The 126,376-nt window shown below is 40.3% G+C and overlaps 4 protein-coding genes across 8 annotated transcripts; 3 read left to right on the forward strand and 1 right to left on the reverse strand.

The window, feature by feature from the left end:
• Positions 1-526: 526 nt before the first annotated feature.
• On the forward strand, positions 527-5,460 carry exosc1 (exosome component 1). 2 transcript variants are annotated; one of them, NM_001130379.1, is made up of 8 exons: positions 588-632; positions 1,173-1,288; positions 1,658-1,732; positions 2,378-2,466; positions 3,100-3,133; positions 3,582-3,632; positions 4,301-4,385; positions 4,626-5,234. In NM_001130379.1, the coding sequence occupies exons 1-8, from the start codon at positions 605-607 to the stop codon at positions 4,730-4,732; spliced, it is 585 nt and encodes a 194-aa protein (NP_001123851.1). In that variant the 5' UTR covers positions 588-604; the 3' UTR covers positions 4,733-5,234. The 2 variants fall into 2 exon arrangements, with proteins under 2 accessions (XP_012821645.1, NP_001123851.1); XM_012966191.3 differs by lacking the exons at positions 3,582-3,632; positions 4,301-4,385 and having other exon boundaries at positions 527-632; positions 4,626-5,460.
• Positions 5,461-8,118: 2,658 nt separating this feature from the next.
• On the forward strand, positions 8,119-20,464 carry zdhhc16 (zinc finger, DHHC-type containing 16). Of its 3 annotated transcripts, none has more exons than XM_031904819.1 (11): positions 8,119-8,221; positions 9,346-9,577; positions 10,480-10,674; positions 11,104-11,192; positions 12,423-12,451; positions 13,544-13,677; positions 14,151-14,198; positions 17,208-17,293; positions 17,559-17,682; positions 18,605-18,675; positions 19,587-19,902. In XM_031904819.1, exons 2-11 carry the CDS (start codon positions 9,353-9,355, stop codon positions 19,699-19,701), a joined length of 1,116 nt encoding a protein of 371 aa, XP_031760679.1. In that variant the 5' UTR covers positions 8,119-8,221; positions 9,346-9,352; the 3' UTR covers positions 19,702-19,902.
• A 2,429-nt stretch (positions 20,465-22,893) lies between these two features.
• mms19 (MMS19 homolog, cytosolic iron-sulfur assembly component) lies at positions 22,894-65,615 on the reverse strand. The gene is made up of 31 exons (NM_001078912.1): positions 65,492-65,615; positions 50,700-50,748; positions 47,563-47,663; positions 45,665-45,750; positions 45,183-45,257; positions 43,703-43,772; positions 42,921-43,049; positions 41,792-41,853; positions 41,602-41,688; positions 40,756-40,830; positions 38,834-38,911; positions 38,613-38,751; positions 37,870-38,024; positions 37,362-37,437; positions 37,158-37,283; positions 36,218-36,299; positions 33,839-33,936; positions 33,206-33,361; positions 32,918-33,073; positions 31,681-31,774; positions 31,447-31,549; positions 30,784-30,858; positions 29,334-29,460; positions 29,143-29,243; positions 28,597-28,653; positions 28,182-28,368; positions 26,773-26,855; positions 25,364-25,528; positions 24,334-24,393; positions 24,100-24,200; positions 22,894-23,310 (listed from the first exon to the last, which is right to left on the reverse strand). The coding sequence occupies exons 1-31, from the start codon at positions 65,577-65,579 to the stop codon at positions 23,283-23,285; spliced, it is 3,069 nt and encodes a 1,022-aa protein (NP_001072380.1). The 5' UTR covers positions 65,580-65,615; the 3' UTR covers positions 22,894-23,282.
• A 9,593-nt stretch (positions 65,616-75,208) lies between these two features.
• Positions 75,209-125,666, forward strand: ubtd1 (ubiquitin domain containing 1). Of its 2 annotated transcripts, NM_001005656.1 has the most exon segments (4): positions 75,573-76,051; positions 120,235-120,462; positions 121,966-122,245; positions 122,248-124,736. In NM_001005656.1, coding segments are annotated over 4 exon segments (720 nt in total). In that variant the 5' UTR covers positions 75,573-75,969; the 3' UTR covers positions 122,378-124,736.
• The last annotated feature ends 710 nt before the right edge of the window (positions 125,667-126,376 follow it).

Consider the following 126,376-nt stretch of genomic DNA (forward strand, 5'->3'; position numbering starts at 1 on the left):
TGCTGTCTGTGTGCCTCCTGTCCCTGAGAATAATTACACCATTTTGTAAGTTCTGATTATCCCCTATAGGTTACGAGGTCAAAAAGGGAGAAACGTACATCCCAAGAATAGCGTCTTATTCCGTAACCCCCTCGTCCGGTATTCTTTCTGCGTTATTAAGGAAAATATATATACCTATCGATTTTCGATGGAAGCACCACTGTACAGAAGCCTCACGCTGAGAGAGCCTGCCTCGCTATGGTTTCCATGCAACGTCATAGTGAAGAGAACGTTTTCTAATAACTATTACAGTCACAGGAAAAGCAGTGTAAATGACATTCTGTTGCTATAGGAACACATATCTGGCCAGGTTGTGATATGTAAAACCATATTTTTTTAGAAATGAAAATCGATTTCTAGAACACAGACTAATACTAACATAACACTGTTTTTTTAAGATAAAGTAAAGGCTGCCAGAACTCCAGCCTCAAATTGTACAATTGCTACGTGGTACGTCATCACGCTGCGACGGCTGAAGAGCCAATGGCAGGATATGTTACGTCACTAACCGGGATGTACCCAATCGGAGCCTTCATTGCCCAGTATTGGTTATCACGTGTTTATCATGGCTCCTGTAAGGTGCTGTGTGCCGGGTGAGTGAAGCAGGGCACAGTGTTTAGTTAGTGTCGGTGCCTGGTAAGGAAGGACTGGGTTGGGTAGGAGTGCTGTGGGTTAGTGACTGAGATGTAATAACAGTAGGGATGCCGTAAAAAGAAATTGTGGAAACATTTCTCCTGCTCGTGTTGTAGTAAATGTATGTATATCTTTATTTATAAAGCGCTACTTATGTACGCAGCGCTGTACAGTAGAATAGATTAATACAAACAGGGGGTTAATAAGATAATAGATGAATACAAAGTATAACAATAAATACAAATAAATACAAGATACAGTTACAGTTGCAATAAGTTAAGAGTCAAAGACACAAGAGGATGGAGGTCCCTGCCCCGTAGAGCTTACAATCTATATATATATATAATTTCAGCTCTCCTGTCAGGCTTCATTCTGGGAATTCTGAGTTCAAGTTCTAATCTCTGAAGTAATATATTATTTTTACTTTTAAAAGTTGGTTGTTTTTTATATACCCTGTGCAGAGTTGTATTATTGTGTTATCTTTCTTTTAACCTCTGCAGGTGAAAGGCTGTGCAGCACTGAAGACTGTGCCCCTGGATATGGAACTTTCTGCAGACATGGCTATATTTTTGCCTCCCTGGCAGGTTACATAGTGAAGAAAACTGACAATGGCTTGGTAAGTAGTTTTCTGTAGTAGGTTGTTATTATACATAGCTGAGATACGATACACGAGTGGTAACATTTATGTTTTCGGGAGGATTTTAGGGCAGTCATTTGTTTCCCAACTATACAAAGCAGTCACTGGGAGTTTGCAGCCAGCTCAGTCTTACATTGTTGAATATGTGCCAGCAGGCAGTTGGGTCTTGCCACCTAGACAATACTATTGATCCCACCCATACATGCAGCCCTGAAGTAATGTTGAAGCTCATCTTTAAACTATTTCTGAAAGTACAATAATTTGCTGCTCCTGTGCAGACTGTCCCCAGTATAATATAGTTTTTATTTAAAATTTTTATTTCCTTACCTGCACTTTTTTGGTTTCTAGATGCCAGTTATTTCTGTGGTAAGAGAGACTGATTCACATCTTCTGCCAGATGTTGGCTCTGTTGTCACTTGTAAGGTAAGAATGTATTTTGCACACCAAAGTAGAATTCTGTAGTGGTGTTGTGTTATAACAGGTGGTAAAATGTATCTTTTTTTTTTTTTTTTGGGGGGGGGGGGGGGGGGGCTGGGTTTAGGGCAGTCATTTGTTTCTCAGCTATACAAAGCAGTTAGTAGGAGTAGAAGCCAACATTGATCCCACCCATGTATATAGTTTTTATGATCAGGCAAAAATCCTCTTTTTGGTGACCTTTCAGCATAAAAGCTGGCTTAGGTACAAGAGGACTGGTAAGGAGCTGTGTAAAGGGCTCAATGACATTAACATGTCCCAGCCAAATGATGGGTTATTGTGAGATACGAGGTACTTACAAGCTTAAAAGGAGCACTTTGGAAGGAGATGATAATGATTGTGGGAAAACTAAGAGAGTGCCATCTGTACATCAGCTTTTATAGATTGTAATATTCACTTTAAATGAACCAATACTTTGAGGCAATCTGTAACTGGTATTTATTTTTTTAAGCTCCACTATGTTTTATAACACAGTATTTGTCAATTTGAAATGTGAACTTTTTTTCATTTACTTTTTAATTTTTCATTCTTATAATAAACTTCATTTATTATTATGGAGTTTCTAATTTAGTCTTTATTTCCATTCATAATTAGGTAACAAGCATTAACTCCAGGTTTGCAAAGGTCCAAATTATGTATATTGGTTCAACTCCACTGAGTAACACATTTCGAGGCACAATCAGGTAAAGGATTTACTCTGAGGCTAGACCCTTCTTATTTAAAGTAAACCTTCTGCAGTATAGAGGGAGCCCATGTACTGGCATTTCTGGGTGTTGAAGATGTGTTCTGACATTTGCTCAAAAAAAATCGCATAACCCCTTTTGCAATTTAATTTTTATGCCATAAAGCAAGATTGGGCTTGTGTATTGCAGAAGATTAGTAAAAGTCACGAGAACCAGGAGATGGATTCCTTTATACATGCAGCTGAAAATGCGGGCTGGGGATTTGAGGACACTGACCCCAGCAGCAAAACAAAATATTTACTGCAGGGCTTGACAGTTATGGATAGTGGTTATATTTCTTTTCAGGGCCCGCTGTTCTTCATCTTTCATGTAAAGATTGCGCATTGGTTTTTAGGATAATTAACCCCTGGCAGTGAGAATTTAAATTCCAACCCTCAGAGCAGCAGAACAAAAAATTTAAGAATAAATTAAAAATCCAAAAAAAGCTATTGAATCTGTTTGCCTGTGTATGAATTGCTTAAAAGTACATTTTAAGGTGTTACACAGTGTTTTTAGAAATTATATGATTAAGAGCCAGAGCTGGGCATCTAACATTATTGCCTTATGTATAAATAGTTGCTTTTTGGCTTCTAGGAAAGAAGACATTCGTGCTACAGAAAAAGACAAGGTAACTGGACCCGCTTGTTTGTTTTTGTGAGTAAAAAAAAAAAATGTTAGGCACCCTCTCCGAGATTGTAATCACTTACTGCATACCCCAGATTGTGCTCCTGTTAGCAAAAAACTACACTGGCCCAGAGAACAGTTTGCTGGTTCTTCCTTCTTCACGGTGGATATGCATGCACAGCAGTGTGAAAAATGCCAGCTTTTCCTCTCTACTGCGCACGCCCCAACTTGGGGCCACTGAAGAATGAAGATGATTGGGATGCGGTGCTCTCACAGAAAGTACCCCAGACTGATCACTGGGGGTGCCTAAATATTAAGCACCCCTCTTTCCTTCTCCCTTAATCCCAAATGCTCTTATTCCAAATAGGTGTAATATTTCAGCGATTTAAAGAAAATATCACAAATCAAAGGTGCATGGCCTTCTATATTTTTAATATATTCTGTCTTTAAAGGTTGAAGTCTATAAAAGCTTCCGTCCAGGAGATATCGTAATGGCCAAAGTGGTATCCTTTTAGCTGTTCAAATCAATTAAACATATATTGCCTGTAATTAGTATTTACCAGGTATTCACATATTATCTTCTTCGCAAACATAATAAATATACTATTTGATTTATTCTTAACTTTTACATCTGTTCATGCCATTATTATCATTATGATTTGTCTTTTGAAATTCTGCTGCACTATATTCCCAAAACTACCCAAACACCTGCCTCTCTTCAAAAAAAATCACTAGTTTCGAGAACATTATTGGTGGGATTTGCTTCCATTGAGCCACAAGAGCATTAGCAAGGTTGGGCACTGATGTTGGGGATTGGATCTGGCTTGCAGTCCAGTTTGTCCCACAGTTGTTCTGTCTGGTTGAGGTCAGGACTCGGTGCAGCCCATTCAAGTTCTTCCTCTCCTATCTCGGCAAACCCATTCTGCAGGGACCTAACTTTGTGCATAGGGCTGTTATTGTTCCATAATCCCACCCAACAATGTTCCAGCTTCTATTGAAAAGCCTTTCAGAAAGAGTAGCCGAGTTATAGCAGGTGCCCGGATACTTTTGGCCATATAGTGTATATTGTTCAGAGGTGTAGTTTACCAATTGGTGTTGCCTGCAGTATATTTTGAGTATTGAATTGATTTCTTTTTTTAAAAAAGTTTTATCTCCTGATCTTTTGCATAAGATATCTTTGGGTGACATCCAGTCTAATTATCTATTAAGCACAGCAGAGAATGAGCTGGGTGTTGTAGTTGCTCATAGTGAAGCAGGTAAGTATGTTGTGTTGATGTTGTTGATGATCACTGAAAGGGTGACCATCAGTTTCCTCTTACTGTGCCCTTCAGCACTTTCTTTTTTTGGGCCTTGAATGGCAGTATGTTCCAGGGATCTCCAAACTTTGGCACACTCTCACTATATCTGTTCCTCCATAATGACTACTCAGATGTGTGTGGATATGTTATGAACACACTATTTGCATACTAATCAGCATCTGCTTGTTTTTGTCCCAGGAGCTACTATGGTGCCAATCAGCTGGTGTGAGATGCAGTGTCCAAAGACGCACATTAAAGAACAGAGGAAAGTTGCACGGGTGCAGCCAGAGTTTCTGCAGACATAGAGAACAACATGTGGCACAGGCATTTAAGCTCCTTGTAGTTGTATCTAACCACTCGGTAGCCAGGCAGTTCTGAATTATCTTAATTTGTATTATGGCAAACAATGATTTTATATTTGTTTGTGCTTGCAACCTTGAGTGCCTTGTTGCCTCCATAATTTTGGTGGTTAAAATTAAGACAAGCCAACAAAAATGTAACTCGGTTCCCTTCATTTAGGCTAATGCCTCTCCACTGACAATAAAGTAAATCGCCGATGGAAAGGCATACATGTAGCTTCAGTTTTCTGAAGTCATTGCTACTGTCATTTTACGGAGATTAGTTGCCTGCGGTAGTTGATATTTAACTGTGGGCGACTAATCCCCTCATGGGCATCAGTCTTTTTAACAGTATTTCTTTGCTCCAAAAGTTTAATTGATCAGATATGTGTTTTTTTTTCTCTTAAAATAGTTTTATTTGTATTTTGTACATTTTCCTCTATGAGAATAAAATGTATTTTTTTTGTCATTTATTCACAGAACCACTATTTTGGTCAGTGAGATTGTAACGGTATATCTTGTGAAGCTCTTGTAGTAAGAGTAAAAGAGACAGAATGCATGTGAACAATGTATTAGGGAATGTATTTTGCTGGCTCCAAAAATACCAGGGATCCCCACACTTTTTTTTTTCACTTATGAGCCGCATTCAGATGCCCAGCTTCCCAGAGTTGTGGCAAGACTCCTCCAGTTCTAGGTTTGGACAGAGGATAAACAGGATGCCTGAGTTTGTGCAGTTGCAAGAAGTAACGATTAGAGTTTCGCCAAAAATCTCTCTTGTACGTTTGCCAACACTCCCTGGTCAGTTTCCTTGTCAGACTAGATTGTAATGCTGCAGTACATCTTAGACTTACTTTCCAAAGGGACAGCAGTGCATGTGCTGCAAGGAGAAGAAGGTGAAGGGTTTTTCTTTTTCTAATAAGAAAGTTATTGGGCGAGATGAGACCTATATTAGACCTTGCAGCTGTACATACAAAGCTTCAAAACAGAAACAATCCAAATTGTTAAAGCAGCCATATGACCCAGGGACTGCCTGTGTACCATTTACCTGAAGGATGTGTATTTGAATGTACCGTTAGCCCAAGGACATCAACAATTCCTCAGGTTTGCTATAGGTCACCAGCATCTGCAATTTACATGCCTACCTTTCGGGTTATCCACGTCCCCCAGGACATTCATGAAGGTGGTTAGTAGTTGTTATTGCAATGCTCAGAGAAATGGGTGTAGAAAAATATCAGTATCTAGATGACCTTTTGCTACTTGCCAGAAGCAGGGAAGTTCTGGAGGAACACAAAAACCAAGTGGCGGCTACTCTGCAATGGATAGATTCTCAACTAGGGTCTGTGGCATCCAGATTCATCAGGATTGAGGCTGAGAGGGGAAGGTTAGCACAGCTAGGTTGTTCTGAGGCTGTTATAACTACTCTGTTGAGATCTAGAAAGTCATCTCAGAGATAGTATGCGGTGTTCAACATATTTAGAGACTGGGCTTCCAAAAATGAGATAGATGCCTGGAACCGACAATCCTAGGTATGCCTGAATTTCTGCAGGAAGGCTTGGATAAAGGCCTTAGTTTGAGCACATAGCTAGTACAGTTGTTGATGTTGTCAGCCATGCTAGAGAAGAGGTTAATTTAAGAGCCTTTAAAGGAGAAGGAAAGGCAAAGTCACTTGGGGGTGCCAAAATGTTAGGCACCCCCAAGTGACTTTAATCGCATACTTTTTACCCCGGGCTGGTGCCCCTGTTCAGAGAAAACAGCACCAGCCCAGGGTAGCTGCAGCGCTTCCTGCTTTGCGCGCATGCGCAGTAGAGTGAATAGTGGAACTTTAACAGAGAAGTCGGCTTTTAACTCTACTGTGCATGCGCCTATTGTGTTAGTCTTAGCGAAACAAAGGCGGAAGGAGGAAGCGCATTGCTCCAGGTACCCCGGGCTGGTGCTGTTTTCTCCTAACGGGCACCAGCCCGGGGTACGAGGTAAGCGATTAAAGTCACTTGGGGGTGCTTAACATTTTAGCACCCCCAAGTGACTTAGCCTTTAAGGTTGTCATCACAGTGGAGCAAGGAAAGGAGAACCAACTAAAAGAGCGACTTTAAGAAGAAGGGTTGTCTTGGGAATCCAGAAAGCTTACAAAGAGCAGGGGGAGCCGGTGCCTCAGAAAATCAGGGCCCATTCGACAAGGGGTATTACATCATCCTGGGCAGCGGAAGCTCAGCCTGAGCGCAGCTACATGGGAAACCTCTAATACTTTCATTTGTCATTACGTTAGATTTAAGTTAGCTCTCTTTCTTTATCAGTTTGGGTATTCAGTGCTGAAGGCAGTGTCTTGGCAGAAATACATTTATTTTGATGTTAGCAAACAAGTTTTTGTTTGTTCCCACCCAGTTAGATTGCTTGGGTACGAACCCAAATGTTGCCAGGGGATGGCCAGGAAAAGAAGAAATTAATTTATACTTACCAAAATTTTGTCTCATACTTACCAAGATTTCCTGGCCATCCCTCCTGGCAACATGCCCAGCATTTATGGTCTGCCCAGAACATCAGATAAAGTCTGGAGAGAACAGGAAGGGGTGGGTATTGCATTGCTATGGTAACCTGTGTCCAGACAGCACAAGCTGGGCAAGTCAAAATGTTACGGAGCCAGGGGGGATGGCCAGGAAATTAAAATCTTAGTAGGTATGAATTAGTCTTTTTAAAAAAAAATGGATACTTAATGCTGTAAGATGCTATAAGACACTATTTATTGGGCTGGTGGGGGGCTGTTTGGCCTCTGTGTATACGAAATTCCAGGGCCTATTGTGTATCCCAGTTCGGGCCTGTGTCTGGTTAATCTAACAGAAGAGAACAACCACAAGGAAAACAGTGGTTTTTTTTCTCTTTCTTCAGCCAAAAGCTGCGAGCAGAAAACAATAAAGGTCTCCAAAGAAATTATTGGGGGCCTCTACTTCAGTGGTTGCTATTTTGCTATCACTCACAAAAGAAACTAAACATTGGTTTTACTTTGCCCCGGCACAAGCGTTCTAACGAGCAGACTCTATGGCCAATTTTCGGAACCGAGGTTTGCTAATAGCGGGGACGGATCTTTCTCTCCTGAAGTATAGCGCTGCGCTACACAGTATTGCGCTACACAGTATTGCGCTACACAGTATTGCGCTACACAGTATTGCGCTATAGGCTGTACGTACCGCGTCACTGCGCCTGCCCTCACTTCCCCAAGGCTGTACGTACCGCGTCACTGCGCCTGCCCTCACTTCCCCAAGGCTGTACGAACGCGTCACTGCGCCTGCCCTCACTTCCCCAAGGCTGTACGTACGCGTCACTGCGCCTGCCCTCACTTCCCCAAGGCTGTACGTACCGCGTCACTGCGCCTGCCCTCACTTCCCCAAGGCCAGTACAGTACCGCGGTCACTGCGCCTATGAGTGTGGTTGTGACGCCCTCTCTCGCGAGATGAGAGTTGTGACGTGAGCATCAGCTGACAGGCAGCGGGGTTCGGGGAGCTACTCATTCATGGCTTTGCGGGACATTTAAGCAGCGACCCGGGACTGCGGGTTTGGTTTGGAAAACCGGGCTGTCGGGCGGTAATATTTTGCGTTTTATAAATGTGACAGGCTGGCAAACAAGTTTAGTAGTGCAGCAAGCCACGGTGCCAGGCTGGTGGGCAAGCTAATGGCTGCCAGCTTTGTGACCCAAAAAGAGCCTTATAAATCTACTGGGCACCTTATTTTAGTTTCTGTTGTAATGAACAGCGTCACTATGAAATGTGCTGATGAAAACCCTTCCTATAGAGCTTGCCTTCCGAGTAACCCACTGTGCTTTGTCCTGAAGCTTACACTCCAATGGATCAGTCTGTATCTATACGTTGTGTCTCAGGTCTACCTTTTTTCCCCTTGACATGGGGCAATAGCCTTTTCTCAGCATGGATACAGGGGTCAGTTTCTAACCTGATACTGATCTGTATATTTATTTATTTTTACTTCATTCATCATAACTCTATTCGTTATTTTTTTGCTTGGATCCCTGGGGCTTAATATTACACTTGTTGGCTAGGTTCGATTGTATTGAACTAATCATGTGTTAAATTATGAGGTTTGACAGAGTTTGGATTCTACATGGTACAGAATATTTATTTGGTATTTTGGTTTCTAGAACGACGAGTAAGCTGAATAAGACTATGTTCATGTTCCCAGCCATTAACTCCTTCTAAACCAGAGCAGTCCTATATTTTCCATGTAATCAAATGATTATTTGATATCCACCATGTTCGCAAGCTGGATTATATAAAAATGATGGTGTCACCATAAAAAGTATAGAGACCAGGAGTGGAATGTAGGCTTCCAAATGCTGTTGAAGGTTTCGTCTGGCCCATAAGCTTCCATACAAACAGCCCTACACAGAGCAATAGGTACTATAAGCAGGTAGTGACATTAAGTGCTAACAGAGTACACGGTGCAATTATTATTCACTAAAACACGTGAATTGTCCCTTTCAAGTTAGCCTGGTATCCTGTTATGGGATACTAAAAAAAGATAACTTTGATCCTTGATGATAGAATATTTGCTAGTGACTTTTTTCTTTCTCTATTCAGGTAATGTATGGTGGGAATGAGAAGCAGTCGGCGCCTGTTCCTGAGGTGCCTACGTTTGGGTCACCTGAGGAGATTTAGGTTTGCAACTCAACTGATAAATTATATAAGATATGCAAGGCTGTGCATTGTTTCCCTCGCCTACAACTCATTCACCAACAGTGACGTTGTCATCGAATCTCTCTTTGAACCTGTTTACTGGCTTGTGGACCATGTGACTAGGTGGTTTGGCATTGTGAGTATTTACCTATTATCTGTATTTATTGTCTGTATTCAGTTTTGTATATCACTGATTAGATCTTACTCTGCATTGATGTGAAGAATGCTTACTGGAACTTTTATAAACAAATTTGAGTACAAAGTCTATCTCATACTATAGATTGACACAAAGTTGTGTCTTTAAAGGAAAAGTAACACAAAAATATTTTTATGTAAAAAATCTAGGTAGAAAATACCTTCCAAATCTTTGCTTATGGTCATTTCAAATACGGCGATATACCCTCTGCACAATCCACTATGCGACGATCCACATCTCCTCCTTGCCCGATTTCAAAACCGGAAGTCAGTTGTTTGCCTGTACAGGAGCAAGGCTAGGAGGAGATGTGGATCGTCGCATAGTGGATTGTGCAGAGGGAAGATCGCCGTATTAGAAATGACCGGAAGCAAAGTTTTAGAAGGTGTTTTCTAATAAAGCATTCAAAATAATAAACGGTGTGTGTGCAGAATAGGGCAATTATTGGAGCAGGGTAAAACCGATTTTTTACTTTAAACATTTTAGTGTTACTTTTCCTTTAAATACCTGGCTAGTAGCCTAATCAGCTATGCACTTGCCCCAGGCAGATTTGTTTGCCACATAATGAATCCAAATAGGTTGAGGAAATCTTGTGTGGCTGAGCTGTTGCATCACTACAACTTACAAACAAAGCAATATCTTGTTAAATAAAAGCAGCATTTCAAGTATAATATTTTATGGAACCTGTTATTTTGTGCTGATTTTTTTTTGTGCTCGGAAAAAGCAGTTAAAATAAAAATGCAACTAGTGTAATGATAATATTTAGTATTTGTATCTATTCACTGTTTTGTTGTGTATGCTTCCACCCCCCGCTTTTTCTTATGTTTACTTCTGACTTTTTAAAGGTTTTCGTGGCTCTGGTTATTGTGCTAACAAGCTCTATAGTGTTGATTGTGTACATCTGCGTCCTGCCCCTTATTATTCAGACGTACTCTACTCCCTGGATCTACTGGCATGTCATCTATGGACACTGGAATCTCATCATGATTGTTTTTCATTACTACAAGGCAATTACGACGCCCCCTGGATATCCCTCACAAGTATGTGTGCAGAGTTTCTTAAAGCAGATTGTTTAGCAGTCTCCCTATCAATTCTGTATAGTTGGCTATATATTTTTAAATTATTTTGTCATCAGAGTAATAAATATATAGAAAAGCCTGCACAAAAAGAATGTAATTACCTTAAATTATATCTATGTCTTTTTTTAATTGTACCCCTATAGCAGCAGGCACCAACGGGAGTATCCACAAATAAACAGTACTTGAATAAGATAGTAGTGTCCCAGCAAGTAAAGTTTGCTAATGTCACAACATATATAAAAAGCATTGTTCCAGTGGGACTAAGTATGGCCTTCCCATACTTAATAGCTGTTCCAGCACTATTCATGGTACAAAAGCAATGTATTAAACACACCAGAGTTCCTAGTTATAATTCCACTTGGTTATTTTTATTTTATTTTTTAATTGCAGATGGAGACAGACATCCCATCCGTGTCTATTTGTAGGAAATGTATAGCACATAAACCTGCTCGAACCCATCACTGTAGCATCTGTAGCAGGTGAGCTGTAATATGAGAGCTAGATGTGGTAGCGTGACTTATATCCTTTTGCTGTTAGGCTTGTCTGTGGGGCAGATCCGCCACTCTCTATTCATTTCTATGGAAGTATTAGAAGTGTATTTATTAATGGGTGAAAGATAGAGTTTACCAAAAAAATCCCATAGGAATAAAGAGAGTGGTGGAATTTTACTGTGGTGAGCTCTAATGTAACACTTTGATAAATCTGCCACTAATTGTTATAGGTGTATTTTTTTTAAAAATCTTCTTCATATTAAATTGTCAAATATAAAAGGCTCTATAAAATTTTACTGATCGCTAACTAATATTACCTCTCCGTAAAATGTACTAACCCTTGATAAATCACTTCTAATTCCCAATATATTTTATATGTGTAAAGCTGGCCACACACATGGCGATTTTCGATCTTTCGTGTGACCATGGAGGTCAGCCCTGAAGGCAGATTTTGCTCAGGCGCCTTCAATGGCGCCCGATCAAAATCTTTTAACCCGCCCGATCGGCGAGTCGACCAATATCAGCAGCCTTGCCATACACGGTATTATCAGTGCGTGTATGGCCAGCTTAAGACATTACATTATTGATCTATCATCAAGTTCATTGACCTCATTGTTAGCAGTATTTTTATGTTATCATGTCGTTCAGTGGGTTTCATTGTTAGTCATGCGCCCCTCTCCCTGCTCTACCAGATAATCAGGCATTCATAAACTGTAGGTTAAGACCCATAGTTGGGTGAGTATCCATAGTCCCACTTTAATACAGATAAAATTGTTCTAGAAAATATTCAGCAGTAATTTAAAGTATTCATAATTAGTTCTGAACCAGTTCCTCTTGTTGGAGCAGATGCTGGGGCAGAGAAAACTAGCTGCTCGGATATGATCTGGGTTCCGTGCAGGAACTATACAGCACCCCAGATTGGAAGCCTAAATAGAATTTTAAGCTGATTCTTATTCTGTGTCGCTGGATTTAGGAACAGATAAAATGTTGCACAAACTAACGCTTCATGCCCTCAAGGAATCATCCTGCACCCCACCGCCATTACTTTTGTTTTAATAACCAGTGACTGACTTGTGTCAGTGTTTCTATCCTGTTTATATTAAGGTGCAAGTATTGAACTGTAGGCTCTTCTGCCCACAAAAAAAAACTAAATAAGTGTCTTCAGCTTTTTCTGTAATAGAGGACAAACTTACTAGAAAGCTCTCTCTTCTCTCCAAGGTGTGTGCTGAAAATGGATCATCATTGCCGTATCCTTTTTGTTTATACATTTCCCATTATGCAGTAATGCACTATCATTGCCGCTACACTTTTAGGTGTTGACATTAAAGGAAAAAGAAAGTCAAAGTCACTTGGGGGTGCCAAAATGTTAGGCACCCCCAAGTGACTTTGACCACCTACCTTTTACCCCGGGCTGGTGCCCCTGTGAGGAGGGAACAGCACCAGCCCGTGGTAGCTGCCGGCGCTTCCTTCTTCCTGATTCGCTGCGCGCGCATGCGCAGTAGAGTGAAAAGCCGAACTTAAACATTTCTCTACTGTGCATGCGCCCACCGCTGGCATTTCAGCAACGGAAGCAGGAAGAAGGAAGCGATCCGCTCCAGGTACCCCGGGCTGGTGCTGTTTTCTCCTAACAGGGGCACCAGCCCGGGGTATGAGGTAAGCGGTTAAAGTCACTTGGGGGTGCCTAACATTTTGGCACCCCCAAGTGATTTTGCCTTTCGTTTTCCTTTAAGGGTGCATGTGCTCGCTGTTTTATTTTCCAAGCCATGAAGAGATGAGATAATTCAGGTTTTTGTTGGGTATATTCTGAAGGGTAGAAACTTCATACAAGGCAGTACTTACCCTTCAAGTTCCAGACAGCAGAGATTGTTGAAGTCTGTAATATGCCTGTTATATATGTTTGCCTAATAGAAATTAAATAAATGGCAACAGTATATAACAGAATACCAGCATCATAAAATAAATATAATTGCATTGAAGATTATAAACTGGTTTAAAAGTAATTAATTTACTTTCCTGCCAGTTAAGGGATTATGTAATAAAAGGCACTAAGTTTTCCCAGCTGCAGTAACCAATAAGCAGAATTTACTGGTCACCTGTTTAAAAGCAAACATCTTATTGGATGCTATGGGTTACTGCTCTTAGGGAAACTTAGTGCCTTTTATTACATATTGGGGTTAGACTTTAATCTCTGTACGTCCAAGGGCAATGGAGCTGTATGAATTCAACCTTTGCCAAGGTCCGAGTGAGAAGTCAGGTTTAGGTTGTAATATTGCAGTTCACAAAGATTCATATCTATTAATATAATATTTTTCTACCATTTCCTTAATGTAATATGAAAGCCTGGTTAAACAACTGTGTGGGCCATTACAACCATCGATATTTCTTCTCGTTTTGCCTGTTTATGACTATGGGATGCATATATTGCAGTTTCAGTAGTCGGGTCATGTTCCGTGAAGCATACAGTGCTATTGAGGTGAGATTTGTCCTTCCCTGACTTTCTGAAATCACTGTGGCAATGTTTGTATTTGTAAACATTACAGGTTTCCTAAGTTGGCTGCACATATGCCATATATTTTAATATATGGCCGCATTTTGATGATTAAGATTTCTGAAACATAGCGTTACATTGGGCTAATATTTCCAAAACTACATTTATTTATTCTTTATTAACATTCAGTTACTGTACTATACATTTTAAAGATTTGTAATTATTTATTGTTTTCCATTCTTTTGTATGTAGTGCTCACATACCCATTTCCTACAGAACTGGCAGATATAATAGGAACAGCACTTACAATACAGGGCCTTGAAATTGGACCTATGCAAATAACAGAATATAGATATTCTCAAACATACATTTTGGGTGTTTGAGTTGTTGCTGTTACCCTATGTAGCAGAATTTGCGGGTTTGGAAGGTAATTGCGGTAATGTTTTCCCTTTTACTAGAAAATGAAGCTCCAGGAGAAGGAGAGACTTCAGTTTGCAGCCAATGAGGTGGGATATCTAGGTTTTTGTTTTGTTATAATGTGGCCTACCTTCATTTGTTACCATCTGTACGTCGTAGCATAAAAGTACCTTGGGGATTCTCCTCCTGTTTGCTGATGGGAGGTGTTACATGGAGGGTCCAAGTGCAGGGAAGGGAACACTAGCAGGATATTTTGTATTAATAATGTAATGAAACAGACACCTTTTATATATCGTATTTTGGAATTTGAGTGTCATACATGAGTCCCCTCTTTTTCTCTTCAATGTGTTATTTTTCTCCACTTGGATTCAGTTTGGATTCCTGTCTCGCAGCTGCCTTTGTATAGAAGTAATTGTCCTGTAGAAACATCACCCATTTTCTGTGTTCTTATTGTATCTTATTGTTATTCTTGTGTGTGTTGATGGCATATATGGACCTGTATAGCTTGGTGCGTGTACTTACAGTATTATGGGAGATAAGAGCCCATTGTTCCTTAGCTCTTTAATTGCTTGTGGAGACTTACCTCTAATGTGCAGTCAGTTCTTATTACATCATTGCCAGCCTTTATTTTAAACTTTTTTTTGGCCTTCCATTTGCTATGTAAATGTGGTGGTGGTTCCCACAAGGGTTACATTTACTGGAGGACAATGCACTCATTAATGCTATTAAAGAGATAGTTTACCTCTAACTTTTAGTATGATTTAGGCTTTGCAATTAGTCTTCATTTTTTATGGTCTTTCAGTTATTTAGCTTTTTGTTCAGCAGCTCTCCAGTTTGGTATTTTAGCAGCTATCTGGTTGGTAGGCTCTTATTTACCCTACCAACCAGGCAATGAATGAGAGACTTGAATATGAATAGGAAAGGGCCTACATAGAAAGGTAAGGAATTAAAAAAAAAAACCCAATAACAATAAAATTGTAGCCTCACAGAGCAATAGTTGGCTGCTGGGGTCAGTGACCCCTATTTGAAAGCTAGAAAGAGGCAGAGGAGGAAGGCAAATAATTGAAAATCTATAGCAAATAAGTAATGAAGACCAATTGCAAAGTTGCTACTAAGTAGGGCATACTATAACATACTAAAAGTTAACTTAAAGGTCAACCAGCCTTTTAAGGACCATCAGAATAACTGAGAAGTGAGAAATTCTGCTGACCAACTGTCTGTGTTAAGATGCAATATGGATATTAGCTGCAGGTAGATGGCAACCTACCTGTCACTACTCACTTGAGCCTTGTTCTGGCATCGTTGGGAGCAGGCAAGTGGCCTCCAATAATTAGTCACTTTACCTGTTACCTTGAGTCAGCACTGATGAAGGGGCCTTTATTTTCTTGCTGTCCGAGTAAGTATCGATTGCTAAAGGTTGGGATGTCTAAGCTGAATCTCAGCAGATGTTAAACTACATGATCTGCCATCCCAACGATAACAGATGGGTTTCAGGGTGCTAGAAACTGGAGGGTCACAAATTGAAAAGCAAAAAGTAGACCCCAGTCAGTGTATTGCAGAAATGAGCACAAAGAATGTCCAGTTGTGGTGTGACAGATTCCAGAAAAAGGGCTTCCTACAGCCGAGCAGATGTCCAGCTACACCTCCCAACCCCATAATAGCCTTTAGGTGTAGTGAAACCATGAAATTCTGAATCAACATATTTTTCCCTTAAAATGGTACATTTTCTCAGTTTAAACTTGTGTTCCGTGATTTATGTTCTATTCTGAATAAAATATTAGAAGTTGGCACCTCCACATCATTGCATTCAGTTTTTATTCACAATTTGTTTAGTGTCCCAACTTTTTTGGAATCCGGTTTGTACATGTGCCAGCAACTCCCTGATATACAAAGGGCACAGGTTGGACAGTGTTATACAGGCATCTATTATTTAAAGGAAAACTATACCCCCAAAATAAATACTTAACCAACAGCTGAAATTACAAAATGGTGAAGACACACACACCTATTAGGGTGAAGACAAACAGAGCTACTAGTAGCAGCTACTTGTCACGGATACTAAAGGCAGTGATACATGGGGGATTAATCGCCTCGCAACAAATCCTCATTGTAGTGGGCAACTAATCTCCCCGCAATGCCATCCCACTGGCTAAAATGTAAATCGCCGGTGGGATGGCATACGTGTCGCTGCGATGTCCTGAAGTTGTCTTAAGAGGAAACTCTGGGCGACTTTGGGACATTGCAGCGACACATATGCCATCCCACCAACGATTTACATTCTAGCCAGTGGGATGGCATTGCGGGGAGATTAGTCGCCTGCGACAACGAAGATTTGTCGCCCCGTGTGCCACTGCCCTAAAACAGACAATGCTGATCATTTACTGATAACTGTCTCTACATGTGTTTTAGTAGAGGCAATTCTCAGTATTGTCTATGGCAGGGAATTTTCTGGAGTTTAGTAGCCATGAAAAAGTAGGTGGTACTAGTAGCCCAGTGTGTCTTCACCCTTAAAGAATCTCGCCCAACTGGAAAATACATATCCATAAATATTGCCTTTTTCTATTTAGGAGCACCCAATGGCACATAATACTAAAAAGTATATGTTTATGAAAATTGTTTTTTTTAGGTAAAGCAAGGTTTTAAATATTAGCTGTTTTATATGATATATTTTTATAGAGACCTACACTATGATTTATGATTTTACTAGCCTTAAAGGCATTCTGAGACAAAGTCAGCCCCTATTTCTGCAGTAGATTGTTAGGGCTCCGGCTCCACAGGCTTGTTTGCGGCAGTCAGCCCACAGTAATGAGCAGTGGCAGTCCGGTTGCTGCTTGTTTATTTCTGTGGTAGCATGCAGCAACCTCTCTGCTTACTGTGTCCCTTTGGCAGTATATAAGGCCCTAATATAGCCCTTGGGGGGGCTAATTAAAAAGAACCAGTTCTAAGACAATGGGTTCTGTAGCTGGCACAGCAGAAATACTGAAATGTGTGTTATCCCTTTAGCATGATGCTAAACATTATGCAGGCCCACTTATCTGTGACTGTATATTGTACATTCTGTGCAAAACTGAGTTTGCTTGTCTTTTTATTTCCAATAGACCTACAATGATACTCCACCCCCCACCTTCACATTTAGAGAGAGAATGTTTCACAAGTGCATCATATACCTTTGGGTGCTCTGCAGGTAAGTGTTCCTCCGTTGTATTGAAACTCAGTGCTCAAAGGAACAATAAGAACAAAATGTTTAAATGATGACTAATTATTATTATCTGCCTTGGGAGTGGCATTCTTTGTATACACCAGTCATAATGCACCTGTGTTGTGACTGCTTGTATGGGAACTAGTTGTATTCGTAGCACGCATTATATTACTTGTCAACATATATATCAATTTTATTGGTGCGATGTCTGTTAAATATAAATAACAGGGATTTTTCTAATTGTCTTCAGCTCTGTAGCACTGGCCCTGGGGGCTCTGACTCTGTGGCATGCCATGCTCATTACTCGGGGGGAGACCAGTATAGAGAGGCACATCAACAAAAAGGAAAGGAAGAGGTTGGAATCGATTGGCAAGGTAAGGAATGAACCATATGTTATGTGCCCTTTAACTCGTGACATCCATGTGCTGGGGCAGGCGTGTGCATAGAGATCCATGTGCTGGGGCAGGCGTGTGCATAGAGATCCATGTGCTGGGGCAGGCGTGTGCATAGAGATCCATGTGCTGGGGCAGGCGTGTGCATAGAGATCCATGTGCTGGGGCAGGCGTGTGCATAGAGATCCATGTGCTGGGGCAGGCGTGTGCAGAGGTGCCCTGATAGCCTATATATAACAACATATCACAGTTTGCAGCCAATGCAGTTGTTAGGGTCATGTCACATGGGGTGTATTATGACCCACATAAAATTGCCTTTTACACAGGCCACTTAATTTTTTGCAGTATTTTAAAACTGCATGGGCAAGAAGTAAGTAATTTCAATTCCTTTCAGTATAAAGGTATTTTCGGTAAGTTACCATGTGAAATTTTGCACTGTTTCTTGCACAGAGAAACACCCAGTGTGCTATTACCCTGCTATACAATTTCAGTTTCCCCCTGTGCGTTGTTAGAAGAACATTCCCGGTTTGGATATTTACTACTGTACTACTAAGCACTGGCTTTGTATTTTGATACCAAAGGTTTTATTTTGTAAGGTATCCTGTACTGTAATGCAAACCCACGACCCACAATCTAGTAATCGGCTAAAAGCTATAATCTTGTGCCACTGCCAATGCTTGGGGTGATGGGATCTATGGGCTGGAAACTTGGAGGCCTTGGCGCTGCAGTTTAATGTGAAACTCACAGTGAGAGGGGAACATGTAATGGAGAAAAGTTGTGTAGAAAAAAAAAAAGCTTCTATTAATGAAATTCCTTACTTTTATAAAAAAAAAAAAAGCTGTGTTTTTTTTTTTTTTTTTTAATCATTAACCCTTATCTGTAGCTGTTCTCTTTACCCATATAGGTATTTTATAATCCCTATAGCTATGGTCGGAGTGGCAACTGGAAAGTTTTCTTTGGAGTAGAGAGAAAGCTGTAAGTAACTTGTTTTTTTTCCAGTTAAATGAACACAATAGGGATCATTTATTAATGCCCTTTATGCAAAAGTGCTTGTGCCCGGGGCTATGGCTGTGCACTGCAAAAAGTCTTAATTAAAAGGTATTAATTAAAAAGCAAAAACAAGGGCACAAGCATTCAGAGGCAACCTTCCCGCCCCCCAAGTGAAAGAAGTATAATAAGTGAACTCAAATTACCACACTGTGTTTAATACAAACAGGATCTCCTCTGCCTTGTGGCCCCTGTCACTCCCAAACCGGCCGTGCAAGCTGGCGGCTGTTCCAGGGGATGCCCATATACCGCCCCAGATCAATACAGCACAGCGATTTGAACCTCAATATAGAAGTGTAATGTGCTGCACCTTGGGGCACAACCTGCTTGCCAATGTGCCTAGTGTAAAACAAAAAAAAAAGTGTGCTAGCGATACATGGAAACCAGCATTTTAGTTGTTAAGGGTTTGGCATTAAGGATTTTAGCTAAATCCTGCAGCAAAGGCTGGGACTGGGCGTAATACAGGATTTAGTGCATCCCCTTAGAGTCTTACATGGGTCCAGCTGGGCAGACTGACCCAGACCTGCTAGGCTCTTTCCCCGTTCCTACTGTTCATCCCTTCTAACCCGACCTGAGACCGGAAGTCATTTTACTGACTGTGGGAAGTTATGTCAGTACTAGGCAAATCAATCTGGTCAGAGGGAGAAAATGATCTTTTAACTAGGGTAGGTGGGGGGATGAAGCAAAGCCAAGTCCATCATGGTGCCATCTAGATTAGTGGAACAAGATCACAAGAAAGACAGAAATCAGGAAGAATATACCTGATACTGATTATTATTTAAGGCAGACCTTTACAAGTATAACATCCTCTCACAATTGCATAACCTTTCCTGTTACAGACACTGGGTAACCAGAGTTGCTCTACCATCTTCACACCTGCCATTTGGGAATGGTTTAACCTGGAGCGCTCCATCCTGGCTAGTCAATAAGCAGCCGTCTGTTCTCGCTATATGATAAAGAACTGCACTCCTATTTGCCTCTATCCCTCTGTTCCGAATAGGATGGCTGTGCAGTAGTTGCACTGCAGGGACTAGCACAGAAGAACCTTGCATTTAACGGACCTGAACTCAGCCTTTGTGTTTCACTACAGCGTGTGTTTTATGCAGTTTCTTGGAACCGTAGAGCGACACATAAAATATTTCTCTATGTGTAAAATGTTAGCTGGGAATTGATATCCACATAACCGTAAGTGTTGTGTCACTAAGGAGAAACAGACCTTCCCATAAATGACTGACTGACCTTCCATAGGACAAAAGGCAAGTGTGACTTGTACGCAGCAAGTAACTGCCCCAAATGGAAGCAGAAGGAGTTTTTCTCTTTCCCTAGACCCCTGCATAACACAGGAACCACTGCCATGACACACACAGCATGGTATGAGGCTATAACTGGTGTCACTCAACATGTCATAAGGGTGCCCCATGCCTGCTTTATTGAAAAGACCCTCCAGTACTTATGAAGTATTTAGTGACTATTGGGTTAATGGCACATGATGACTGGTGAACCTTGTGTCATGTGATTATTCTTTTAGTGCTACTGGAAACAGTTACATACAGTGAGTTCTATTCATACATTCTTACCTGTTGTGTTGCACATCTAGCTACAGGTGCTTTCACCATTCCATAGGGCCCCTACATCACGTGATATGTCTTTAACGCCCAAGTTTAGGAAACCAGTGCAAAGTACTTTAATCCTTTCCCCCCAGTCTGTAACTTGTGCCATTAAACCAGCGCTTGTCACAAGTTTTCACTATAAGGCATTTTGGTCAAGTCCCCCACCCCCTATAACAAGGTTACAGATCTAGGGAAACTTTGGTATATCAGTCATTCCATAGCTTCAGTGATATCTAGGACAGCAAATATATATATTGCCCTGGGCTTTCAGGTATATCAAGGCCACCCTTAATCTCACCTCACCCGGCTGATTTCTCCCCAACCCACCCACCCACCACTGCCTTAAACCAATTTTTTCTTTTTTTGCAGTTTATCTGTTAAGGTGAAAGCCACACAGGCCAGAATGGATTACGCTGGCTCTTTCCCCAACAGTTACTGCATTTGACATGGTCTTGGTTCTATTTTGAAGTGATACCGACACATAAAAATTATTTTAAAATATTATGTGTTAAAATTAAACTAGTTTTAAATATAAGTGTCAGTATATCTTTAAGGGCTCTGGCACATGGGGAGATTAGTCACCCGCGACAAATCTTCTTGTTCGTGGGTGACTAATCTCCCCGAAATGCCACCCTACCAGTGAAAATGTAAATCGCTGGTGGGATGGGATACGCGGCGGTGCGATTTCAGGGAAATCGCAGTAGTTTCTTCTCAAGGCAACTTCCGCGATTGCCTCTGCGTATGCCATCCCACCGGCGATTTATATTCTCACCGGTGGGATGGCATTTCGGGGACATTAGTCACCCGCGAACAGCGAGATTTGTTGTGATTTCTGTACTAGCAGTTAAATGGGTGTATTGTTTATTCTTCTGTGGGATTCAGGGTAATTTGTGATTTTATTTATTGCTACAAACCCACCCCCTTTTATTTGTTGTATATTACTTTTAATAAAAAAATGTTGAAACACCAATAGACTAGTTGGAAGGAAATCTCTTTTGATGGCCTGGGGGTATGTGCACATGGAACTAGTGTGGAACCACCTACAGTTACAAAAGGACTAGTGAAATGGGCCTCCTTTATCAGGGCTGGTGTTTTGGGGCCAGATGCAGTCTTTTAAGACATATTATGAGCCTGTACTCAGCACAATAATCGGGGTGCACTTAATCACTAACTTTTGTTGGGCAAAATCTGTTCTTCTATCCTGAACCTGCATAGAATAGGCAAGTGTTAAAGTAATATGGGGGGGGGGGGGGGCGCTGTAGGAGGCTGGTCAGCCACTAATTTGAGAGACCTATTGGGGTAGTTTACAAAGACGACTGGCAGAGTTACCAATCAGTGGGGAGATAGCTAAAACATACCTAAACAACCTACTGTCTGACAGAATAATACACAGGATGTTATATATGATTTGGTGGGTTTCCTTGGTGCAGCCACATGTAACCATGCCCCCCCCCACTTACTGCACACAGTACATATACAAGCAGATTCAATACCCCTCCCCCACACTGAAGTAGAACCATATTCTAACTCACACAGTGCCAAGCAGAGCATCATGTTACCAGACTGGGGCTCACTTTGTGGAGAAGAAGAAACAAAGTATCAAGTATAAGCTGCAGCTGTAGGAGGGACCTAGCTTGAAGGGGGAGACTCTTATCAGTTATTGTTCTAAGACTAAGCATGGAAATAAGGATGCAAGTTAGGTAAACGGGAACCCATTTTTTGGATCACTGTAAACCATATAGTACTGAAACAAGAAAATCTACTGAGGTGCTTTTTATAATCTCTCTACAGGCTTGCTCTCCATTGCTGCATATTGGGTAGTCATCCATAAAGCAGAATTTACCTTTTAAAGGATAAATAAACCATTTAAAAGCTTTCAAAAGCATTTCAAAGTTTTTAAAATTCATGAACTGCCATTATAATTAATTTTGTAACAACAGCACCACCTGCTGGCCAGTTTCTGTAACTGTACAGTCAGAGCTATACCTTTAGCCCAGCTCAGGAAGGAGTTGAGAAAGGGCATCTGAGGCTTATAAGATCTTTCTTGCACATAGCAACGTCAGAACACCTATTTTCCTTCTGAAGGTATAGCTCTTCGACTGTACAGTAACAGAAACTACAAAATGTATTATTTTGGCAGGTTTACGTATCCTTAAACCATTCAGTAGGTTAACATGGACCAATATTGTATCGGCCTTTTAAGGAAAACCTCAAACACAAAATACACATTAGACGAATTTGCTAGTTTTAATGTAAACATTTGCAGTATTGATGGTGCAGAGAATGGGAAATACCTTTGTTAGCTAGCTCAGCACTTAGAATAATTGCTTTCCTATGTTAATCCTCAGGCATGGAACACACCTGCTCCGGATAGCAGCATCAAGTTAAAATGGGCATGAGAATCCACATTTACCTTGGCTTTAGGGAAAATTCCCCGTGTACCTCACCTTTCTAGAAAATTCTTCTCATACAGCAGCAGGAGAGAATCTCCCCCAGACTGGAGCCCCAAGGGGAAGCTTTACAACACACACACAGTAAAAAAAAAAAAACAACTTTTATGTCCAACTTAAAACCAGGCCAAGAGACTGGCGTTGCTATTCATTCACAGAACTATACGTTATAATATACACCTTATATATATTTCATGGACTAGTTCTCTTCATCCACATGCCAAGTCATTGATCTAATGTACATCTGTGCTACCATCGTTCATGTGCAATATAAAGCTGCAGGACGTCTGTGATCCACTTAGCAGTGAGTTAATGACGTGAGCAGGTCCCGCTTCTATGTTAGGGCCTGGGGTTGTCAGTATTTGAGGGGCGACTAAACAAGATGGCACATGGAGTCATGGTGTTGATCATGTCGTAAGAATAAGTGGCATCCTGGCTAGATTGTCTCCGTGCAAAGTTAGAATCCAGTCTGTTCTCAGCTCCCTGGACTTCCAAGCAAGAACCTAAAGGGGGAAGAACAAAGAATGAGCACACCATCAATTAGGGGAGCAAAAAACTCAATATTGTGCCCTACAACAGTTGCAGATCACTATTGCTCTTTAGGCTTATGGCAGACAATGGCTATTCCTAGCAACTTTGCAGTTTGTCTTCTTTATTTTTTTTTTTAGAGTTTTTAAATTATTTGCCTTCCTAATGTGCACGTATCCAGCTTTCAAATGGGGGTCACTGACCCCGGCAGTCAAAAAAATCTTTTGCTTTGTGAGGCTAAAATTTTGATGTTATTGTTACTTTATATTCCATATATTTCTATTGAGACCCTCCCCTCTTCATATTCCAGTCTCTCATTCAAACCACTGACTGGCTGCTAAGGTAAATAAGTAACTAGTAACCAGATAGCTGCTGAAATTCAAAAATGAACCAGCTGAACCAAAAGTTAACTGAAAAACCACAAAATTTAAAAAAAGCAATAGGTGAGGTAAGGAGAAAACATGGAGCAGGCAGATAGTTTCTATGAGAACAAGCAATGCCATCTCTTCATTGGCTGCTAGACTGGGGGGCGTGAGCCAAGAACAACTGAGCATGCCCACTAGCCAACAGCCAAAGTAAATTCCTGAGGGAGAGGGCCGAGTGGGTTAGAGAAGAAGAAATCCTAAGTGATTAAGGGGATGCTGCAGCAGGTATTGAAAGATTTCAAAGAGGCTGTTTGTGTGGGGGGAGTTTATATATCCTGTAACGTTCCCTGTAAAGAGGCCATATGCACTCAGTAAAATAAAGATACACTGTGAACCTACCACTGGCAGCGAGTCTCGACTGCCTCCTTCCTCACTAGTCTTTTCTTGTCATCCAGAGGTTTGGCTAAGGCACGGATCACCTGTTGCTTATAAGGCAGGAGCTGGCAAGAGAAATCCATATATAACAGTATGATCCATATAAATCCGGTTATGCACAGAAGCCATACTGACTGGCACAGATATACACTGAGCAGTGAGCGTAGAAGTGCAATGGCACCAAAGGTGCATTCTTACCATGTGCAAGGGGAGCTTGGTGAGAGCAAGGATACACTTCAAAGCTGTAATCCGAACAGCCTAGAAAGGGCGAAAGGAAGAAAGAATTAGCCTTTTATCTTTTAAGTAGAATCAAGATCACAACACAAACTGCTCCACACACTCTGCCCAAGGGAAATGTAACCGCTGGAGGTTCACTTTCCAGCTGTGATGGTAAATTTGGCCTTTGTCAGCCAAAGCTAGGTGCCTGAGGAGTGCAGAATATCTCACTCACACTGACCACAGCGAGGAACATACATCTGTTAGGCCTGCGATGCATTCCATCCAATCAATTACAGAATCATTGCAACGAAGAATAACCAATGCTCTTATTAAATACGATAAGCAATTGGACCGATTCGGCAGCTTATCAGCCCGTGTAGGGGCAGAAACGACAGCCATACCCGACCGATATCTGGCCTGAAATTGGGCAGATATCGATCGGGCAGGTTAAAAAATTCAGTTGGGGACCACATCGGCTCGTTGATGTGGTCCCCGAACCGACTGCCCTATTGCCGCCATTATAATTCGATCATTTGGCCCCAGGGCCAAATGATCGAATTAGCCTACATGTTCCCCGACATTGCCAACCCGTAGATGGGGATATCGGGTGAAGATCCGCTCGCTTGGGCTTTACAGAGCCCAATCACGTATTGGTCAGGGAGACCACTGTTTTGTTACTTAAGTGACAGCCAATATGGGCCATTGTATGGGCAGCTTTATTCAGATGAGGGAACAGATAGAAATTGCATTGGCTGGCAACAGATTATTCCCAACACTAATTTTAGGATGTTGTGCTAATAGTTGTCAGATAAATATTAGATAAAGTACCCAGCACAGAAGATAAAATTAGGATGAAGAGACGCTGCTATCTAATAACTTGGTCCACTGCCTGTCGGCACCACAGAGCTTGCTGAACATTGCAAAGCTGCTGAATGGCCATGTATTTAATCACACTAAGCCCCTAATGTCCTTCCACATAGTAATGATATATTTGGGACACCACACGAACCATTGCAGGGCTTAAGGTCAGACTGACGAGCTTGGAAATAAGACCGTCTATGTGCACTTTCAGGGTCTCCGGCGCCTCTTGCAGCAGAGGTTCTAAGCAGGTCAGAGTTGACAACTGGACCACTTTGTCAGGACAGGATAAGGCCTCAAGCAACAGGGATAATAACTAGAAAGGAAACAGAGATTAAATAAAATACACAAACACAAATATCTTATTCAAAGCTCAAACCATTTAAGTAGCCATCTCTCATGTTGGCTCATTTTCTTAAAGGGGATATCTTAGCAACTTTTCAATTGGTCTCCATTTTTTAGCATTTTTAAATTATTTGCTTTCCAATTTTCGAAAGTGGGCACTGAACCCAGCAGCCAAACACCTATTGCTCTTTGGGGAAAAAGAAAAAAGTCGCTCTAAGAGCAAACCCTAAAACAAAATTTCCCAGAAAACAAAGTAAAAAATAAATGAATAAATAGAGAGAGAAATAAATAAACTATAAGTACCACGTGGTCAAATGAGGCTCGGGTGTTCAAACCCCGAGCCTATTGCTTGAAATCTCTTATATATGAAGTCAATCTCTTATATAGTCTAAGGTCTGAGAAACAGCATGCTCACCAAGGTCCGGCAGTGGTACGGGTGCTCAAAGCCCCGAACCCGCAGCTGAGGGGGAGTAACTTCAAAGTAGAGAAAAGGACATCGAGCACACTTCGGACATCAGGAATCCGTTAATATCCGAGCTTTATTTCATCATGTTTAAAAACAAAGAGTGCCTGACGCGTTTCGTCCTATAAATAAGTGCTCCTAACGCACGAAACGCGTCAGGTACTCTTTATTGCTCTTTGGGGCTACAAGTTTATTGTTAATATCTTTCTATTCAGACCCTCTTCTATTCATATTCCAAACTGGAGAGTTGCTAAATAATTTAAAAAAAAAAAACAAAGACCAATTGCAAATTGTTTCAGAATTTAGTTTAGTTTCTACAACATACTAAAAAGTTAATTTAAAGGTGAATAACCCCTTAAAAATACTCAAACCCCATAAAATGTGTAAGTGTAATTCAGCCTGATACAGGGGGAGCCATAGGTGAACTTAGCTTCATGTTCCCACAGGTCACCAAGGAACCATAATAGGCAATAACCATACATCATTTTATTCCAAGATTCTAACAAAAGACCTGACAGTAGGGCTTTGGAGGCAGAAGAAAGATTATAGAAAATATTGGCTCCCCAAAAGAAACCTATATATATATATTTAAATGGAAAAAATGGCTGCCGTATTTTCAAATGGGTATGAAACATAGAGACACTTTAAACAACAGGGAGGCTTCATGTTATACTGTGCTTATTGTTCTTCTCACATACTCTTTGACAGAACCTTGCCTCGGCTTGTGCCAAAAGGAACTCTATAGTGCTCACCGATGGAAGCTCCGGCATGAGAACTTGCTTTGGCAGTGCATTAAGCACGTGGGAGAGAGCTTTCAGGTAGTTTGGCTTGTCATCTGCTCAGGAAAGAATGAGACAAAGAAACCATTGTTATGAAGAAAGGCAGTCTAAGCAGAGCTTGAGGAATAATATCTATAATACAGTGGAACATAAGGCCCGTGGGACCAGTTACTGGCTCCTGCAGGATTACACAGTCTTTCAGCACCTAGAAACCATTAGAGAGGGAAACAAAATTTGGTTAAAAATTGATATTGAACGTGTTACTTGTAATTGTTTGGCAGCTACCTCTGGCCTTGCCCTGATTCACATAAGCCAGTGGCACAGTGCTACTATGTATGCACACAGGGCAGTCCAATCAGCACTAACATACCCCCAATTACAACTGCACCATTAGGCACCACTGGGAAGTCAATCCTCCAGCCCTCCAGCTCTTGTGCACTACAACTTAAGATACCCTATTTTTTTTTTTTTTTTTTTTTAAAGGATAAGGAAATCTTTAGCATAAGAATGTAAAACTGATAACAGTCCTTTGTAATTTACACTTATTTTTTTATGATTCCAAGATATTAAGGGAAATATGTACTGTTAATATGAATTTTGTCACAACAGCGCCACCTGCTGGTCAGTTTTGTGATTCAGTGGAACTGGAAAGAAAAGGAAGATGATGTTCCTCTGGTTGGGAAAAAAACATCAAAAACCTCAAATAACTTTTCTAAATGGCTTTCCTAACCAGTATAACATCAGACCAGCCTTCATTTCTTTCTTTTGATAAGTTCCTTGACTGGATCATGATAGGAAACTGACCAGCAGTACATATTTCCTATTTAAGGTGGCCATACATGGGCAGATTTAAAGAAGAATGAAAGTTTAAATCACTGGCGGGGGGGGGGGGGGGGGGGGGGGCAAAAGTTATGCACCTTAGGTGGGCATATCAGGAGGGAGATCCGCTCATTCTGCGACCTCACCAAACATGCGGATCTTAACGTGTATGGCCAGCTATACAGAGCATAGTGGCAACTGCGTGTTCTCTACTTAATACACATTTTTTACTCACCTACAAATCAGTTACAGGTAATGAAATTCAATTCATATGTAACATAAGAGCTTGCACATGGAGCATGAGCACTAACACCCTGTGCCAGAGAGAGGCATGAGAAGGAGAGGGTGATTATTCAAGTAGCCTTCCCTTTCACTCCCACTTAGCTCTCTGGAGGAAATGAGTACATTCTATAAGTAATGAGTAAGTTCTATTTGTTGGATCTGCATGGAGCACAGTTATATACTGCATGCGTAATAATGATAAATGGATAAATAATATGAAAGTCACTGCTTATTGCTGATGTTAATACAAAAAAGTAAAAAAAAAAAAAAAATCATGTCACCTCTGTTGGCAGAGTTGAAACCTTGCACCAGCTTTGGGACATTCTCTGTGAAGAACCTTTGCCGGAACATGATGCGGATGTCTGCATGGCAGGCTTTATTAATGATATCCGGCGAGTCTGATACTAACAGGGAGAACATATTTGCCACTGAAGGACCCAGCTGCTTATCAGACAGTAAACCAATCATCTGTGGAATAGCAAATGGGGAAAAGTAGAAAGTGAAGGCCAAGGTCAACTGATTTTTTTGCAACTGTTCGTGTAAAGGGCAGACAGGCAGAATGAAATGAGTGGCTATGAGTTTTAGAATTAAAGAAAAGCAGATTTTCCAGCACTGCTCTTTTTTCATTAAAATATGTAAAATATCACTTGCTGCCTTTATGATAGGAGATTTACTCATCTGCTTCCAAGTTCTTACCTTATTGGTTAGCTGCCCACTCAAAGGGTGGTATCTCAGTACCAAGGCTTTGGTTACCTACACGAGAAAGAAAGGTCAATGCTATTTCCTCCAGTGACATGTTCATGACTATTCACAGTTCATATACCAAAACATCACTGTTTAATTTAGCCTTACAAGGGTACAAAACCTTTGGCTATCAATAGTTCTGAACATCTAAAAGCCAAAGAGTTATATGTGTATAGCCAAGTGTTATATATTTCTGGGGCAAAACTAAAATAATAAAAAGAACATTGCTATTTTCCCTGTGTATTTGTAGTAAAGGTGCTAAGGAACAGAAATTAGCGACTGATTTAGCCCGTTTGGCCAAAGTAGCAGCCAAAGGTCCTCTGCATGGAGGGTACATTATAAATCAGTTTGAAAAATATCATTGCTCTGTTGATGGAGTATGCATTAGAATTCACTGTACAGCCCCCTGCTTGATGCCCAAATTAAGCATCTGCTCATTTTTTTTTTTACCGGGCTAAATGACAGATGAGTGTCCAGCCAATTAAGTGTTGTTCTTACCCAGACTAGGAGAGTAATGGCCCGAGTCCTGCTGGGTTCATCCACCAGCCCCACATCTATCCGTTGAGCTGTTACTAGAAGTATATCATCCAGCAGGTCCCCTAGTGGGAAAGGCACAAATGCACAGCTCAGTACAGAACTCATGCAGGTATATTCCGTGACACAATGACACAAGGGAAAGCAGGACTCACCTTGGGGACATTTATTGATTAGCCCAGCAAAGCATTTTGAGGCAGAGGAATATGCAAATGGTGAGCACCCTGAGAGACTCAATGATAACAAATGCTGCAGCAATCGTCTCAGATGTGGAATTTCCACCTGCCATTAAAATCAGGTATAATAATGTAAGAAGGTTGTACACCAAATTATTTCAGGCTGGAAAGAATTAAAATTAAGAATGGCTTCATCAATTCATAATATATCTACAAAAGATGACAATGGGGCACTTGGGAATGCAAAAAAATAATACTTTTTTTACGGGTGTGTTATAAGCCACTGTATTTTTGATATAAAGACTTATTTGATATAAAGTGGTATATCTTCTCATGAGCTTGAAAGGAACCACAGCACTAAACTGCATTATTAGGTGATGAAACATTCACCATCTTAAGCAAAAGGTGCATGTGAAGTTTTCTTGCGTTTTTTTCCCCTCAGGAAAAAAAGGTGAGAATATGGTTTTTAGTCATAAATGGCTTCATATTACAGCATGAAGTATGGCAAACTGCCTCACACAAAGCAACCAATCAGATTCCAACTTTGTATGTTCTACAAGTATTAGATTGATTAAAAGCTAATTGCTGATTGGAGGCTGTGGTTTACTACACTGAGGAAGTCCGACTGTGTCATTATCACATTGATTCCCATCACCATCAGGCTTAAAAAAACTAAGCGTAAACAACAACAAGGCTTATTTACCAGTGCATGAAGTGGCGCACTGAAAAACATCCACTTGCTTGATTTTTGAAAGACTGGTCTGTTTACACATAGCCACTAAACAGGTAACACACATCTGATTGGTTGCTATAGGTTACTAGACCAGCAATCAGCCAGCAGTTAGCATGTACTAGTGAGCTGCTTGAAAACACATATCCAAATATCTTTTATGAGTTACAGACCTTTCATTATATTACCCCGTTTGTTCCTTTAATTGCATTATCCCCTCTGTATCACAAGACACCAGTTATTAAACAGCTATGTCTTAAATCCATACCTGCAGGTCTAATGACAATAGCCTAGGTATAACTGCTGACTACCATCATTACCTGAATGGCTGTAATATTTCTCATCTATAACTCCCAGTTTCCTCAGGCAACAGACTGAGGCAGAGTATTCAGGGAATTTAATCTGTCAACTGCAATGAGCCTTGCAGGTCTGATATAATGTAAATATATGAATCTAAAGGAAAATATAATGTCTTAATAAGAAACACCATTATAAAGCTATAAACCTTACTAAGTGGCATTGCTAAACTGAGCAGAAGGATGGAGAACTCGCTGTTTAAAAAGTTTATTTCCCCGAAATGGGCCTGTTGGAAGCATTTTCCATACATAAAGTGAGTAAATCCCATATTCTGCAAATTAGCCTGCAAGGTATGCCCAGAATCCGGCAAAATGTAATTAAGGCTTTTTGTTTCATACTCACATTTCTTGGCAAGGAGCAAACAAATGCCATTAACAATGATACTAAGTGGTTCTGGAGCTCCGTGGGACCATTTACCTGCAAATAAGCACATGCTTAATTATATGATTATTGCTTATGGGCTCAGACAATGTTCTGTTCCTGCATTTTGTGTACTACAGATACAGCATTGTTGCTTATTGCGGACTATGACAAACATACAGAAACACAGATTCACAAGCCATATATAGAATAATGTCAGTCAAAAGGGGTGGTTACTAGTCCTTTCAGAATTCAGGGCACACATTTGTTTCTGCTCAACTCTCCATCACTGTCTCTGTCACTACTCAAATGGATCACTGTATTACAGACACTATATACTGCCCACTTTTATATCAGAGACTGCGGCACTGCAGCTAGCAACAACCATATCTTTACATTAAGAACAGTGGAAAAACTAAGACGACTACTGCAACATGGTTTCAATGGTGCATGTAATCAGAACCAGCAGTGCAGTAAATAGCAGAAAGCAACAGAAACAATGGCCATTACCATTAACAAATACCCTTATAATAACTTAAGTCCACTTAATGAATACTTAACAGATCATTTAAATTACATTTGCGTTATTTTGAAGTTTAGAATCCCTTTAACGTTAAAATACACAATTAAATGTATCCAGCCTACCTGGAATGGTTGGAAGTTGCTTGGTAAATTGTTTTCAGAAAAAAGTGAAACATCCCCATCAAGAAATAAGGCTACAACCTGGGAGACGCTTTTTGAGGCTAACCTGACAAAGGAAAATAAATAGCAGACAAGAATTGGGGGCTTTAATCCATGGCCCTCAGAAAGGCAATAAAACTAAGACTGGGGATATAGAAATGGTTCTTTATGTATAATATCAGCATCCACTATACTCACTCGGGTGTGAGATGGGTGCAGGCTGCAGTAATTACTGGCACCATTGCAGTGAGAACATCATCCCTCAGCAAAACATTGCAGGAAGTTCCGCTGTCTGAAAAAAGCAAAAGATATGATAAGGATACGAGATACAAACAACCTGAAGGTACAATAAAAACTATATTTAAGTTTTTAATTACCAAAATATATAGACAATATTTAACTCATGCTACACAGTTGTGTCCCTTATGGATACAGGTTATGATCACAGAGAGTGAGTATCCCTTATTGATACAGGTTCAGTAGGTGCAGGCTACTAGAATATGCAGTAAACTATTTATTATGCACACAGGACATTCCCCTATGTGGAAGTGGAAGCTGCTATATAGCTTGCCTTAACGGATGTAAACGTTTTCTGTAGGCAGCAACAGAAGCAGAATTTGTAGAAATCATCCCACAGATGCTCCACTCTAGTGCAACATTATGTAATTAACTAGAAGCTGCCGTACATAGGACCAGTCCAGCTTGTCCCTGCCTATCTAATCCATATAGTCTGAGTGGCTACTTATTGATCATTCACTTCTAGCATTTTCTTGATGACATTTCTTTTCCAAATTCCATGAATCTTACATAAGCTTGGACTGTGATACATCTTGAAATACACTTTTTACCTTAGCTGACTGATTTAAGTTCAGACCTGAAAGTGATCCAGAGGATAGAACAGTTTTCACATGGTCAGAATTGCCAAAAAAATCTTCAAAAATGTCCAACACAGCATGTAATTCTAACAAATAGCTTTTCTCCTCTTTAAAGGGCTTGTTCACCTTTCAAGTTTACTTTTAGTACGTTATAGAATGGCAAATTCTAAGCCACTTTTCAATTGGTCTTCATTATTTGTTTTTTTTTTATAGTTTCTGAATTATTTCCCTTCTTCTTACTCTTTCCAACTTTCAAACGGGGGTCACTGACCGCAGAAACCAAAAAAACTATTGGATCTGTGAGGCTACAATTTTAATTGTTACTTTTTTTATAACTTATTTTTCTATTCAGACCCTCTCCTATTCATCTTCCAGTCTCATTCAAACCACTGCTTAGTTTCTAAGGTACTTTAAACCCTAGCAACCAGATGTGAAATAATTAAAAAAAACATGAGACATGTACGCAAAACATTTTTACATGTAGAGAGGAGAAAAAATGGCATGTTAATGCAAACACAAAAATTTACCTTTTCTGATTTTTAAACAGTTAAATGTCGTACCTTGTGTTGCAGCTTGTACAGTTAATGACAGAAGGGAGGGTAACACAATTTCATGGTAAAACTGAAGAGCCTCGGAATCTAGTTGGCACTGTACAGCCACCCGATGAAGGCTCCTACATATAGACACCACATTTTCTGCATTTGTCTCCCCTTCTCCTAGACAGACAAATAAGATATATATTTCAAGCAGAATGAAAACCTGAACATTGCACTGTAAGAGATGTAACTGTGCAGCAGAAATACATCAGATTGTACAAGTTCTTGCAACGCTTGGGTGCACTCACATACCATTGTGCACCCTCCCTATATAGTCCAGTAGGATAGGAACAGTTTCTTTAAGAATACTCTGATGTGTGGATACAGCGGCTAATGCCTCTAGACATCGCTGCCTTATAAAACGCTCAGGGACCACTCTGCTTTCATTCAGATTAATATCCATTGGTTCTAAAATAAAAAAACAGAAGGGATTAAACTTGTTAACAAGCAGTGATTACAAGAAAATGACATCTATGGCTGCCTGTTGTGCAGTCTAGGCATTCTCTTTCATGATAATTAATTTCTATTAAAAATACATTTTAGTAGAAAATACTTATTTGTAACACAACAATTGAAGGCAGATATAAGGTCAAGGCTGCATGGGTGACTGTCACATGAAGAAGGAATCTCAGATGTCACTTGTTCCTGCAGTGGAGGATTAGGGAGCTCTCAGAAAATGTCACGGACAGGACCAAGGTAATAGGAAGCTGCACAATAGCTTAAGGTGCATCTTGTCACTTATTTACAGTGCTGTACTGTGACTGAGGAGAACCCCAGTGTTCACAAGCAGTGACGTTCACTTGGATTGCACAACCAATGGGAATGACTTTGGTTCTAATCTGGCCCAAGCCTCAAGAAACAACAAGAGCAAGAAGAATTCTTTACCTGTTTGCAAGTTTGCGCAGAGCTGTGGCAGCATCCTACTGATAAACACTGAGGGGTGAACTTTAGCCAGGGTTCCTGAAGCCTCAATGGCTGCCATACTGCAAAGATAAAAAAATAGTTAAAGAGGTACTATTCTTTAGTGCACTGAAGTAAAGGGAGGGAAGCTATACTTACATCTCATCATCCACTCAACATTTAATTATAGGGGATATTTACCTTTGGGTTAACTTTTAGTATGACGTAGAGAGTGAGATTCTGAGACAATTTTAACTTGGTCTTTATTTTTTATTATCTGTAGTTTTTTCAATTATTTAAATTTTTGTTCTGCAGCTCTACAGTTTAGCGGTTCAGCAGCTACCTGGTTGCTAAGTTTCAAATTACCTTAGCAACCAGGCAGTAGTTTGAATGAGAGGCTGGAACATGAATAAGAGAGGACATGAATAGAAAAATACAATATTAAAAGTAACAATAACAGTAAAATTGTAGCCTCACAGAGAAATAGTTTTTTGGCTAGAGGAAGAGGTAGAAGAAGGCGGCAAATAATAAATAAAGACCAATGCAAAAGTTGCTTACTGTAGAAATGGCCATTCTATAACATACTAAAAGTTACACCACCCCTTTAACTCAGACACTCATTTATCCAACAGCAAAATTGTTTTTATGCAAAGGAACGGTACATGAGTGCTGCTGATCTGTTTAGACATTCAGTGCTGGAAATTGTCAATTATTTTGCTACAGAGCATTTTCTTGCTCTTTACTGACTTTCTGTAATTCATAACTGAGGCTACAACAGTTGTAAACTTGTTTTGTCCAGTTGAGTCTAATGCACACTGTTATAATAAACTATAAAGCTAAAAACTATCATGCTGATGTATGGTATTAAAGAAAGGGAATTCACGGGGCGAGGTGGGGGGCACATCTAAATTACTATTAACTATTAATACTTAGATGAATGCTTAGACTGACACATGTGATGCAAAAGCTGGCGACTGTCTCTGGGAGAAGCATGTTCAACCTTTGAAGTTCACTGCTGGAAACAGCTTTATTAATAGAACTGTATGAGGAAAAGCACAACCACAGAGAAGAAAGGGATCAGCCACATCTGGAGCCTGTCCTGCCACATGATTTAGCAAACCTGCTAAGGGCTGCAAACGCTTCCTACTGAGAATATGCTGATTCATGGACTTTGCTGGAACCACCACATAAAGCTTCAGAAATAATGACAGCGGCAGTGCGGGTTGGTGTTGTTTCATTTGCTTCTCTTTCAGGCACAAACTCTCACAAGTACTGTAATGGGTATTTATTTTGGGACACAGTAAAGGGAAGGCTTGTTATCACCCTAATCTAAATAACTTGGCAACCCAATTCTGCAATTCAAATAAAGTAGCGTTGTAGGTTTAACTGATCGGTATAAAAGTGGCAGTAGGTAAATCACCTATTGAAACTTTACCTATCATATTTTGAAGATTTGCATAATGGATATCTGCTGGATTAGATACTGGTCATCAGGGCTGCCATCAGAAACTTTGGGGCCCCGCACGAGTTATTTATATGGGGCCCCCCATAAACACAAGTGCGCAGTATCAAAATACTGGCCACGTCCTTTATGTGTGCAATATAAACAGCTGATATTACTCTATAATAAGTATATATAAATAGTCAAAATTAATATTAAATTGCTAAGTCGGTCAGTTCATTTTTTTAATTCATTGGGGGAGTTTGTCCCTGCAAAGCTTCCCTGCATTATATTTTGCTTGATACACAAGTTACTAAAGTTTCTAGGCAAGTTACGTAGTTTTCAAAGCAGTTTTTGCAGAAGCTTCGATGTAACTTACATAAATTGTGTAACTTTTGCAATGCAACGAGCCCCTCTAAGAAAAAAAGATTTCATGGGGCCTGGTACAGTTGTATCCCCTATACCCCCCTGATGGCAGCCCTGCTGGTCTTGTAGGCTGTTGTTTTGGTCCCATACATGGGCCAATACGCTGCAAGATCAGTCTAAAGTGGCCAGCAGCCAATGTCAATGATGAGTGTGTTATTCTAAGCAAAGCACTTTTGCTAATTACATTTATTTTATTTTTTTTAATTCCAAGACATTCCAGCATAAAGTACAGTCAATAAGAATTCTGTCACAACAGCGCCACCTGCTGTTCAGTTTCTAATCATGATGTTGTCAAGGAAGTTGTCAAGAGAAAGAGAGAGGGCTGATCTGAAGGCAAAATTCATTCATTTTGACAGTACTTTATCCATTAATATCTTGGAATTAAAAAAATAAATAATAATTAATTATTTAAAGGCTTTACTTATTCTTTAATAGAGGACAAATCTATGTATATATGCACATATTCCTGCTATTTCCCATAATAAAGTAAGAATTACCAGCTTTCACTGTCTGTTTCCTGTAAGATGAGTCTTGTCAAATGATCGACGACCAGGTCAATATCACTGGATGACAAAAAACCTTGAAGAGACAGGGACACAGGCTTTAAGTGAGACAGACAAATAACCACTTCTTAGGCCTTGAGCTAGACAGGTAAATGACGGAACATATTAAATGCTTCTGAAAAGCACAATTCTTAAAGCGCAACCTATCACTTTGTTCAACGTGAGGTTTCAGTCAACAGGGTTTGATTTAATTAAAAAAAATCTGTTTTTTGTTATTTCTTGCACTAAGCAGTGAAACAGAAATGCTTTCCCTTCTCAGCTTCCTAGTTCTTTTTCTGTGGGAGGACAATAAATATTGTCAAAGGAGGAATTATATATTTTCACAAAAGTTAAATTAATACTTTACATTAAGGTGTACAAAGGGACACCTGCAACACCATGGGTATGAATGAGAGAAAGAGGAGTGCATATTCCTGCTCAGGTTCTGATTCCGAAAATTTCATTGTCAGGGCTGCAGAAGCAACCGGAATGTAGGGGAGGTGGGAATTAACACTAACATTAAATGTAGACAACAAAAGGGAAAAAAAATATTTGTGAAACCTTAGGGGTAGGCTGAGGGGACATCAGGCATACACAGCTGAGGGCTTCTGGCCATACAAAAAGCAAATGAAATGGGGGAAAGCATAAATAAGTGCTCTTCTTTAGGAAAACATTAATAAAAGACTGAAAAGAGTAAGTCTGGCAGGGGATAAAGGTGGGCAAGCAGGAGTAGACACATTTTAAATCCTTTCTTGCTTTTCCTCTCGGCCTTGGTTTTATCCCCAAGTTTTCTGTGCCCTCTAATATCAGGGAGTGAATGCCAATGGACACGTATGATTCAATAAGTAAACACCGATTATAGTCTTGTACCAGAATAGTAAAACAGAAAAGAAACCTTGCTGCATCGCTAGGACAGTCAGGGTTCTCACAGCCACTTGATGCAGTTGAGTGCTGGAATCAGTCACTGCTGAAAATACCATGGTACACAAGGCTTCCTTTAAATTCCCCAGACCATTGTCATCTGCAGGGAAAAAAAAACAATCACATGAAGGATTCACTTATCTATGTTTTATAATGAGATTGTTTGCAAATTCATTACCTTCTTCATCAAGCCACCTGCTCTGCAGCTTCAAGAAGCCCAATGTCATCTCTAGGATTGTCCTGCGATGGCTGCTCTGAAAAGCCAACAATGGATCAGGTCAGTCTATAATCTGCCATTAAAAGGCTACTAACAATATGAAAATTATGGTGCCGAGTGCATTTAAGTTTGCTTTTTAGAATGTCACTAAGAGCAGACATGGTTCTATACACGGCACCAGCACCAGCTTGAATTCATTTGGTCACTGCAGCAGGCGCTGGCACTATGTGACCCTTCGTTACTTCATTTGTTCTGTTAGTATACATAGAAGTGAATATAGAGAACAAATATTCTCCTATGTTGGAGTCAATATAATACTTGTATATGAACAGTTATTTATTAAGGCATAACTTTATTTCCAAAGCTCCTGCAGATTGTAGGCAATACAGGGCACTAGTAGCTAGAATTAGATGTGAAGCAGAAGAATATAAAGCACACAAGGTTGCACTGTCCTCCTGGAATCCCCTACCTGAGCATGCTGGTTGTACTGTTCCAAAAGCAAAGGAAGGACATTGGCTGTGACTTTCCAACAGGCTCTGGAAGACCCACCAGCAGCAGCTTGCAAAAGTTTGGCACTGGGCCACACCAATTTCATATCCGGCTCACACAGATGGTGCTTGCAATCTAAAATATGTAGACATTTTGGCTTAAGACAACATTTAACACATTGGAGCCAGGGTTTTAGTGTGAAATACTTTGGTCTCCGTTTACTGGAGGTCAAATATGTGTTTAGACTTGAATGTTTTATACTGATTAACACAAGTAATAAAAAAAACTAAGCATATTAAACCATGCACAAAACAACTCATAGGTGTAGCAGTTATGAGAATGTGAAAGTGCCTTGCGAGAAACATCTGTTATATTATGGCAATATATGTATTGGTAACATGGTTTAGACTATTCTCTTTAAAAATCTTCTGTAACAAATAGCCAAGGACCCTATTTGTAAAGCACTGGATTAGTAATACCTACGTATGAAACTTTTCTAGCAAAGTCGGTAGTGTCAAAGCACAATATAGTCAATAAAAATGGAAACGTCAAAGTTCTAAAACCTAACAGAAATCCCATAAAAGCAATAACATTTGAATAACTTAGACCAGATTACCAATGGGCAGGGCAGCCATCAGAAATCAGATCTCACATACATAGCTGCAAGGCCCCCCCAAATTGTTTTGTACAAACACATTACAAACAACAGTCCTTATTACCCACCTTGCAGTATGCTGTTTAAAAATGAGTCCAGCAAATCCTCAGCATCAGGACTGAGTATTGAGCGAGAAAGGCAGGCAGAGAGTGCTTGTAGGGCAGCTAGACCTTCTGCCTCAATCTTTTCACTTGCTGTCTGAAATACCTGAAATGATGGCAAAAGAAGATGAAACCAAAACCAGAACCTCAGCAGGCATGGAAAATGTTGGACATATTCTCTTACGTACCTCCCGCCGTATGGATGACCAAAGACCAGAGAGGAATTCTTTCAGGTCCTTCTGTCCATAAACTGTACAACAGGCAATCTGAAAAGGACACATGAACCTCATAGCTCCTTTAATAATATGATTAGAGTGGCATAATATTTATCTTTGCTGTGCCTTTAAAGCACATTTTCACTATTATAGAAAATCCACTTAATTCAAGGGATAAATCTGTATTACATAACTGTAATACTGGATACTGAAAGAATTCAAGGCGGGCTGCAGCCCTGGTGGGCCAATGGCAGTCCTCCCAAGGGTCCCCAGTTTTTATAATTTTTTTTTTGCTGACAGTTGTTCATATATCTTATATCTATTTATAGTCTCCCTCAACTAAAATTCTGCCCCTAGCTAATTTAAAGAACTAATACAGAGTGAGCAAATTCCTGTGTCCCCCATAACATGATTCACTGATGTAAACCATCTCCAGAAGCTCTGACTTCATTTATTATCAGTGTGGTTTAATTTCATAAAATAAAATATGAATAATCTACATGAGCAGTCCAACTGAAAATAATGAACCTTCAATGTAACAACAACATTTACAAGGGCTCTTAAACTTGTTTATGATAGCTATCCTGTAAATGTTGCACACAGGGTTGTTAGCAGAGCTGCAAGGTCCAAGAGATTATAGCTTTCTATAAACATCTGTAAATGATATACTTATAAACAGCTCTGCCAGATAGGAAGGTTGAGCAGTGGGTATATATCACCTCTCTATACTAAGATTTTCAGCATTCCTGTCTGTCAGGCACCTCATTTATTGGCCACTCATGAGGGTGAAGACGTCACATTACAACATGGGATTAGAAATCTTTGGACATATACCAATACTGATAAAATATAAAACTGGATTACAGCATTTTAAGTGACATAGTGGGCTCAGCACAAAATTCCAACAACATTTTCTCTACCAGAATTTTTATTTTGGTGAAAAAAAGGGGGGGGCTATGGTGGGGGAGAACACTAGGTGCATACCTTTTCTTTCTGCCTACCTCTAGTCCAGACCCTCGAGTCCTGCAAACAATGGTGATGGTACCCCACCACAACAACATACCGTTCTCCCTGCATGCAGATTTATTTTGTTTTTCTATTATAACAAGCTCCAACTTCAACTATGATGACTTCAAAGAGGTGCCTACTGGGCATGCCTAATTGATTTATTTGGAGCAGAGGCAGTGAGCATGCCCAGTAGGCACCTCTTAGAGGTCCTTAAAGTCAGAGAAAGAAGCATGGGTCAGAAAGCAAAAGGGGAGGAGATTCATCCTAGACATCAGTAAAAGATCTGCAGTTCAGCTAGTTATAATAGAGAAACAAAATAAGTCTGAATGTAGGAAGAAAGGTACATTATTTTGGGGGCTGTTTAGAGTCATTTTAGGGGATTTAAAAATAAAAGGCTAATGATCTTTTGCATTATGATATAAAGAAATAACTTAAAAACCACTGAAACTGTTATTGACTGTTATCAAACAATCCACCTTGCATTTTGATTTTTAACCATATTGTGCTTAATTATGGGCTTACAGTAGTATCTAAGGTAACAATTTTTGGTTTGATAGCCCAGTGTCGGACTGGCCCACCAGAACACCAGGAAAACTCCCGGTGGGCCCAGGTGTCAGTGGGCCCTTCTGCTCCTGACCATTTGGCCTACTTCATGGTCATTCCCTATTTCTGAATTGGAACAAAGAGAAGAGATCGATGCTAGCATGTAAACAAAAGAGACTAGGAGAATAAAGAGGTTAGGCGAGGAAAGGAGGAAAAATAGTTTGGAGAGTGGGTCTATGGTCTAAAGTTTTCTGGTGGGCCCCTGGGTTCCCAGTCCGACGCTGAGATAGCCCCACCCATAGAGGTATTCTAGGCAAAGAACAACGAAAAGGAAAAAGACTTACCAGTGTCTGAAGCGAATCCAGCTTAGCACTTTGCACATCAGAGTCCATTTTTTCAATTAAGAGTGGCAGAAAGAACTGAAAACATGTAAAAAAAAAAAAAAAAAAAAAACAATGTTTCAAAAACCCTCTGACACAGTGAAAATAAAATCACAGTGCTGAATTAAGAGGCAAGATTTAGATCTCAGTAATTGGAAAATTTGTATGTAAAACACCACTGCTAAGAACTAATACCATTATTGCTGATTACTATAAAATAGAACAGTTTAAAATCCTGAGGCCACATGATAACTATAATTTAGTGAACAAAAGAGATAAGTGCTTCCCCAAAACACCAATATGGCATCTATTTTAAAGCAACATACAAGGGAAGCATTAGGTAGAGCGTTTTTCTAAAGATTCTCGCTATTTACATCTAGTTTATTATGGCCGTCCAAGTGGAATTTCAAATATATATGTGTGTTATCTGTATGAATATAAATTGCATGTAATCTTTATGTATACACCCATTTATTGTATAGCGCTGCAGAATATGTTGGTGCTGTATCAATAAGTAATAATAATTGCACAATAATGTAGTACTGATTTCTGGGACATACAGAGTTTACACTGTCACTATGTTTCTCATAAAAGAGACCATTAAAAGCCAGTAATTGCCAATAGACTGGGGTTTATTAGTATGACTCTTACTTATATTATACTGTTTCTGTATTAAAAGGTGCACCATACTATAGAAAAATTCCACATTTACTGCCAAAGAACATAAAAAACATTGGTTTTAATGCATCAATAAAAGCACTAAGGGTTAGCAAGAAGCCGGTATTTCACAATCTCTACTTTATATTTTACCTCTGCAAAACGTGATGTAGACACCAGAACAGCTCTCAAGCCCACTATTAAGTGTTCCCTGGTAATGCCATGTGGATCATTGGGTGGCTGCAACAGTAAATAAAATGGAGTTAGTATATGTGAAGTGCGTCTGTCCTATCTGAGCAAGCTACAAATACAGTAAGGCAACACAAAAGATTAAGATTCTTACAGGAGTGAAATCTATGGGAAAATAGCATGATGTCACTTCAAACAGCTCTTCCACAAAAGGACCTGCAAACAATCACATCGATTAGAACAGATTTTACATAGAAAATAAAACTTCACAAGAAAAATGTATGAGCAATATACATTTTTCCCCACAACCTAAAGTTACGCCACTGCCACCTACAGCTTTAAAGGGGATGTAAGCCAAAAAGTAAAATTAAGTGGTGAATAAAATTGTAATTCAAAAGCAACTTTTCAATATTCATTCAATGAATTGCTTTGAATTACAATTTTCTTCACTACTTCACAACTACGACTTTTACTTGCCTTAGGTCCCCTTTACAACGGTTTTAAAGTTCTTTGTAAATATACCTGCTATTGCAAAAAAGTAGCTGTCTGTCCCATGCTGCAAAAAATGTAGCAAAAGCCAGCTAATAAAAAGACCTATGAAGAAACCTGCAAGTCTGATTTTTACTACACTGTTTCAAGGGACAAAAAAGCAGCACAGAAACAGGTAGAAAAATTCAGCCCTCAATTCCAATTACATTTACAAATATGTTTCTGGACTGAAACACTTTTGGTTTTGTACTCTGTTCTGGGCCTACTAAACACACTGTCCCCTGCACTCGGCCTCCTGGGAAACAATGAAGGGCTCACAGTGAACTCCAGTGACTGACTATGCCTTTGGCAATACACTAAAAAGGCTATTTTGATGACCTGGAAGGTAGTGGAACATCCAACACTGAGGGGGCAGATTTATCAAAACTTGAGTTTAGAGCTTAATATATAAAAACTCACCAACGTTCTATTCATTCCTATGGGATGATAAATATCATTCTAAAAATAATGAATAGAACCAATGATTTTCGAATGAATGATTTTTATGCATTAAAATCTACCATTTTGATAAATCTGCCCGAGCTGTCCAGTCAAGTCTGGGAAAATGTGGGACAAATGGTTATTCATCATAGCTTTGTTCAACCAAAATGCTCTCCGTTGAACACAACATAGTAAACACATATATGTACCATATATGAACTCTCACGCCCCACATATGGCATAACCCGTCCCTAAGCCTACTACTTCTCTTCCTTTTTTCTTCCTTTTTCCACTTCTCACTTGCTCTCTCTTACCAAGTGCATAGTTCTTAGTAATGATATCCTGCACAATGTGGAAGGCCACTAGGAGGTTTCGTGGATCCTTTTCTCCATCCATAACTTGAATGAATCCATAAGTGAAATCAGCTCCAAGACTCTTCAGCTCTACAAGTGGATATCAGGATGCATGTTATTAGTTCACTGCAATTAAGATTTCCAGACAGGCTGGATATGTATTATATGTATATCTACATATCTCATGCTACTGAGCTGCCCAGTCAAGTACAATAAAAACACAGGATGATAAAGGGCAAGACATTAAACAACTGAAAATATATTCAGTGTAAAACCAGATCATTTAAAGCATATAATGTGACATGTAATAGTATATAACTTGTTTGCTTAATTCTCTGAGAGACAATATACAGAGCTTAATGTTGGCCAGTCAAGAATAATTTATTAGCATTTTGGTGACTGTAGGGTAACTGAAGAGCAAGATGCACTCTGCCTATATAATTTGCTGAATATTTATAGTGATAAGGACAATGTCAATCCTACAGTACCCAAAAATAATCTGTACAATATTTGACTGAATATTAGTAATTTTCAGGTGGACAAAAGCTTGGCTGGGTCCTGCAGGTTAAAGGTCAGCCCATGTAAAATGGTAGTTTGTAGTGCCACTTTTGTCACGACTCAACTTGCACCCTATAGGAAACAGTATTCCTACTTTAAAATATTAGGGCATTTGAAACCACCCTGAAGTTTAAGAGCCTGTACAAAATCACACACCCTGCAAAATTAATTATTAATTTTTGTACCTTCCTCGCGTGTCTTCATGAAATTAGTGATGATCATGTAGACTGTGTGTCGGTCAATCTGCATTAAAGACTAAAAGGAAACAGAAAATAAATGGTGGCAATCATATCCGGTGCAGAGCGCGGTGGAACACATGAGGGAGAGGAGACGCCGGCTTACTTCTTGACTTGCACACTGAAGGAGTCAGCTTCCGGGTGACTTATGTAAGTGTGTTACTTTTAAAACGTCTTTAAATAAATTGTATTACACTATTGGCGCTACCCCTGCTTCCTAATTACAAAAAAAAAAAACTGAAGGTAAAAAAATCTTTCATCAATGCTTAAATTATAAGTAAGACACAAGGTTAAAATAATTTGTTTTTAATACACTAGATGGGTGATCAAGCCCATCTTGAAGGCAAATTAGGGTGACGCTAGGAGTGAAAACTTATTTGCTATATTTTTAGAATTATGGCTGAATGTCTAATACACCAATGTTTTCTTATACTGGTAACTAGTGTCAGATTGAGATGGCAGTCCTATTTGGCCTTAAGTTGAGTATTCATCAGTATACAGACTATTGTCCTACTGTTTATGGTGTTTAAAATAGTTATCTTTATTGATCTGCATCTCTCAGTCTTTGAATGCCAGTTGCTATCTTGGTTGCCAGAGCTTACTTAAGGTGGCCACACACGTGGCGATCTGACGATCTTCAGATCAGATCGTCAGATCCGCCACTAACCTTCAGGGCTGAAACAGGCAGATAATGAGGTAGAAACAATAGGATTTCTACCTCCTTCTGCCGATTCAGCGCTGAAGGCAGATTTTGGTCAGGCGCCTTCAATGGCGCCCGATCAAAATCTTTTAACTGGCCCGATCGGCGAGTCAACCGATATCAGCAGCTTCCTGCGATATCGGTCGACTCGCCACTTGCCATACACGCACCGAATATCGTACGAAACAAGGTTTCGTATGATATTATCAGTGCGTGTATGGCCAGCTTTACCCAAGAATCCAGGCAGCATAAAATTCCTGTCTAGGAATCAGTGACTCACAGCATGTTAGTTATAGTTGGGTAAAACGAACAATGAATTAAATAATAAGAATAATAAATACAAGCTATCCTTTAAACTAAGGATGCACAGAATCTAGGATTCGGTTCGGTATTAGGCCAGGATTCAGCCTTTTTCGGCAGGGTTTGGATTCAGCCAAATCCACGGTCCTGGCCGAACCAAATCCAAATCCTAATTAGCACAAATTAGCATATGCTAATTAGGATAAGAAAGGGTTAAATGTCCGTGTGAACACAGAAGTGAAAATAATTTTCGCCAATTTTTTCCACTTCTGTATACTAATTAGCATATGCTAATTAGGATTTGGTTCGGTATTTAGCCAAATCCATCGGGATGGATTCGGGAGTTTGGCCGAACCCTAAAAACTGGGTTTGAAGCATCTACATAAAACAGATTTTGGAATATTAAAACGACAAAGAATAATTTCTAACCTGAACATGGACTTCTTGAAAAACTGATTTAAGCACAGACACGGCCAAACCTTGAGGGAGCACATCGCACATGCTCTGTAAGATAAAATATGTATTATTTAAACAGGGATTCAATGTTAAAATTTATCTCCTGCAGGAATTACAAAATCTACAGCTCTTCAGTTCTATTGCAGAACTAAAACGCCCAGCAACAGCAGGAGGGCTGCATGATGAACTGAGCTTATTCTTGTACCTGCATTATTAAACTGAGAGCAGTATAAAATATAAGGGCTATGGCAAACATGGTATTCTGATTGTCGCTACTTCCTGCTCAGTATTCCTTCCTGTTTTTTGAACTGGAGTGTTCTCTAGCACTAACCATTTGTACCAGGTAACCCATTACAGTTCCAGTTCAAGTGGTGGGAAGCAGAATTCACATCAATGTCATATGTACTGGCAACCAAAACACCATGCAAAACGCATTTCCAAAACAACATGCTCACCAATGCCATCAGTCCTTTGAGGACATGCGGTGTAATGAGATGATGGTCCTTCAATCGGTTTTCATAAAACAAAACCAGGACTTCCACTGAAAGTCAAAACAATGTGGGCATTAGGAAGCTTGTACAGGTAACCCTTACCACACAATTTGTTTAAAAAAACAATTTAAAGCAGGGTTGTCCAACTTATTACATGTTAGTGGACCAATATTCTCATGTTCTAGGGACTGGTTAAATAAAAATAATGATGTTTACAGTGAAGTCCATAAAGCGTTTAAGTAGACTGGGGGCTAAACAAATCCTGTGGCAGGCCACATGTGTACACATTTTCACCCCACAATCTGCTTTATGTAGCTGCACACAGGCCAATGCTGTGCTGTCAGTGTAGCTACATGAAGCAGCTTGTCCGCTTCTCTGTCTGTGTATAAAATGCAAGCAGACAGAAGCAAATGATCCACCCCCTTAGCCATAATGTGGCCATACACAAGCAGATTGAAGCTGCCGTTTTGGTCACATCAGACCAAATCAGCAGCTTATCTGCCAATGAAGGGCCCCTCCAATGAGCCTGTCTGACCGCTATCTGGCCAAAAATTGGCTATATGTCAATCAGACAGGTTTAAAAATCCCGCCATGGTGATGACAGCATCAGCTTGATTATGCAGTCCACACACCAACAGCCTGCATTTCTGTGGTTATGATCAGCCATTATCACCCATTTCAAGGTGGACATATCAGGGACAGATCCGCTCGTCTTTTGTCCTCAACAAATAAAAGGATCTGACAATTGGCCAGGACAGGAACATAGCCTATTCTAAACCTTTTGTATTCTACACAGTTTATCTGCTGTCTTCTATGTAACCTGTGCCATTTGTTTTTTATTGTGCACTGGATGGAACCGGATGGATGCACTGGAATCCACCTTTATGCTTCAAAAATCTGATTGTTGTGCCTATACCCTGATGCAGGCACGCTAGGCAGAATTTGGCGCAAAACTGCATACACAATGCGAGGGCTCTGTGTGCAGGCACAACAATCGGATTAGGGGGCGGATTATTGGCCCGCGCTTATCTGCAGGCTGAGAATCTGTCCCATGTGGCATTAGCTTTATGGTGGGGAGAGGGTGTTGATTCCCTGATACTTTGCACAAGAATAACACAACTAGAGAGGCACATTTTTCACCTGATAACTTTCACCCAGAAATGACCAGCACCTTAAATTGAAGCTGCCAGTTACTCAACCAGACAGATGGCTTTCAGTATAAAAATGTACATCTGAGCACTTTCAGGCTGAGAAACATGTCTCACAGCTCACGGCACCTTAAGGCCACATGGAGCATTTCTGGGCTGGTGTATTTACCTTGCACAGAGAGTCCTGATAACACCCCCACGCTGTGCCCCCCGTAATTCATATGCATGAAAAATGCATGTATTTTGGGATGAAAACTGCCTGCCAAGTGGTGACAGGTGGTATAATTTGAAGACCATGGGCAGAGAAATGTTAAGCTTCTGGCACAAGAAACAATTCTCTGCTGGAGTATTTCAGTCAGCAAAGAGACTTCTAATAACCCCCATGCCTTATATGATTCAGGTGGATGGAAACCACCTGTTAGCAGTCACGACAGGCACGTTTCTCTACTGGATGCAAAGACTCCGTTTACCTAGAGAACCTGCAAGTTCTGTCAAATACAGTTATCCTTGTGCACAGTACTGGGGTAATGAGCACCAAAGGAAGAATGCAATTTGTGCCATAGGCCTATGAGAATGATGAAGCATCTCTTTTAATAGAAGGTTGGCAATATTCTCTTTAACCTTTTGAAAGTCCGTGTGTGCTGCTTAAAATATTACAGGATGGAAAAAATGGTAAGCAAGGTTATACAGGTACCCTAATGTTTGGATGTTTACCTTCTTTTTCTGTAAGCCTGGAGTAGCACTCCAGTAAAACTCTTGACAGAAGCTGCATGCCTTTAGCTCGCGATCTGGGTTCAGGGTTTGCAAGGCAAGAGCTTATAAAAGAGCAAGAAACAAAATGAAACTGGTCAGTAATGGTTTCCATTAATTGTCCAAAAAGATCACTATTTACAAGGTATAGCCTGTGAAACAGGGAAAAATGTTCAAACAAAATTAAAAATTGAGCACTAGCAATGACGAGAATACTTTGGGGACCAGCGATGGAGTTTAACGTAAAGGGAGATTTAATGATTAAGAACACAAGAATATTGTGCCTTTGCCAAAGTGAGTCACAGCCGCTTCGACCACTGGCCCTCCTACACAGACAGTGTAGGAGGGGCCACATGCGGTATGGCTGCCTTTCTGTTGTATTGATGGCTCTTGTATGAACAATCAGAACAGCTGCAGCTCCTCTTAACTTTATAATCTGCTGATCCATTGACCATTAACTAGCAGACATGGTGCACTGGCAAATGAAAAATTGTAACCTGCACAATTTTTAAACCAACTGATATCCATAAAACATGGACATTAATTAGAACAAGCCACTATTAGGCATGCACAAATTCTGGATTTGCTGTGGGATTTGGCCAAATCATGTGACTGAGCAGACTAGACTAGAGCAGAAATAACAGTTCTGCAGGTAACTAGGGACACAGAGGATTCCAGTGTACAAATGAAGGTCCTTTATCCTACCACATAAATTCCATACCTGCCTATATTCCCCTTATCACCAACCTTTCCGACATACTGTACCCTTTTACCAACCAGACCAAAGCAAATCCAGCTAATTCCACTCATCCAATATATCTTTTATGATGGCATCGCTATGCTTTACCCAGAAGACTGTGGACATTTCATATTAATTAGTTTTGGGTGCATTTTTCTATCTGACTGTGTTTTACATGGGCATTTTTAGATACATTTTTGCAACCAGGAGGTTCAAAAGATACCACAGACCAAAAAAAACAATAAATAAAGATTGACAGTGTGACGCACTTTTGCAGAGATTTTTAGATTTCAAAAGTTCCTACCCCACTACTGCAGTCACAAATTCATTTACAACCCCCCCTAGCCCTTAAGGATACAGGTATAAGAAAATACAGACATAATAATTAACCCTCTATAGTTACAGTTATAGTCAGAGGCAGAAAATAAGCAGTTACACACAAAATTCCCCATTATTTCCATTCAGTCTGGGCTCTTTGTCTACTTTTTTGGAGTTCTCAAAAAAAGTTGGTCCATTTTTGGCACAATATCAATCGGGAAGGTCAGTTTTAAAGGACCTGAATAAGCAGCTCAAACCTGTCCGTGTATGGCAGTGATACACGGGGAGATTAGTCGCCGTGTGACAAATCTTCGTTGTTGCAGCGCGACTAATCTCCCTGTGTCAAGCCCCCAAGGTTGTCCATTGCAGTTGGTAAGAGTGCAAAGACTCATTTCTGAAGACTGGAAATGAGATCAAAGAATGAGAGAAACTGTGGCAAAGTTAATAATGAGGTCGTACAAAAAATATGATTTTGGCAGAATTTAACAAGGTCTTGAACACTCTGAGAAATATTTTACTGCCTTTAAATAATCCATAAATATAAAAGCTTCTTGCAACCTAAAAGCAGCCACTATATTGTAAAGTCAGTTATGTTGTTAATTCACAGATGTTTTTTCAGAAGAAATATCATGCCATGTTACTGGAATTTATGAAAACCAATGAGTTAAACATTTGGGTCAGCTTTCAGTAATAAGGGAGAAAGAACTAAACAGATTATATTACAAGCACTGAGAAATAGTTGAATATTAATTGACTGTATAAAGAAACTCCATAGCAGGCAAACCAGAGATAGATGCAGAGCAATATTTAGCAGTGAAATCCTAGGCAGCAAAGCTTTCTGTAATGTGTGGCAAGGCAGAATCTCCTGGTGGGCTGTCGCCAAGGACAATTTCTCATGGTAGGTCACCTGTTACATTTAGCGCTACATGCACCAAATTGTTGTGGGCCCTCAATATCAGGTTCTCTGATGGGCCCCAGGAAGCCCAGTCTGACACTCAGTGATCCCCAACCAGTGGCTCGGGGCAACATGTTGCTCCCCAACCCCTTGGATGTTGCCCTCAGTGCCCCCAAGCCAGGTAGTTATTATTGAATTCCTGACTTGGGGGCAAGTTTTGGTTGAGTAAAAACAAGATTTACTACCAAATAAAGCCTCCTGTAAGCTGATAGTGTGCATAGAGGCTGCCTAATAGCCAATCTTAGCAATTATTTGGCACCCCCTTGAACTTTTATGATGCTTGTGTTGCTCTCCAAGTCTTTTTACATTTGACCGTGGCTCACAAGGTAGAAAGGTTGGGGACCCCTGCAATAAGACATATCTAAAATATGGAGAAGGAAATGCCAAATGAAAGAATGTAATCAAGATTTTAAAGGAACAACTCATGAGGTTGTTAGACCTCCATTAAGAGGAGGTAATTTTAAAATACCTTCCTTCCACAGTACAGCATTCTTTATCAATAAGCTTCTCTTATAAACAGCGGGTTTTAATAAAAACTGGATTGATGAGTACTTATAGTGCAAACAGTTCTGTACAGAAAAATTCTCTTCCTTACCTAGTGCGGCCTGTACTATAAAAAAAACCTAAAGCAATATTTTTTTTAGTCACTATATTCTTAAGCTTGTTAATCTGATTAAAATGCCATTCGTGGAGATGCTTAGTTATAAATATTGACCCTTTATGGCTTTCAATAAAATGCTGAAAATGCTCTGCAACACATCTGATTTAGAGAAAGGGTGTCTTGTTTTTGGGGGTGTCAATGACCCTGGCTAGGATTAATCACAAGACTGCATTTTAGAATTAGTATTAATTATTTAAATTAGAATCAATTTTATTCATCTTCCAGTCTATCATTTAAACCACTGCCTTGCTTCTAGAATCAGTGACCCAACCAACCTACACTTAAGCCGTGTTTAATTTCAAAATAAAGAGTTTTTTTTATTTGAAACAGTAGGTAGAACACACATACATTACTACCACACTTCTTCCTTTAACAGCAACGTTGAATAGGTCACGTCTAAAGACAAAGAAAAATTTCACGTTTCTTACCCAAGTGCCTCCACCACTTGCAGCACAGTGAAGATCCCATCTTTTACACCTGGAGAAATAAACAAAAGATGAATATCTGTATAAATTAATGGATATTTATTATCAGAATTATAGGTCTAATCATAATGTATCTCCTGAAAGCCTAAGCAGTGAGTTCAGTTTATGATGCTAAATTACCACCCGCACACAACCCGCAGGGTTGAAAATATTACAGTATGAAACAAGACAGAAGTACATGTACATACAGATAGTGAACTTTTTATTAAATAGGGCAGTTTACCTTAAATTATTGTTTATTATAACGTAGAAAGTGTTGCAGTAGGGTATTCTTTCATTATGGATGGAGAGGTAACATGCAGAAAGTGAACAGCAACTGGCCTTGAAGAAAGATTCACCTCTGATCCTTGCACCACTATTTCATTCCCAGTGAGAGAAATACCCCCACATCAATCAAATGTGAAAAACCAATCTATTGCCAAAACAGCATGACAAGGTAAAGCTAAATCTAAGTGTAACTCCAATGTTGAAAAGCCCTATAAATAACATTCTGTGGTGCAACTCGAGTTACTGGGCCCTACAGCGAAAATAACGTTTGCCCCCCCTTAAACTTTGGGGAAAAATACATTTTCCATAATAATATATGTTATAAAAGCTGTTGATGGCATCATTGGGATGGAGAACCCAATACCGCATTGGTAACACCATATGAATCACAATGCTTGTTGCTTTTATGTTAAATTCTTCCTTTAAAATTACTTCCCAATTTGCTAAGCAGAGATTCCCTTGAAGGCTCTGAAGCCTTTAGGGCAGCTACACGATTCAGAGACATGTGATTACGTATCAAATTAAGATAGCTGAATTGCTCATTTCTGGGATGCAACCAGATGGTAAAGCAAAATGCTTTCCAAGCCCTTTAGCAGACAGTTGGCTAGAGACTTTGGGAAAAACAAAGAGAGACACAGCAAACGCTCAACAACTTTTTGCACCTTTACTGATAACTGGATGAATACTGTGGGTTACTGTAGACTTGCTAATATATAAGACAGGACTAACCAATATTAGGTCATGTCAGAAAGGCAATCGCATAACTAAAGCATCATATTTTACTAAAGCTTCGATTTAATAATGTTATATTGATCCTGATCATGTATGTATGTATATTATAAAATTCTACTTATTATGTACCCAGCGCTGTACAGCAGAACAATAAAGCCACAGACCACACAGGGATCATTGCAAAAATAAATACAAAGCACAGTTACATAAAGTGGTGGCTAACAGACACAAATGGGAGGATATTAAGTGCTGCAGGTTACAGTAGTTGACACTGAACTGTAAGTGCCAGAACTGGGCCAGGTAGTATGCGAGTGCTTTAAGGTTAATACCACACAGGACTGATTTGCGTTTTTCCACACGCTAAGAATCAGCCTCTATACCGGCATCAGTCTTCTATTCTGCTTGCACCCAGAACCAGGGCACAGGTACACATAGAAAATATCGTCTCTGAGATGCATACTCTCACAATTCTTTGCCACTGTCAGTCGCGCGCACTGGCACTCGGGCCAACACAATGGTTCCGGGTGCATGAAAAGTAAAAGGCTGATGGCAGCTTTTTTTCTGCAGGCCGAGTATCAGTCCTGTGTGGCATCAACCTAAAGGTGGCCATACACACTACAATTCCGATCTTTCCCACGACCACTAGTTGTAGCAAATATCGTGTTTAAGAAAAAGTGACAGGATTTGACAGTAGTGTTAATACGTTCAGATAATAAGTCAAAGACAATATACCAAACTGACAGGGTTAATTTATATAGCGTCAAAAAGTTATGTAGCACTTTACAATAATTTATAACAAACTGGGGCCTAAGAATAATTTAGCAAACATTAAAATATTGAAAAATCAATATAGGATCAGAGGGGTGTGCTTGCAAGAGCTTACAATGTAATGTTAATGGCACATCGAACATTTTATCACCATTGCTAAATGGTGATAATTCATCTGTATCAAGCCAGTTGCAATTGCAGCCTCTGACACAGTTTACTTGTTAAATGTTAATTGTTAAAAACCGTCTAAGGAGTACAAATTCACTTTAATACAAAAGTATTAAAGAACGTTTTTTTGTTTAATCCCATGCTGGGAACAGTTTAGCACACGTGACAAAGGATCCCAATCCTTAACCAATCCCATACCTTAAGGTACAGGTATGGGATTGGTTACTCGGAAACCCGTTATCCAGAAAGTTCTGAATTACAGGAAAGTCATCTTCCATTGCCTCTATTCTAATCAAATAATTCAAACTTTTAAAAAGGATTTTCTTTTTCTCTGTAATAATAAAACAGTCCCTTGTACATGATTCCAACTAAGATATAATTAATCCTTATTGGAGGCAAAACAACCCCATTGGGTTTATTTAATGTTTAAATTATTTTTTAGAAGACTTAGGGTGAAGACACACAGGGCTACTAGTAGCAGCTGCTTTTTCATGGGTACTAAACTCCAGAAAAAACCCTGCAATAGACAATACTGAGAATTGGCTCTGCTAAAACACACATAGAGAGAATTATCAGTAAAAGATCAGTATTGTGAATTTTAGTGGCTGCTACTAGTAGCTCACCCTTAAGGTATGACCCAAATGACAGAAAGATCCCTTATTCAGAAAACAGGTCCCATAGCTGTACCTGGGGTGGTGCAAGCTGATACCCACCAAATAACCAACCTTCTAAGCCAATCACTGATTATAACAAATTAAGTTAGCCCTTATGCAGTGAATATTTTGTTTTTAAGCAGCTGTAAAACTGAGGCTGATAGTGCTAAAGTGCCTATTCATTTCCAGTAAGCAGACTGCATTCCAATAACACATTACAGTGCTCATAAGACACCGCAATGTCTATACAGCTAAACAAATTAGCCTTTAGCTCTGTAAATCCATGTTTTCCAAATAGCAGAGGGAAAAATGCACTCTGCTTACAAGCGATCACAGCTGAAACCATTTCATTATTGTGCTCATACTCAGAATAACAAAACATACAAAATTTGAAATGTCTGTAGTGTCACAAAAGCTATTTTTTTTTAGTACAGGAAATAACTAAGCTGACAGTTTTACAGTACAGCTCTATGATGAGTTCATTAAAGGGGTTGATCCTGCAGCAATTAAGCAATAATGTTTGGCTTGCTCGGCCCCCAGTTATGCTGAGCCGTGTCCCCCTAGGAAAAAACTCCTAATAGCTTCTCCATGAGGGGATTTTGATCGCCCTATCATACCCTCATCATGTCTTTATGACGATTAAAGGAATCAAGGGGGCTGTGGCAAGAGGGAAAATTTAAATAAACAAATACAAGTTAAAACTGTAAGCAGAGATGCAGCATATAGATATATAAAATGTATACAAATACCAAGAAAAGGAATTCAAGCCCCTATGTTCTGATATAAAGAATGCAGTGCCTTTATTTTCTGTTATGCAGATCAGTAGGTTATGTGTTACCTCCTATTTTAAGGTCACTATAATCATTATTTCTAATGCAATTATGAGGAGTTATGAGTCTCAAACCTTATATAAGAATGGTCTTATATAAGATGTCAGTAGTATTAGACATGAGAAAGTTATATTTTATTATTTATTTTTGTTTCCTGGTATTTATATAGGGCCAACATATTTCTGCAGCACTTCACATTGATTAAACTGACTTGCAGTTTAAGCCCCAGAGGAGCTTACAATCTAAGGTCTCTATCACATTCACACACACAATGGTAGCTTTAGTCAGAAGCCAATTAACCTGGCTGTATGTTTTTGTAGTGCCGGATGAAACCGGAGCTCCCTGAGGAAACACACACAGGCACAGCTGGGACTGAACTCAGGACCCCAGCGCTGCAAGGCAGAACTATGATGAGCAATGCAATGGTAGCTGGACAGCTATATCAAATCAATCCCCTGAAAACTGCATATGGCCTTCATGAACAAAATATATAAACACATTAAATTTAATGGTTGTTACAAAATGTTTCTTTCCATAGGAACACTGTGCACTTATCTCTTCATTTTCCTTCAGTCCTCTAATTAAATAACATCCCGGTAATCCATCACAACAATTGCACTTTAGAATTTCAATTGGTGCCCTCAAATGCTCTATATTGTTATTCTGCAGAACAAACTGAGCACATGACCACTAATGTTGTTTGGTAGAACCTTGCTTTTGACTTCTAATGACCCTAAACAATAATAGGATCAATTACTGCTGTAAGTAATAAATAGGCCCCTCCAGCTGATCTGTAAGGGCATGACATATGAGAACAAAAGTCGCCCTGCAATTCATTTCCTCTAGCGGCGGCGAATAATCCCCTCTGAATGCTTTCCAACTGACGACAATGTAAATTGTAGGAAGGAAAACGTGTTGCTTCGGCTTTCTAAAGTCGCCCGAAGTTGCCTTGCGGGAAAACTTCAGGGCGACTTCAGAAAGCCAAAGCGACGCATATGTTTTCCCACTAGTGATTTACATTATTGCCAGTAGGAAAGCTGTCTTTCAGGCATCCTGCTTCAATTAAACCAATTTTATATGAGTAAACTCAAAGTTCTTGGTTCTGTATAAATCCATTATAGAACACCTGCACAACATAAAGAAAATGCCAAGTGTGACAATGTTGTTATCTGGCTTGAGAATGCAAGCTATGAAAATTAATCTTTATTTATAGATCACTGCCTGCATTTGAAATAACTCATATTCACTTAAAGTCAATGAAAGAATGTATACTTATAACAAATACTCGCTTCCTCTGTGGAATTAGACTAAATATAACAGTTCAAATAAGGGAAAGGGTTGCTTTGAAGTTTGCCCCACTCTGCTCATGAGTTTGTAATTATCGTAAGCACATTACAGAGACATAACTTGCAATTACAGAATTTCTATTTACTCCACAAAAAAACAAAACAAAAAAAACTCTCTGGTGTGTAAGAACAGCTGAATTGACCATCGCTCAGGCTAGAAAACAATTACAGGCACTGAAGCTTAGAAGGAGAGATGCGTGCCAACTTGACACCAAATTCCTTTTCATCTTAAGCCAAATTTTAGATTGCAAAATGGCTATAAACTCACTGAATCAAGACTTTAACCCTCAATCAACTGCTTGTCTAAGCATAAGCCCAGCACTCTCTTCAAACACAGTACCCACTTCTGCATTCTCCTGCCACAGAACTAAGGGCCTTTGGTTTATGTAGTGATCATAGGCATTTTGCCAGCAGTGTGTTTTAAAATGTCAATAAAGGGGTCTTTCACTTAAAGGAAAAGTAACACTAAAAATTTTTAAGTAAAAAATCTATTCTACCCTGCCCAATAATTGCGCTATCCTGCACACCATTTATTATTTTGAATGCTTTATTAGAAAATACCTGCTAAAACTTGGCTTCCGGTCAGTTGAAATAGGGCGATACGGCGATGCAGGGAAGAATCCACTATGCAACGATCGATCCTAGCCTTCCTTCTGTATAGGAAGGAGTTGGGCTAAGAGTGATCAATCGATCATCACATAGTAGATTCTGCCCTGCATTGTGGTATCGCCCTATTTCAAATGACCAGAAGCAAAGTTTCAAAATAATAAATGGTGTGCAGGATAGTGCAATTATTGGAGCAGGGTAGAATAGATTTTTTACTTAGGGGCTGATTTACTAAGACACGATTTCGAATTGGAAAAATTCCGATTGGAAACGAACATTTTGCGACTTTTTCGTATTTTTTGCGATTTTTTCGGCGTCTTTACGATTTTTGTGTAAAAATGCGAGTTTTTCGGCGGCTTTACGATTTTTGCGTAAAAACGCGTGTTTTTCGGCGTCTTTACGATTTTTGCGTAAAAACGCGAGTTTTTCGTAGCCATTACGAAAGTTGCACAAAGTCGCGATTTTTTCGTAGCGTTAACACTTGCGCGCAAAGTCGCGCCTTTTTCGTAGCGTTAAAACTTAAAAGGCGCGACGTTTCGCGCAAGTTTTAACGCTACGAAAAAATCGCGACTTTGCGCAACTTTCGTAATGGCTACGAAAAACTCGCATTTTTACGCAAAAATCGTAAAGACGCCGAAAAACCCGCGTTTTTACGCAAAAATCGTAAAGACGCCGAAAAAACCGCAAAATTTACCGATCATTACGAAAAAAACGCAATCGGACGCATTCGGCCCGTTCGTGGGTTAGTAAATGTGCCCCTTAGCGTTACTTTTCCTTTAAAGGGATACTGTTATGAATTTTATGGTATACTTATCTCTAAATTACACTATTTACATAGCAAATAATTCACTCTACCATTTAAAATGTTATTCTTGAACCAACAAATGGATTTTTTTTTTAGCTGTAATATTGGTGTGTAGGCGCCATCTCAGTGCATTGTGCCTGAGTCTGAGCTTTCAGAAGGAGCCAGCGCTACACATTAGAACTGCTTTCAGGTAACCTATTGTTTCTCCTACTCCCATGTAACTGGAGGAGTCCCAAGCCAGACTTTGATTACATGCTATTGAGTGCTATTCTGATATCTACTGGGAGCTGCTATCTTGCTCCCTTCCTATTGTTCTGCTGATTGGCTGCTGGGAGGGGGGTGATATCACTTCAACTTGCAGCGTCGAAGCAGTAAAGTGTCAAATCACAAGTCATATGGTTGTGGCACCCTGCGAAATGAAGAATATGGCTAGCCCCTTGTGAAATTTCAAAATTATATATATAAAAAAAAAAAGCCGTTTGAGTTTTTGAAAAACAGATTTCAATGCAGGATTCTGCTGGAGAAGCTCTATTAACCGATGTGTTTTGAAAAAAACATGTTTTCCCCATGACATTATTCCTTTAACTATTGTGGCTACAGGCCCAATTCCAGACATTTCGTGGCCACATTTTTAGCATAGAGAAATGCCTGAAATGGCATTGTGTGCTAGAGGCCTTCAAAGTCTATGGACACAATAAACTTCAACGTATTGCTACATAGAGAGAGAAGGTGAAAAATGTTTAAGGTAATATTAGGCACATGGAGCAAGTCCACAAGATTTATGAAAATAAATAAATGGAAGAAAATAACTTTAACATGCAGCAACATCATATGCTTGTCTGATGCTTCTATAGTATGGAACAAAAATAAGCACCCACTGCCATTTCAAGTCAACAGTCATCTGACAATCATCCACATAAAATATTTGGAAATAATTGAAAAGAGCATAAGATAGTCAAAAGGAATGTTCTTTGGTGATATAATTTCCTTTCTATCCTTCATTTCCTGTTTTGCAGAAAAGGAAGCTGCATCTGGCCTCCTAAAGCAAGGTTACTGTTAAACAAGGCAGGACATTACTCAGAGATCATAAAGTTACCCCTGAAAACGTTCCCACTCCCCCAGTCGAAAACAGTGCATGATTTTAAACAGCTTAAAGGTACAGTTATGGGATCCCTTATTCGGAAACCTGTTATCCAGAAAGTTCCGAATTACGGAAAGGCCATCTGCCATAGACTCCATTATAAGCAAATAATTCAAATTATAAATTTTAAATCAAATTTTAAAAAAGATTTCCTTTTTCTCTGAATAATAAAACAGAACCTTGTAATTGATCCCAACTAAGATATAATTAATCCTTATTGGAGGCAAAACAATCCTACTGGGTTTATTTAATATTTAAATGATTTTTAGCAGACTTAAGTTATGCATATCCCTTATCCGGAAAATCCCAGGCCCCGAGCATTCTGGATAACAGGTCCCATACCTCTCTTGCATGGTTGTCTGTTAAGCAAAGGATAGCTTACAAAATCCTTCTACTAACATTCAAAGCCCTTCACTCCTCTGCTCCTCACTACATTTCTTCACTGGTCTCCTTGCACGTTCCTGGTCGTCTCCTCCGCTCCTCTCAGAGCCTCCGTCTTTTTACACCATCCACACCCACTGCGCTCTCTCGTCTTAAACCTTTCTATCTCGCTGCTCCTTACCTCTGAAACTCTATCCCTGAATCCCTCCGTAGGGAAAACTCACCCACTCTCTTTAAGAAAAAGCTCAGCTGTTACCTTCTGGAGCACTAAGACATTATCTCGCCTAGTCCTGCGCTTAAGGGCAAATGCCTATACCTGATGCACTCTTACCTTCCGCTTTGTGCCTGTATGTTACCCAACCACTTAGATTGTAAGCTCTACGGGGCAGGGACCTCCTTCCTATTGTGTCTCATACCCCATGGCACATATATATATTAATATTTATTGCATTTATTTATTATATCACTTGTCCTCCCTGTGTGTAATTTTGTATTCTGTAATATTGTACAGCGCTGCGTACCCTTGTGGCGCTTTATAAATAAAGTTATACATACATACATACATTATTAGCGTGGACTCTTAAAGGGGCAGTGTACCCCCTTGTTCAACATGAGTTCGATAGATAGGGCTTGTGAAATACAAAATGTTTACTTTCTTTTAATTCTTGAGCCAAAAACAGGTATTAATGCCCATATATGAGGGATATGATTTGATTACCAGTGCACAGTCCCAACTGTTTATATAAGCCATAGTAGTGTTTCTGAAGTAAACACACAGGGCAAAGCAACTGTACAGTATATTTTAACTACTTAAAAACACTTGCATTTTTTAATGTTATCTTTAAAGGAGATGCTTGCCCAAATTAAAAAATATATATATTTTATAATGAAAGCAAATTTAATTCTAAGCAACTTTCTAATGAACTTGAATTTAACAGTTATATATCCCATCTGCATCTAGTAAGAAGTCAGCATTTTTACAAGCAGATATCCCTATAAGTAGTGCTGTGTGCTGAGCCAATGTAATGGGAGAGTCTGTGACACACAGGCAGAGTGCAAGAGGCAGTATAGCCTATTTTTTCACATTAGTTATTAGTTTTATTGTTTTAATTAAGAAATATCTATAGTTTTTGCGATATCTTGCACGAAACAGGGCAACAACTGAAATTGAATGTAATGTCACATTCCACTTCCTGTTTTTATGAGCACAATCGCCAGTTCATTAAGAAGTCCTCAGTATAAACAAATCCCTCCCTCTTCTTAGCTGTAGTCTGTAGGTGGCCATATGGGGGTTAAGCTGAGCCCCTTCAGACCAATTTGGCAGCTTATCTGTCTGTGTATTGGGCCCTCTGACTGGCCTGTCTGACTAAAATCTGTCTGAAAATCGTCTAGATTTTCTATTTGCCCTTCAGCAGAGAAGTACCCTATATCTCCCCTGTTATATAGTGTTTCAGGCTGAGAGCTCCCAGTACAGCTGTTTTTTGACGGTTTGCTTTTTGGTCAATGGGAGGATTGAAACAGCAGAGCATCTCCTCTAGTTCGGGATTATTTTGCATCCAATAAGGATAAATTATATCTTAGTTGGGATCAAATACAATGTTCTGTATTATTATTACAGAGAAAAAGGAAATCAATTTTAAAAATCTGAATTATTTGATTAAAATTTCTATGGGAGAGTCTATGGGAGACAGGCTACGTAATTTGGATCTTTCTGGATAACGGGTTTCCAGATAACGGATCCCATACCTGTACTGCATATTTGGAGGAAGAAAAGAGCTCACACATCTAGATTGACAATGACAAAAACGGTTTAAGAGTTAATAATTTTAAAACCTTACTGACACTGGCCCTTTGGGTGAAATCTGTATCTTGGGATCTATTATCAAGAAAAACCTGTTATGAAGAAAGCAACAAAATACAGCGAAGCCATCTCCAATTCAGTCTACTGGAATCATTTATTTTTTTACTATTGTTTTTCATTTATAGTTTGAGTTATTAGCCTTTTGCTCCCAGGGCCGGATTTGTTTTCTGGGCGCCCCTAGGCCACCCCCGCTGATTGGCCCCGCCCCCCCAATGCGCATGCGCTAACAAGCAAACAAGCGCGCATGCGCATACATTTAAAGCCCCATACGGAGCAGTGGGGAGAAGTTCCCACTGCTCCATATTGAAAAAAACTTTAAAAATTCCGTTGCGGCGGGACAGCATGCCGCCCCTACATTTCTGCCGCCCCTACATTTCTGCCGCCCTAGGCCCGGGCCTTTGTGGCCTCTCCACAAATCCGGGCCTGTTGCTCCCAACTCATTTCAGCAACCAAGAAATCATAACTGGTATATGCAACTACAAATTTATTGTTACTGTTTACTTGTTACTTTTTATAACTTATTATTACTTATATTTTTATTCAGCCCCCAGTCATATTCAGTCTCTTATTTACCCTGATTTCTAGAGTAAATTGGACCCTAGCAAAGAGATAGCTGCTAAAATTCCAGTCTGGTGAGCTGCTTAATAAAAAAGCTAAGTATATTTTTAAAAATGAAAACATCATAAAAAATATCACTGTCTATATCATACCATAATATGTATATAGTCTAAGGTGAACTGCTCTTTTAAATGTTGTTTTTTTTTTTGGTAGATTTAAATATGTCATTAGCCAATGACACACATCTTTTAAAAAAAAAAAAAAAAATCCACCAGCTGAAAAGTGCCCGTGTGGTTTCTGACCAGAAAATGGCATGATAGGCGGTTTCCATTCATGTGAATGACAGGAAGCACAGACAGAGAGGTATTAAACATGGCTCCTCTTGCTGACATATCACGGTGAGGCAGATTTATCAAAATGTTAGTTTAGAGCTTAATACATAAAAACTCACCCATGTTCTATTCATTCCTATGGGATTTTTAGAAGCATATTTATCAAATGGTGAGTTTTAACTTTTATCCACTGATAAATACGTTTCTAAAAATCCCATAGGAATGAATAGAACATGGGTGACCTTTTTAATAAATATGCCCCCACATGTGCCATAGACCTTAACCCTAGGGGTTTTGTGAATGCTGTAATCGTGGTCCACTTTTTTTTTTTTCTAGCAATAGGGTTTGAAGCCCAGATGTTTCCTCTGTGAGTAGCTTTGTTTCTCATTCACACTCAGTACCCATAATTACACACAGATATCACATTTGCTGCACTGGTGCAAAGTAACACTTCTCAAAGGGAAGAAAACAAAAGATAAAGTGCCAATTTTCACATTAGCAACAGTCCTATACATGCAACCCTCCCTTATCTTAACTTTGCAGCCTTTAAAACAACTCCAGCACTGTACCCACCTTCTTAAAGGGCCAGTAACACCAAATGACTAAAGCGTTTTGGATGTATATAAAAAAAAAAGCAATATAAACAGAAATCAAATCCGTTATGAAACTAAAACACAAATGCAGGTTTTAAGGACAAAATTCACTTTATAACTCCCAATGCTGCCTGTTTTTTACATCTCTGGAAACCAACGGTAACAGCTGGCATCTAAAAAATATTTCTGATAGGGATAAAGGTAGCCATAGATGGGCAGATTTCAGTTTCCGATTTGGGTCCCAAAATCTGACTCTGCAGCTTATCTGCCCGTGTATGGGGTCCTCCAACAGGCCTCCTTGTCTGATATCTGGGCAAAAATTGGCCAGATGTCGATGGTACAGGCTTGATTTTTTCTCAGATCAGGGACCACATCTGTCTGGGGGTCCCTAAATGGGCCGCCAAGCTGCTGATGTGGCCTGTTGGCAGCTATTGGTTACCTTTATAATGTAGACCCCAATACAGAGAACACTGCTGTGCACCAGGCTGCATCAGGATAGGGTCACAAGACAGACTGAATAGTTTAAGGTTGATCATTGCCAACTTAGTCCACACTGACACCTATTATACTATAAGGTTTAAGGTGTTAAAGAGAAAAGGGGGCTGATTTATTACAGTCCGAATTTCGGATGTTTTTAAGTATGACTGGCAAAAATTCATAATTATTATAATTTCTGATGTGCGTTAATTGTGCAAACATTGGTATCGTGGTTGTATGAAAATATTGTGGTACGATCCGAAAATTACAAAATTTTTGAATCCGAAAGATCGTAAATGGTGCAAAAACCTTTCTGAATTTGAACCTTCAATGCATGATTTTGGAAGCCACCCATAGGACTCAATGGCACTCTGCAGCTCTAACCCGGCCCAAGGAAAGCCTCCCATAGGGCTCAATGGCACTCTACAGCTCCAACCCGGCCCAAGGAAAGTCTCCCATAGGGCTCAATGGCACTCTGCAGCTCCAACCTGGCCCAAGGAAAGTCTCCCATAGGGCTCAATGGCACTCTGCAGCTCCAACCTGGCCCAAGGAAAGTCTCCCATAGGGCTCAATGGCACTCTGCAGCTCCAACCTGGCCCAAGGAAAGTCTCCCATAGGGCTCAATGGCACTCTGCAGCTCCAACCTGGCCCAAGGAAAGTCTCCCATAGGGCTCAATGGCACTCTGCAGCTCCAACCTGGCCCAAGGAAAGTCTCCCATAGGGCTCAATGGCACTCTGCAGCTCCAACCTGGCCCAAGGAAAGTCTCCCATAGGGCTCAATGGCACTCTGCAGCTCTAACCCGGCCCAAGGAAAGCCTCCCATAGGGCTCAATGGCACTCTGCAGCTCTAACCTGGCCAAAGGAAAGTCACGATACTGAAGCTTGAATGAATAACAAAACTTTCGTAGTCGTTGCAACAAATATGATTTTGTTGCACAAATTGATGCAAAGCACAAAAAAGTAGCGGTAGTACCCAATCGTACTTTGATAAATGTGCCCCTATGTGTAAAATCAGTGATCCCCAACTAGTGGGTCATGAGCAACATGTTGCTAGCCAACCCCTTGGATGTTGCTCCCAGTGGCCTTAAAGTTCAATTTTGAATTTCTGGCTTGGAGGCAAGTGTTGATTGCATAAAACCCTGCGTAAAGCCAAACAAAGCCAGTCCACATAGGGTCTACCAAATAGCCAATTATAGCTCTTATTGGCACCCCCTCCCTCAATGCTTGTGTTGCTCCCCAACTCTTTTTTCCATTTGAATGTGGCTCATGGGTATAAAAGGTTGGGGATCACCCGTGTAAATAAATGAATGTGAAAAAGCCTGTGATGCTCTGATGTGCTTAGGATTGTGAATCGGTGCATAATCAGTCACATAATATATTCCAATCTCCTGGTATAGCGCATATGCACTGTGTATTTTTGAGATGCAAAGTAACTGATGTTTGTGTACACAGACACCTTGGAGAGGCATATTTCATTGTATATGTGCTTTTCCCTAAAAAAAAATTAGGAGCTGGATCAAGTCAGTGAAACCTAGAACTTAAGTGGGGGCTTGCCTGGTAACTTTATTTTTAGTGAAATAGGGCTCCCGGATATATGAGCTGCAAAGCATTCCTTGTATCAGTATATATATTTACAATTCTGTGTAGCCTGTCACCAAGAAGCAACATTTAACATTTATCTAGAATCATATTGTTCTATGAATACTCTCACTATAAGAAGATGCAAATCCAAAGTTATAACAGTGCTTGGTCAAGGATGTCCATCTACAATCTGTGGCTAGATGTGATCTTTCAATGCAGGGCTGCGCAACTTGTGGCCCTCCAAGAAAACTGTATGGCCCTCCATCTGTTCAGAGGCACCATAGACTCCACTGTATGACAATGTCATTTTTATTTAATCTAGTGCTCCAATTGCTGTATGACATATACTGGGCCCTTTACATGCAATAAGTTGGAAAGCACGGTTTAAGGTTAAGAACCCACGGAGCGATAGAGCTCTGCTATCGGGGGCGAGTAACCTCTCCGAAAAGGCTTTCCACTGGCAATAGCAGAAGTCATTGCAATAATAAAACAATAGCTTGTACTTAATGGTAACTAAGCTGCATGATTCCATTATGGTGGCTAACCAATCCCATTGGGTTTATTTCATGTTTAAATTATTTTTAGCAGACATAGGGGCATATTTACTAATCCACGAATCCAAATCCGAATGGGAAAAATTCGGATTGGAAAACGAACATTTTGCGACTTTTTCGTATTTTTTGCGACTTTTTCATAGCCATTATGACTTTTGTGAATTGTCGCGACTTTTTCATAGCCATTGTGACTTTCGTGAATTGTCGCGACTTTTTCATAGCCATTGTGACTTTCGTGAATTGTCGCGACTTTTTCATAGCCATTGTGACTTTCGTGAATTGTCGCGACTTTTTCATAGCCATTACGACTTTCGCGAATTGTCTCGACTTTTTCGTACCGAGCGCTCGAAAAAGTCGCAAAATACCGATCATTATGAAAAAAACGCATTTGGACGCTTTTCAGACGTTCGTGGATTAGTAAATGTGCCCCTTAATGTATACTGATCTAAAAAAGGGAGAGTTTTCTTATTTGGAAAATACCAGGTCCCAAACATTCCAGATAATAGATCCTACACATATACTGTCTTGTTATTACATAGTAGAAGCAAATGAAAGTCAGGTAAAAATGAAAATTTGCCTGTTTAAATGTGGCATTCCCTTATTTCTTAGTTTTTTTGTCTGCTTAAATATGGCATTCCCTAATTCCAGAGTTTTCTGGATAACAGGTTTTCAGATAATGGATCCTTGTAGTGATAGTTGAAGTTAATAAAGTGGCTCAGGACTGTTGCAGGAAACATCTAACATAAAGCTGTTTAGTAACAATGATGGAAAATGATGGTTGGAACAGGATACTGAAAACTGATATCCAAACGCCACTTAGCTGTCAATGCCATGGTGACAGCAAGGTTCAGCTAATATTACAACAAAGCTATCACATGCATCTCATTTTGTCGCCAGTTAATGATGTACTGCAACTCCCAGCATCCCCTGAAACGCGATGCAAAGCTGTAGCCATACTTCTAGAAGAAGATACCTGAGTAACTCTGACATAACTCAGGGCACGCTTCATGGCTGGCTCTGTTCTACACATACTACACCTGAAACCTGGATAAAATTCCCAGTATAAACATTCTAACACATACCTGCTGCTACTTCGGCAGACCTGGAATCCTGCTCTCCAACCACAAACTCCTCCACCAACCCCCATAGAGCACTGTGAGCCTCAGCCATTGCGCTGCAGCGACGCAAGCGACTCACACACTCCTGTCCGTATTCTGCGCATGCGCCGCGCAGGGCATGGAAGGTCATGTGACGCAGAACGGAGTTCCTCAGTTATTCATAAGCCGGAAACTTTATTTAAAATGTAGTTCTTGTCTGGGAGACATTGCTCAATATCATAACCGAGGTATTTCCACTAGGAGGCCGTTTAAAAAGAAGTGAACACAAGGAATGGGGGTCACGGAAATGTAAACCCAAAACGAAAAATATGTGTCATGAATGAAATTATAAAAGGAATCAAATTTCCTGTATGCATTAATTTCAAAGCTTTAGTGGTTTTGAAGCTATTTTTCAATTAAATTGCTGTTAAAGCAGTATGTCTGCCTCTTTACTATTGTTTTGAAACTTTTTACTTAAAGTATATTAGAAAGCCGCAGTTTCTTTCATTAAGCAATTTATGTGGGTTTTACTAATAGAGGACAGTATTACTTCAGGGCCACAAGTTGAAAATCCCTAAGCTCTAATACTTTTTATTTGTTTGTTTGGACAGGATCCCAACCTTCTTGCAGTGCCTAAGGGCCCTTGAACACCAGCCCTACATTTAATTACAGCAAAATAATGGAAAATATGGGTTCACAGATTAATTTGTGTGTTCTTTTATGTAAGCAATATCTGGATGAACAGACATGATATGTAAGGTAAGTCTTTCTGTCCCACAAAATGATGTCATGATTGATGTATTTTTGTGTTAGGATGCAATAATAGAAACTCAGCAATCAAATTCCTTGAATCAACTAATCTTGTCCTACAAGTAGGATGCAGTTGTACACTACGTGTTAAACTGAGTTTAATTTCTCTACCGCAACAAGTAAACTTAATATTATTCTCTTTCAAGCCCGATGGCCCCCAAACAGGTTTACATAATGCTTTCTACGCCCCATCCCCTTCCAAGTTCAGAACCCCCCATCCCTTTCTTTCCCTTATCCTTCTGTGGGTTATCACTCTCCGAACCCCCCCTATAATCAGTGTTGACTCTCTCTTATTATACACTGGTACTTTTTCATAAAACTGATTTAGCACCCTATTTATTAAATATATGTCTGTATGAGTATATCATAAAAATATATGTTGAAATGACTATATGTTTTGCTAGTATTATATATGTTGACTATGCTGGTATTGTCCCCCCTGTTATTTTCTTCAAAACTCAATAAAAAAAGATAATTAATAAAAAAATCCTTGCTTTTGACTATGTAGGAGATTTGAGATCTAAATCCAGTATGATGTAAACTGCAAGCTGCAAACACAAGTGCTGGGACCTTGCAGTAAATGCAGCAAAGTATCAGCTTCATCTGGTGTTGTTACTTGTATCCAAATACTTGTAGCCCATAGTGGCACAGTAATATTTGTAAGCACACACTTGCATCAGCATAAACACAAAATGTATTTGTATGTATGTATTTATTTTTACAGCACCACAATTGTACGCAGTGTATTATAGGATATGAACATAAACAGGGGTATAGTTATACTAATTTATACAGTAACAATAGATAAATCAATGCTTAAGAGCTTTAAACACACAGTTTGGATGATGTCCCTCCCCCAAAGAGCTTGCAAAACAGAGCTCACACAGGCAAAATGGAATATACAGGTATAGTGTAACGTGTTCCTGCTGTCACTTCTAATTCGTCTAAAAATGTCTAACGGCTTCTAGTGGCAAGATTCTCTAACATCACTCGGAAGACTTGAGGTGGCTGATCCAAGCTGAATAGCTTCTCGTGAGCACTGCATTCTAGAAGTAATTCAACTGCAATCTATGACTGCATCATTGTTTCAAGAGTAAGAATTACTAGTGCATTATGCACTGATCATTTTTGTTTATAAACCTTTGGTCCAATTTATAGTCTCCAATTTATAATCTATAGACTTTTAGTATAATTAGCAATACTGTGATACAGAGAAGTGAGTAACATGACATTTTAGTTTTTGCCTTGGTTTGTGGCTAGGGATCTGCTGACCACTATTGTCAGCGCCGGATTTCTAATGGGGGCGCCCCGAGGCCGTCTCCATTCTGTGCCCCCCTCCCCCCCTCCACCAAGCGGTAAAACTCCCATACAGAGCAGAATGGAGAAGTCCCAATTTCTCCGTATGGGAGCAAATTTTAAAAATTGCGCGGTGGCGGGGCAGCATGCCACCCCTAAGCTTGTGCCGCCCTAGGCCCGGGCCTCGCCACAAATCCGGGCCTGACTATTGTGATACCCAGTGTTAACATGGGTGAGCCCTGTATATGTAAAGAAAAATTAGCAAAGGGATGCTGAAGATAAATCCTTGCTTTACCGAATGAAGACTAGGGCTAGCTCCATGTCTTTGAAAAATGGATTTCGATGCAGGATTCTGCTGGAGAAGCTCTATTAACATGTTTTCCTTTAAAAACCTGAATACTCGCTGATTATCATTAAGATTACAAGGAAAATGGGTTCTGCGCCTACCTGTGCAACAGTATTGTACCTCTTTGAGGTTACACACAGGATATACATTGAACCACAGCAAGATAAAAAAAAACATCTTTAATGACATATTTGGAACATGTGTTAACCATACAGATATGTTTTACATAATGTATACAAAACACTCAGAAACACAGACTCCTGACTGACATGTACTCACAAACATCCTTTCATAACTATATCATTTTATTCTTTATTGGTTATATGTATATGTTTTGGTTTGTATCATGGGATTATTTAGACAGGTTGTCACAACCTGTTTGTGAATGAAGAGCTGAAGAACTGGAGGCCCTTGTCTAGTAATGAGAAGCATCATGCCAAATAAACTTGACCTCTGTGTTGCCTCTGACTTGAAACGTTGTTATGGGTATTCTCACATTGTATGCAACAAGTGCATTTGGCAGGAGTCGGCTGTAGAGATTTTTCCAACAATGACTCAGGCTTTACTATTTAAGTCAGAATCTTTTGTCTCCTACTTTTGTATTCTTCTTAATCACTCAAGCAATGGCTATGCCTCTGATTTCACTGTATAATATTAAATAGAAAAAGATACTTTAGTCTTTCACAAGAAGAAGTTCATCTTCTTAGAATCCCAAGTTCCAGACAAGATGAGGCTTTTTAAGATTATTTAAAATGTACAGTGGGTTCTCTCTAAACCAGGTACTTCTATATATTACTTTTAGCAGTGAAATTGCTATTATAAGAAATGACCTAAAGCTTAAATATTACACAAACCTTTTCAATTTTTTCCAAATGTTCAGAACATTAGTCTTCTGTCGGTTTGAACACTGCTGCCCTTTTGCATGGAACAGTGGTGGTCAGCTTTGGTAATTTCTTTTCATCTATGAAAGCATCTCCTTGTTTGAGATTATCAGTTTAGCAGGCATATACTGTATATGGCTCTCATACAAGAGCAAACATTGACTATATATGTTGACTTTGGCGCATTTATTGAACAAAAACAATCCCTTATCCTGACTGATTTCTGAACAGACTTGTTCAAATATCTTTCAAGGCAGAGAAAAAATCCAGTCAGCTGAAAAATTCATATTGCCATCTATGTGGTACATGGCTATCCACACTGCACATTCCTCTATACAGTCCCAGGGTCAGACCAGGCCCGGCAGAACACCTGAAAAAAATCCCGTGGGCCCCAGGCCCCGTTAGCCCCGCAGACCCAGATGCTTCCCCGCGACCTCCCTTCCCCTGATTGTGCCTAGGTAAATATGAGGTATGCATGTTCAGGGTTGGGGGTGCAGGGGGGGGGGCCCTGGGGTGGCAGCCTCAGTGGGCCCCACACACCCCAGTCTGACCCTGTATGATCTAATTATTGACCTGAGGTCTACCCACAACTCAAGCTGGTCATTCACATAAAGGATGCCAAATGAGTGGATCTTTGTGAACAAAGCAGTTTGTCTAAATAAGTGGATCTTTACATGTATGACCACTTCTTTCTGCTTTGTATGTGCTCCCCCTAGAGGCAAGTTCATTTACATATCTAAATCACATTTCTAGTGCTCGAAATATCAAAGGTCATTAACAACCCCCTGTGCAAGTATTGATGTTATTCACGAAAGGTACTTGTTCATAAACATACTCATGGCATAGTTGCCCTGATGACACCCTGGTAGTAATTCCCACAGCAAAAAAAAAGAAAAAAAACCTAATTTTAACATAGCCTCTCAAGTGTACAAATGCAGACTTTATTGGGAAAGGCTTGATGTAAGCATTTGTTAGCTAAAACAATACTATTTGAAGGAATACTTTCATGGGAAAACATGTTTTTTTTTAAAGCGCATCAGTTAATAGAGCTTCTCCAGCGGAATCCTGCATTGAAATCCATATTGGCAATGCCTCCTTTCTAGGGCTGAAGGAATAAGATATTTTATCAGAATCCTACAATGCATCACATATGTGAATGAAGCATCGGTTTCACTTACACCAAGTTATTACGTCATACTGTATCATTAATTATGCACAGAGACTGGGTTGCTACCCCTACCATCCGTGTCTAGGGTTGTGAAACATACAACTAGAAAACAGGCAAGAATAGAATGTGTGTAATTAAAAGCTGCTAATCTAGGCTAAGAGAAGTCACTCTTGCTAAAAATAGGCAAATGTACTTAGCTTAATGGTAACGGGATAGGCTTAGGGACTTGATGAAGTGAATTAGCCTGAAACCCTGTGCTCTGCGCTCTGCAGGACAGGAAGGTTCCCAGCATTCTAAAAAGGTTTCAGATAATTGCAACACAAAATTGCTCTTCCCTGGACAACAGACCTGTCACATGTGATTGATCAAGCACACCTAACTACACCTCATGTTTTTACTGTTAAAAATTCTGGCTGAGGTTGCCTTTTGTAAACCATTGTCATGGAGCTGAGAGAAGCAATTGTACAGTTTTGTTTGCTTTTAGGCTTATGTGACACTGGGGATTAGGAGTTGCAACTTTGAGATGATTAGATTCAAGTTTCATTGTTTACTTTTTGGGCAGACTTGCCCCAGAGCTGTACAGCTTGAGGTCTGCAGCATAGATGCAGCCAACCCTTGATATTTATGGCCTCCAACTTGCCCAAAGGCTCCAAAGGCCTTTTTATACCATTGTTTTAATTTAATCTGATTGTTGAACATGTGGTATGTAATATAAATGGCTCACTACACAGAAGATTGGCAGCATTAACTTAACTTTGTAATGAAGGTGCCCAGAGGCCGCTCTCATTCCCCACCCCTCCTCCACCCCCTCAGGATCGCGCATGCGCATCCATTTAGCACACATACGGAGCACTGGGGACAGGACGCACTGAAGTTTTCTGATTAGGCGCGGCTGGGTGGCATTCCGTCCTTAAATTTGTGCCTCCCTAGGCCTGGGCCTTTGTGGCCTCGCCACAAATCTGGGCCTGCTAACTTACACAAAAAATCTAAAAGCAGTGAGAAAGGGTTGGCTCATCTATCTTCTCCTTAATTAATAATTATTGCACAGTTGTTTACAAATGTTTTAAATAGATATGGGAGTGCAAATGAAAGGATCATCCTGATTTGGCCAATTATGTGGGTTACCAGATTGGCAAGATGCATTAATTTATTTTATTTTTGTTTATGCGTGTTTTTGAGCCAAAAGTGCCTTATGGACACTCACAGATTGGCATTTTCTCTACTGGCGGAAATGTGACATTAACCTAAAGGAGGCCTAAGGGCTGTGGCACACGGGGAGCTTAGTCGCCGCGCAACAAATCTCATCTCGCTCATACACGGTCAGATTTAAGCTGCCGATTTGGGTTCTTCAGACTGATTTGGCAGCTTATCTCCCCATGTCCAGATACCAATTAAGCAAGTTTGATTTTCCCAACAGATCAGAGACTGCATTGGCTCATTGATGCGGTCTTGTTCCCGTCACTGTAATTCAATTGTTTGGCCTCATTTGGCGAAGCTGCCACATCTTTAAGCCCCTATCTCTACATGCAAAACTCAATTTTTTTTTATTGGCAGCTAGCTTTTATTGACTGGCATACATGCAGCCCAAGAGCTCAGTGAAGGCCCCTTACCATGAACTACTCTGCAGCTGATGTGAATGGGGTGGTGGGGCCCAACAGGAGTGGGGCATGCAGGGTTTTCTCCTGGTGCCTTAGTGGGCCAGTCTGACACTGTGTGCTACCTTTGCCTAGACAATATATTAGAGCTAACTGTATTTCAAAATAACCCACTCTGATACAAAGCTGCATGCAGATAGACAGACTGCTAGAGTGAAATAGGGAAGAATAATGAGATAAAGTATAGATTAAAGAAATACATTTTTTTTTTTTATTTGCCTGTTATAGCTACAGTAGATTTGCAGGAAGAGTGCAATGTTTAATTTATATCTCCACATACATATAATAGTGGCTACTTAAAATGTGTATTGATTAAAATTAACAACAGAGGAATTCCCCTGATGAACTAAAGAGGAAATGGTTTCAGTTCCTGGCTGAGACAGTTTATATATGCCTCCATTCATTCTGACTTTGCAGAGTCTAAAGAAATTCCCCACTCCATTGTTGCACTACAAAGCCACACTATTCTATACGCTAGATAAGCTCACACACAAAATTTGGTAAAAATATAAATCAGACAGATTTAAAAAGTCTCGTTGCATGAGGGGTGCATCAGAATGTTGATTCAATCCTCATCTGACACTTTTCTATGCCATAACATTGCCAATCGCCACGGCCCAACTGAGCCGGTTAAGCAGGTAGAGTGGTAAAGAGACAAACAGAGAGGTTACAGCAGGCTGCCTGCAGGAGGAGTGAAAGAGTCTTTGAAGTCAGTCAAAAGCTGCTTAGGATATGTGACATTCTGGTTTATGAGTAATAATACTTGCTGCTTGGTATGAGAAAAATGCAATAAAGGAGGAGTCTTAAAGGAGACATGAACAACAACCATATTTAGGAGAAATTAGTCAAATATCTAGACTCATGTGGTCCACTGGCCATGGCTGCACTGGGTGGGTCCTTGGGAGGGAATACATGTATGTGCTTAACTTTATGGCCCCCAGCACTGGTGGTTCTGCTGCCCCTATTTTTAAGCCTTGGGTGAGTTTACAGAAATGTACATACACACAGATTAAGTGCCATGTGGTATGAGACACAGTAGGAAGGAGGCCCCTGGCCCATAGAGCTTACAATCTAAGTGGCTGGTTAACATACAGCCACAAATTGGAAGGCAAGAGCGCATGCACACAAGGTTTGGGCATTTGCCCTTAAGCACAGGACTAGACAAAATAATGTTTTGGTGGTCCGGAAGGTAGAATCTGAGGTGAGTGTACCTTATGGAGGATTTCAGGGATAAGGTTTCAGAGGTAAGGAGGAGCAAGATAGAAAGGTTTAAGACGAGAGAGCGCAGTGGGTGTGGATGGTGTAAAAAGATGGAGGCTCTGAGAGGAGTGGATGAGAGAACCAGGAATGTGCAGGGAAACCAGTGAAAAATGTAGTGAGGAGCAGAGGAGTGTAGGGCTTAGAATGTTATCAGAAGGATTTTGTATGCTAACTTTTGCTTAACAGGCAGCCATGCTAGAGATATTACTTGGGGCTGAACAGGTTTCCTCTAAGGGCTATGACACACTGGGATATTAGTCGCGCCACGACAAATCTCTGTTGTCGTGGGCGGCTAATCTCCCCACAATGCCATCCCACTGGCTAGAATGTAAATCGCCGATGGCATGGCATACGTGGTGCCGCGATTTTCCGAAGTTGCCTTGAGAGGAAACTTTGGCAAATCGTAGCACCGCGTATGCCATTCCACCAGCGATTTACATTCTAGCCAGTGGGATGGCATTGCGGGGAGATTAGCCGCCCGCGACTACGGAGATTTGTTGTGGTGCGACTAATCTCCCCATGTGTCACGGCCCTAAGGAGAGAGCAGGAGGATCCTAGCAGCAGAGTAGACTCTGATTGCAGGGGAGAGAGGTTGGAGGGTGGGAGTCTGGGAGGCTGGTTAGTAGGAAATAATCTTAACAGTAAAAGATAAGGGAATGCATTAGTATTTTAGCTGTTACTTGTGAAAGATTGTATCTTGGTAATATTGTGCAGGAAAAAGTGTTTTGGCAGTTATTAATATGGTTAAAGAAAGAGAAGGACAGGTCAAAGATAACCCCAAGACAGTGTGCTGAATTAACAGGGTTAATGGTTATGATTCGTCTCATGAAGATGCCGAGAGCCGTCTGTCCAGACCTACTGAAGGGCTGCACATTGGTTTACTTTGTTCAAGTTTATATAATCCTCAGCAGACCCAGCCACTGACTGGGTTTCATGCTAGCTGTAGTCTGAACAAGATGAATAACTGCCCTCACCCATTTGGGGGCTTCATTGATTGTACATGTATACCCCTGAGACATAGTGGGTTACTGACAGTGGTGCTGCCAGGCCTGTTGGCTGTTTGGGCAAATCTCTAAATTTCCCAGTGCCTCTAGCTTCCATCATATATTGTAAGATTTATAAATAATCTCTCCAAAATGCCTTCCCACCAAAAATACGAATTGCTTGTGGAAAAAGCGCATTGTTTGGTTTCCCAAAGTTGCGTGAATTTGCCTGCAGACGAAAACTTCGCGTGGCTTCGGAAAAGCAAATTGATACACAGCATTTCCACCAGTGATTGATATTGTTGCTGGTAGAAAATCAATTTGGAGAGATGAGTTGCCCCGCAGTAGCAGAGATGTATCGCAGATGACTAAAGGTGGCCATACACGGGCTGATTGTAGCTGCGGATATCGGTCTCTTAAGGTGGCCATACACGCACCGATATTATCGTACGAAACCTCGTTTCGTACGATAATCGGTGCGTGTATGGCATGTCGGCGAGTCGACCGATATCGCAGGAAGCTGCCGATATCGGACGACTCGCCGATCGGACAAGTTTGAAAATTTTGATCGGGCGCCATAGAAGGCGCCTGACCAAAATTCTCCCTTCAGAGCTGAATTGGCAGAAGGAGGTAGAAATCCTATTGTTTCTACCTCCTTACCTGCCGATTCAGCCCTGAATGGTGTGTGGCGGATCTTACGATGTTTCGTGCGACCGATGGTCGTACGAAACATCGTCGGATCGCCACGTGTATGGCCACCTTTAGACCAATTCGGCAGCTTATCAGGCCGTGTAGGGGCAGCATGCCCGACCGACATCTGGCCTGAAATCGGGCAGGTTAAAAAATTTAGTTGGATTGGGGACCGCATTGGCTTGTTGATATGGTCCCCGAACCAACTGTGCCCATTAACACCATTATAATTTGAATTAGCCTAAATTCGCTTGATATCGCTCACCCGTAGGTGGGGATATCGGGAGAAGATCCGCTCACTTGGCGACTTTGCCAAGTGAGCGGATCTTAAGGAGTATGGCCACCTTTAGTGGGACACTAGCTTTATGAGCTGATGATTCCCTTTTAGTAAGTGCATTAAATAACAATGAATCCTATTTTGTGACTTCACAAACACCCAAGCTATCTGCCTGCCTTCCATCTAGATGGCTATCTGTAAATACTTTCAGCTGAGCTGTGTGAATCCTCTGGCAGCCCCAGCCCAAGGCAACATGCATGCCAAAGGGAGATACAAGGAGGATCCCTTAATCTAATTAACACAGAAGTTCTTTTCCTTGTGACCTGGCACTTATGTGTGATGGGGGTGGGAATCAGTGACCCGAGGTTAGAAGCTGCTAGTAACCCCCCCTGTTTCACATGAGCCAGGGGATTATGCATAGAAAGAAGCACAGCAGGGGAGCCAGTTGGCAGTGCAGAGATAAAAATCCCTTGGAGGAAGTCAGCATGAGACTCCATCAGACAGAAGTACATTGGGGGTTGGCAGCTAGAAAGGTTAATGTGAATGCATATTAATGGAGCCTGGGGAGGAGAGCAAGGGGGAAGCAGCAGCAGCGGCAGGGTGGCTCTGTGTGTGCGTCACATGCTCACCTGAAAGGGAGGAGTGAGAGGTGGCTCCTCCGTAAACAGAATTCCTAGCAAACAAATTGTATCGGGCGAAAGGGCTGTGCTGTAGCAACGCCAGGAAGAGCCCATCGAGCTGCTAGCGCTGAATGGAATACTCCCTCTCTCTTGCGATTTGCTCGCTGTAGGAAGGTTGCACTCACTTTTGCCGAAGACCTACAGGACGTGTGCACTTTCCGTCGCCCCTCCTGCGCTCTCTATGCCCAGGGCAGCGTCTCTTCGGCTCTCCCTAAGGGCTGCTGTGGAGGGAAAAGCAGGAAATCAGATGCAGCGGGGAAAAGTTGCAGGATATCCCTCAGACTGGAAGTGACACCGGGCTGTCTGCGCGTCTGTCGCAGCCTTCCCTGCTTTACAAACAACAAGGTTTATCGCGGTAGATAAGGTGGTGGTGTGAGCCGTGCATGGAGATCTGCTGAGCACCCCCTGTACCGGGCCATGGGAGGCTGCGTGGGGCGACCCCAAGGGGAGAGCCAGAGATCGCAATCCAGGGCCTCTGGGCAACAGCGCAAGAGAGCAGGTAGGTTCTTCCGATCCCTATCTGCCCAACCTTAGTACTAGTGATACTCCTGTATAGGGGACCCTACTCATATCCTTTTACTTCTCTATACTTTTAACTATTACCTGTGTATTCAAACTTCTTTCTCTCCAACTGTTATGAACAACAACTCCCATCGGCCTTTGTTGGGAGTTGTTCTAAACAAGTATCAGATGAGTGGCAGCTTGATATTGGAGAGTTGTAGTGGAGTAGGCAGGCAGCATAAGTGTGTATTATAGTTAGGCAATGCCATTTAAATGGCTGCTTCTGCATGTCTCAAACTTCCACTGCCAGGGTAGTTTCTATAGAGGGAACAGAGCCTATGCCTGATGGGGGCTCAGTGGGGCACTGACTGAAAAATGTCTTATTGCCAAAGTTTAGGGGGCCCTAATGATTTTGTACTGGGGCCCAGTTACTTCTACTTACACCAGTGCAAATCTTCAAAAGCATTTGTATCCTAGGCAGCTTGATGGATCCTGGGGTGCTTCTAAACCTTCTAACCCCTATCATGAATCCTGATAACCCAGTAGAACATGTATTTAGAAGCACCTAGACAGGTAAAGGTATACGTTCTAAAGCTCCAGTGCCAGCCTATTCTGAGAGATACCCAGGTGCAGTAAGGAGTACCAGTGGTTACAGTATAAGAACCATTCCTGATTTCCAAGAGGTTCTATAGAAACCGACGTTGCTGGGTTTTACAGAAAAGGTAGGGTACTTCTCCATATTGGAAGCCTGTAGTGACAATTTGATTTGCTCATGATACTGAATACTTATTAAACATTAAGCATCCCCTTTGTTTTTGCACGGCAGATCTTAATGTGGTCTTGTAGCTGTTGAGGTTACAAACTGCCATCTGCAGCTGCATTGACAAACAGTGTTGTGTGGTAAAGTTCTTCTTTCTTAACCTGCGCATAGTTAATGTCTAAGGAAGTGTCAGTATTTTTAATGAATCCCAAGTACTGCAAGCCACACTGAGCGTCTCAGAGAACCCCTTGGTGGACCCATGCAGCGCTAGGGAATTTTGTGTTAACAGATATGTGCCCAGTGCTGGTAAAACATATGTTGATACTCTCAGCATTATTATTGTGACTTTAAATTTCCCAGTTTGTGAATTTCATCCTAGTATCTCATGTCGCTAAGCAGTTAGGGATGATGGATGCAGTCTAATGAAATTCATTAAGCTGTTCTGTGAATAAAGTGGCCCTGAAGTGCAGAATGACCCATGACACTTTTTATTAAGCAAGGCAGTGTGGCAGGTTTTAGGCTACAATGTCCCCATTTCATTGTCCGTGGATTTGATAGCCATATTGTCCCTAAGAATAATGTAAGCTGGAGGTGAGCAGAGATGGAGACCACAATGTATAATAGCATTTCCTTCTTATGAGGCTCCAGCACATGTCCCTAAAAGCCTGGATAATGTTGTTGCATGGCCATTGCCTCGTGACATCATGCTGCTTGGCTCCCATGGGAAGTCTGTGGAGATTTGCACAAGGTAAGGGTCAAGCTTATTAGCTCATGTTACATCATGGCTGCTCTGGCTCCTCTTCTCTGATCTCCGTGGCGAGAATGTTTATTTCTCTTCAGCGGGGGCCTTGAATTATTCAAGTCTTGTCAGCCCTTAGGGCAAGTCAGGACCCCTCTCTTGTAGCCGAATATGTAAAATGCAGGTAAGGTGATATAGAAGGTGATGGCTAACATCCTGTGGCAGATGAAGTGTATTGGTAATTAATGCCTCAGGGGGTGGTGACTGCATTGAAATCTCTTTATAGCAAGACCCTCCACCACCTACGAATGCGTACACTGCATGGGCTTAATCTAAATGCAATTATGGATATTTGAGCAAGGGCAGGAAGGAATCAAAAGCTGGAACAGCAGGGACATTTAAGTAAATATCATTGTGTTTATTAATGTTGATATGCAAATTAAATTTCCTTTGGTAAATGGTGCGATTTCACTGAGGCAAAGTAGGCTGTGTTTACAGCTTACAATAAGCATAATCTGTCCAATAATGTTTTAAAGGGATAGAGAGTGGGAACTTTGTAAAAACAAACAAACAAAGTACAGAAGGTTTTCCTGGTCTGAGTTTGTGCTCATAATGGCAACTTCCTTTGCCAGCAATGCGGGGGTGGCTTGGGTTCAGTTTGGGGTGTCTTCATACTGGGTTATCGGCGCTATAATGTTATCAACTGGGTTGTGTTGCTAAATGTGCCAGGTTTTAATTGACTTTTCAAATTATATATTTAGGTATATTTAAATTTATATAATGTAAGAATACTATAGGTAATTTCTTTTGGCAGCTCCAACTGTTTTCATGTAAACAAGATGCGGTGTGTTCTGTGTACACATGTGCTGTCATACTTTGCTATCTGTTTATGGAAAAAATAAATGGAAAATAAACATTCATTATATCTAACAGGGTTTGTTTTGAATTGTAGCTCAATATTAGAACCCAAATAATGATTAAGTGCTAATTCATTTAGAAAAACATGTTTTCCTAGTAAACACACAGAGCTGAATGATATCTAAACCATTCCAAATAAAAATGGCATAACTTGTCCTTCCAACCAAATCTGACCCAAGAAATCTTTGCTATAAAGACGCTGGATTTTAGAAGAACATCATTGTAACCATAAGGCCAATGAAGAGCAAAAATTACATAGTTATAGTAATAAGAAATTGAAGAGAAAATCTCATTTTCTGTAATTGTGTGTAGATTATGGATGCACCAAATCCTGGATTCAGTTTGGAATTGGCCAAAGTTTCAGATTTGAATCTGAACCTTTGTATGATATGATGGTTAGACCCACTGATCAACTGAAGTTTTTCTAATTTCTATATGCAACCTAGGATTTAGGATTCCTTTCAATGTGCATTTGGTATTTTGCCGAATCTCAAAAATGTGAACTCGTGGCATTTCCAGTGTATTGAATTTTCCCAGGAGGAATATAATTTTATTGATTATTCTGAGGATACACAAAACCCCAAAGTCTGACAGCTCCTTTTACAAGATTATTCCAGGAAGTACTTTCATTGCATGTGTGTATTGCTTTTTTTGGTTCACACAAATGGCATAATAGCTATTTAATTTCAGTCTTTACTTTGGCATTATTAGCCAAGGATGCCAGCCCTGACATCTTCCAGCTACTGTGAGTTATTGCTGCTGGCTAAAGATGCTGGGGGTTGCATTGACCTTCCTGCTATAGCCAAGTTATTTCTACACATTCTTATCACATACAGAGGGACTAGGTTGACTTTCAATACGCAGCAAAAGCATTAATATTGTAAAATCCGGACTTAATAACAATGCCTGTGCTAGTCTTTTGGATCACAGTATTAAAAAAAGCATAATCTCACTTTTAAATGTGCTGCAATGCAAGAGCAATACCTGTATTTAGAACAAAACACAGAGGTTATATTTTGATCCTCTGCTCCAGATCTCAGTGGCAGAACAAAGGGCGCATTCCACAACTTTATCTGATGTGTTAAAGGCATACTGTCATCCAACTGGGAAAAATGCTGAGTGTGCACCTTTATTCAGTGGAAATAGTCTGCAGACTTCAAATATGATCATAAATCCTAATGCTGTACTTTATATAATGTTTACATGGGCATTTCACCTTGAAGTTAAGGAGGAATTATTTCCCCTGGTTCAATATATGGCAATCTTCTGGTTTAACAGAAATAAATAAAAGGGGCTGTACTGAACATATGCATTGCCATATTGAAACATCTATGGACTTTATTTCTTTAGCTAAATAGGGCAAAGTGAGTACTGAAAGTGCTCCATGTTTGGTCCATACATAATTTTGGTTACTATTGCACAAACACTTCTCCTTCATAATAGATTTTTCCTAATTAAAACAATAGAAAGTTTATAACATTGTTTCAAAGGTGCTGTTACATCTTGATTAACTTGGGGTTTCCACTTACTGCTCCAAAATGCCTTTCCACCAGCAACAATAGGAGTCGCCCGTGGAAAGGCCTACACATTGCTTTCCTCCTGTAGGCAACTTTGTGTGACGGAAAGCTAAAGCAATGCTTGTTGGTATTTTGGGTGAGGCCAAGTTGTGTTTTATGATTAATAGGGAACAGTATTTCCTGCACTGAAAGATCTAAAATATTTTATCTGAACATTAATAAAAACATAAGAACAACTATTCCATGCATTTATAACATGTTGGAAGTTGTAGGGCCCTCAGTCAGGAGTTTGCTACCTCTGCCATGTAGGTCATATTGGTATTATGTGCTACACAAAATATGTCCTCTTGCAGGAAAGTAGAATGGAATGTTGTAGCGTAGCTCTGGTACTGGTGTCTGACAGTTCAGGTTTACAGCAATGTTTTTAAAAAATAAGGAAATAAAGTTGTTTTTTTCCTAGTTGTACTAATCTAGGTATTAGCCTTTTTACTGATTGTCTGATTGCCATCTTTTCATGACCGCTGCCTTTTTTCTGATAAAGCTGGCTGCAGCCTTCTCTTACCTTCTGGTCTTTTCCTGCAATTAATATTTGCTTCCTCCTTGTCCTCTCTTTGTAGTTATCTGACTGCATGGATAAACTGTGGTGGCTTTAGAGTACTGAATACCCAACCCAAAAAGGAAAGAGGCACACTAACATGGTGCGTGCAACAACATGGTAGTGGCACTAATGGGTTTCCTGTTGCAATTTATATTATTCTCCATCTGTTGTTTAAATCCTTAAAATCAATGTACTCTATACCAATTCTATTGGAAATATGTTCCAGTGCAATGCAACTTTTGACATGTAGTGGGGCAATTATTTGTCATAAATTAAAGAGCTATAAATTGGGGGTACATAAAAATCATTTTTCAGTCTTTCAGGTGCCCATACCTAGACAGACATTGCCACTGTTGTGGCTCACTGGTCCATGTGTGAGCTCAAAATCTACGCCTTCCAAACCTAGGGTAGTGGCAGAGGAAAGGTTGGGCTGGGCAGGCTCGGTACAGGTTTCGCTTTCCTAAGACAAATTAATATATGTACATTTTTTTCTGCAGAGCTTTATTTAGCACATGGACCTGCCTACTTTTGCATTGTAATATGGCATCTTTTTGAACTAACTATGAACCTAGTGTTGTCTCCTCAGTGTTGAGAACAGTGTAGGGAATGTGACCACTTAGCCTGAGAAATGGCAGGTTAGGCAGGCTGAGCCAATAAGCAACAATAATATTACTTATGATGCCCTTGTAGGCTCCTTTTGATTGGTTGCTTACTAAAAGGAGCAAAGGGCTAATTGTGCATTTGACAATGTGAATGCCAAGTTCATTGGCTCACCTTATTAGTGCACATGGTGTCTAATAGTATGTGTTGGTGTGGCTCCAACCTTATCACGGCTGGTGCCAAAATTCTTCTCAACACAAGCCTAAAATTAACTCCAGGTATAATTTTCCTGTAATTGGCTTTGCCTTTTTATTCAGGAGCATAGCATTTTTAAACAGCAGGGAGTTGGTTAGACTTCAGTTAAATTCCAGAGGAAAATCAACCTCCATGAAACCCTATAATTCATTTTTTTTTTTTTCATTCTTGTAACAACATTATTCTTTTTCTTTTTGTACTATAGCTGGCTGTTGCTGTTTCAGCATTACACTATTGTTTCTACCCTCCCTGCTTTTTCATAATGACTGATGACAACACAGGTTTTGTTGGAGCCAGAGGGAAGTATCGAGTGTTGCGATGGCTGTAAAGGTGGCCATACACGTGGCGATCCGACGATGTTTCGTACGACCATCGGTCGCACGAAACATCGTAAGATCCGCCACACACCATTCAGGGCTGAATCGGCAGGTAAGGAGGTAGAAACAATAGGATTTCTACCTCCTTCTGCCGATTCAGCTCTGAAGGGAGAATTTTGGTCAGGCGCCTTCTATGGCGCCCGATCAAAATTTTCTAACTTGGCCGATCGGCGAGCCGACCGATTTCAGCAGCTTCCTGCGATATCGGTCGGCTCGCTGACATGCCATACACGCACCGATTATCGTACGAAACGAGGTTTCGTACGATAATATCGGTGCGTGTATGGCCACCTTAAGACTGCTGAAAGATGAAGTATGAGATCCTTTGATAGAATTAATTCAGCCAAGGCATTTTCCTCTCTCCAAGCTGGCATTCTGAACATGTTATTAGTTGACTGATGCAGTAGGCAGTTATTAGTTGTGGATGATTACTTATCATTCCTATGGGAAAATAAACATAATCTTAATTTTATTTTCTCTTTAAAGGGTCCAAATACCTACAAATAAATAAAATTCAGTTAGCATACTGAATGTTGCAAAATGTTGTAGGTTTGTTTGTATGCAGCTTGCCATGGGCTCCATAGCCATGGCAAATAATGTTTGTGAGAGGAGCCACCCCTGCAGTGTCCATCGCAAAAGGTTTATCAGATATTTGTTTTAATTTGACCTCTGTATAGAGGCAGGATCCATTTAAAGATACTCTCACTTTACCGCAATAATTGTTTTTTCATTAAGAAGTGAAGTTACTGCACGCTAACCTGGGTTTTTTTTTTTTTGTTGATTAATGAATGTATAATAGTATCAGTAGATCTGCTGTTCATAAACTAGTTTGGTCAAGCTGACTTATCCAGTACCTTTTGCCAGATTCTTAGCATCAGTGTTTAGGATAAGAATGATGAGGGTTTCATTCCTTAAATTGGCTCCATCTGTTACATTATTAAATAAGTCAACAGTGGTGCAGCTTCTTTTAATAATATTTAGAGCCATACTGTAGGTCAGGGCTGTCCCCTCTGTGTGGCTCCCCACCTGTCTGGCTGCTTTGATGATTTACCTTTGTGTAAGCTTTAAATGGTATCAGTACTGAGATTAAATGGCCCCCTGCATGGTTCACACCTCAGATTTAGGCTGTAATCCCCTGTACTGTTCACACCTTTTAGTTTCTGCATTGTTCACCCCCTGCAGTGTTCACACCTCAGGCTCTAATCACCCACATTGTTCCCCTGTTCACACCTCAGACTGTAGGAGCAGTGCCAGCATTATGTCAGTGTATGATGTGTGTGCCATACACCCAGGCAGCATAGGGCAGAGAGAGTATGGCACACATAGGAAGGGTAGGGCAGGCAGAGTATGGCACACACAGGCAGGGTAGGGCAGGCAGAGTATGTGCCATATTCTGCCTGCTCTATCCTGTCTGTGTGTCCCATACTCTGCCTTCCCTACCCTGCCTCTGTGTCCCATACTCTGCCTGCCCTACCCTTCCTGTGTGGGCCATACTCTGCCTGCTATATGCTGCCTGTGTGTGCCATACTCTGCCTGCCCTATGCTGCCTGTGGGAGGTGAACCTGGCAGGGGTTTGTTCTGGGAGTTTGATAGCATTTGAAAATAGTCATTATATGGTCCCGAAGATGTGTAATTATGTGCTGGGGGTTGCTGTGCTACCCACAGGGGAAGAGGAGGCATAGGGATTTAAGTTTGTGTCTTAATATGGCATAATATAATTCTTTCACACATGAATGAAGGCTGATATCCCTACAGTGAGCACCAACCATTTGGGGTTTTGCTGCGCTATAACTATTAATGTGGGTATAGTCTTAAAAGCTCTTGTGATAACATGGGTGTGGTTTTAAGTGGGTGTGGTTTAAAAAGGGGGAGTGGTCAAACTGGCTTCCATTATCGGCCCTCTACCGCGTTGGCCGGAAAAGTTCCGGCCCTTGGTACCACAGAAGTTGGACAGCGCTGCTGTAGGTAAACCATCTTCTCCTGGAGTTTTCACAGGAGAGAGAGAGCTTCTGGTATTGCATCAGCCACCTCTGTTCTGTAATCTTGGTTCCAGAGTCTCCACCGCCCTTTTCAGCAAGACCACAAGGCCTAATAAATTGTCTTTTTAGGATAAGCAAAGTATTATCATAGATAATATGTGATTCTCACACATCAGGTTACTCCTCTTTCAGGCCTCCATCAGATCTATATCCGTGTGTTTTTGTACTTGAGACTGCCAGTTATTGCTTAATGAGGCTTACCTGGAGATGGTGTTTGCCCAGGACACAGTGCAGCCATTCAGTCACAAATTTTAGAAAATTTTCCACCTTCAATTGTTGAGTAAGAAAGATCAAAAATCTTTGTCTCATTCTGGCAACCTTATGCATATTTCAGTTTTCAGTTTATTCTCTTTAGTTTTATTCTCCAAGTTTCGTGCTTGTTGGCCAAGATGATCAAGCTGTTTGGGGAAAAGCCCAGTATGGCTAATGTCCCACAGAGTGATTTAGTTGACAGCGATAGATCTCTTCTACCACAGGTGGCTAATCGCTCAGAAATTTTCACCGGCAACAAAAGGAATCTTAGCTGGAAAGGCCTACTCATCATTTTGGTTTTCCGAAGTCGTGCAAAGTTGTCTGCAGAAGGAAACTTTGCGCAAATTTGGAAAACTAAAGCGATGCATCCCTGGTTTATTGCTGTATTCTTTGGACAATGTATTTCGGTAAAAAAAAAAATCTCCATTATTGTGTGATTTTTTTTAACATTTTTTTTTTTTGTCGAGGGTTCTTGTGCAACTGTGCGATCAAGCTGAGAGTTTGGACTGTGGCAAGCTAGCATCCAACTGCATAATTTCAGAGGATTCAAATGTTAGGCACCCCCTAGTGATTTTATAATAGCTTGCCTTTTTGTCTGCGACCCCTAGGGATTATAATAGTTTACCTTTTTATCCGGTGCTCTTGTTAGGAGAAAACTGCACCAGCCCAGGGTATCTGAAAGGGAACGTTCCTCTTCCGTCTCTTCATTCTAGTTGCAATTTACTGTGCATGGATCACTCATTTTTAGTACTAATGGTCACTCCCTTAGACCTTACTATTTACAGTGAACACAAACAAGCGAAAAAAAAAAGGGCACATATACATATTAGGTCATCTACCAGCAACAATGTAAATCACTGGTTGGATGGTATATGCATTGTGTCAGTCGCCCGAAGATGCCTCTCGATAAAACTTCGGGCGACTTCAGAAAACCGATGTGATGCATATGCTATCCCATCTGTGATTTACATTCTTGCCAGTGGGATGTCAGGGAGATTAGTTGCCGCAATAGTGAAGATTTATCGTGGGCAACTAATCTCCCCGTGTGCCTCTGCCCTAAGTAGTCATTCTGGGGTATAGTTTTACTTTAACCTTTTTTTTTTTTTTTTTTGAGGTCATGGAAAGATCAAAATTAATAGAGCCTGGGTTAATTTACACTCCAGCCACACTCAGTTAAATCATTTTTAATAGTTTCCTAATATACTCATTTTTATTACTTTTTTGCTTTATTTGGCTGCTATTCATTTCTCTCTTGACCCTTTTCCCAGTCTACATGGATTCTACTAAAATCCTCCAAATTGTTATTCATACAGGTCCCTCAGTCAGGACACTGCATACTTTTCGTGATCCACAGTTGGCTTGGTAACTGGTGTGTGAAATTTTTCTTTTTTCTCAGAACAAATATATGTGGCATCCTTCATCTGTGGGATACCTAAGAACTGACTTTGTTTATCCTGCAGCTCCCCTAAGGCCTAATCCTAATCTCCTTGGTCATATTCTTTCTAGTTTACAATGTAAGTAATATACAACTGTATAAAAATTCATAAGGTCCTGCTTGCCAATTTGTTAGAGAAGTAGATACTCTACTCTTCTTGGGTAATGGCACACAAGCCTTTTACTGCCCACATGATTTCCAGATTAGCAAGTGGGTGCAAGAATTATCACGCTGTTGCTCTGAATTATAATCGCCTGGAACCTGCCATTGTACTTGTATAAGGGGATTCTCAACGTTTTTTTAGATTTTTTTGTTATCTGAGGAGCTAGATAATCTAGAGAGGACTAAACTCTTAAGATGGCTATACACGCACCGAAAATATTGTACGAAACCTCGTTTTGTACGATATTCGGTGCGTGTATGGCAAGTTGGCAAGCGACCGATATCGCAGGAGTCTGCTGATATCGGTCGACTCGCCAATCGGCCTGGTTAAAAGATTTTGATTGGGCGCCATAGAAGGCACCTCAGCAAAATCTGCCGTCAGGGCTGTTGTTTCTATCTCCTTATCTGCCGTTTCAGCCCTGAAGGTTAGTGGCGGATTTAATAATCTTTCGTGCGACCAATGGTGTGTGGCCACCTTTAACTTGTCCCATCTTCCATTGCTCTTAGAGATGCCTTTTTGTATTACTGAGAAGTCATTGTACAAAAGAAAATTTCTTTTAAGAGGCTAATGTACAGAATCACAATAAGAAATACATAGGAAAAAAAAAAAACCTCATGGTTGCACTTCCTTTTATTTATTATTTAGTGGTGCTAGGTACCTGGACTTATAGCAGCATCCCATCCAGCTAATTAAAAAGAATAGAATATACAGGATATCCATGGTTTTTGTGTATTATATTCTAAAAATGCACAAGAGCTATAAATATGCTGTAGATAATATCCTTGTATAAGGTGTTCACTGATGTCATCAGTATATTATTGGTGCCTAGTGATGTAATTTGTCACGTCTTGAAATTTGTATCTTAAAAAATTATGTACCTCCGTTATAAATTATGTGGATATTCAACTTTACCTGAGAGGTCCATTACCTGTATGAAAAGCACTCTGGCTTTGGCCTTGTGCTTTTATATTGTAATGGAACGCCTCTGTGACTTATACTATCCTTATTTATAAGAGAGACATTTGTTTTTACATAATTTAGCTAGTAATCAAGAAAGTGATCATCATCTGAGCACACAGGCTACTGCTGGTCAAGTTCTGAAAAGGTGGCTGCAAATAACTTGGTCACACCCTGCTGAAAATGATAAAGCTATTAGTTAGAACTCTCATGTGAGTGCTGTGGCATATGGCCTCCTGCCTACATACTTGTCATAGGTGACATTTTTTAACTAAATTTCTTTATTTGAATTGACATCATGTCCTTTGGAAATGGGACCCCTGATATGCCATCCCACTGGCAATTTACATTCTAGCCAGTGGGATGGCATTTTGGGGAGATTAGTTGTCCGCGACTAATCTCCCCGTGTGTCACAGCCCTTAAAATGGTGACAAAACAATCCTATTGAGTTTTTGTAACAACATAGGTTTATACAGCTTTGTTCTTGTCAATTCTAGCTGCTCTTTTATTGAAAAGAAAATTGGAAAGAGAAAATGGCTTTCTTGAATTGGATGAATATGGCATTCAAAACTTTCTGGATAATGGGTTTTTAGATCATTCTAAAGCTGGTCATACATTGAAGATCCGCTCATTTGACAAGGTTTCCCCAATATTCCCAAGAGCACAGTGACTGGGATACAGGCTAGGACCGCCAATTTGGTAATTGCTCTGATGTAATTTTTAAAGCTGTCTTATTGATATCTGCCTTATTTTTGACTAAATATCTGTTGGGTAGGCCAGTCTGAGTGCTCCATATAAACTGCTGACTGACTGAAAGAGCCAAATCAGCACTAAAATCTGCTTGTGTATGGCCACCTTACCTCTGAGCTTCCCCTTTTAGTGTAAATGCCAGTATTTAAACATTAGTGTTAAAGGGGAACAAACGTTTTAAATGCAAAAAATAAATAATTTTATTAATAAAACCATTTAAAAAAATTGTGTCCCCTTTTCAGCAATTAATTGCATTATATTATACCATCTCACAGGCTTAATGTGCTGTGTAAAAGGTAGGCATTAAAGTTGTAATTTTTTTGGCACTTTTTAACAGATTTATAAATATGGCCCTTTATATTAATTTAGTTAACACTTCTATTAAGCTTTGCATTTAAAATACCCATAGTAATCTTCCTATTAATAAACAAGGCGACAACAATGCCTAGAAATGCTACATGTGCCATTACCTTCATATCACATACAGTATGGACAGTTAAGCATCATTTTGAGGGTAATCTTGTGCCCACCACCAAATGCAGGGTCCCCCTGTTGCTGCTACTGTCAAAGTAACAATATGACCGTTCCCACAATTTTTATAATGCAGATATGAAGAGAACTACAGGCCATTAAGTGACAGCCTCATATTTTGTATAGTTAGATACTCGTAAATCCTGTTTCATGAGATGAGATGGCAGTCCGTTTCAGCTGGCTCAACTCAATTGCAATGGATTTCCTTAGTTCTGATCATCTTCTTACATTTTATATGGTGCTCTCTGGAACTGAAGGGCGTGTACATCCGGTAAAACTCATTTTATGAAACACTGATTTTTCTGTGGAACACTTTGTACCTGGGTCAGATTAGCGGATGGAGTTACCAAGAAAGGCATATTGACTTTTTTTTTTTTAAAGCAGGAGAAACTCTATAATCGCGGGGGGTGCTAAATATTTACCCCCCCCCCCCCCCCCCCGATTTAGAATTGCTGATACCCTGGACCAGTGCTCTGAGCATATGTTGGCCTGGAGTCACTGAAGAAGGAAGATGACTTATTCTGTGGTGCTTGTATAAATGTATCCCTGGGCCAGTGCAGTTTTCAGCAAACGGGAGCACCTGCCCAGGGGATTAAGTATCTATTATAATCACTGAGGATTCACTTTCAGCATTCCCCTTTAACTTTCCTTCTCCTGTGAGGCAGGGGCGTCTGCCCATTTGTCAGAATTGGTTGCACATTTGCCATTTTCAGTTTTATGGCTTTGTTCTTGGCTTTCCATCTGTCACAATATTCCTTTCCATTTGCCACTTAACTTGCTTGGAAACTGTATTTTACTGTAAAAGTTCTTTTTGTTGAGACAAGTATGCGGCTCTAGAATGAGTTTTGTATTTATTTTTATGAAATTATGAACTTCTTCTTTATTACCCTGTGCTTGGGCATTTCAAAAACATATTGGTTGTTAAGTTGGCTATTTCTTAAATTGACCCTAATGTGTGTATGTAGGACTGTAACAATATCTAGATGGTACTAGGTAAGAACAGAGGTGGCATTGTATAAGTCCGTGATCCCCAACCTTGGATGTTGCTCTCAGTGCCCCCAAATCAGGTAGTTCTTTTAGAATTCCTGACTTGGGGGCAAGTTTTAGTTTCCAATAAAGTCTCTTGTAAGCTGATAGTGTGCATAGAGGCTACCTAATAGCCAATCTTAGCTCCTATTTGGCACCTCCATGAACTGTGGCTCACGACTAACGTTGGGGTCCCCCGGTATAAGTGAAAGGATAAGGAAACAACTATTCCAGTTGGTCTTGTTTCCTGTGTAGTTTGCCAAACCTAATCATCCAGACACCACTTCAAGGAAAGATATCCATAAAATAAATTTATATAAACTATATTGTTGAGTAGTAAAAAAAAAAATGCATATTGTAGAATTTATGAGGCATTTTATTTCATATAAGGACAGTGGCTCACTGGGTGCTTTGTGGCCAACAAGAAAACATGCTTCCCACAGGCAGTTACGTAAAATACTTTCTAATTGTAGTCCATAATGACATTTTTTTTCAGGTCTTCAAATCTAGTTTAGTCTGCAGAATACATGTACACATTCAGGTAAAGGAGTGCCGAGGAATTAATATTTTAGACATAACAGCCAGTCTGTTACTGCTTACTGCTGCAGGATTTGCTTCTGGCTACACAAGGCTGGAAAGAAAAGACTTGAGGGAACAGAAGCTTATGCTGTGTTGTTAGTAACAGCAACTGTTGAAAGTCACTGGGCATTTAGAGCAGTCGGGTTATGTGAGTGATCCCATATGTTTATTCCATTGCAATAAGTTGCTTGTAGCAGGAAATTTTTAGGTTGGTCCTTCAATAGCAGGAACAGAGGGAGAATGTCTCAATCCACAGACTGTCCTTACGCAAGCCCCTGACTTGTGTTGCTAAAGGGCAATTTAACCTTTTTCAATATTATAGAATGGCTTATTGTTAGCATCTTTCCAAATGGTTCCTACTTTTTTAATCAACTTTATTCTTTCTTTTTTTTTTTCAGGTTGCAATATGAAATTCTAACAGGTTGCAACCAAAGCACTTGCTCTAAGATTGCATGTGATTTAATTGTTAAAAAATTCCTCTCCTTTTCATTGTTCCTGCTGTCATTTAAACCAATGCCTGCTTGCTATGCTTAGCAAAAAAAAAAAAAAAAAGAAAATTGTCTTAGATACCAATATCAACATCATATTAAATGTAGACCACGTAGTGGAAAAGACCTTTTTTGGTATAAAGGGTGAACAGGTTTTGTGCTTTAGAGGGGGAATATGTTAACGCACCCATGTGGTTGTATTTGGTGTGGGATTACAGCAGTTAGGTGGTAAAGATTTTAGTCTTCTTCCAATGAACGTTCCAATATCGATCGCACATTTGGATGCAATGGTTTAAAACTAACATCAGACTGAAGCCCTAAAAATAGCAAATCGGAGGATGTTCTGAACATGAAATAGTTGGCAGACACCAATCGTACAAAAATGACTTCCTGGAAATGCATTGACGGTCCCCCAAGGATATCTTCCAATACACAATACATGCACAGATTTTATCGCTATCTGATGGAATTTTTTTCTATGGATCTTTACTGAACCCCATTATTAATAGCACTGAGCATTTGGCCATTGGTTCAAGCAGTGTTACTGTTACCGGCATTGTGGACGGGAACAAACTGGCACTCCTTGTCTCTTTCTGTTCTCTTGAATGGGAAGCATGCTGCCTGACAGGCAATTGATATGTTGCTGCGTTTTTGAATGTACGAGATGACCTGCGGTATTTAATGATTCAAGTCAACAATCAAGCTTTCATTGGAATAGCACCATTTTTTTATTGCTGCTTAGTCCTGTCCGAATTCATAGCCAACATTAGGGGGCACATTTACTAAACTGCGATTAAGCATTTATATGAGATAGATTCGTATTTTTTCTAACTTTATAAAACATTTTGGAATCGTATTTTGCGTAAAAACTATGAACATTTCGGAATTCTTAAAAGCTTTGGTTAAACCAGGTTTGATCTGTCGAACCATTGAGTCCCATGGAAGACTTCCAAAGCTAGACATGGAAGGCATCAAAGCAAAGAGAGGTTTTCGAGGCTTAAGGAACTTTTCGGTACGAAAGTATCTTGACTTTCAGAACACAATTACAACGTTTTCGTACAACTGATAAAAGCATTTTTGTGACATTTTAGAACATTGTGAATTTTTACCATATTGTGTTTTAAGCCCCCAAATAATTGGATTTTAGTAAATGTGCCCCTTACTGTTGGTAAAATTGTGGTTTAGTAACTTTAGAGAGACACCAACTGCCATGCAAATTTTTGGCTCAGTGGACATTTTGACCCCTGAAACATTTGGAAGCTGTGTGCTCAAGCCCCAGGACTTACATTATGCTGACACTACAAAAAGGTGCCAAAACCTATTGTCTGTAACAATGGAAACCGCTTGTATACAAAAGAAAAGGAGAAGCATAATAAAATGGTAGATCAGACATGAAAAGAAAGTGTAACAAATCCTCTAGACACTTATTGCTGATGTAAAGTAGAATGTAAGTACAGTACACAAATGTAACAATAGCGAAAAATAAAAGTTACATTTCAGGCACAAATTGTATCAAGTCAGAATATGAGCCAGAGCGGAACAAAATCCACAGAAAAAACAAAAACCAACCTGATCCGTACTACCAAACAGAGTTGAAAAAGCCAGCAGCCCACGGTAACCACTGGTACCAGTAAGTAAAAATACCATCATTTGGAGCCAAAGAGTACCTCTGTTGCCATGGTGATGACCGGAGAAGGAACGGAGCTGTGCTAGGAGTGCAGCAGAGGCGCATCCACGGAATAGGCGTCCGCACGTTATTATTAAAAGTAAAAACGAGCCACTTAGACAGCAGATCAGTTCAAAACCCCTAGGTGGATACACAGCCCAATATAGGGCATAGGGCGAAGCAGTGCTGGGAGCGCAACAGGGGCACATCAGGGTAATAAGTTGTGCCAATAGTAGAAACGACCTGCTAAAACAGACCTCCAGAGCAGTTAAGGCCACAGATAAAACCACGACCCACTTTCACAAGTAGAATAGTGATAGGGTATACTTGTGGGCCCTCAATGTATATAAAGGTCAACTGGCAGGACATACACTCTACCTAAAGGATTATTAGGAACACCATACTAATACCCTTCTCTGACCTCTAGCATCAACAAGGCATTTTCGCCCACAGGACTGCCGCATACTGGATGTTTTTCCCTTTTCACACCATTCTTTGTAAACCCTAGAAATGGTTGTGCATGAAAATCCCAGTAACTGAGCAGATTGTGAAATACTCAGACCGGCCCGTCTGGCACCAACAACCATGCCACGCTCAAAATTGCTTAAATCACATTTCTTTCCCATTCTGACATTCAGTTTGGAGTTCAGGAGATTGTCTTGACCAGGACCACACCCCTAAATGTATTGATGTGATTGGTTGATTAAATAATTGCATTAATGAGAAATTGAACAGGTGTTCCTAATAAACCTTTAGGTGAGTGTATAAGGGCTGGCCTGGTGCTTAATATATACAGGATATGGCGGCTTCTAATATTTGTATAACTTTTATATCTGAGGCAACAATACACACAAATATATATGTGTGCATATTACTTATAAGGCCAACATGGGTATTTATTTTATTTAGCCAATTTTCTTTTTCTTGCTGAGTGACAACAACACGTTGAGTAGCCTGGGAGAATTATATAAGTTACCATATTTATTCTGGTTGCCGTGAATCCGGAGCAATGCCTTCCTACAATCTCTCACTGATACCAGTTGTGCGTGTTTCTGTAATGTTCTCAAAGGCTGCAGTCGATCAGGAATGAATGTTTGCTAATGAAAGATTTTCTGACAGCCAGCTGTTCAGTGTGGACTCTGTACCGATTCCCAGATAGATAAATCAGAGTTAGGAATGAGTTTCTGCATGTCTGTTCAACCGTTTCTAAGGCTGCCGTTAAATTCATATATGAGCACTCATTTAGCACACTCCTGTACTTCACACCGTCATCAGCAAAACATGAGATAAACCTAGTATTGCAGTTATGAAAGAAACAATGGTGCCAAGATTTATAGTTTATAGTGAAGGGGACGCATCACCTATTTTCTGAAATTGCTAGCTTATGCAACAAAAATGTTTCTTGGCTCTAGGTGGAATGAGCTGGCATATGGAAACGCAACAGCAGAAACCTGCTATAGTTTTACCCTACGAATATACAGTATAATCTCCAATAATACAACACATTGCTTTGCCCACACTGCTGTTAGTAGTACACTCTTTTATAGTGTCCCTCTCTTTGGTAGTACTCATTATAGTGCTTTATAACAGATAATCAGGCCACTATGTGTTAAAAGTTAGAGCACTGTTCTAAGAAAAAGAAAAGTAAAGTAATACGTGAGTGGATAAACTGCTGGCGCGTTCCACCTGCAGCTTTTATCATCCTCTCCATGGGGAAACATCCACTTGTTTGGTGACCTTGCCAAACAAGCAGATAAACAGATCTTTTAGTGTATGGCCAGCTTTTTCGCCGGTGGGATGGCAACTCGGGGAGATTTGTCGCTGGCGACTAATCTCCCCGTGCGCCAGAGCCCTTAGAGTGGCTATATGTATTGCCTGCAATAAGTCATTTAATTGAATTCTGTGAGTTGCCTTTTACGCTGCCTCTGCAACTACTTTTTGCCTCTCTTTCTGGATAGAACTGCAACAGAGCAGTACCATTGCCTATAATTTATACAACCAAACTCAAGCTGGCAGTAAAATGGTTTGAGCAATGACGCATCTTATTTTAACCAGCTAAAGTCTACAACTTTTTATGTCTGTTTTATTTTACCCCTTAAAAATGTACCTTCCAACAATCTACCCAACACCTGCACTTTTTTTTTTTTTTGCCGCACCTTGGACACTGCAGGTCTGACAAGTCCTATATACATTTCTAATATTAAATCTTATGAGCAGTTCTTGAAAATTCTAGTAAATGAGTGCTTTCCTATAAGTGGAAGATAATTTGCTTGAAGAGCTTGGCATCTTAGATTTGTTTTTAAAAGAGGCATGTAACAACTTGTAGGGTAATTTCCAGCAGAAAACCACGACATTCAAAACTCCACATCCCCTCCGTCATCATTGTAAATCTTATTCAAGTTTAAAGTGTCCTGGCTGCGCGCATTCAACTGTAACAGGTGAACAGGCTCACCTCCACCTTACAGCACATTTACCTTTTAACATTTGCACTAATGGGCAGTGTTTTGATAGTAGAAGCTCTCGTATCTTAACCCTCTAAACCTATACTTGTGAAATTTGCATCCTGCTGAAATGGGAACTGGAACTGGCTGGAGAGTAGGGTTGAAAGAAAGTTACCACCAATTTATTTTTGCATTTGGCTCTGCTAATATATAACTATTTCTTTCAGAGGTATAACGATTTGCATTTCTCCTTCAATATTTTCTGTTCTGTCCGAGATAACGAGAAAAAAAGGCCCTCTGTTCCTCTGTATTTAACATACCATAATGATAGAGTCCTTTTATTACTGGGTATATTTGTCCAGTGACGTGTTTTCCAAGGCATGATGCATTTAGTTAAACTAGGTAAAATAGCTTCTCTGACATACCCAACCCTGTGCCCTTTGTTATGTTGAACTAAAATTGCCCGAATGCCTCAACAAGAAATTCCTATCTGAGCCAATATTTGACTGTAATGCAGTTTTACACTGTAGAATTAATGTTTAGGCTTTTTTCATGTTTTCTAGGTATGAGTATGGGCATTTTTCCTGTCGTTGTGGGGTATATGAGAGGTGGGCTTGAAAGTGTTATTGATTCCAACCGTCTTCTCAAAGCAAGACTGCTTTGTGTATGTGTATATATATATATATATATATATATATATATATTTATTAGTCCAAATTGAATCGGCACTCACCGCTCCAAAGGCATTAGCCGGGTGCTGACCAAAGGGTAAACAACAGATTTGTAGAAAGCACTCACAGCATGGATAGGATAAAAAGTTTTCTTTATGTTTATTTAGAACATCGCATCTACGCGTTTCGATCCTCGTGGGATCGTCATCAGGATGGGGAAGGGAAGTGAGGTGCAACCATAAATACAAAATTCGACCAATCAAAAAATCCCAACAAATTTGCATACTCAATCACAATGTGTATGTGAGTCATATCAATTTAAATGCCTTATTTATATATGTGTCACATAAAGTTAAAATCTCTAGTGATAGAAACAATTAAAAGTGTACATCATATTACTAATGTGAATTAATCTTTCATATCATAATATCGCTAGCCTAAATAAACACAGAGGCTAGCTAAACCTAAGTATGACTAAAAGTGAAACAAAAAATTATCACACCCAAAAAGGAGAAGTGATATGTATTCAAATATCATAAACTTAATGGAGCTAGCTTGCTAGCAGCATAGCCCACTCCAGAGAGTCAGATAAATAAAGTGAATAATTGCTTAAATACAGATAAATATAGGGAAACTTTAAAAAGATTAAAACCATAAGTCCTGTCCATAGCATACCAAATATCACACAAGGATCTCAAATAGGAGGACTAAATCTCAATAGCAACAAACAGTATAAAGATAATCATAAATTAGCTATAAATAGTATATTGCACTCCATCGAGAGTCATTCAGCTGAACTCATAGAAAACACGAAAGTGAGAACATTTCATTGAGACCACGCGGGGCAATAGTGTCCAATCTCCGGATCCACCGGGTCTCCCTTTTGTAGAAGTAGTTTGGACCGATCTCCACCACGTGCCGGGAGAGGAATGTGGTCAATTAGAATAGCCCTCAACATGGGCAGTGAATGCTTTTGTTGTACAAAATGTCTCGCTAAAGGAGTGTCAGACTCGCCAGAGGCCAAAGCAGCACGGATCACGGACCTATGATTATTCATCCGTATCTGGAAAGATGTAACGCATTTACCTATATAATATAGGCCACACGGGCACATGATACAATAAATTACATGGTCGAATTTTGTATTTATGGTTGCACCTCACTTCCCTTCCCCATCCTGATGACGATCCCACGAGGATCGAAACGCGTAGATGCGATGTTCTAAATAAACATAAAGAAAACTTTTTATCCTATCCATGCTGTGAGTGCTTTCTACAAATCTGTTGGGGTTTTCCGGATAAGGGATCTTTCCGTAATTTGGATCTCCATAGCTTAAGTCTGCTAAAAATAATTTAAATATTGAATAAACCCATTAGGCTTGTTTTGCCTCCTAGCTGGGATCAATTACAAGGTACTGTTTTATTATTACTGTATATACTCGAGTATAAGCCTAGTTTTTCAGCACCCAAAATGTGCTGAAAAAGTCACACTCAGCTTATACTCGAGACGGTGCCATGGGTCCCTCTAGACTAGCACCCTCTCTCCTTTGTGTGCAAATTAGGCCACCTGCAACCAGACCCTCCAATGCCCTGGCCTAGGCTCCCACTAGCAATACTTATTTCCCCTTACATCTCCTCCGGGACCGGGTCTGCTGCCAGTTTGCCAATGTGCAATGAGCGTGGGGTAGTACTCATATTGTTTTTGTTGACCCTCTTCTCCGCTTACAGAGCTAGTTTACTGTTTTTCTTTGAAATAAATATGGAAAAACATATACCCCACTGATACCTCAATTAATGTAATTTTATTGGTATTTATTTTGATTATTAAAACTTAGCAGTAGCTGCTGCTTTTCCCACCCTAGGCTTATACTCCAGTCAAGTTTTTCCAGTTTTCTTAGGTAAAATTAGGTACCTTGGCTTATATTAGAGTATATACGGTACATAGAAAAAGGAAATACTGTTTAAAAATTTTAAATATTTGCTTATAACGGAGTTTATGGGAGATGGACTTTCTGTAATTTGTAACTTTCTGGATAATGGGTTTCTGAATAAGGGATCCCTTACTTTTACCTTGTACTTGATCCCAGTTAATCCTTTTTTGAGGCAGAAGTATCCTGTTGTGTGTGTGTGTGTGTGTTTTTTTTTTTTAACGTGTAAATTATTTAGTAGAGTTAAGGTATGGAGATCCAAATTACTGAAAGATACCTTATCCGGAAAACCCCAGGTCCCAAGCATTCTGGATAACAGGTCCCATACATATAGTAGTAGTAATACAGGCTTAAGTGGTATGCAGGTTGCACCTATTCATGCCCACCTGCCTTCTACTAATGCTCCAGATGTCACTGCCTGCCCTGTCGGCTGTTAGAACTCTAATGAATTGCCCAGCAGGATTTTGTTTTTACTAACTAGTCCTATCACTTAGCAGTTTAAGCCTAATATTACATTATTCTAAAGACTTTCTGTTTTTGTTTTTTAACATTTTTATTGTTTTCTTAACATTGACAAAAGTGTAAATATAGTTGGTGCTCTGACAGCACGGAGTGGAAATTAATTTGTGTTTCCTGGTTGGAAGCTTTTCATTACGGTGGAATTAAAGTTATCAGAAAGTCAAAGTACAGAAGTAAATCAGTCATAGCTTATCATAAATAGCATATGAACTCTGAGTAACTAGTATATTTAAATAAAACCACATGAGATGTCCAATCTGAATGTACAGCAAACCATAAAATTACAAGGCTAGTTCTTACCAAACAGGATCTTATTACATAGAAAGGGGCACCGAAACTATTATGTAATAGTTTACATATTAAATATGTACACACTTCTGTATAAGATTTAAAGGATAAGTAAGTCTTTTATCCTAAAAGCCCCTTAAAAGATCCTCTACAGCCCCCAGAATAACGTACCTTTCTCCCTCTCTTAGCTACTTCCTAGTCATGTGTTAGAAGCTCTGCCCCATTTTCTTAATGAGCTCTCATTCAGTCTCTGTCTTTGACTGTGAAGGTGGTCAAAGAAGTGTCTACTGTGCATGCCTGATTTCTATTGGAGCAGAGGCAGCCAGCATGCACAGTAGACACTAGGGATGCACCGAATCCACTATTTTCGGATTCAGTGTAAAAGATTCTGCCAAATATCGAACCAAATCCTAAATTGCATATGCAAGTTAGGACACGAAAGGGTTAAAGATAACTGCATGTGCAGTGAAAGTTTTTGAAACTGTGTTTATGTGACTAAAAGTCACGTGACTGTAAGGTTTGGCTTGGCCAGGAGCGTGGTTTCGGCTGAATGTAAATCCTGCTGAAAAATCTGAACCTAATCCTGGATTCGGTGCATCCCTAGTAGACACCTCTTTGACTGAGTGCACAGAGAGAGAGGGAGAGCTCAGCAAAGAGGGGGCAGAGCTTCATGTGAGACTAGGATGTTGCTGAGAGAGCTGCAGTTGTACTGCCTGTGGTACAGCATCTGCATGAGACTGAATGCAGGGAGAAATGTATCATTTTCTGGGTCATTTTAGAGATAGGGAAAGAAAAGTTTACTTATTCTATCATTGTATGACTAAAGGGAAACTAGATTCTTAAAGTTTCTACTTAGTGCTGGGCGGTATACCGGTATATACCGAACACCGTTTTTTTTAAAAAAAAATGATAAAAATTTTTAACTTACCGGCATACCGGTGTGGGCACCTCCTGGCAATTTTTCCGGGTTGTGCGCGCTGACGTTATGTGCGCGCTGACGTTATGTGCGCGCTGACGTTATGTGCGCGCTGACGTTATGTGCGCGCTGACGTTATGTGCGCGCTGACGTTATGTGCGCGCTGACGTTATGTGCGCGCTGACGTTATGTGCGCGCTGACGTTATGTGCGCGCTGACGTTATGTGCGCGCTGACGTTATGTGCGCGCTGACGTTATGTGCGCGCTGACGTTATGTGCGCGCTGACGTTATGTGCGCGCTGACGTTATGTGCGCGCTGACGTTATGTGCGCGCTGACGTTATGTGCGCGCTGACGTTATGTGCGCGCTGACGTTATGTGCGCGCTGACGTTATGTGCGCGCTGACGTTATGTGCGCGCTGACGTTATGTGCGCGCTGACGTTATGTGCGCGCTGACGTTATGTGCGCGCTGACGTTATGTGCGCGCTGACGTTATGTGCGCGCTGACGTTATGTGCGCGCTGACGTTATGTGCGCGCTGACGTTATGTGCGCGCTGACGTTATGTGCGCGATGACGTTATGTGCGCGATGACGTTACGTGCGCGATGACGTCACGCGCGCAACCCGGAAATATTAAGAAAAATTGCCAGGAGGCTCTGTGAGCTGTCGGGGGTGCCTGCGGCTGCCTGGCCAGTAAGTTATATTTATGTGAAGGGGATGGGGGGGGTGTTTGGGGTGGGGGTGTTGGGGGGGGGTGTTTGGGGTGGTCACCTAATCATGCATGGGGAAAAAAATACCGTCAAATACCGTGATACCGATATAATAAAAAAAAAAATACCGTGATATAAATTTTTGGTCATACCGCCCAGCACTATTTCTACTTGATAATGTTAAGCTGCTGTATTGTCCAGATATGTGCAGCAGCTTTGTGATGCTTAATAATACCCCATAACATCCTCTATACTAGTCTTCCCTTTCCTACATAACCATGGGTAGAAGGGCTAGTGTGAACTTGTGCATGTGTGCCAGCTGGTCTTACAACCTTGTGCCACCATCACCAAAAGGAAGGCAGAACATAGCACAAATAATATTAATGGAGGTTTGAGCCAAAACTGTCCCCTATCCGACAGAAAATATACCTGAGAAAATTGATTGGTGGGGCCTCCTACATGGGCAGATAAGCTGCTGAGTGGGTCTAAAGGACTCAAATTGGCAGCTTAATTTAGTCCGTGTATGGCAATCTTTAGAGACATTTACAGAAGGACATGTTGTATCACTGGGGAGTGCCAAAATGTTAGTCACCCCCCCAGTAATTGCATGTACCCACCTCATACCCCAGGCTGGTGCTCCTGTTAGCACGAAAACTCACTGGCCCGAGGTACATACAGGTGAGTGATCCTCTTCTGTAGAGGTAGAGTGAAAAAGCAAACTTTAACAACATTTTTGACTCTACTGCGTGGCCCCTGGGTTCAAGAAAAAAAAGCATGAGGGGAATAAAGAAAGAGGATCGCTTGCCCTGAATGTACCCTGGGCTGGTGCAATTTTTGCCAATAGGACCACCAGTCTGGAGTATCAGGTAAGTGATCTTAATCACTGTGGGGTGCCTAACATTTAGAACTCCCCATTGATTTTAACATTTCTTCTTGTTTTTGTATTTTAATGTCCTTTTAATAATTGTATAAATATTTTCACAATTTAATGGAACCTTTAAGCCATACCTTGATCTATCCTAAGCATGCCCATATCCACCCTACTTTTCATTAGGCCCTGCCCCTTTTATATTTAGTTTGGGACAGATGTCGGGTATGTGTTAAGTCTGTCCTCACTTCTTCATACTGTAGCTGAGAGACTGTAGGGAGGTGTTATGTTGTATTGTATTGCTCATTACGTCCTGGGATGCTGGGAGCCTGACTAAGCTAAAGGCAAGAATAGTTTGCGGATATTTCTGGGTAGTACATCATATTTATGTTTTATTGCATTACATATTCTGATTTGTTAGCAAGCTAGGAAAATCATGTGCCTTGTGCCTTTGTATAGGATCTGAGAAGAAAGGGTGAATAAAATGACTTGGCTCTCATCTCAAGCTTTAAAAATGGAGAGGAAGCTATATATAAAACAAATGTATGTTGCAAAGTGCATGATTATATCAGAGTAGCTGTTCCTGTAACTGGCAACTAAAATGTTACAAAGTTAACATTTTAGTTTTGTAAATTTATGCCACCTGTAAGCCAAGGTTTGGGTCACAAAGCATTGCTTGTCCCTAGTTGTGTAGCAGGTGTTTTGAGGAATACTGATGTGCAAATGGTTCCAGATATAGCCGCTGCATATAGAATGTTTCACAGGACAGAATAATATGCAAGGTTTTTGTAACTTTGCCATTTTACCCTACCATTACTTGCCAGAGCCTGCATACAACTAGGTTTTTTTTCTTGTTCTGACTCAGTATGAGAGGTATGTTTTGGTAGTCGGTTAATCCTTCATGACTAATTTATCCACCCTATAATTGGATAAGTAATTTTCATTTATTTTTTAACCCTCTGATTTATAGATACATTGTTTTAAGCAACAGTGCTAGAATGCACAACAAAACCTTAGGGCTCTGGCACAAGGGGAAATTAGTCGCCTGCGACAAATCTCCCTTATCACGGGCGACTAATCTCCCCGAACTACCATCCCACCGACGAAATCACCTGCGCAGCGTGTGCCATCCCACCAGCGACTTACATTTTCGCCGGTGGGATGGTAGTTCGGGGATATTAGTCGCCCGTGATAAGGGAGATTTGTCACAGGCGACTAATCTCCCTGTGTGCCAGAGCCCTTAGAGTCGTATTACTATTAGTTTCAGTCATATAACTGCAATTGCAAAAGAAGGAATGTTTATGCTCCACGCAAGGGCCTCTTCTCTGGATATGATTGGCACTTTTGACCTTGGGAAAAACTGGCCAAAAGGGGCAGAATGATGGCATGACATGTGGGAAAAACACCTTTTGGATATGCTAAGAAAACACCTGTGTTAGTAGTGGGGGTAATAGCCTTAGGGCTGTGGGATAGCGAGTGTATAATAGGGAGAGATGGTGCCTATAGTTGAATTGGGGGGATAATAGCCTTTGTGAAGGGACTGTGGCTGTGGGATAGCAGGTATAGTAGGGAGAGATGGTGCCTATAGTTGAATTGGGGGGATAATAGCCTCTGGGAAGGGACTGTGGCTGTGGAATAGCAGGTATAGTAGGGAGAGATGGTGCCTATAGTACAGGGGTGGGCAAAGTTTTTGGCTCGGGGGCCACATTGACTCACAGGCAGGCCAGGCCGGGCCAACGTCCTCCCACCAGCTCCCCCTCCCCCAGCATCCTCCATCTCCCCAACCTGCGGCTCCCTCCATCGTTCGGTTGCGTCTGTTCCCCGGCTCCCTGCTGCATCCTTTTTTATGGTTGCGCCCCCTTCGTATTGACATCACGAACACGCACTAAGCGCAACCAATCAGGGCCCAGAAATTATTTAAAGGGACCTGGAGTCGGCAGGCCGGATTAAAAAGGCCAACGGGCCGGATGTGGCCCGCGGGCCGTAGTTTGCCCACCCCTGCTATAGTAGCAGTGGGGATAATTGCCTCTGGGAAGGGACTGTGGCTTTGGGATAGCAGGTATAGTAGGGAGAGATGGTGCCTATAGTAGCAGTGGGATAATAGCCTCTGGGAAGGGACTGTGGCTGTGGGATAGCAGGTATAGTAGGGTGAGATGGTGCCTATAGTAGCAGTGGCATAATAGCCCCTGGGAAGGGACTGTGGCTGTGGGATAGCAGGTATAGTAGGGAGAGATGGTGCCTATAGTAGCAGTGGGATAATAATGTTCCCTTTTACAAACAAGCCCACTACACAAGCAATATAAGGTGCATATTAAAATGTATACAGGGTGAAATGCATTTTTTTGATTATTTCTGCCTGACACATGCCGGTATTTCTGAATGGACCTGTGAAAAGGGAGGTGTCCCTAGGAAATGTCTGCTGCCTTAAAGCTGGCAGGGCAGGATGTCTCCCCTAGAGATGCTAGCAGTGTATTCAGGATATTGTTGTAGGGATTAATAGCTCATGGCTTCAAGGCCAGTTTCTGGTAATTTAAACCCCCTGGGCCAGTCTCGCCTGCTACTGTCAGGAAGCACGATAAGCAATCCTTCATCTCATTCATCCCTCTGTCTTTATTGGTCTTGCTTTTTCCCCTATATTTCCATTTTACTAGAGCCTATTGCTTCCTCCTCGCTTGCCGGAAGGCTTTCACTTTATCTTTTAAGGTCAATTTTAAGATCATTTTGCAAAGCTTTGAATTCCAGATCTGTGCAACCTTTTGCCCCTGGTATAAATAATGTAGCTGCATGCTTGGTAATAAGATAGCCAGCTATCCTTCGTTTGGAAAGAATGGATTTGATCAGATTAGATTTCTACACAGGCTTGCATCTTCAGCATTATTTTTTTTAAACATTTTTCTGCAGTCTAATGGACTGTTTCAAGTGTTCTGTTAAGGTGCCCATACAGGTTAAGATCTGCTCGCTTGGCAAAATACCATTGGAAGAGGAACCTTATTGGTGGGCCGATGCTGTCCCCCCTTGACAGGTTGCCATAGGCCCTTGTTAAGGACAGTTTGTTGACCCAGTAGCCAAGTGATTGGATCTTCCTGATTTGTCCCTGTGTATTGGTTGCCAGATCAGTTTATAGAAAAATATCCCCCCTTCTTTAAGATTGGCATATGTAAAAAAGAAAATTGGGTAAATTAATAGTATGCTAACTTCCAAAAACATATATAGATTGTGTTTATATATTCTTTTACACAGACATACCTAATTCCACAGACTAAAACCATAATATTCTGTCTGTGTGCTTGCTGGGAGCCAGCTACCGTTGTCCTTAGGCTCACTGTGTAATGCAGCCCCACCCTCACCTTATTCCACTGTGAAGTGATTGATTCTGGGATTTAGTCTCTTTACTTTTCATAGTGGGTGCTGCACAGACTCCTTGGAATGAAGAGGGACGCCAAGTCCCAGAATTCAGCACTTCACAGTGGAACAAGAGGAGTGGATGGAATATCTTGTTTTGTAGTTCTGCTGAATGAGTAAATGTCTATTAAACAAAATGGCAATTGCAATAATGCTTTGACAGTGGTGTTTACTTTTAATATTTAAATAATAGCGTGTTTTATTTTTGATTTTCAGTTTAATATAAAAATAAGGGCTGTGCCATAAAATATGCATACAATTGCGTTTCAGAGTTTTTTTTTTTTCTTAAGTTTCATATATGCAGTATCCCCACAGTGATATAAACAGCAGGTCTATAACTCACATTAATGTGGCCTCAATTTTCTGTTATAAGGATAGTTATATTGTAGCTGTAAAGCATGACAGAAGTGTGTGTGTGTGGGGGGGGGGGGTTGTTTACTAAACAAACCTGTGTGATACCTGGGTTTTTCCCTCCTCTATTTGGGACAGTGTATTAGGGTTATATATCATATACAGTGGTGTGAAAAACTATTTGCCCCCTTCCTGATTTCTTATTCTTTTGCATGTTTGACACACAAAATGTTTCTGATCATCAAACACATTTAACTATTAGTCAAAGATAACACAAATAAACACAAAATGCAGTTTTTAAATGAGGGTTTTTATTATTTAGGGAGAAAAAAAATCCAAACCTACATGGCCATGTGTGAAAAAGTAATTGCCCCCTGAACCTAATAACTGGTTGGGCCACCCTTAGCAGCAATAACTGCAATCAAGAGTTTGCGATAACTTGCAATGAGTCTTTTACAGCGCTCTGGAGGAATTTTGGCCCACTCATCTTTGCAGAATTGTTGTAATTCAGCTTTATTTGAGGGTTTTCTAGCATGAACCGCCTTTTTAAGGTCATGCCACAACATCTCAATAGGATTCAGGTCAGGACTTTGACTAGGCCATTCCAAAGTCTTCATTTTGTTTTTCTTCAGCCATTCAGAGGTGGATTTGCTGGTGTGTTTTGGGTCATTGTCCTGCTGCAGCACCCACGATCGCTTCAGCTTGAGTTGACGAACAGATGGCCGGACATTCTCCTTCAGGATTTTTTGGTAGACAGTAGAATTCATGGTTCCATCTATCACAGCAAGCCTTCCAGCTCCTGAAGCAGCAAAACAACCCCAGACCATCACACTACCACCACCATATTTTACTGTTGGTATGATGTTCTTTTTCTGAAATGCTGTGTTACTTTTAAGCCAGATGTAACGGGACACGCACCTTCCAAAAAGTTCAACTTTTGTCTCGTCGGTCCACAAGATATATTCCCAAAAGTCTTGGCAATCATTGAGATGTTTTTTAGCAAAATTGAGACGAGCCATAATGTTCTTTTTGCTTAAAAGTGGTTTGCGCCTTGGAAATCTGCCATGCAGGCCGTTTTTGCCCAGTCTCTTTCTTATGGTGGAGTCGTGAACACTGACCTTAATTGAGGCAAGTGAGGCCTGCAGTTCTTTAGATGTTGTCCTGGGGTCTTTTGTGGCCTCTCGGATGAGTTGTCTCTGCGCTCTTGGGGTAATTTTGGTCGGCCGGCCACTCCTGGGAAGGTTCACCACTGTTCCATGTTTTTGCCATTTGTGGATAATGGCTCTCACTGTGGTTCGCTGGAGTCCCAAAGCTTTAGAAATGGCTTTATAACCTTTACCAGACTGATAGATCTCAATTACTTTTGTTCTCATTTGTTCCTGAATTTCTTTGGATCTTGGCATGATGTCTAGCTTTTGAGGTGCTTTTGGTCTACTTCTCTGTGTCAGGTAGCTCCTATTTAATTGATTTCTTGATTGAAACAGGTGTGGCAGTAATCAGGCCTGGGGGTGACTACAGAAATTGATATTGAAATTGAAAATTGAAATTGATAAACCACAGTTAAGTTATTTTTTAACAAGGGGGGCAATCACTTTTTCACACAGGGCCATGTAGATTTGGAGTTTTTTTTCTCCCTTAATAACGTAAACCTTCATTTAATAACTGCATTTTGTGTTCATTAATGTTATCTTTGACTAATAGTTAACAGTTTTTGATGAGCAGAAACATTTAAGTGTGACAAACATGCAAAAGAATAAGAAATCAGGAAGGGGGCAAATAGTTTTTCACACCACTGTATATTTTTCTTCTGATAGGAACGGATAGTCACCCTTTGCTCTGTAATTTACAATATGCTTAGGTGTGCATGTTTTTCAGGACAATGTGACGTCTGTTCATTTTTTTGCTCCCATGAGGACGATGCAGTGTTTTGGGCTGAGATATGAATTTAAAAATGTATTTCTATACCTGTATAACTAAATTATTTTTGTGAAAAATTTGTGAGTAAAAATGTGAAAAGTTAGGGCTTTTTTTTTTTTTTTTTGCTAACTTGATCAATAGTTAGTGGAGTGATCCTTAAATCTGAAGAAGTTGTCATTAATAATTTCCAGCTTCAATGGCTAAAATAGAATGTCACATGGCAGAGAACACTGCCTCATTTTAATTGCATCTCCTTGGTTTCTATTACCCAGCTGTCACTCAGAGCAACAAAAGGACATTAAAATGTATTGGTGCAGGCAAGTCCCAAATGGATGGTTTGTAAAAATAATGCATTTATTGAAATATTGCACTCCGAAATATATTTGATGGGGATACGTGCTGATTGCATCCTATTCATACCTGAATTTGTGAACGCTGGCAACGCTCACAAAGTATAGAAATGCCCTATATTTACTAATAATTCTCGGTTAGTGTATACTTAAAATTGAACTTGAATAAAAAATATTACTTTTACTTTAAACAAATACCTGGGTCTAAGATTTCTGTAAAGGGGTTATTCACCGTTAAATGCAGAGAGTGCAGTTCTGGGACAGTTTGCAGTTGGTCTCTTTTATTTGCATTTTTTGAATTATTTAGTAATTTTTTTTTTTCCCAACATACTTTTTAAAAAAACAAAAACCGAAAAACTAAAAAGTTACAGTCCATGGTCATTAGTTATACAATATGGTTAAAATTTACTGTACATAAGTGTCAAATGTTATCTCATGACCCCAGGTGTTTCTGTACAGTGTCCTATTGTTGTGCATCTATACTGAAAAGCCATTAGAGAAGTGGGTTTTTCACATTCTATAGAGTGTTTATTGTGGGTTTGGAAGATTTACCATGGTAGATTCAATAGAGAAAGTTTTAGGGAGAACAAGAGAGTAGAGAGGAAGAATGAACAGAGGGAGTTCAAGAACAATGTAGTTTGTGAAGGAGTGATAGATTGTATAAATAACACACATCCTGATTATATGATAGTTGAGGGGGAATTATTTAGTGTTTTCAGTAGCTCTCTAATTTTGAATTTTGGCACTTTTCTGGTTGCTAGGGTCCACTTTATCCTAGCAACCAGGCAGAAGGTTTGAAAGAGAGACAGGAATATGAATAGTGGAGGGCCCAAATAGAAAGATAAGTAATAAAAAGTAAAAGCAATAGTATTTTGGCTACTGGGATTAGTGACCCCATTGGAAATCTGGAAAGAATCCATATTAAGAATCCAGAGAGAGGCCATTAAATCAAAAAAGTTGCTAAGAATAGGCCATTCTTTAACATAAAGTTAACCTGAAGGCGAACCACCCCTTTAAAGCTCAGTTGAAAACAATGGTTCTGAGACTGAAGTGTAGGAATAAGTACAGGTTTGAGATCCATTGTCCGGAAACACGTTATCTAGAAAGCTCCAAATTACGGGAAGGCCATCTCCCATAGACTCTGTTTTAATCAAATAATCACATTTTTGTACAAATTATTTCCTTTTTCTGTGTAATAATAAGACAGTACCTTGTACTTGATCCCAACTAAGATAATTAATCAATACTTGATGCAAAACAAACCTATTGGGTCTAATTAATGTTAAATTATTTTGAGCAGAATTAAAAGATGGGGATCCAAATTATGGAAAGATCCCTTATACGGAAAACCCCAGGTCCTGAGCATTCTGGATAACAGGTCCCATGCCTATATTTGCTAGCAGCCTTTTGGCTCAAAAGTTGCTCAAAATAAAAAAAAAAAGAAAGTGGCAAGTATCCATTAGGTTGAAGTAATGGAGCTGGTTGTAGAGATCTAATTGTGACTGCTGCTTAGTAGTGTAGGTCTCACTCTACATAATGGGGGTCAATGTACTATGCAGAGAGAATTGTCCAGTTCTCTTGGTGTTCAGTATACAATTTCATGGTCCTCGGAGAGAGAGAGAGAGGGAAAAAAGCTCTTATTCTATTTATTTTCTTGTTATAAACGGCTTTTAGCAAAATAACTGCTAATGCATGAAGCAGCTATCCATAGAATAATATTACACATTTGGTAGATTCACACCCAGCAGTAAAAATAGCTCTGGAAAAAAAAAAAATAGCAAAGGGCTAAGGCAAACCAAGCTGGCGAGGTGTGTTTATTTTTGTATGTCGGTTCCACAATACCGAGAAAGGGATTAGCTTGGCACCAAACCATAATATATATGTTGAGCCATAAAATAAACAGGAAAGGGGAAATAGAAGTATAAAAAACAGTTGCACTATTTCCTAAGTAGCTTATATAAGGGCTTTTGTTTTTCATTCAATTTCTGGTTTTCCGATTACAACGAAAGGAATAAACTGCACTTGAACTGCACACGCGTGATAGCTTTTCCTTACTTGTGAAATAGATTGGGCACGGCGGGAGCTTGCAATAATGCAACATTTGCGCAACTGAAGATTAAATGAAAATAGATTCCTGTTCTGTTCCCTGATGCTTTATGGTAGGTTAGTGATAGGCGTAGGTGCATTATGCAGGATGCACTGGTTTCTAAGCAGCCATTCAGCATGCAAATGCCCAGATGACAAAGAGGCATAAAGATTTAAAACTAGCCAGCTCAATCCTTTTATATAGGGAACCATGATGTGAATGCTGCAGTACTTCCACTACCACTGCAGTGGTTTGCTTTGAATCTGCCCCTCTGTTCGCATCAGCCTCCTGCCTTGTCTGCACCTGGAACCATTGTGTTGGCCCTGGGGCAGGCACACGGGCTCTCGCATTACTTTGTCTATCTGCTGCAGCTGCCAACAACTGGGCCGAAACAGTAGTTCCGTGTGCAGGCAAGGTGGGCTGATTCGTATTTTTCTGCAGGCCGAAAATTAGCCTTGTGTGGCATAAGCCTAAACCCAGCCATACAAGCACAGATAATCTGTATGGTGGCCTGCCAGTGATGACTGATATCCACGTGCAATGGATTTCGGTTCATCTATAAATTGTGCAAGTTAGAAAATTTAATTCACCGTTGGCCAGTGCACACAGGGAAGGGAAAATGATCCACAGCAGTGCATGAGTGATTGTGACCGTAGTAAGGTGCCAATAAAATACTAAGTGGCACTATATATTCTTTCCCATCGGTTATAATAGCCAGATAATGGTTTCAGATTCATGTTTGACATAGAAAAGGAAGTTAACTATTCTACAAAAATAATCAAGACCAACTGAAAAGTGGCTTCCATCTGTTACATAAATTACAGTTCATTTTTAGTTTGTTTTGGCCATATTTTTGTGTAAGGATCCCTTCACCTTTCAGCATAAAGCTGGGTCAGGTGCTGTGTTCTGTTTTGGATAAACTGCAGGAACTGTTTTCTAGCAGCTCCTGAAACTTATTGGTAATGGTTTCAAAATCAGACTTTTGCAGTGCACAAGGCTTTATACAGTCTTCGTCCGGATAGAGTTAGTGGTTCTATGCTGTTACCTCTCTCAGGAGGGAATTACTGAATATAGAATGGAAAAGGTTTTAGCTAATCTGCTCAGTGGAAAAAAAAAAATCAATACTTAGTCTGATTTTAAGGATCTTCATATCAGTCTGGCACCAGGAACGATTCCTCAAATGGGTTTTCTAATACTGTGGTTAAAAATCAAACACAGTTCATTGGGAAAATCTAATTTACAAATGGTTGTGAAGGCTATGCTTGCTATTTAATGAGCTCTTGGTGAAAAGAATCTTGTACTGGAGTATTTCCTGGATTAGTACTACAGTGCAGCAACTAATGGATGGAGCTGAAGAGAGGGTAATGGAATTGTGGCCCTTTCGCTGCAGTGGATGAAAGCATTGATCATCTAGTTCTGTAAGGTGGCATTAGCCACTGGGTTCTGGGCCCTGACTTTTCAGATTCCACCAGATATTCCTGCTCTCAACCACTGACGGCACCTCTAGTGAACTCTTATATTATTCATGGTCCTTAAACTGTAAGTTTTTACTCTAGAAATCTATATACCTGCTGTGTATTGCCTATAAAATGCTGACTTGGTGCTGGGATCTGTTCCGGTCTGTCATTGACATCACTTTATCTCTTATACCCATATGAGTCCTGATCCATGTTTAAGAGTATAGTGCAGCTTATTAGGTACACTGTACATCTCTGCTATGTGTATTTGCTTTTATATATCAGAAGCTGCCTCATTGTTTGCAGTATTTCACAGCACCCCTTGTGAACCTAAGTAAATTGTAACTTTTGTCCTTGGGAAACTGGGGCACAATATGCAACAAAACCTACCTCTGAAGCAATTTCCTTGCCTATGGTTGATTAAGCGTTTACAGTGCCTCAGGCGAAGCAAAAAAAAAGTCTGATCCCATATACATATACAAGTGCTCATCCTCCTGTTCTGTCTGTCTAAGCAAAAATACGTACTGGTTGAGCATTAATTATAGATATGCTATAATCTGTTAAAACACTAGTGCTTTATTTGAGTCTGCAGAACACTGCCTTATCTTTTTAATTGTTGACATGTTTGTTCAAATACAAAATGTATATGTTTATTTTTACCTTGGCGCCCCTTGCTAAGTTGCCATGCATAGGGATTGAGCATACTTTACAGACCAGTCCTGTGACCCGATATTCTACTGTGGGTTATTTTTACATACTGAAAGCAGTTCAACCTGCCACCAGAAAGGACCCCCGTGCATTAGATCTTCCGTTTGATTTGGAGTGGCATTTTTTTGGCTAGCTCCTTGCACAAGCACATAGCTCATGCTGTGTCAGTTTGGATCATGTCAGAACTGTGCCAATATTCCTCTTCTGCCTGTGGAATACAGAACATAGCTTAAGGTTTTGGGCAAGACAAGGTGACCTAGTGAATGTGAAATGATTGCTGCAACCATGCCTACTAAGTTATTTTTATTATTATTAACATTTATTTATAAAGCGGCAACATATTCCGCAGCGCTGTACAATAAGTGGGTTTCATACATTGGACATACAGAGTAACATATAAAGCAATCAATAACCGATACAAGAGGTGAAGAGAGCCCTGCCCAAAAGATTTTAAATCCCTCATATTGCCCCATCTGTACCTGTGCCAGCAGCAGCCAATTATTATTATAACATTTATTTATAAAGCACCAACATATTCCGCAGCGCTGTACAATAAGTGATACATACATTGGACATACAGAGTAACATATAAAGCAATCAATAACCGAGGTGAAGGGAGCCCTGCCCACAAGAGCTTACAATCTCCAAGGTTCTCTCCGTATTTGTGAAGTGCTATTTTTTCAAAACAAACTATGGCACAAATAAAATAAACATGTGAATAGTTATTACCTGAAGGTTTGATTACAACACAAGCAATTTTGTTTTGCTGCGTGAAAATCCCACGTGAGACTGCAACACCTATATTTATGGTAGTGTCCCTGATGTTCTGTATTTCTCTTTACTGCTCTGAGGCCCCACAACGTATGGTTGAAAACTGCTTACTGCTCTGCTAGACATCATTAAGAGCCTTGGTTACTTGCTGGTTGGTACAGCTGAGAGCTGCTATTTTAAATCATTAAACGCTTTTAAGTTATCTGTGGTTTGCAGAGAAACTTAAACAATACTTGGCCTAATAAAGTTATGGACCCCTTTTATTAGTCAATAGCAGGCAAAATGTCATTGATGCTTAGACGAATGTGCCTCTTGTACTTTGTCCTGTCTGTTAAGGGGTCCATTCACAGATTGGCACCTTACGTAGCCCTTCTCGACTGTGGTGAGAGCTTACTTGCCTTTGAATGTACCCAACTTTCCCCTTCCTGGTCAATATCTGGTTGGGCCTCATTTGGAGATTACTCAGGCAGAGTCAGCCTGCAAGAACCCCTTGGGTTGTATATGTGGTGCGAGGCTGTATGGTTTATGCATGTCTGTTTATAACCGATATAGAGTACCAATCAAATATGTGCATAGACCCTTTTAATTTTTATGATCTAGGTAAACTATGGGATCTTCCTTTGTGAATCCATCAGATTTGTCAACCTAGCAAAATGAACCTTTTCCGGGTCTACAGATTGCAGTTCTAATATGCTTTTGATTTGATATATTTTTCTAACTTATTGGATGCCCTTTGTAGCTATGAAGGCATCAAATCCATCTGTCACGTTAAGATTAATTGTTCATAACCAGCTCTCATGGTAGAGATTTGGTACAATCCGTTCCTTAGAACGTACAGCGAAACCTTCTTCTGCCACTTGGTGACCTGTATAGGACAATACCAATGCTTTCTCCTGACATCTGTTCAGTGACATGGAAAATTTACACTTTGTGTTCTTCCTTCTCATTATATGGACAGCTGAAATAGGCACTGTGCTCCTGTAGCCATATTATGATTGATTTCCACATCTGACACACCATTAGGAAGGTGTTGATTGATTTAGAAAAATAAGTGGCTTGTGGTAGGCTAATTATAGCTTACCTGGCTATATGTTTATTTCTGTTTCAGACTACCCATGTTCCCAGTTTGAAGATGGCACACCTAGTTTCAAGGATAAATATATATCTACACCTTTTAGTGCTCTAATATTATAGGCTTTGAGCAATTATCTATAATAACATTTGTTGCAGAGATGATTAATATATTAATAAAAATAACTTCTCACCCCAAACTGCAGCCAGGCCTCTAGTGCTATGGGTAGCTAAAATATAAGGTCATAAAACATAGCATGTTACTTATTGATTGATTAAAGAGGTGTTTGTGGAGAGGAGTGGTTGATTCAAAAGCAATATTCAGCCAAAAACCTGTTTTTGCATCTCCTTCAATTGAGACTCTCCAGTGTCCTACTATGTTTAGGATAATGTACACTAGAGAAAAACCTTATAATGCTGGGTTGGAAAGCACCTATTGATAGCACAATACTGGTTTTTATGTTGCTTGTAATTCAGAAAGCTGCTGTATTGATTCCCACAGACAGCAACGCTGTACAATAGATGGACTTACCACTGAAGGCATTTACACAAAGGCATTTTATGTTGTATTTGTTGGGAGTAGGTTTTTATGTGCTCCTCTACACAGCAGTGCTTATATGCCGAGTCTGGCTTGGGGGTCTGAACCCATAGGAGTAAAGAACAAGACCCTCTTTGATCCTTCTGCCTCTTAAATGGACAGTATACCCCTTTTCAACATTGCTTAAATAAATAGAGCTTGTGCTGAACATACTTTTTGCGTGTTCTTTTAGAAAATATCTTGTTTTTTGTTACTACAAATGCCACATTCTACTCCCTGATCTCAAAGAGCAGTAAATAAACCCCTTCCTTCCCCCAACTACAGCCTGTTGTTTTTTTAAGACTAATGGGACTTTAGTTTCTTTTTTAAATTTTGCCGTTTTTAGGGCAAGGAATTACATAAACTGTAGATATTCCTAATGGAAAAAAATGTTCAGCACAAGTATTGAGCCTGGAGTGGAATACTGTAAACAACATTTCACAGGGGCATTTTCTCACCAAGGAGCCACCTCTAGCCTAGGGCCCCATGCCCCCTGTGCCCTGCACCCTGTATTGATTTTAGCCTATATATTTTCACCAAGGAGCCACCTCTAGCCTAGGGCCCCATGCCCTCCTACAAGTATCAGTTGTGTGTGCGTGTCACCCATATAAACCAGAACTTTGTGTCATTGAAGGTTTCCTTGTAATATTACACTTACAACAACTGTAATTGCTGTGTAAGGCATTTTCTGGATATTTATAGACGTTATACTTACAAGCGCTGCAAATTAGGATTTGTTATGCTGCGGGAAGTTGCTCTCTGTCTTGCCCCAGGAAAGAAATTCTAGTGAAATAAAACATCTGTGGAACCATTTGATTTTTCTTGGAGTCAGATTTACATTCTCATAATGGGCCTTTTGGAATAATAAAAATAACATTTTTCCTTTTGTCTATTCATTTTATTTTCCCCCTGGAAATTTACAAAAGCCCATTTTGCAATATAAAATAGCTTTCCAAGTCTTTTATATTTCCATTGGACAGTATTCTATGATGCTGACTGCTTTACTACTTCTGCAAATGACCATCTAATTCATTAGAATACTATTTGTATTAATAAAATGTATGAAGTTCAGTTGTTGTGTTTTTTTTTTTGTTTGTTTGTTTGTTTGTTTTTACTATCAGTAGATATTTATGCAAGTAAAGGTAGCTGTACACTCCACTCGTTTGACTATGTCTCCAAACCAGCAGATCTTTCACCAACATGCCCACCTGGATGGGTGCAATATCGGATTGGTCCAATCATTCAGCCCTTGGGGCAAGCAGTTAAATCACATTGACAGGATGCAGGCTGTCAGGACAAGGGCCGCATCAATGTGCCAATGCCCTCCTCGCCCCGATGGGATTTTTAAACCCGCTTGATTGAAATCTGCCCAATTTTTTGCTAGATATTGGTCGGGCAGGCCCATACACTGGCAACATCTGTAATAACTGTTCTTTATCTTTCACACTTCTACTGCTAAATGTACCATGTAATCAGAGCCTTTTCCTGACCCCGTGTCCCGTTTTTCTGTAACTCAGATGTCCTGATTTTCCTTCCCATGTATCAACTGTTGCATTTTTCCTTTACCTACATCCACAACTGGCACTGACCACTTAGTTTACTCTGGGACACTTTATCTATGAAATGAAATAGGATTAAAGGGATCTGGCTGTTGCTGCACATAGATGGCAAAATTTGTGACTGCTCAGTGTGTAGTGTCTACGCTAGACTTATGGCAGACAAATCATTTCCTCCATTGGTGGCGGATGCCGGCCGAAAAAAGGTCAATTCGGCCTGCACACCATGGGGCAGAATTACTAATCCATGAATCCGAATTCCGAAAGGGAAAAAATCGTATTGGAAACGAAAATTTTGCGACTTTCGCGATTTTTCATATTTGTCGTGACTTTATCGTATTTTGCGCTACTTTTTCGTTGCCGTCACGATTTTTTCATATTGAGCGATAGTAAACGGCGGAAAATCCAATCCAATCCAATGAAAAAGTCACAGAAAATATACGAAAAAGTCAGGACGGCGACAAAAAAATCGCAGGGCATACGAAAAAGTGGCGATGAAAAAGTCGCAAAAATACTGATCATTACGAAAAAACGCGTTCGGACGCTTTCGGTCCGTTTGTGGATTAGTAAATCTGCACACCATGTGTGTAGTGAGATGTGCTAGTCACTGTCCGCAGGGTGGATTTTAGTCAGAAGGTATTGAGTGCTTCTGGCAGAAATCCACCTTGTCTTCCATTTGCTTAAGTGTTGTCTTTTTCCTTTGCCTATAGCTATTGTTATCTTCTACTTTTATTATTAATGTAAAGGGCTGTGTAATTTTCTGGCGCTATATGAATAAATGATGATGATGATGATGATGATTACAGTCTTATATTCACTGATATCCACTTCCATACGCATCCTTGTCCTTTTTCCATTGTCATTGTTTTCTCTACCCAGCATAGTCTCACATCTACTGTTCTCTTATATACCCATAGTCGTGATGTTCCCTTTCTCATCTGCCTGCCTTCAAATTGCCAAATTCAGTAAAGAAATCCAACTAAAAAGAAGGCATGTTTCTGTTAGTAAATTACAAAAAAATGATAAAAGGCAGCTTTGTTAGACTTGTCATAAGCCAGCAATTGGTATGTGCTCTCAAAAGGAAAAGCATAAGGACTCTACTCTATGAATTGACTTCTTTATAAAGGCTTATAAAAGCTGCATGATTATATATTCGTCAAAATGGCCCAGTCACGGAGCCCAGTTGTTTAATATAGTGCCATTAAAAGTGCTAGGCTTTTCATTATTATGGTGTTAAGTAAATGCAAGTGATTTAATTCTTGCTCCATTTAAAGAGCCAGTAAAATCTGTAGCGGAGAGAAAGAAACAAAGTCCAGTTTTATATCCTGCCTTATAAAATTCAAATACTATCTTCTCTGTCTTCCTAGAGATGGCTCCCGCAGTTAATTAGTGAATTTGTGAGGCTTTCATGACTATAAGCTCATTGAGCGCCCGATAGGCACTGAGATTAATCCACTACTGTTTTCAGACTCTGAAGATTACGTGATGGCTAATTCTCTAGGCTATAAATACGTTGTTTTATGAAAGTGACCTTTAAGCACCCAGTCTCATCCGTTCCCCAGTGGATCTTACAAGGCTGGCAGTGAATGAGAGGATTAAGGGGGTATATTCTAGTGGAGGGCTTTATCACACTGGCCTTTGGCACTAAGGCGCATGTAGCTATTTGTCAGGGATTAGCTACCTAATTAATTATGCATTTAAATAACAATTGCACTGTGACATAAAGTAAAAACTAGTGTGTTTTTTTCAGCCTCTTGTTTTTTTTTAATGTTATTATAATTCTTTACATAGCACTGACATATTTTATTATCATTTGCAGTTAGTATACATCAATTCACATTAGTTGCTGCCCAAGAAGAGCTTTCAATTAAAGGTCCCTATCATATAAATATACTATGGTCTGTTTTTTTTTTTATTAGAGGCCAATTTTTTAGGGTGAAGACGCACAGAGCTACTAGTAGCAGCTACTTGTCATGGCTACTAAAATAGACAATGCTGATCTTTTACTTATAATTGTCTCTGTGTGTGTTTTAGCAGAGGTAGTTCTCAGTATTGTCTAAAGCAGGGTATTTTCTGGCATTTAGTAGCCATGAAAAGTAGCTGTGACTAAGTAGCTCTGTGTGTCTTCACCCTAAAACAGAGAAGCATTGTAGTAAGAACTGACATATTTTATTATCATTTGCAGTTAGTATACATCAATTCACATTAGTTGCTACCCAAGAAGAGCTTTCAATTAAAGGTCCCTATCATAAAAATTTACTATGGTCTGTTTTTTTATTAGAAGCCAATTTTTTAGGGTGAAGACACACAGAGCTGCTAGTAGAAGCTACTTGTCATGGCTACTAAATTAGACAATGCTGATCTTTTACTTATAATTGTCTCTGTGTTTTAGCAGAGGTAGTTCTCAGTATTGTCTAAAGCAGGGTATTTTCTGGCATTTATTAGCCATGAAAAGTAGCTGTGACTAAGTAGCTCTGTGTGTCTTCACCCTAAAACAGAGAAGCATTGTAGTAAGATCTCTGCTGAAAAATTAATAAAACAGAACTATTTAAATGTTTAAAAATGTAAACTTCAGTATTTTAAAACACCCACATCCATTAATCATTGGTTCTCAAACAGTGGGGCTCGTACTCTATTGGGTGCCAAAGAAGAGGATGAGAAGGCCCCAGGCATTTTGGTAGACTATTTGAATCACTTTATAGTGCAGTACTTTATTAGAACTGTTTTAAGCTTTATATGGAGTTCATTAAATGTGCGTAAATATCCTCATTGAAACAAGTCACACACAGACTTGTTGCACCAGACCCATTTGCTCATGAAGCCACCCAAGGACTAATTGAGAGATCCGATTTACTTGTGTGTGCCAGCCAGTTGGACCATATGCATTTTTCAGCCTTTGGGTTTTGAGGAAAAATGTATTGTTTGAATTAACATGATGGCTAAATACAGGAACCCTTCCTTGCCTTGTATTTCTGCTGTCTACTTGTATTATAAAGTCCTCTTTTAACCATTTTGCAGGGAAGAGACAGACAGTCCTACAGCTCTCAGGAACCCAAGGGATTGCTTTGTCCTATTTGTTATTTATAGTCCTCATTTGAAGCACAACAAGCCCTAGGGCTTTGGGTCCATTTGCAAACACATTTATGGGGAACCCAGAGGACCTGCGTTTTTATCAAACTTGCTGGAGTTGAAGGGCAATCTTTGTACTAGGGGAAGTGATGCATGACTGCAGTGCCTTTTGCTGCTCACTACGGCCTTGTTGCTTGCTCTTATACCCATTAGCCCTCGTTGCCCTTTACAAATAGAAGACTCCAGCATCATGTGGGCAGTAAACATGTTTATTGTATGTTTGAGACTATGAAAGTTAAAAGCAGATAAATTGTCCTTTTATCACTACATTTTGTTTTAAAAGGGACCCGCTGTCATTTTATACTAATGCGCATTCATGGTAATGGAAAATTCTTCAATTTAAAATTAGATAAATAATTGAAAAAACCACTGTAGTGAAGGGCACATTTCTACTATATGTGAAGTTTATATTGCTCCTTCAGGTCAATAAGTCTTATCTGAATACCTAAGGCTACTGCCACATGGACCAGTTTATATGCAGAAACTGCCCCTCCTTTCCTATTTGGTATTTGTTGCATCTGTACCTAAAGACATTCTGGGTGCAGGGGCACGGAGCAGATTTAATCTCCAAAATGCGCCAGTATGCATTTCAACTCCTGCACCTGGGTTGATCCAGTTGCTTTTGGTGCAGACACAGGAGAGCATTCATTCAGGTGTAGGGGCCACGTGTGGCATAAACCTAACAATGGCTCTGCTTACTAGGTGGCTTCAGATAAAGCCGACTTGGATCTGGTATAAACCAGTGCTGTGTAGCTTCTTGCATGCTGTGGGCCTGTAACCTGTTTTGAAGACGTGTTTGAGGGGCACACATTAGAATGGTAATGGTGTTTCAATGAAAATGCCTGCTTATGGCCCACATGCCTCCAATGTAGACAGCCCTAGATTGACTAATGTTTGATACAAGGGTCACCCTCAAATAGGGATGCCACCAAGCAGCCTAGCGATAAATGACCAGGCCTGGGCTGGCCATGATAATTTACTAGCAGTGTAATTGTAATTCTGTCCCACCTCCCTGTCCAGTTTCATCCTCAATTTGCCTTTAAATAGTCTTGAATTTGCCACAATCCCCACTCCCACTGCAGTTCTCCCCCTTGATCTACCCACTCTCCACCCTGTGATGTCACATCTCTGCCCCTGTGACATCACTCCCACCTTCTCTCTCCCTGTGACTGCTATAAAACCCTACAAACCCTTAGCCCAGGGGTAGGGAACCTATGGCTCGGGAGCCAGATGTGGCTCTTTTGATGGCTGCATCTGGCTCGCAGCCAAGTCTTTAATAAAAAAAATAACGGGGGGCGTGGCCTGCGCTCGGCACATAAAAGACGTGTTCTAAGCCTTAGAATACGTCTTCTATCCACCGAGCGCAGGCCACGCCCTCCTCCGCATCGCATCCGGCATCCTTGGGACCCACCCTACCTTGCCCCTGCGCTCAGCAGATAGAAGACGTGTTCTAAGGCTTAGAACACTTCTTCTATCCACCGAGTGCAGGCCACGCCCTCCCGTTATTTTTTTTATTAAAGATTTGGTAGCGAGCCAGATGCAGCCATCAAAAGAGCCACATCTGGCTCCTGCGGCTAAACATATTGTATGGCTCTCACAGAATTACATTTTATAATATGTGGTGTTTATGGCTCTCTGTCAAAAAGGTTCCTGACCCCTGCCTTAGCCTGTCAGTGGTGAAGTGTTTTAGAAGAGTTATAGTGTTAGGGTGCAGAAATTTGGTTGATGTATGTGGGGCCCGTGCACTATCCTATTACAAATTGCGTATTATCCTATCGCAAATTGAATATATTAAATATTTTGTGATTTGTATTGTGTATAAAAAGGTCCATGAAAATATTACACAATGTGATTCTGTAGCTTATATAGCTTATTGTACTAGTGGTAAATTCTAAAGTAAAGTTGCTGGGTGGAGTAAATGAATAATTCTGTTAAACCCATTGTTGTGCTCATAGGTAGTAGTATAGTTGCCACCTAGCTGTCAAGTAGTTACATTAAGATGCTGATTGATTTCTCTTCTGCTAGATTTAGAAAAGCATTTGAGGGTGGGGAAAACCAGCAAAGCCATAAATACTGTAAGCAGAGTAAGCAAGAAAAACATGCTGCCTTTATAAGCCTGGCATTTATAAGATTTGTTAATGGGCTTATTTAGCCTGTTTGTAGCATTTGTACAGATTTGTGTAGTATACCTTGTGCATAATCCCAGCATAGAGTGGAGCATATCCTGCAACCATAATAGGTTCTGTATGGCTGGCTTAATAGGTTCCCATATCCCCTGAAATCTTTAATAGGTTCCCATTCTGCTCCATAGCCCATCCAGCCCTTGCATGTAACTGTGAGAAATCATAAGGTTGTGTTGTGTGTTCATGTGATGAAAATAGTATATAAGAATATCAGTGAGATAGGAGCACTCCCCTGTGGTTAATTACCAGAGTACAGTCTGAGAATGAGCAGGCTGCTTATATGGAACCAGTACCCACACAACTGGCAGTAGGTTGGTATGTGCATCTGGATCCTTAACAACCCCATCACAGTAGGCTCTAGACTTTTAATGGTGATTAATCGGTCAGTGATCAAGCTGCTAAACTGAATTGACAGCGATCAATAAAACAGGTTTTAAATATCCGTATCAATAGAGCCATCAGCATTACATAAAGCCTTTATAGGAGAATTCCTTATGAGTGAACACTGTGTGGGTTTTTTCTTTTTTCATTCATATACATGAAATGTATTGTGTATCTGATAAGGTCATGCCCCAGGAGGATGCAGACAGCCATTTTCCTACAAGACGCTCATAATCTAATAATCATTTCCAGGTCGCAATGAGCCATTAAAGAAAGAGAGGCCAAGATGGAAGAGCGACTACCCCATGACTGATGGACAGTTGCGCAGCAAGCGGGATGAGTTTTGGGACACGGCACCTGCCTTCGAGGGGCGGAAGGAAATCTGGGATGCTTTGAAGGCGGCAGCCTTTGCAGTGGAAGCCAATGACCATGAGCTGGCTCAGGCTATTGTGGATGGTGCCAGTATTACGTTACCTCATGGTATGAGCTCCCTTTCATTTTATTGTATATTTTGCCTAACTTTATTTGTAATGTCACTCCTTGAGAGGTGGATTGTTACTAAGGGCATAAAACTGCAGTTATAATTTGGTAAGAATGGGTTCCAAGCTATTCTGCCAAAAGGGCAGCAGCTTCCAACATTTAAATCGCCCATCAATCTGAAGAGGACATTCAGGAGCAGGCCATTACCAAGTCATACATGGTTACTGAGATATTTGCATTTTTTTAATATCTCTAAGAAGCCGTAAATTGTAAAATTACTCAGAGAACCACTCTGAATGCATTTACACCAATTATTTTTTGGGGTTTAAATCCCCTTAAGGGCTGTGACACACGGTAGATTAGTCGCCCGCAACAAACCTCCCGAAATGAGAGGAAACTTCCGCGATTTTGGGTTATTGCGGCACCGCACCGGGAGATTAGTCACCCGTGACAAGGGAGATTTGTCGCGGGTGACTAACCTCCCCCGTGTGGCACAGCCCTAAAGTATTCAGAGTCTGAAGGCTAACTAGGGAGGCACCAAACCCAGGACATTCTGCAAACTGCAGACTCTGAATACTATTACTATTAACGTAATATAAAGGTGAACTGCATGCTTGCTCTAGTGTCCCAACTACATCTCCTCTGAAATGCTGAGACAGCCATCATTAGGAATAAGAGGATGGTGAATAATCGACACCCAGGACTATGAAGACTAACTAGGGAGGCACCAAACCCAGGACATTCTGCAAAATTCATAGTCCTGGGTATCGATTATTCACCATCCTCTTCCTAATGAGGGATGTCTCAGCATTTCAGAGGAGATGTAGTTGGGACACTAGAGCATGAAGTTCACCTTTATATTGACTCTTAGCATATTGTAAACAAGTATCTAACAGGCTTTTAAATATTAATATTGATTATTTTGAATGGATTGAAATGAATAGTGCTCCTTCTTTGCCTATTCCCGGACTTTCATTCACTGATCTCAACAACCAAAAACCCCAGATGGATTTAATAGTTTAGTTTGTTGCTTATCTTTTCAGCCTTCTCCTATACATCATCCATTCTGACTTTTAAACTAGCTGGATGATTAAACTCTAGAATCCATATAAGTTATAATACCAAGGCTGAGAATAGCAGAGCAAAAATGTATATTTTTTAAATATTTTAAAAACCTTTAAAATTGGAATTCAATTAAAATGTATGTTAGAATAATGCTGACTGTGTCATAGTCAAAGTCAATAAAGCTAATAAGTCCCACACTCCAGTAGGGGAAAACTAAGACTATTTTGTCCAATATGCTTTTCTTGTGAACAGATTTCTTCAAATCAGTGTACATTTAAAAGTGATTCTGTTTATGCCATCTAGAGGCAGCATGTCTGTGGGAATAGCGTTCTTTTATTAAACTTAAACATATTTCATTTTTGGCTGCCTGAGGATGAAGTCCAATATTTAATAAAGTGGAATTTTGAGTAATGCACTTCTGAACTGTTGTCATTTCAGGATCCCTAACAGAATGTTATGACGAGCTCGGAACCCGCTACCAACTTCCTGTTTACTGCCTGGCTCCTCCCGTTAACCTCATCATGGAGAGAAGTGAGGAAGATGGAACAGATGCTCTAGAGCCTGCCCCCAACACAAGACGGGAATTCCAGCTTAAAGTCCGCCTCTCCACTGGGAAGGACGTTAAACTCAATGCCAGCATGGTGGATACCATTGGCCAACTGAAAAAGCAGCTGCATGCAGTGGAGGGCATTGAGCCTTGTTGGCAACGCTGGTTTTTTTCTGGGAAGCTTCTCACAGACAGAATGAAGCTCCAGGAGACGAAGATCCAGAAAGACTACGTGATACAAGTTATTGTAAACCAGCCACAAGAGACACAAAACTGAACTGGCACAATGCCCAGCAAATATGAATGTACATTTTAATACAAGTACAATAGGAGGGTGAGGGAAAGGCTGGCTGCTAGGTCTTTATCTCCTTTCCTGATGTCCACCTTCCCAAGCATCGGTCTCTTGCTGAGCGGGGACTGTATCCTGAAATGCTGGGGATGAGGTGAATGAATGACCTTAATGCTGCACTATGTTTCCCTAAGTCTTTATTGCACATGCAGTCCTCCTCAGCTTCTTGTATGGCTGAGATTAATGGGCAGATACTATCATCTTCAGTGTGGCGTTGGGTGGGGAAGACTCTTTTATACTGTGTATGCTGGGTTTATCTTTCAGTACAGGGGTGGGGGAAGATTTTGGCACTCCAAACTCTGGAGAACTACAGCTCGTAACAGTCTGCTCCAGTGGGGGCTGCTGGGAGTTGTAGAGTTGCAGCAGCTGGGGCCCCAAAGGATATAACTGCAACAAATTTTTTCGTTTTTCTTTATTTTCTTTTTTTTTTTTCTTTTCCCTGCCTAAAAGTCTACTTGTTTAAAATTTACTCTCCTAAAAGTCCTAAGGCCCCAGCTTAATCTGTGTACTACTGATCCTACAGAACACCATGGACCTGTTTGGGTAACTTTTTGAATTTATTACTGCTCTGAAAGAGGTATATAACTCTGTGTAACCACGTCCATTCCTTTGGGTACTGATCAGATTTTAGCAGTAGTCAGGGAGAGTCTGCTTCCTAATGTGCAGTGCACAGGGGGTCTTTAGGCACCTTGTTTTTGATTTAGGCAAGTGTACATGTGCCCTAACCTGCACGCGTTAGTCACTACAAAGCAAAGTAATACCTGTAAGTTTGTGCTTGACCCCATGCTACAAGTTTTTCATATTGACACATTCGCCAAACGTGACTGGCTATGGGTAAGAGGCCACAGCCATTCAGCTAAAGATAGACCATAACCACTATGTAGAGAAACCAGCACATCCAATCTGTCCAAAGATTCTGCGGATGAAAAGCCAGAATTTTCTTTCAGCTCGGCACTCTTGCCTTACTCATTTAGTGTGCCTGTGTGCACTTGGTCTTAGGCATAAAGCCAATTGGAAAGCCAATGAGCATTCTGTAAGCATGTAACCAATCCACTCCTTCCCTAATATGTTGCTTATACCAGTATAAACAATGGTTCCACAATTATAGAACATACCATGTCAATAGGTAGGGGTTTATCTTTCAGTAAAATACATTAATGGCCTGCAGTGTGTGCCCAAAACACTCCTGTGTGGTACTCTCAGGGCTGGTTTAAAAACAAATGTAATGAATGGGAATACAGAATACATATTATTCCACAGTGTAACAATTGTTTCATATTCTTAGTATCTACATGTGGGCTAGACAACCTGTGGCCCTCCAGCTGCTGTATTATCTATATCTTTCAGAATCCCACAAACTGCTGAATGCTGTCAGAGGATGGTGCAATGTTGTTTTATCTATATTCTTCCCCCACCCCACCTCAGGTTAATGCCCCCTCTTCTCTAAGTGTAGCCATAATTAACCTCAGGCTAAAAAGCACTATGTCCCCTTTTGCTCATAGCAATATAAACAAGTAGTTTTCTCATCCTACTGTATTCTCAACCGACAAACACCAGAGTACAAGTAGCCCTTCATGGGCTCTGAAGCTGTTGAGGAGCATCTGGAAATTCAAGAGAATAGGGTGGTAATACAAACTGACACCCACTTATTTGGTTTATATGGCCCAATCTGCAAATGTGTGCTCAGTGCAGCCACAAATGAATGGATACGGAGGGTTCCTGGGCAATAAGGTTGGCCTAATACTGTATAAATAGGTCAGTTCTGCCACTCTAATAAAACAAAGAAAACCCAGTAGGTTAACCTTCACTTACAAAGTGTGCCAACTTAGTCATATGGACACCATTATCTTTTAAGACTGCCCAATCAGTATCTGAATGAGTTTTTAAAAATATGTTAAGTGGGAGGAAAGTATGAAAAGGGAGCCTTGTACTTTATTCCTGGTCAGTGGCAGGTGTAAAGTACAGGCATCCCTTGTGCCTCTGCCATAGTGCAAAGTGCTTTCTCTATGGTGCCTTGGCACGTGCAGGTTTGTGCTTAGTGCTGTGCTGGAGGATTCTGAACAGCTGGAGGGCTGGGGGTTTCCTATCCTTGGCCTATTGTAGCAAGAGCGGATACCCACAACTTCTTAGTTTCTTATTAGAGGATGCAAATCTTTCTCCCACCATGTGCCTACATGCAGACGTCCATATTTCTTTTAAATAAACCTTTTAATAGAACTCTGTATCTTGTTTTAATCATTTTAATTGATCAAACAGTGTTGCCTCTTGAACAAAACAGAGTAAGCAATAAAATCTGAATTTGTTTTAATGTCACATCTTGTGCACGGGTGATGGTAGGCCCTTTGGGTGCTGTTCAATGACAACCTTGGATATTCCATTGACAGACCAAGGCCTGTGATTGTTATGAGGGAGCTGTAGTTCAGCAGCTGCTGGAGGGGGATGCTGTTTACCCATAAATTTCTTATGTTATTGTGAATAAGTAAGTAGATTTTTTTTAGTGACAAGCCGAGGATGCTGGGATTTTTAGATCCCCCTAAAGATGGAGGGCCACAGGTTGGCCATGTGTCTCTTTCAACTAGGACTTTGTAACTTACCCAGAAATTGGAGGATGCTGGCAGTTGTAATTCGGACACAGGTAGAGGGGCACAGTTTACAGACCTTTGTTCTTTACATTGGTTTGTAATGTTAATCTGACTACTTTTATAGTTTTGGAATTAAAGGTTAAATATTCCTCTGTCTTCATAAGTTATTTATCTTGCTTTAATTATACATTGTGAAGGGCACAAATTATTGTGTGCACAGCAACTTCCCTTTCTCCTTATTTGCAAACATACATGTATGTAGGGAGGGCGCATTCTGTGCATGCAGTAAGCAGCGCTCGCTTATTACTTCCCAAGAAAAAATATATGCAAGATATACTTTACTTACAAATAAATTATATTTCTCTTTTAATTAAAAAAGGGCACAATAATAGCTGGATGTTCACTCTGTACACACTGTATAGTTACAATGTGATGTTTATCCACTAGCTGACCAGCTGCCTGTATATTCATTTGTTTTAGAGATTCCGTGCAACGACAAACTCTGTTTCACTCTCCTCATCTGTTGGTAATTCACACTTACGGTTTTTAAGCAATACCTGTTTTTCTGTATTGTACCCCCCAAAAAGATACTTGAAAATGACATGTTCATCTCCATGTCTCTCCGGATAAAATATTTGTAAATAAATCAATTCATACAGAACACTGTTGAAATCAAGTGATGTTTTATTGGAATATATTATACTGTCTGCTTTAGAACTACAGAACAATGGTTTAAAAGTATGATACCCCCAAAGATAGCTTGCTAAACTCTACAAACAAATGGGAATCAATCCCCAACAGTGTCCAACTTCACTAATGCACTTGTGGCTGAATGGAAGCAAATCCCACCAACAGTGTTCCATTATCTAGTGGGAATCCTTCCCAGAAAGCTAACCTGTCTGTAAGTTGTTGGAGTGTAGGAGGAAACAGTTTGCTTCAGGTGCAAAAAGATGCAAACTTCTTGCAGACAGAGCCCCAGCTGGAGTCAAACTCAGGACCCCATGCAGATATGTAAGGTGCCCTCAGAATTATGGGTATTCCCTATAGGGAAGGAATCCCATCTTTCTCTTTGGACTCCACTCAAGGCAATGGGGGTTGGATTTGCTGAAGGAGCTGAGAGTGAAGACACACAGAGCTACTAGCAGCAGCTACTTATCATGGCTTCAGAAATAGACAATGCTGATCATTTACTGATAATTTTCTGTGTGTGTGTTTTAGCAGAGCCAATTCTCAGTATTGGCTATGGCAGGGGATTTTCTGGGGGTTAGTAGCTATGACAAGTAGCTGCTACTAAGTAGCTCTGTGTGTCTTCACCCTGAAGGAGGGTACAGCTAAGTACATATAAGCCTGTAAGTCTAACAATAGTGGAAG

Source organism: Xenopus tropicalis, chromosome 7 (genome assembly GCF_000004195.4).
Source record: "Xenopus tropicalis strain Nigerian chromosome 7, UCB_Xtro_10.0, whole genome shotgun sequence".
NCBI lineage: Eukaryota > Metazoa > Chordata > Amphibia > Anura > Pipidae > Xenopus > Xenopus tropicalis.

Bases quoted from the DNA above. Each gene is read 5' to 3' on its own strand.
- exosc1 (NM_001130379.1), top strand. From the start codon at position 605: ATGGCTCCTGTAAGGTGCTGTGTGCCGG. The intron at 3,134-3,581 runs GTAACTGGACCC...CTGTCTTTAAAG, and splicing joins GTGCTACAGAAAAAGACAAG to GTTGAAGTCTATAAAAGCTT. The intron at 4,386-4,625 runs GTAAGTATGTTG...TTTTTGTCCCAG, and splicing joins AGTTGCTCATAGTGAAGCAG to GAGCTACTATGGTGCCAATC.
- zdhhc16 (XM_031904819.1), top strand. From the start codon at position 9,353: ATGGTGGGAATGAGAAGCAGTCGGCGCCTGTTCCTGAGGTGCCTACGT. The intron at 10,675-11,103 runs GTATGTGTGCAG...TTTTAATTGCAG, and splicing joins CCCCTGGATATCCCTCACAA to ATGGAGACAGACATCCCATC. The intron at 17,294-17,558 runs GTAAGTGTTCCT...AATTGTCTTCAG, and splicing joins TACCTTTGGGTGCTCTGCAG to CTCTGTAGCACTGGCCCTGG.
- mms19 (NM_001078912.1), bottom strand. From the start codon at position 65,579: ATGGCTGAGGCTCACAGTGCTCTATGGGGGTTGGTGGAGGAGTTTGTG. The intron at 43,050-43,702 runs GTACAAAAATTA...ATCCACTTGTAG, and splicing joins CATGAAGACACGCGAGGAAG to AGCTGAAGAGTCTTGGAGCT. The intron at 24,201-24,333 runs GTAAGAATGCAC...TTCTCTTGCCAG, and splicing joins CCAAGCTCCCCTTGCACATG to CTCCTGCCTTATAAGCAACA.
- ubtd1 (XM_012966359.3), top strand. From the start codon at position 75,970: ATGGGAGGCTGCGTGGGGCGACCCCAAGGGGAGAGCCAGAGATCGCAA. The intron at 76,052-120,234 runs GTAGGTTCTTCC...AATCATTTCCAG, and splicing joins GCAACAGCGCAAGAGAGCAG to GTCGCAATGAGCCATTAAAG. The intron at 120,463-121,965 runs GTATGAGCTCCC...TTGTCATTTCAG, and splicing joins CAGTATTACGTTACCTCATG to GATCCCTAACAGAATGTTAT.